This window comes from Furipterus horrens, unplaced genomic scaffold, assembly GCF_987537825.1.
Source record: "Furipterus horrens unplaced genomic scaffold, mFurHor1.1.pri manual_scaffold_10, whole genome shotgun sequence".
Classification (NCBI taxonomy): Eukaryota; Metazoa; Chordata; class Mammalia; order Chiroptera; family Furipteridae; genus Furipterus; species Furipterus horrens.
This window is the reverse complement of record NW_028327180.1, coordinates 90,897,272-91,041,450: the sequence shown is the minus strand read 5'-3', so window position 1 is coordinate 91,041,450 and position 144,179 is coordinate 90,897,272. Positions and strand designations below refer to the sequence as shown.

At 37.6% G+C, this 144,179-nt stretch overlaps 1 protein-coding gene across 1 annotated transcript; it reads right to left on the bottom strand.

The window, feature by feature from the left end:
• Window positions 1–41,886: 41,886 nt before the first annotated feature.
• GABRA1 (gamma-aminobutyric acid type A receptor subunit alpha1) lies at window positions 41,887–92,897 on the bottom strand. The gene is made up of 10 exons (XM_090288540.1): window positions 92,620–92,897; window positions 90,257–90,348; window positions 86,796–86,908; window positions 74,851–74,918; window positions 67,784–68,004; window positions 65,505–65,587; window positions 60,546–60,689; window positions 52,392–52,544; window positions 47,847–48,049; window positions 41,887–43,430 (listed from the first exon to the last, which is right to left on the bottom strand). Exons 2-10 carry the CDS (start codon window positions 90,331–90,333, stop codon window positions 43,119–43,121), a joined length of 1,374 nt encoding a protein of 457 aa, XP_090144666.1. The 5' UTR covers window positions 90,334–90,348; window positions 92,620–92,897; the 3' UTR covers window positions 41,887–43,118.
• Between the last annotated feature and the right edge of the window lie 51,282 nt (window positions 92,898–144,179).

Sequence of the window (144,179 nt, the reverse complement as noted above, 5' to 3'; positions counted from 1 at the left end):
GAATATACATTACCAAGAGATCTTAATCTTTTTCAAAAAGTCTGTGAATCTTTTTATGAGATGACTAGGTTCCAGATTCAATATTTCCACTGTGAAAATAAGAAGACATAATTAATAGGAAGACTGATGGGCAGGGGTACAGTTCAGATACACAGGCTAAGAATATGTATATGACAACAGGCGTAGGAATTGTCCAGAAGCAAAGCAGACACACATCACTGAATCCAACCAGCAGAAAGTGGTGCCGTTTGAATCTTGCAGGTTTCAGATTCTTTAATTCCCTGGATTCACATTTTCTTTTAGTTAAAATGAAACCTAAACGAGTTAAAATCACAATAGATTTAAAAAATAGATTTTAAAAAGTGCTTATTTTAAATTAATGCTTATTTTTATTTCATTTTAATACCTAAATTCTCTAATATCACAGTATTAGACACATAAACTCCATTTACACAAAATTACACCCACAAATTATCAGAACTAAGTCTATCATCTAATTAATACAGTATTCCTTCACTTATGGCGGGTATTACGTTCTAGACACCCCCGCGATAGATGAAAATCTGCGAAGTATGAACCTTACATTTAGCATTTATAGATATTTTAAGGCTTTATAAACCCTTCCCACACACTTATAAACTGTTCCCAGTCCCGTATTAACCTTTCCCAGTCCCTTATTAACCTTTTCCACTTTTATAAACACTACTTATGTTCTTAAACATATTCTACACTCTTAAACCTACGTAACTTTAACAACATACGTATACAGTACCACAAAATCCCGCGATATAGCAAAAAATCCGCGATAAATAATTAAATATAATATTTTAAAAAATCCCGCGATACAGTGAGGCTGCGATAAGTGAACCGCGATACAGAGAGGAACTACTGTAAATTGTGAGAAATGCATATGTGAAAGGCTCTGTTTTAAGCACATGACATTATATACATTTGTAACACAATCATTACTGTTTGAAGTGGGTACTGATATTTCTCCAGCTTATCCTTGTAGGCACAGTGAAATCGAGTAACTTGACCAAATATTCACCTCATAAATGGCAGAAATGAGCCTTGAATCCAGACTTGTTCCAGAGTATGTGTTCTTGACCATGATACTGCACTGCCATGCTCAGAATTGGAGACTTTTTTTTTTTTTAACATGTAATAAGAGTCACTTCTACCTAGCTGGTGTTTGCTAGGAACAAAACTGTGTCAGAGCGACACTTGTAGAATACAAAGAAATTGGGCGTTTTCTCAAGATGACTGTGATAATATCTGCCATTAAAAGATTCATTACTAAAACCAAAATTAATTTAGGAAATTCCAGAGAGGATGCAGACATATACTTAAGCTTTTTGGAGAATCTATGTCTATGACAGATTTCATGTATTTTCTTTTTTTGTAAAATCTTTAGTTAGAAACAATGTGAGATGAATTATCCACAACATTGTCCGGCACATTGTTCTCTCCCAGTGCCTATTGCGTATACTGTAACTACCAGCGGTATAGGTTTTGGAAAATAGTGGGGATTTGGGAAGATGACAGGTTTTGAGTGCATTTTTAAAAAATGTCTGACATTTAGAACTAAAACACCTTTTGGGAATTTTATGTGAAAAAAGATTTTATGAACTGGTGAACGGACGTCCAAACTATAGAATACTACTCAGATAGAAAGGACCTACTTATATATTTAGTAATAAAGATGAGTTTCAAAAGCATAACACTAAATGAAAGAAGGTACATATGAAAGACTGCATATTGTATGACTTCATTTATATGAAAGTACAGAAAAGTCAAGGCTATAGTAACAAATGCAGATCAGTGATCACCAGGTGCCTGAGTTAAGGGGAGAGGACTGACCATACCAGGCAGGCAGAAGACTTGAGATTTTCTTGTGTATGGTAATGGTTATTATGACAGATTATTTATCTATCTATTATCTATCTTCTACTATCTGTCCATCCATTCATCCACTCACCCATCAATCCATCTATCTATTTGTACGTAAGTACGTACATACATATTTACAGCTGAATAAAGAAAATGTAGCACATACATACAATGGACTATTATTCAGCCTTTAAAAAGAAGGAATTCCTGACATATGTGACATGGATGAACCTGGAAGACAGCATGCTAAGTAAAATAAGCCAGTTACAGAAGGACAGATACTGCATAATTCCACTGATAAAGCATGTTATCTAAAATAGTCAAACTCATAGAATCATAGAAATAAAGATTAAAATGGCTGACAAGGTCTGGGGGAGTAGGAAATGAACATAAAATTTTAATTACGAAAAATGAAAACTTCTAGAGATTTGCTATACAACTTTTTGCCTAATATTAGCAATATTTTATCATACACTTAAGATTTTTCTTAAGAGAGTACATTTCATGTTAACTATTCTTATTGCAATAAAGTTATAACTAAAATGATAAATAGATCAATACATAGTTATAATTGAAGATAACTAATTTTTTAGCAACTAGAAAAAGAGAACAAACACAAAATATCAGAAATATAGTGCAGAATAAACAGTGTGTTTTAGTGTCTCTAGAAAATTTACTAAACTATACCATATACTGGGCAATAATGAATTCTCAAAATAATTTAAAGATCAGTAATTATACAGAGTACATTCTCTACCCATAAAGAAATTTAGATATAAATAACAACAGGAAAGTAATTAGAAGATTTCCTCAAATGCTTGGGAAATAAGCAATACCATTCTATGTAATCTAAGAGTTAATAATTCACGTGGAAATTAGAAAATATTTTGAACTAAATGATGATGTAAAAGCAACATATTAAAATCTAAGCATTAGAATTAGAATGCCATACATATTTAATTGAAATTTATAGCTTTATTATCAAAATATATATGTAAAAATATAAATCATCTTCTAATTCTGCTCTAATAGGTCCCTTATATGAAACTATTTGAACAGTTGGGAATCAGTGGAATTGTGGTTTCACCTGTTGAAACTATAATAATTATTCAATTAAAGTAACCATATTTCAAATTAGGTTTTTAAAAATTTTAAATATAAATGAATCCAATTTTAAGATACATAATTGAGATCTTATTTTTTCTTTCCATAGATAAATGTAACACATACACTCATTGAAAAATTTAGTTACTATATATAAATTATAGTACAATAAAGCAATTAAAAAAAAACACAACAAATTCAAATTTTAACTCAACTAACAATTTATTCAGGAAATTAACTGGACTTTAGAGACAAAATTTGGGATGATAGCTCATTATTTTAATTTAATAGTAACACTTTTCTATTTCAATAAATGTTTAACTACTTACTATCAACACTGGCCTTTTAAGATTTAGTAGTGGGCATTTTATTCTTCATGGTCACCTAACTAGTACATATTAGTGGGGGGAAAAAAACTCTACCCACATAAGAAAAATTTTTACTTACATGTTAACTAATCAAGGGCTCATTTTGTTAACAAAACATCATTGCAAGGCAGAAATTAAATTGCATATCATAAAAGGCTTTTAATGTACTTGGTGAATATAAGCCTTTGTTTAGCTAGATAAAGGTACAAATTTTACTAAGAACATTGGTCCTTTTGCTTTCTTAAATTTTTAATTATATTTCTTTTCTTTTGTTATTTTTTTGTGTCAATAAAGTCAAAAGTCTTAGAAAGTCATAAAGGCTTTCCTGGATTAGAATGAGAAGGTCTGTATTCTATCTTTACACTGTTATTAACTAATATAAAAACCTTACTCAGAATTTTCTTATACTTTGTTGTTTAGAATCCCTCTTTTGAAAATAAAGATTTCATCGGCCTTGATTATTATCACTGGGGTGTCATGGTCAACTGATACAAAGTGAGGACCTTGGCAATTTTCAATTTAATAATGCTTAAGAAGTCACTATGACTTGATTTATTGTTAGGGAAGTTATGAAATTTTAGGTAACATAAGACAGAAAAATATTTTTCCTTTAAAAGTGTATTAGCAGTCAGTCATTACTGCAGTTCTTATTTGGAGAATAGCTATATATCCTAGGAGAAAGGTGTCATGACTTCTCAATACCAGCCAAAGGAGGTTGGCCTTGCAGGAATCTTCAATAGAAATTTCCCAACTGTACTGTTTAGACTTTTACTGAGTAGGGTAAACTACACACAGAGGTGGCCTCTCAGAGTGTGATCGATCAGAAAAAGCACATTTTTACCATCAACATGAAATCCTCACAAAATACATCAATACTAAATCCAGTAAGTGAATTCAAATACTTTTGGAAAAGATACCTTTACTTTTTACTTTTATTCATGTTATTGGAAAATAATGAGTGCCTTATTGGCTAAAGACATTTCTCACTGAGGTTGTTTATTTATTTGCAGGATTTGTGTTTTTTCTTTCAATTAAATCAAGTGATTTCACTTTCCTTTATTTGCTTTGTTCACCTGGACAGGGATTTTTGATATTCCAAGGCTCTGTAAAAAATATCACCTTTTTACAAGCCTTTCCTAACGTTGCACACGTAGAATTGATGATTATTTCCCATATGTCCAGTAAACGTTTTCCACTCTATTACACTTTATTTCACTGGGTACAAAATACCCTCTGTTACAGACACTTTAGTTGTATTCTCATTTATTTCTCCCAACAATCCACATGACAGATTGCATTATTAGCACTTTAATTTTCCCAAGGAGGAAATGAAGCACATCTCCACATCGCCTAAATTCCAATGAGCAAAACGTACCATAGAGTTTTCAAACCAGGTGGACCGGGTCCAGCGAGCGGATGCTTCCCATGCGTCCCAGGTAGTCAGAGGCCAGCCCACCAGTGTCCAGCACTAGCCAGCCCTGCGGACACAGAGGTTTCCCAGGAGAGATTTGCCCTGAGATTACGTCTTTCCCAAGATGCTTTGCCCCGGTCTCCCACTGGATCTGTAATTGTTGGTCTGCTTTCCCACGTGAGGTTTGCCCTGAGATTACGTCTTTCCCAAGATGCTTTGCCCCGGTCTCCCGCTGGATCTGTAATTGTTGGTCTGCTTTCCCACGTGAGGTTTGCCCTGAGATTACGTCTTTCCCAAGATGCTTTGCCCCGGTCTCCCGCTGGATCTGTAATTGTTGGTCTGCTTTCCCACGTGAGGTTTGCCCTGAGATTACGTCTTTCCCAAGATGCTTTGCCCCGGTCTCCCGCTGGGTCTGTAATTGTTGGTCTGCTTTCCCACGTGAGGTTTGCCCTGAGATTACGTCTTTCCCAAGATGCTTTGCCCCGGTCTCCCGCTGGATCTGTAATTGTTGGTCTGGTTTCCCACGCGAGACTTGCCCTGAGAGTACATTTTCCCAAGATGCTTTGCCCCGGTCTCCCGCTGGATCTGTAATTGTTGGTCTAGTTTCCCACGCGAGACTTGCCCTGAGAGTACATTTTCCCAAGATGCTTTGTTCTGGTCTCCTGCTGGCTAGTTGTTGGTCCGCAACATCGGGAGCTTCCAGGGCAGAAACGGGCTCCTTACGGGGAGGGCAAAGAGAGACCAAACCCAGAAGCAGCGCGCCCTGGATGGGTAGGTGGCAGTTTCAATAAGCAAGGGGACTTACATATAAGGCTTGGCTTGGCTGCGGCTAGAGCCTAGATCTAGGCGCCCGCTCGCCAGCATCTTACATGTTTATATACAGGCCTTAATGGGGTTCAGAGACATACTGAGTCCACGTGGTCATAAAAACACATTGTGTGTGCAACTAATACAGAATACTGAATGCGGATTGTAATTGAAAAAAAGAAAAATATATTGCGCTCTGGAGGCTACATCCTTGCGACCGCACAGCTCCCTGCGGGAACAGTGAACAGACATCCATTCTGAGGACTGGGAGCGGGGAGGAGCCTGCGTTTACCGCCTCAGGGTGGTCTGGTCTTCTATATAACCTCCAGCAGAATAGTTCTGCTGGGCATTTATCCCAGAAAAAGAAAACTTAGATGCACTCAAAAACGCGTACACAGCTATCACAGCAGCTTTATGTAATAGTAAAAGCCTAGACAGAACCACCTGCTTTCAACAGGCGAATATTTAGACAAACTGTGGTATAGCCATGACTTGGAATACTAGTCATAAAGAAAAATAAATTATAGCACGTGTGCAGCGTGAGAAAAAAGATAATTCCAAAGGGTCAAATACTGTATAATTTCATTTATGTAATAGTCTCAAAATTTCAAAATTATATAGAGGAAAATATGAATGGTTACCATCGTTGAAGGGTAGTGGAATCGGAGCCATTGTTGAGTGTGATTATAAAAGGGTAGTCAGGGGTATTTTTGTGGTGCTGAAAGAGTTCTGTATCTTGACTGTGGTGGTGGTTACACAAATTACACGTGTAATAAAGTAATAATAGAATTGTATACACACATTGCAGTAATGCCAAATTCCTGGTTTTAATGTCGTACGTTAATAAATCCATTAGGAAAACCTGAATGATAGGTACCCAGGACCTTCCTGTGCTATTTTCAACTTTCTTTGAATCTATACTTATTGCAAAAATGAAAAGTTAAAAAAAAATTAAATGCTGAGACATTTAAAATGCAAATTGACAACATCTCGGTTTACAGGGACATGCTCCTAGGGCTCATGTCACCCTCATAATTCTGAACTCCTATCATGTTTCCTAGCAAAACTTTATGGCAAAAGCAACAAAAGAGTTTTTTTTTTTGTTTGTTTGTTTTTTGTTTTTTTTTCCCAGAAAAGAGGTTCTGGTGGTAATATTTGAATGTAGAGGTGTTGGGGTTTGCATGCATTTATCATTTAATGTATATTTCATTTTAATGAATTCAAAAGGCCTACATTTTTCTACCTGATGTTTGATTATCTAATACATATCCATTCAAATTCTAAAGTGAGTAATATTTAATTGAAGATGTATAGTTACACCATCTTGTTAAATCTAAATTTAGCATCACAAAACACACTCTTAGTCGTAGAGGACTGGTATGATTATTAGGTAGTATGAAATTTTGGTCTAAAAAAGTTGATAGAAAAGGACAAATTAAGTTATTATCAGACAAGAAAAAAGTTAATTAACATATGGTGTACCAGAAAATGATTTAATTAATACTAATTTATCAACTGTGTTTTTTACCTCCAAGTAAATTACCAATTGTATGAAGCAAATCTTTTAATACACAATTTTTCTAGTTCAGTAACTTTTCCATCAGCATTCAAGTTTATTATATGCTTTTGACCAGCTTTCTCTGGACTTTTGAAATTTGGGTTTCCAAGTAATTGATATTCAACAATCATTTAATCCTTAAACTTATATTCACTTACTCATTTAGGACATTATTAGTTACTTGAAATGAGATTTAATGCTCTTACTCAGCATTAGGAACAAAATAGTAAATAAGAAAAACTTGGCCCCTGCCCTCCAGGGGCTGACAGTCTATTGGGGAAAGAAGAGAGATAAAAAGGCAGTTATGATGCAGTGTGATAAGTATGAGAAGGACATACAGGAGCGCATAGAAGATCACTTAACAGAAGCTGGCAGTAGGGAAGGAGGGAAAGTGACAACTGGAATCATATTGAAATGTAAGTAAAGTGTTCATATGGAGACATTTGCAGAATGTTTCAGGCTAAGAGAAGAGCACTCATGATGGTCCCGAGCCCAAAGTCTGACCATCAGTGGGGACTTCCTGGAGCATTCTAAAGAGAGGAGTGAGTTCTGGTTGACTTTGAGTGTAAGAAGTACAGTATCCACGGAGTTTTGCCTGGAGAAACCAAGGTCAGCATTATGGAGTGGAGTTAAGAGGGCTGTTGTCATAACCCAAGCTAGAAAGGTAGCAATGGGAATGGGAAGAATTACATGGTTTCATGACACAGGAAAGAATCAACAGGAGATTATGCATGTATAGATACGATCAGAGAGGCTTAGTAAGTTTCAAGGTAATGTCCAGGTTTTTGTTATGACATCTATGGTACCCACTGGTTCAAGGGTCAAACTAAGATAATTCCTGAAAAAAGAAGTAACATTAACCACAGTTGGAAACAAGTAAACAATTGTGTGTGTTTTATCTACTACACATAAAAATGGACAGAGCAGGAGGGCGGGGGAGGTGAAGGGGGTGGGGAGAGAGAGAGAGAGAGAATGAGAATGAATGAGTTTTCTTAGTAACCTGATAGCAAATAGTTAGAATATATGAAGTGCAAATGGGGGTTGTGGAGAGGTCTATAGGAGAACAGTTTGTTCTTATTGCTATACTCTTTCTGCATGCACCTGTCTCCTCAATCAAAAAACAGCGTTAAGACAGAGTTTCCTTCCTGAGAATGTTCACAAAGGACAGGAATGTGCAGAGTCTGGACACTGAGCAGGACAGAATTGCCAGGAAGTACCCTCTACCAGTGAGAGACAGAGGTGGAGGAAAAATAAACCAGCTGCCCGCAGTCCTCGGTGTGACAGTTCTAAATTATGCTATGCACGGTCTTCCAGAGGGTGCCCGATAGAACTGAGCCCTGTTGCTCCCAGTAGGAACCCACTCATTAATATTGAACCCTTTACATCACCCTTTATAGCTTATCATCTTGCCTTGTTTTCCCTTTTTTTAATCTTCTGTCCTTGAATTGTATCGCAGATAAGTTGCTTGAAACTAAATCCTTGCATTCTGTTTACTACTTACTTTATATGTATGCTGTCTGATATTTTCTGTTAATTTTAAAACAATGGGTTTTCTTAGATTAGGGAAAAAAAATCAAGTAATGTAGATAGAAAGGAGAGGCTAGGGTAGGTCATTAGGTTTCTTATTTCAAAGTGCCCTGATCTGTCAGTACCACACAGTGAAGTGCAGTATCCTTAATAGTTGACATTTCTTTGGTAGAGAATATTTAGTATACTGTTTAATTTTGTGATTCACTTTTGTTCTGTAGGAACTTTAGTTTCCCCTATTGTTTTGTCCCCTTTACCTGCAAGCTTCTAAGTTATGTCTGGTTCTTCAGAAGTACTCTTCAGGATGGTGATTTCTTGTTCTGAGCAGTTTCAAGTCCCTGTGTGTTGATTTTCCTGCAGTCAGTGCTCTGATCCGTCAGGGTCTTGGATCTGTTCTTAGTCTGTCCTCCTCACTCAGGTGGGACTCACTTCCTTTTGCAGGAGTGCTTTCACCTGTTTTCTACCACCGTGCTGGCGCTAGAGCAGGCGGTGCAAAGCCTGGCCGTTTATCTTCCTACTCACAAGTAAGTTGAGGATACTGGAGCAGGACCGTGTGTGCTCACATTTTATGCATGGATTTGTGTTTTTCATTTTTGTATAGAATCTCTTCCTATGGATCTGTCTGTATAGTTATTGAAAGACAGATTTTGATAAAATTAGATGTTACTATCCTATAAACCCTAAAACCCACTTTTAGGAATTTGAAGTTTAGCTTAAGGAATAAAAATCCACTGATGGCCAACTTGAGTTATCAAAGAAGGAAATGATTTCATTGGAAAAAATAGTTCAGGCACCTCCTTATATCAAAAATGAAGGTAGTATTAACAAGCTAATTGTTCCAGTTTATCTGGATGTTTCCTCATTTGATTATTAGAGAAGGAGAAGTGACCTGGTAGGAGAGATCTGGGGAAAACTTTGTGAGCACACTTGAGTAATAAATATTACCCTTTGATGGAAACCAGATTTCTCCATTTACTGCTAGCCATGTGACTTGGGCAAGTTACTTAACTCTGTAAGTTTTAGTTACATCACAAAGTATTTAGAAATAAAATAGCAAATTCTTAGGACAGTTCCAGTAGGTGATAAGAGTCCACACTATAGCAGTTATTCTTGCATAATATGGAAATCAGACATAGATTGTGAAAGGGAATTTGAGCGAGTTGTTCCCTGCTTCTGACTTCTCAGGTTTCTATCATTTCTTTTGTTTTACTGTGATTTGGCACCTGCTCTAGAAAAACGCACTTCTTCGTTGAACAAATATACTTGAAGAAGCCCTCTTTGCATTTATCAACAGAACCAAAGTACGTGGTGTATAGATACTGGGATGTATATTAAAAAATTCACTTTGCTGTGACATGAAAGGAAAAGGACAGAAAATGCCCGTGTTCTGGTTTTTAAAGTTCAGTGTGTTTTGTAGCACTGAAAATGACTAGCTAGTTTGCCAAGTTAACCCAATTAGGCCAAATATTGCTAGAGCTCCTCCTAACGGAGGCAACTGAGGAGAGCGGTACGCTCGTGTTAGTATATTCTCCTAATGTGTAAGTAAGTAACTAGTAACAACTCAGCACCCTTTGTCCTTGCAGTTAGTGGAATGGTTCCAAATAAGCCAAACATTTCTTTTGTTTGGAATAACAGTTCCAGTCCTAATGATGAGGAAAACTGTTCAGTTATTTCTCTGTATATAGAAATAATTGCTTTTAATAGAGAGCTGACAATTGTATGCCATCTAATGATAATTACAAATATTTTTCTCAACTAAGTCATCTTATAGCAAGCAACTCATGCATATACTAGCCCTTTGCAAAGTAAGAAAGAAATCTATATTCAGAAAGCAAACACATTCAGTTTAAACTAGAAAACACTGTCCTGTTAAATTTGATGTAAGGCGCATAGTAAAATTCCAGGATTTGCTGTAATACCTCAGGTCAAATACAGCATTCATGTTGCCTCAGTAGAGGAGCAAACACCATCTGAATTTAAGTTGAACTATTTCTTTTCCAGACAGACATCAGGAATGTTATTTACAGTTAGTGAAATGGTGTATCTAGACTTCCATCTTTTGTAGGTGATTATTTATCCCTCTAATTCCTTCAGATGCTTCGGTATTTCTCCCTTTGAAAAGGAGAGTTATCTTGAAATATTTTCTAAAAAATTGCTTAGAGGAATAAAAAGAAAGTTTAATCACAATCTTATGAAGTATTTTTAAGTGGCTATTTCTGTCAGAGGATTGCAAAAGAATCCCCCCCCCCAAAAAAAGGGTGACAAGTATTTACATTATATATGAAGGAAAACCTAAGTATTTTGCGTAAAATATCATACTGATTGCTTTTTTTGTGTGTGTACAAGGAAGAAATGTTGGTCTAAGGGACACTAATTTAGGAGCAAGGACTTTATCTGGGAAATTTATTGAGCAGTGTGCAATGCTGTGTGTGCATTTAGCTATATTTACTTTGGAAAGGAGTTGTCTGACTGGTTCTAACTGAGAATAAGATTTTCTTCTTATGGATAAAACCCCTACCCATACAGAAGTGGAAACAAGCAATCTATTTCCCCTTTAACCAAGAATCCTATCAATAATGGGTAATTGTCCTTGATTCTAGGTCTAAGAAAGGCCAAATCACTGATACCAAGTTTGTAAACGTCTATTTGCTAACTTGAAGGAGAGGTAATCTTCATGAACAAAATGTCAATAGAGTATCTTAATATGCTTCTCTTTCCTTTCAGGGGAAGGCAAATGTTAGTTAAAAACTGACTGATAGGAACCAGTAAATGCTTTGACTATTATTGATTAAATAAATATGAAGGCTAAGTATTAGGTTAAGTGATGATTTGAACTTCAGAATTCTAAAATAACAAATTTAACTGTTCCTTCAGGGCAGGGACCATTTCTTATTATTCTATAGATGGTTAGAGTCTCACGGGTACCTGATACATTGTGACATGGTGTGGTACGCTCACTTTGTGCAGCGGATTTTTAAAAATGCCTCACAGACAGTAGACAATTAAGATATACTGTACAGTAAATTAAAATTATGGAAACTAAAAGTTTCTGAGGTTATAGATTAGTTTAGAGAATAAATTACACTATTATAATGTTATATGATAATATTATAATGTTATACTGCCATAATGGTGATTTAAAATTCAGCCAAGTTTAAAATTTCATTTTTATTTTAAGTAATTCACTTTTTTCCCTATTAAATTTCAGCCAACTTTCCTGTTGTATTTAATTTTTAAAGGAGGCTTAAAATACAAAAAAAATCAGTCATAGACCTCATATTGCTGAAATCAGCAAATGGTTCATTCCCCTTACAGAGGATACTATTCTAATTGGGCATACTGACTTCCTTTATGAAAGGAAAGCCAATTCTCTAAAAGGATCAGTAACAGTGACAAGAACTCTCTTTAGTTTTCCCAGTAGCTCAAACTAATATCTGAACATCCTCAATTTATATACCAGTAATAGGAAAAACAAAACATTTAAAATTAATGATTAATTCAATATTAAAACTATTAATATTCCAGTTATACTCTAGAAAGTCACATGATCATTTTGTTTGGTCAGTTGTGGTTTTCTAAAAGTATTTTCCTTCGAACATACATCTTTGAAATTCTATTTGATCATAATGAATGATTTCAGAGCCTGCTCTTTCAAGGAAGCAGTATAAAACAATGTAGTAGTAGATGATTCTTATTGGGCATTATCAGTTGTGCTCTCTTCTAAAATATTTTAGAAGTAGTAACTCCTTTATTCCTAGCAACAACTTTATATGGCAGGTATTAGAGAGCTAAGAAACTTTTCCAGAGTGATACGGTTAATAAGCAGCAGTTAATAAGTAGGGGAGTTGAAATATAAACACTGGCAGTCTGACTTCAGAATTTTCAGAGCTACTCTCCTATAGTAATAGAACGCAGAATTGAGGTATGCTAGAAATAAGTTCTGTCCTAGTCACCTTGGACCAGCCTTTGGAGTGAGTTCTTCAATTTCAAAATGCAGATGCTGTAGTTCCTATGCTGGAAAGCATGGATTGTGGAGCTAGACTGAGCTTAAAGACAAGTTCTGCTACTTACCAGCGATGTCACTTGAGCAAGTTATGTGATGTCTTTGTGCCTCAGTTTTCCCACTGTACTGTGTGGATAATAATACACATATCTCATAGATATTTTGCAGATTAAATTAATCTCTCTCTTTCTCTCTCTCTCTCTCTCTCTCTCTCTCTCTCTCTCTTACTTAGAACAGAGCCTGGTAAATGTAAGTGGGTCACAAGTGCTTGTTAAATAAAAGGATGAAATTAATTTAACTAAATAATGGCTACAAAATGCCAAGTAGAAACTAAAGAGGAAGTAGACACTTGTTTTCAATAAGTTGATATCTTTATTCTTATGTTTCATCAAGTATATCCTTGGATTGTGTACTTTATACTAAATTACTTCAGTTATTGTAAAATTCCTTTTTTTTTTTTCTTTTGGTTCTTTTTACTTGTTCCCAATAACTGGGCAACTTTTCCTCTCTGTATCTTTTCTCTGTTACAGCTCTGAATCATCATCGTTATCATCGTCATCATTATTATCATCATTACTTAGATTTTAACTTAGTCTTCACTGTATCTGCGAGGCCACCTCTGGCTTGCTCAAGATCAGCATGGTAGCCCTCATGCTGTATTTTCATAACATCCTGTGCTGACTGTGTTATAACATGCCCGCCAGTCTGTACTGCAGTTGGTTTCCTGTTTGCCTGTCATTTCTCCTCAATGAAGCACATCGTATGAAATACAGCCCTCTAACATCTATCATAGTTCCTGACACAGCATCGTTTCCTGTATGTGTACTGAATAAATAGAATCTTTCTTTTTCAGCTGACTGCTAACAAGATTTAGATCAGTGATTTCCAAAAGTGTGAAATATTTTCTCAGCCAGTGGAGAAAGATAAGACAATGTAAATATTTGTCATAAAAGTGAATTCAAATAGTTTTCAAAGTTCTGAGATTATGTCATTCCTATTTTTAATGCTAAAATTATTTTTTCTTTAAATGAAAGCAGTAATGTATTTGTTTATTTGTATTCTCTTTACTTGGAAAAATTAAAAGGTGGCAACTTGTTAATACTGGGATCTCTCATTTTTAAAGATTTAATTCCTGAAATCCAAAATTCTGGTGTAAAGAAAATGGAGCATAGAGATAGGGACATAAGTGGATGATGCAGAAAAGTAAGATGGCGAAGAGGCTCTAAACAAGGTAAAGCCATGTGGTATCATCTTTTTCTTTTCATAATGCTTAGAATTAGTGAAAATTTTATTGTTAAGCTATTTATTGAATAAAAGTAAACATTCTATTTGTTGTACCTGTCCCCAAACCTAGGTTTTATACACTGGAAGTCATAGTGCTTTTGCATTTATTTTAGTAAGGCATTTGACAGAGTTCCAAGAAATGCTAGTGGACCAGGTATAGAAGTATTTCATCACCAATAATGGAAAGGGTTACAATTACAGTCTGCAGTTGGATATATGTCAGCATCAACTTGTGATGTTATGGCTTTTTCTTTGGCTCTGGCACATTCAAAATTATGTTAATGAGTTGGATCAGGACACTGATAGTTTGCCAAAATTTGAGTTGACAGGTGTTATAAAGAAGCTCAAATGATGATCACAGTATCATACAAAAATGCCCTCAGGAGTTTGAAATAATTGTCCATTTAAGAAGAAAAAAATTAAGTGACAGTACAAATATATGTATACTGGCCAAATGGAACTTCACAAGAACAATAAGTTAGTTACTCATTAAAATAAAGATAGAAAAGATGTAGGAATTTTACTTCAAAATATGATACTATTAGAAAGTACCTAAATGGTAGTTGTGGTCTCCTTTTGTATTAATAAATGAAAGGATAGGGTCAGCAGAAGAGAAAAAACAAAGCTTTGCTTTTGAGTAGTGGGTAGATACCACATTCCAAGATGGTTTGATAAAGGCAATATATGTATAGATGGGGTAACAAATGTTGAAGGGGATTAATCTCAAAGGAGAAGATTTAGAAAAACTTGGTCTATATCCTCAAATATTTATTTTATTTAACTTTTTATTCTGGGGAGTGTGAACGTGTGTGTGTGTGTGTGTGTGTGTGTGTGTGTATTTTATCCAAATATAGAGATTATGGAAAAGTATCCATGAAAGAAAATTTTTTCATTTACTTAAAAAATATTTCAGATTATGTAACATCCAAATAAATGATTGTAGAGACAGTCTATTAAACACAGAGGACAATAATAATTATTTTCCTGCAATCGAAGATCAGAAAAAAATATATTTTATTTCCTCCCATAAGACTGTTAAGAAATGGAATCACTGTTCAAACTTAATTAAATATTTTGAGCTGTAAAATATACATCTATTGTAATAAACTTACATTTTATATTTGCAAATAATTAATGTCATAAGTGAAGGCATGAGTCATATTGAGAGATCAGTAAGTCAGATTTGAATATCTTTTAAACATTTTTACAGCTGAAAAAGGAGTTTCATTTATGGTATCTAAAGGGAGCAGATAATAGGGAGGTGGAAAAAAATGGCTTTATAAAATGTGTTTGCATTTGCTTAGTGTTGACTACAAATTCAGTATGGAGACAGAAGGGGAAGGGATAGGGTCTAAAATTCCATCGGTCACTCCAGATGCTTTCTTTACCCCAAATATTGCTCTTCTATCTCATTCCCACCAATTATAATAGGTCCATGGGATGAAATAGATATACTGGAAAATTTGAAGTTACTCTAGTAGAGGGATAGTCTTTAACTAGAATAAATGGACTTTCTTTCTCTCTTTTCTTCCATTTTGAATGTCATACCTTATTGGTCTAGCCTACAGGTAATGTGTCACCATGATGAATGCCACCCACTTTTCTCAGACAGTGCAGTCTAGTGAAATGAGGACTCTATTATGAGCTATAGTTCATTCCTGATTTTAACACAGATTGGTTGAATGACCTTGAGTAAATTGGGTCATGGCAGCATATTGGAGCTTTTTGGCTGAATCCTTGTCTGCGTTGCATATAATAAATGTATTGCATATGGTAGTCTTTTGATAGGAATAATCAGATTTATCAATAATATAGTGACAATATTTTACTATTTTATAACTAACATTGCTGATTTCCTAACTTTTTCTCAATAGCTAGTTTCTTTAACAAGAGCATAGGAATGCTTTTCTTTTTATCTGTTGTATATCTTTATTTTTTAAAAAATTTGTCTCTATTGAGGTATAATCGACAAACAAAATGGTAAGATATTTAAAGTATTCATGATTTTTTAATATATGTATACATTGTGAAAGAATCCCTCCTGTTGAGTTAATTAACACATCCATCAATCCATCATATCACATGCTCACTATGTGTGTGATGATTTTTATCAAAACGTGTTTTTTATAGCTCTATAATGCAAATGTAATTATTTGATCACTATTTTGAATAGAGCAGTTTAAGCATGCTTGACAACAGAAGCATTTATTTTCAGTTACATTTTACAATAAAGATGGCTTAATTTACAAAAATTTTAAAAAAGTATTACCGACTGTAGCTTCTGTGGTTTTGGTTCTCTACAGTCCTTTTTCTTATATATTCCAAAATGAAACTGATGAAATGGTCTCATAAGGAAACAAACCACAGAAAAGTAATTTTTTCAGATGCGTAAGTTTTGTCAGCAAGAATTAATTCTTGTGCCAGTTTTAAGCAATAAGAATTTTACCAAGTTGTATTAGACACTGTAAGGTTTAGTCCCTGTTGGTTGTTTCTACGAAGTGAATTTTTACTGTGTCAATTAGTCTAATTTAAAAACAGTATTGACATTTTTTCATTTATATAAAATTTTACTGCTTGCAGCACTATCTACTTCCTATTTTATTTTAGGTTGATATTCTTAGGTAGTTTTATGGCCTATAAACTGAATAAAAATTTATGGTTTTATTTTATATTCTAGCTAATTTATACAAGTTTTGAGCAAATTATCTCATATACTTCAGTATTGAGCTCTGATTCAAGATGGATAGATATTATCACTGTAATAGTTTTTTATATTTCCAACCACTTTAAATTTTATACTTGAAACATCCATGTTGTTTTCAAAATAAAAAGCAAATGAGTGATATGGTCAAAATTCCTTCATATTGAACATGTTTTTTTACCAAATTAGGTAGAAAGGCAAAGTCAAAACCTGCATATTGAAGTGTTCAAAGTGACTCACCTTTATCTGAGTGATGCTAACATAAGTAATTTTATTTTCATCTTTTTGATAATCTTTCTATATTTTTGTCATATACATGTATTACCTTAAATAAATAAAGAATTGAAGTAAGAATTAGAAAAGTCTTCTGCCTGTTTTGTAAATGGTAGTCAATGCATCATAACTGCCAAGGCAGGTTCAGGCTTTGAAAGAGCTGGTAGCTAGTGCGTGTAATGTCCCCAGAAGTGGACCATTTGGGAAGATGGGTGCCAGTTAAAGAGGCTGTCATGATATTGCAGGTGAGGAATGATGACTCCCTGAACCAAAGAGGGTATGGGGATGGTGGAACATTAGCAGACCAACAGACAGCTATGGCAGGACAAAGACTTAACCTCGTGGGAAATAAGAAACAATAAAAGCCCAAATGGAATGACTTTCCGCCTAAGGCTCTCAGTTAGCTCTCAATGTCAAAAATAAACAAATGAAAGACATGAAAAACAAAACATAAAAAAAATGGCGAAGTGTTAATAATCCTATAGAACGTAAGTTTTTAGTGTCATTAGGCCTTTTCATTGAAGCACTTGAATTCTCTAGAAAAAAGTTTTCCAATCTGCTCCCTGGGGTGGGCTGGAAGTGGGGGTTTAGGGTGCCATTCTGCTTGCATGCCAGCTTTGTGAGAAATTAGAAAAAGGAAGAGGCTAGGGGTAAGGTTCAGTATTTTTACTTCCATGTTATGTACTACATTGTAGTTAGGTGGATTTCTCTAGACACAGGGAGAGGTTCCTGGCTTTGATCTTCACCTCTGACCAATTCCATTACCTGATTAGTGAGTGTATCAGAGGTAACTTGGTAGGCTCAGCACCTCAGGTTCTTTGTGCCTTCAGTTTTACAGTGGAGAAGTCTACAGGGGAAGCCTAGAATTTCACAGTTCTGATTTTGACAGAGTAGATAAGTCAGTGTAATCCTTGGGAGAAGAATGATCAAGCCTTTGTTGTTGTTGCTTAAGATCTTAAGGCAGTCTTACAAAGTAGTACATGCCCCTCAGAAAGTTTATATTTTGAGTTTCACCTGTCTAAAGTATGTCTGTATCCCAGCTGGTTCTAAACTCAGATGAGGAAAGAGGGTTGTTATTCATTAGAACTTCTCAAGTCCCAAAGCCACTGTTGTTAAGATGTTGCTACTCCCATTTCTTGATACTTTAGGATAGAGCTTACTAGGTTTACTTTAGCCAGCGAATGAGACTGCTGTCTGCCATCTGGTTGGACAGGTGACTTGTAGCTGGGTGCATATGAATATATATGTGAATGAGAGAGAAAAAGGACGTGAGTAATGAGTTCTGTGGCGGCCTTACATCACGTAAATAGATTTCCAAATAATTGTATTTTTCAAATCCTTTTGTGGACTCCTACGATCATAAGTGTCTGATATCTTCATTCATGAAACTTTTACGGTCTTGTGCCTACTGGCTGGATTGCTTCTTGTTGAGAAAAAATATAGACATACATGTTCAGCTTTCTTTTCCTGGTTATGTCAGTTACTGCCTGACCATCTGTTTTCTATCTTCCAGTATTCTGTTGACACCTGTAGTCTATAGTTTCTTTTTTCCCATTCGTTTTTGTCATTGTAGATATGCACCTATATTATGTGTTTACTGACATTTTAGTGGGGGTGTGGAGAGGGAGTGGTGTTGATAGCCCAGTGATAAATGCTGTATTTCCCTGCAGTCCCAAAGTGTCATCACCAAGTGATTAGCTAGCTAGAATCGAAGAAACCAAAATTCTTCTACAAACGATCAGTAATTAATGATAAAGCTTAGCAATGATTCAAAATGGCGCACATATGAGTTAACATTTCTGATTTATCACTCTCAACCACATTCCTAGAAGTGAGTTACAATCTATTAAAAGTGATATCTAAAGATAAATAAGAGAAGTTTTGTGGAGAGAGTGCTGACCCTGGAGTATGTTCCATCCCGGTCCTCTTTACTGACCACTTGTGTAACTCTGAAATGTTGCACCATAATTGTGCTGTAAGTTATCAAATGAAGGCTGACTTTTAATTTTAAAGTTCTGTTTCCTTCTCCTTTAACACTTCAGTAAATGTGCATAAATAAAAAATTTGAGTGCAAGTTACATACTTATCAATAAAGATAAAACTAAATATAAACTAACACTTATTTAGTAATTGTTTACTGTGTACTAGCTTTCTCTGTGTCTTGTCTTCTTGGGCTGCTATAACAAAACACCACAGGCAGGATGGTTTAAACAACGGACATTTATTTTTCAGAGTTTTGGAGGCTGGTACGTCTGCGATGAGGCTGCCAGCATGGAAGGGGCTTTGCGAAGGCCCTGTCCTGGCTTGCTGATGGCAGTATTCACCTTGTGTCTTTACATGGTGGAGAGAGAGCTCTGGCCTCTTCATCTCCTTTGTAAGAACACCAGTCTCATTCAGGGGATCCTGGCCTCAAATGCTACCACATTGAGGGTTAGGGTTTCGATGTATACATTTTGGGAGAACACAAACATATGATCCATAATACTATGCGCTTTACCTTTACATGTATTAATTTATTAATTTTCATACCAAATCTATGGGACTAAGAATGTTTAATATTTCTCTTTAGAATATGAGAAAATTGAAGCAGTAAAAAATAGTCATTCATCCTAGATCACAAAGCCAGGAAAGTGTGTACTCAGAAATGTAAACTACAAAAACACACATTCATAACCATTGTACTGTACAACTGTGATTGATTATATCTTGTAGCTACTCAGGAAAATAAGTTAAATCTGTATCTTTCCTGTTAGGATTGTTTATAATATACTGTTTTACTCACTTCAACAATTGGCCAGTAGTTTTAGGGACAGGAATGATCCTAGATGTTGAGTACACCATAGCAGTAAAATCTAATTCTTATTTTAAACTTTGTGCTTTCCTGAGATGTTAAGGTAAATTCTAAACAATAAAAATTTTCAAAAGTAGTAATGTTATATTTTAACAAAAGCTCAAAAATGATAAATATCTCATCTAATACCACTTACAAGAAAAAAAGATCACTGTAATTGTGTGTGAAAAAAAATGCTTTAAAGAAAGTAATTTTCTAACAGCTAAAAAACATTTAATCTGAATTTGTATTTTAGAAAATATCAACAAACATTTTATTTTAAAGCTGTTCAACAGATGTTGGCTCTTATTTCTTACTGCCTCCATTGCTAATTTTTTAGCTTTGAAGTTAGGTGCTCTACACCTCAGTTTCATGAGAGAGTCTGCGCTAGAGGAGGCTTCTGGAAGAAAACCTTTTTTTTTTTTCCCCGAACTAATATTTTATTAGTTGTATACTTTTCTCCTCTCTCTCACTTGCTCTCTAGGTCCTTCTCAAAGAGCAATTTTCAATTTTGTTCTATTAATTCTCAGCTCATTCAGTCTGACAACTCAATTTACCTTTAAGGAAAATGTTGAAATTACATGATTTTGTTCATTGATTTCTGGAAAATGCTTCAGAAATGATTTATGATATAATGATAAAACATTTTTTCCAAACATCGCAACCAATAATGGAATCTGGAGCACTAGAAGAAGAATGAAAATATATGGTAACTTGATAATACAATGAGTAATTTCAAAATCAACATTTAAAGTTGTATAAAAGAAGCAATTTATCTCAAGGTGCTTGAGCTTAGGCTCTCCTTTTAAAAATCTGGCTAAAGTATAGAGGAATTAAGCAAAACAAGGAAATTACGAAAAATAATAAAGGCAAAATTCTAGTAAAATTTATTGGTGTTAAATGTGACTAAAGAACTAAACATTTTATATTAATATTTAGTAATGTAAGTTCAGTTTTAGTATTTGTATCTGATGAAACTACATGGGTATATATACATGTATGGTATACATGTATATATACATGGTAAGGTGAGTCTCTAATTGTGAAATATACTTGAAATCTTTGCTGAAAATAAGTCTCATTGTTTTTGAGGTAGTAGGATTATATGCATAAGTGCTACTGGGGCCAGCAGATGAGTAAATTAATTAGTTTTCTTTTTATAGAGATACAATATAAATAATTATAATTGTTAAGGTAAAACTTTAATATATTAAACCATTCAAATTAGTAATGTAAATACCTGTTACTCAACCAAACTCAACATATGCTTTACAAAATTTAACATTATTCAATTTGCTTCACATATTTTTGACATAAAAAAAATAAAAATAAATGTTAAGAGAAATGAAATTCCCTGTGTCATCTTCCCAGATCAATCAGGCACTGTTCTAAGACTTTACATGTACTAACTGATCTAATGCTCGTAACATGTTTATGAAGTAGCTTTAATCATTATCATTTTACAAATAAGAAAGTCAAAGGAAGAGTTTTTGATAATGGTATGAGAAGGATTTAGACGAGGCTACGTGAGTACATATGATATTGTGTACATAGCTTATTGAGGTGAGCACACCCCAAATCTATCGCTATTGCCCACAGGGGTTGTACTAATTAACAACCCCACAAGTTGAGTATGAGTTCATAGTTCTGCACATCCTTCTCCTCCGTTGGGCTCCTCAGACATTTTAACTTTTGAAGAATTTATTGTAGTGTATTATTTCATTTCCCTAAATCCTAGTAAATACCCACAAGTGGAATTTGCAGGTTGTATGTTAGTTCTATCTTTAATTTTTTGAGGAATCTCCATACTCTTTTCCTTAATGGGTGCATGATTTTACGTTCCCACCAGCAACGTACAAGGATTCCCATTTCTTCACACCCTTGCCGACACCTGCTGTTTTTTTGTCTTTTTGACAGTAGACATTGTGACAGGTGTGGGGTGGTATCTCATTGTGGTTTTGATTTGCATTTCCCTGATGATTAGTGATGTTGAACAGCTTTTCACGTGGTATTTTGAAGGTAATAGTTTCATGTCCCCTTGTATTTATTTCTGCTGATATCTTCTTATTGGTCATATCTTTTCCTTAGGGTTTAGGATGATGTTGTTTACCCCTATGTTCTGTAGCCTGACTGAGAGCTCAGTAGAGTGGTGGTTACCAGGGGTGGGAGGGTGGGGAATGGTACAGATGTCGGTCAGAGGGTAACCCTTGCGACAAGAAGATGACTAGGTTCTGGAGATGTAGTGCCCAGCGTAGTGAGTATAGTGAGCAACACTGGATCATAGTCTTCAAAGTTGCTAAGAGACTAGATCTTAAATGTCTCACCACAAAAAAAGAAATGTTAGTTCTGTGCCATCCTAGAGGTGGTAACTTTGATGGTGATCATATTGTAATATGTAAGTGTATCATATCAACCATTGTGCAGCTTCAGCGTACAGTGTCAATTATGTCTTAAGAATAAGAAAAAGTAGAACAAGAGAGGAGACAAGAGGCAAAGAGAGGACGCAAAGGTCAGGTTTCCTGGAAGATTAATCAATTATATTCTTTCCAATTTTAAAATTTTATTTGATTTACAACACTCTGCCAGCACTGCCCTTAGAGTCATATTTCCTTCATCAAGAGTAAGCTTCAGTTGTGGAAGTAGATCATTTTTTCCCCTTTGAGGCTAACTTGTTACAGATGGAACGGCACAGCACTGTTTATACCGAAATGGGTTTTGAGCTGTGCAGGAGCAGAGGTGGTAATACATGGCATGATTACATTTAATTTATATTTCAATCCTACCTCTCCCGAGCCCTGACTCTGCTTTCTCATTTTCCTTTTTCTGTGACATTGGTGCATAGGGTGATGACGATAGACCGTCATCCGTAATTCCCAAATACCTACTTGCGTCAGTGTGCAGCCTTCTTTCTAGAATATTTCCTTTTTGTTTTCTTTAGAAACTTGGTGATTTTCTTGGTCTTTTGCTTATCTCTCTCTGTTCCAGAAACATGAAATTATCTAAAATTTGGGCTGCAATTATACTCACTTAAGAAGTAGAATTATTTAATTTAAATCAGATTATATTAAAGCTTATTAACATCTATATCTTCTAATTAATTGCGGTCAAATTCTAGAAAAATTTTTATTTTTTCAGAAATTGGTAAAGAGCATTATTATATTTCTTATAGTTGTGCAAGAGACAGTAGCTGAAGTCTGGGCTTTGCAAACGCCTCCATCATTAACAAAGCTAAACTTTTAGCTTATTTATCACAATTCTCTTACATGTCCACTTACAAAGGAATTCTATCTTCTGACATGTTACCCAACACCTGCAAGTTTGGAACACTATTTTGTTCTATATATTCTTTTTTTCTTCTCAGATAAAGATTCTCTTTTAAAATATACAATTTATATAGAGTGTATTAAACCATTTATAAATGTGCATTGTGCATCTATATTGTATGTGATCTTATTAACATTTTATTTTTAAATTAAACTTATTGAGGTGACACTGGTTAATAAAATTATATAAGTTTTAAGTGTACAACTCTATGATAAAGGAGTTCAAAATATTGTGACAAAAGATTTATTTGACTTTGGGTGGTGGGCACACAATGCAATATACCAGTGTATCAATATTCTCTTTCAAATGAAATAATTTTATTCTTCCTATGAACAGATGTATACTTATTTATAATTATGCAACAAAAGTATAAAATTGTGAAAGTAAAGGTAAATACTATAAATGATGTACAATATAAGAACAAGTTGAAATATTTGAGATATTTTGATGTGTGGAATGTCGTCGTCGGCAGCCGTCCGTCTCGAGAGACGATGGCGTAGCTTCTTGAGAGTCTATCTGCACCGCCGAGAATGGCTGTGCAGTCCGATTCGGGAGTGACAATCCCTGCCGCACTTGGTACAGGTGAAGGCAGATGGCTGTTGTTGCTGCTGCTGACGCTGCTTCCGCCTCGATCTTTTCTGGACCGCCTCCTCGTTGCACGCAGCCTCCGCGCGTGACGTACCTTGCCTGACCGCGAGCCTCCAGGCTAGGCGGTCGTCTGCTTGAACTTCCCATGTGTTGAGATTGATGGAGCATTGTGTCATGTCCTTTTTGCAGATGTCTTTGTACCGCAGTTTTGGGCGCCCTGTCATCCTCTGGCCTTCTGCTAGCTCGCCGTAGAGGAGGTTTTTGGGGATACGGCCTGCATCCATTCTTTTGACATGGCCGAGCCACCTGAGGCGTCTCTCGCTAAGAACTGCATGCAAACTGCTCATGTTGGCTCGCTTCAGCACCTCGGTGTTGGGGACCTTATCCTGCCAGGCGACATGCAGGACGCGTCGCAGGCACCTCATGTGGAAGCTGTTGAGTTTCCTTTCGTGCCTTGCGTAGGTGGTCCACGTCTCGCTGCCATAGAGGAGAGTGCTGAGTACGCAGGCTTGGTAGATGCGCAGTCTGGTTTTCTCAGTGAGGCTGGAATTGTTCCACGCTCGCCGGTTCAGTCTGGCCATAACTGTGGCTGCCCTGGCGATTCTCCGGTTGACCTCCAAGTCGACTGACAGAGAGCTCGAGATGGTGGACCCGAGGTAAGTGAAGTCGTTGACAACCTCCAGGGTGTATCCGTCGATGGTGATGCATGGGGGAGTCCCCGTGCCTTGAGCCATAACATTCGTCTTCGTCAGGCTGATGGCTAGTCCGAACTCCTTGCATGCGTGGGAAAGGCAAGTGACTAGCTGTTGGAGTCCCTCTTCGGAGTGTGATGTCAAAGCTGCGTCGTCGGCGAAGAGCATCTCACGGATGAGCACCTCTTTGACTTTGGTCTTGGCTCGTAGACGGGCCAGGTTGTAGAGCTTGCCATCGGATCTGGTGTGAATGAAGACACCCTCGCTGCAGTCCTTAAAGGCGTATTGGAGGAGCATGGAGAAGAAGATTCCGAACAGCGTAGGCGCGAGGACGCAGCCCTGCTTTACTCCGCTGCTGACTGGGAAGGCCTCAGAGGTTGCGCCGTTGTAGGACACCGTGCTGTGCATGTTGTCATGAAAGGACATGACCACAGCAAGCAGATGTGGTGGACAGCCAATCTTCCGTAGCAAGCTGAAGAGTCCGCTTCGACTGACCAGATCAAACGCCTTCGTGAGGTCAATAAAGGCGAGGTAGAGTGGTTTATGCTGCTCGTGACACTTCTCCTGCAGCTGGTGTAGGGAGAAGATCATGTCCACTGTTGATCGGCCAGCTCTGAAGCCACACTGGGACTCTGGGTAGACGCGGGAAGCAAGGGTCTGCAGGCGGGCAAGAGCGACCCGGGCGAATACTTTGCCGACGACGCTGAGGAGAGAGATGCCCCGGTAGTTGTTGCAGTCGCTGCGGTCTCCTTTGTTCTTGTACATGGTGATAATGTTGGCGTCTCTCATATCCTGGGGGATGTAACCCTCCTTCCAGCAGAGACAGAGTAGATGGTGGAGCGGCTGTAGCAGGACTGGTTTCCCGCTCTTTAGGATTTCTGGAGGGATTCCGTCGCTTCCTGGTGCTTTCCCGCAAGCAAGGCGGTCGATGGCTTTGCCGAGCTCTGCCGCAGTAGGTGGGGTGTCTAGCTCCTCCATGACTGGTAGGTCTGGGATGGCGTTAAGAGCAGTGTCTGTTACGGTGTTCTTCGTTGCGTACAGCTCGAGGTAGTGCTCGGTCCACCGCCGCATTTGCTGTTCCTGGTCAGTGAGGACCTCACCTGTCTTGGACTTAAGGGGGGCGATCTTGGAGGGGATTGGGCCTGTTGCCTTCTTGATACCCTCATACATTCCTCGTGCGTTGCCTATATCGGCGGCTTCCTGAATGCTTCTGCACAGGTTTAGCCAATAGGTGTTGGCACAGTGGCGGGCGGTCTTCTGGACTTTGTTCCTGGCAGCCCGTAGAGCTTGAAGTGTACTGGGAGTGGGCGTGACCTTGTAAGCCAGTAGGGCCTTCCTCTTAGCCTCGATCATGGGTTCCATTTCTTCCCAGTGAGCCTCGTACCAGTCAGCGTTCTTCCGCTCTTTCTTCCCGTAAGCAATAATGGCGGAGTTGTATATGGCGTCGCGGAGACGTGGCCAATTGGATTCGATAATGTCATCTGCCGCCACTCCCTCGCCGAGTGCATCTTCCATCTTGTTGATGAATTGCTGGGTCTTAACTGGGTTGCTGGCACAACTGGTGTTGATGCGTGGGCGACCCTTCATCTTGGAGTGGTGCAACCTCTTCGGCATTATGCGCACCTTGCTTACCACGAGGGCATGGTCCGTGTCGCAGTCTGCACTGTGGTAGCTGCGGGTGAGGAGGGTGCTGCCAATATCCGTTCTTCTGGTGATGACGAGGTCAAGCTGGTGCCAGTGACGGGAGCGGGGGTGCCTCCATGACACCTGGTGGATCTCTTTGCACTTGAAGAATGTGTTTGTCACGCACAGGCCGTGGTGACACAAAAGCTCAAGCAGCCGCTGACCATTCTCATTGATCTTTCCTCTCCCAAAGTTTCCGAGGCAGGTGGGCCAGGCCATGTGGTCGGCTCCTACTCTTGCGTTGAAGTCTCCAAGGAGATAGAGAGCGTTACTTCTGGGAATCTTGGATAACGCTTCGTCCAGTGCATGGTAGAACTGTTCTTTCTCTTCGGTGGTGGCGCAGAGGGTTGGGGCATACGCACTAAGAATGCTGACTGGGCCGAAAGTTGTTGACAATCGGAGGGTAAGTAATCTCTCTGTGCCTCCTGTGGGTGGCTCTATGGAGTTAACAAGCGTGTTCTTCACAGCGAACCCAACACCGTGCTGTCTTGGTTGGTCCGGAGACTTCCCTTGCCAGTAGAAGGTGTAGTTGGTTTCTCTGATAGTTCCGTTGTCGGCCAACCGGGTCTCCTGTAGAGCCGCAATGTCGATGTTTAGTCGTGCCAGTTCCCTATCGATGACAGCGGTTTTCCTGGCACCCTTGATCCACGGAAGGTCTGCAGTAAGTCCGGGGCACATGGTCCTGATGTTCCAGCTAGCGAGGCGAAGAGCCGGAGGCTTCTTTCTTGTTGTTTGCTTGGAATTAACTGGTGCGGGTGTTTTGTGGCCCACTTTTCGAGAGGCGCCTCTCTGATCCCCACGCACCCAGTGGGGCAGGCGAGCCATGGTGAGACGGTAGCTGTCCAGTGAGGTGCGATGACCTCTCCCACCGTCAGAGGAGACCCCTGGCGCTCGTTTCCTTCGCCAATCGGATGAGCTTATAACCGGTATCTGTCTCCTCCCGTGTTGAGTCGACATCTTGCGATGACGCTGGAGTGTCCTCTCCAGTGAAACTGAAGCTACAGAGCCTGGGCAGAGTGATATGGAGGGTCTGCTGTTGCCCATGCAGCAGACCCCCCCTCTCTTCGCAGCTGAAGGGTCCAAGGGAAAGACAAAGTCAATACAGCTTGGCTTCAGGTGCGCCGCAGGAGTTGCCGGTGTTGACTACAATGTCAAACCGCCTTAGGGACTCCGGCTCCGGATTTTCTGTCGGGGTTTACTCCCTTAGCCTTTCCCCTGAAGAGGTATGCCGCAAGGCAGCGGAGGTTTTTTGGGGTCAGAGTTTTCCTTCTCTGATTTTAGAGATGTCCTTCCTCTTTCCTCCTTTACAGTCTTGAGGGCAGCATTTACAGGCTAAAATAGAAAACTGGCAGTGTAACCTTCTAAGCAGATACTACCAATACCCTGCTTGGGTATACTCACCCAACAATAAACATCTCTTAAATGTCCTCCAAGTGCCATGCCTCGAATTAGTAAATGGCAGTGCAATGGCAGCCAAACATTTGGATCAGTTTCACTAAGTAAACCACCAACACAAGTAGGTTTTTAAAACAATAGAATAGTGTCTCATTTTATTAAAAATAATAACTATTTTTAAGCAACTTACCAGCAACACTGAATAAAAACCTGGCTGTGTTTCCCACTGTTTCAACTGCTCCTCAGCTGGCTTTCACACAGCAGTATCCTGACTGGTGGCCTGAGTTAAGACTTGAAGAACAACAGTGCTGTCACTATTGAGATCCATGGAAACCAATTGGCTCAGTCCGAATAGCCCGGCTCTCCAGCTTCCACTGTCCTACACGAAGTGGCGTCGGTTGGTCCCGCGCCCCACGCTTGCAAGTCCACGCAAGCGTATACAAATGTATACAAATGCTAAAATATACTAAGAACCTTCTAAATCAGAGAGTTCTGCATTTAAGTCATATGCATAGATACTTAGTGAGCTCTTTGTTCCTGGAAATATTTTGGCTGCTATGATTTTATTTGTTTATTACACACACACACACACACACACACACACACACACACACACATAATCCCCTTGCTCTTTTTCATTCTATAGGATTAATATCTCTTGAATTAATATTCTTGTCTCTGCCCCTCCGATCACTTCTTTTGAACAAATCTCCACCCATCATCTGACGCTCATATGCCTGCAGGACTCCAGGGTAGTCCACCCGAATCCAGTCTTTCTTGTGCTTTTCCTTGAATCCAGTCCTACTAATGTCATTCCCCTGTATTACCTGTTCAGTTGTTACTCCGTTGCTCTCAGTTTAACATTCAGATTTGTACACACGATACAGTAGGCATCTCTTGAGTTTGTTCTTTATCTCCTATAATTCCTTTTACCGACTTAGCACCTGTGCCATGCATATTTTTGGGGGGGATACCCCTCCCATTTCATAGTGTTCTGTTAGCCATCAACCATGGTGTCTCTCCAAAGAGTGAGCACATGACACAGGCTAGACCAGTCAAACTTTCCCAAGAATTGACTCCAGAGTAGAACAACAAAAAAGACATAAGGTGGTTGGAGCTCAGTCATTGCAGTGACTGTGTTTTAAAGAAAAGTCCATGTGTTGCTGATACTGAGTTCCCCGGGAGTCTTTTAGTTCCTATATTTCTTCTAATCTAGCATAGCTTCTCCATCAATTACATGGTTTAGTCAGTTCAGTAAGTTCCTTCCTTTTATAAAGTGTTGTCTGCAAGTTATTTTTTGTGCTTTTAAGGATTTTAGTAGTAGACCTCTTCATAGAGCATCTGAGAATTAATTTTCTGTTCTTCATAAATTCACCAGCCATTGTTCTCACAATATGTCCCAGTTGTTTCTCATCTGGCACTAGATATTTGTACTTCATGAAAACCTCATTCCTCTTGTCTGTATATCTCTTAATCCCTAAATATCCTCTGCAGTTCAACTTACATTTTCTCCAGGAGGACTTCCTTTATATCCCAGATGCTTCTCCTGTGTGCTTCTATAACCCTTTACCACACCTTTCATTTGCTTCCTTGCTGTGAAAGGGTAAGTCCCATAAGTGCAGAGTTTGTGTCTGCCTTATTCCGGTTTTATCCATAGTGCTTAGGATATAAAAAGAATTTAGCAGGTACTTGTTGAATAAGGAGTAAATGATACATTGTATAATCATGCTCCAAATTGAATATAACCATAGTCCAGGTAGTGGGTCTCCTGGCTACTTAAAGAAACCGGTAGGGAAGGAGGCAGGAAGAACATGGAGCTTGATTTGGTCCATGAAGACAGATATGATCTTCTGTTACAAAAAAAAGAAGAAATTTTGGCCCCAGCATTGCAAATTTGTATTTCAAAATGGTGCTTGTGAAACCTGTAGCTTTTTTCTAGGGTACCAACCCACCACTATGTAGACGTACTGATAAATAAGTTTTATTTCACATATCAATTCTGATTTGTGGTGAGATAATGAGGCCTCATTCAGTATTGACATAAATGTGTATGGTAATTAATTAGCAATATCTGCCTTGGAAGAGGATTGAGGAAGTAATAGGTATTTTCCATTCACAGACTAATATAATAACCCTCTAGTTGCCTTTTTGAATTAAAAGATTCTAGGAATTTCCCAGTAAGATGTAGAAAATGCCAGTTGGACTGAGAAATCTGTTGAGGGCTCATAAAATTGCAGAAACCTAAAACTGTTAAGATGTCTCAGACATACCTATTTAGTTTACAGATTTGGAAGTAAGGGGCTAGAGAAGAGAGGAGGGCTTGCCCAAGAATGCCCACCGATTGATTAGCAAAAAATATTTTTTTCTATTTACTAGTCTGGAGTTTTCACATTACATAATCACATTTAAGGCTTTTTTTTTAAAAATCAAAGACCTGAATTAATCAAAGTCACATATTAGTTGTGCCAGCTTGCCTAATTTACTTTAGCCCTTCCATTTTCAAATAAGTAAAAATAGTTATAATTAGAGCACACTATACTATATATACAGTTACTAGCCAATACGTGGCACACAGTAATAAATTAATAAATGCTAGCTGGTAATTCCATTGCAACACTTTAGTTTAAGCATAACATTTAAGTGACTCAACTTCTAAAACTTTTGGAAGAACTTTGTGTCAGTTTTCAAGCCTTGGTAAACTGGTTGTGTTTAGGGAATAGGACCACATATTATATAAAGATTACTTATTCCATTGTGACTTCTTTACAGAACCTTTTCCTCTACAACAAACAGTACAGGGATAAAGACAGTCTAGAAAACTGTGGGTAGGACTTGGATAATGGAAGAAAGTGGAGGAGAGAACTGGGGACAGAAGGACGGCTGAAGAAGGAGGAAAGAGGGAAGAGAAACAAATTACCATGCGTGCTATTTTAAACAAGGTTTTCTATAATTCCATCTCGTTTGTAATCGTGTTACATTTTCAAGGTTAAGTTTTCCTATTTTTCAGTATAAAGTTTTTGGATTATTACATTTTATTTACACAAGACAGGTGGTGACAGCAACAGGTATGGCTTTGGTATTCTGCCCAACCCTCTGAAGCCAAAGTTATTCTCATTAACAGAATAATGAGTGGGAAGCAGAGCTAGCAGATACAGAGTCCTTATTATAGGCCAGACACTGAGTTGATTGCTTATTCACATCATCTTAATCACTGTAATAACTATAAAAGAAAAATTGTTCCCATTTTATTGAAAGTAAAATGAGCTTTGCAGCAGTGAACTTTCCAGAGTCACAGAGGCAACAACCAAGTATCAGAGAACAAAACTTCAATGTCAACAAAGTCCATGCCTTAACCATTACCATAGACTGTAAGAAGCACTCCCCTTCCTCCTCTCCTCTCTTGTGATTTTTACACGTAGGGTAGCATCCTCCACCATCCCTACTCAGGTCAGTACTGAATGAAAGCCGGGACCTTAGGAAGCCCTGCAGCCCCATTTCCTGCCCCGGCTGGGCAGCAGTGTGCTCCAGGTGCGCCAGTTGGCTGGGCTCCTCTGCACCATTTGTGCCGCCTTTGCACCTGCTGTTCCTGCTGCTTGGAAGATCCTTCCTCAGTCTTGTCAGTTCATTACTTCTGTATCTTGGAAACATTACCTGACCTCCAAGGCACAAATCAAGTAAGCTCCTCACCCCTTCAGCTCCTGGGTCAGCTCATTCCACTTGGGAAACACAGGGCTTTTGTACTGGCCTTAGTCGCATTATGTATGACATGCTATTGAAACTGTTGGCTAACTTTCCACTTTCTTAAATAGATAGTGAAAGGTGAATAGGAACTCCATTTTATTTTACTTCTATCCCTAGTGCCTAACACAGTAAATACCACCTAAAGGATACTCCAAAAATACAGTATGATTGAATAATGAATAGTAATAATAAATAATAATAATGTAATTTCTGAATAATTCTATGGGTGAGACATTATACTTAGGTTTTTCATGTGTTACCTCATTCAGTTTTTCCAATCAATCTGGAATCCAAATAATATTATTTCCATTCTAAATTGGGAAAATAAGACCTAGAAAGGATATGGGATTTACCCTTGTTTACGTAGATAGTTAGTGCCAGAGGAAATTTGAATTTTGGTCTCTCTAAAGTAGAATCCATACTGATAAGCACTGCCCTCCCTTTATAATGGAAATGATGCGAACTTCAAGACACACGATTTTAGACCATGGTTTTACAATGGAATTTCATCTATTGCTCTGCCATTAACAAAACAAACACAAACAAAGAATGGCTTAAATAGCCCATTTCCTCATTGTCCTCACACTGCGCCAGTTGCTTCTAAACTGGAACTTTCGCCCTTGGGTTCTGCCTCCCGTGGTGCTCACTACTCCCTGCCTGCTAACTCACCCCTTACCTGTGGCTGTGGTGGTGTTCTTCCCTGAGTTCCTGAGCTCAGACTCACACCGTATTTTATCCCTTCTATTCGCTCTTTTTCTTGTGCTTTTGGTGAAATTACGTCGAAGTTAGGAGCGCAATTTTTGGAGTCAGTCAGAGCTGAGCTGAGCTTGTAGTTGACTCGACAGTATACCAGCTGTGCCTTGAGGTTAATAATGGTTTTACACGACGGATGCCGCCATGGTGAGCTACTTGGCCTGTAAGAATCTCAAGACCCACGGATGGTCTGGGAGTGAACAGATAAGGGCCTGAGGCTCTGGGTGCTGGGCAAGGCACGTGAAGGCTGGGTTGCTGGTGAGGGGAATAAGGAGCATGAGAAAGACAAACTTGCAATTAAATGGGAAGGAGGATGTGAGAATGAGAGATTGATTGAAAACCGAAGTTCTGCCTTAGAGGTGGGAGAAGACCGGGGAGGTTGAGGTGTCTCCCATAAGGCAGATATTCACACGGACATTAAGTTGTGGTCTAGGGACTTGCCCAGCTGCGTGCAGGAGACAGTCCTCAAGGCAATAGAGAACATTGAAAAGTACAGTCTGTCTGTGAGATCGTTCTGTAGAAATTTTTGGCTTTGTAGTTATCTCTACCCTTTCTGCTGGTGAACAGGCTTTTTCTTGCTGTTACTTTTATTTTTTCTCAGGTTTGTATTTACTACCTTTCTGGCTAAAGAGAGGCTATTTGACCTCTCAGAAGCAGGTACCCTTAGCTCCTGAAGACATTTGTACTGAATGGCGAAGAGCCAGACAGAGCAGGTGGAAAGGGAGCGAGCACTGACTTCTCCGGTGTTACACCAGGCTGCCCCAGTCGTCATGCCACCTGCATCACTTAGCAGTCCTGATTAAAGAGCACAGGGCCAGGCAGTCTGTGCAAGTGTGCTTCCTGGTGCTGCTCAGGCTGCCCTGGGCTGCTCGCTGCGTTACGGTCTCTGGGCAATCTGTCATTTCTTCTTTGTCCCGATAACCTTTGGCAACAACAAAAGCAAACAGGTACCCGAAAGCCAGGGATGCCAATATAGAGAATTTGCCCTTTATTTTAAAAAATGCAGGTGTCATTGGCACCACAAGAAGTCATTAGGTCTTGTGAATGTTCATTTAGAATCAAGACCACCAATGGGCATGTTACAATTTTGGACAAAAAGAAAAGGCACCATCTTTGTTATGGTTTTTACTGGGTTCTGCAAATAGGAGGAGCTGTTTGGGGAGATAATAACTATATATGTACGAGTGTGTATGTTTGTGTGTCTTTCTCTCTCTTACTCCATTCATCAAAAGAGAGGGAAAGGGATACAGACTCACACCCTACATAACACACATACACATACATAGTTATTTCCCCAAATGTAAGAAAGAGAAAGAATTATATACCCAGATAGATGAAGAAGACACAGCGCAATTTCCATTGAGATGCACATGCTTTAGATTAGGGGTGTCCAAATGCCCACAAAGTTGAGAGAGGTAATGTCAATTACCGAAGCCAGCCTGTGTCCGGGTGATGGGGGCAGCGCAGTATAGGGTGACGAGGCTATGAAGCCCTAGAAGGCTCATGCCTAGTCTGGAAGGGGCAGCAGCCACTTACCTTCTTTTCACTGTTGCCGTGTGGAGTGCAAGTCCAGTGTTGCCAGGTTTTCCTGTCTCAGTAAAACTGGAAATAAATTCATATACAAAAAAATTTAAATTAAAAAACAGAACAAAACTATGGGCATCTAAGTCTTCCATCCCAACCACAATTTTATCTATTACCGATTATTCAGTTGCTCCTTTTTCATTTACTGTTGCCAGTCTTTCTTTACATATGTAGGTTATACCCTGGGCAGGAGCCTCATTTCATAGATGAAGTCACTGAAGCACAGAGATGTGAATGACCCACTTGCAGTGTATGGCAGAGGTGGCATCTGAAATGTGATCTCAACTCCCCAGCCAGTGCAATTTCCAAGATACCTTATTCACGTTTCTGTCTGAACATCAATATCAATGTTACTACAACAACTGGATTTTATTGTGGATACTGGATTAGGGAGAAGAAGATAGAGAAGATCCCTTTATTTAGTCTCAACATATTCCATATAATTATACTCCCCTTTGCAAATAGTACCCCAAATTACATTTACCAGTCATGGATGTTTGGAATTTATTTTGTTGGCTGAAAAATAATTGGATACATAAATAAGAAATATTTTTCCAATAGATGGCATTAGGGTATTTCTAAATCCCCACTTCTATCACTTTTATCTACTGAAAGCACATCTAAGGGTTTCCAGTCAAAACCCAGGTCTTATCTCTTCATCTTCCAGGCTGTTCTGAGATGATTTATTTGAACTTATACATCCTTACCAAGTCACAGTGAGGGTTATGATTCTCTTCTGCATTCTGTCAAAAGTAAGAGCTATAGTGCCGACTTTTCCCTTCATATGAAACATATTACTAAACTACACATGTCAGAATATAAATATTATACTAATTAGTGCAAACTACTGGCCAGAACAGAGTGCAAGATAGACAGAAAAAAAATAATTCTTTTCTTTTAGAAAAAGGGATGGTTTTGGTAAGCATTTGAAACAGGCCTTGCAGATAGTTAAGTCTCATGTAAGAGTATGAGAATTAGGTAATATGTGAAAATGATAGAGTGTAATTTCTGACACTAAGAAAGATATACATTATTGAGAATTATTAATTAGTGAATATTATCACTGTTAATATTGTACAATGGCTTATTTTCCTGTGGAAAATTTTATTTAAGATCCATGGAATGCACAAGTATGATTAAACATCAAGATTGGACTTTTTCCTCGGGCACTGGCCAAAATTTGTTGAGAAGACAAAGTCCCTTTTCTTAGGGGCACATATCACTTCGATCTGACATGTGAATAATATCTAATTCAAGAAAGTATTTGTTGAATCAAAAATGTTCTGGAGAATATTTCTTTAACCAGTACTACCAAAGGCTTGAATTTAAAAACAGTTTTTGTATACTTTTTCTGTTTATTTCTCTCAGTTTCTGCCTTGGCTGTGAAGGGAAAATGCTGAGCTTATGAGGACAGCCGACCTCCAGTGTGTGGGTTCACTTCCCATGTGTCAGTTCCCCAACCCCCAGTGGTCGTCTGTGCAGAAGTAAGACTGTCGAGGATCACCGGTACTGGTGAGCACAGTTGTAAATGTTTGCCTTTTAGTACTTCAATAACTTTGTAAAAGAGAAATGCTCTACAGTAATTTGAAGAGAGCCTATTGCACCCCTCACTCCTAGATAGTTATGACTCCAGAAATCCAAATTATATTCAACACTGTGGCTTTACAACCTTCATTGTTATGAACATCTGGGCAGTATTTCATTATGGTATGCACATTGGCCACCCTCTAAACTCGATCCTTCCGAGCATAAATTATGCTTCATCTCTTAGGGTTGTAAAAATATGTAATTATAATACCCAGAGACATTTCCCTGCTCTTCATCAGTTGAAAACTAGAGCTACGTAGAGATTGCTACAAATAGCAGGAGAAAATGTTACTGCTTGACCTACAAATAGCCGTTCTATAATACAGAGGGGGAAGTCTAGTCTCATATATAATATCTGAAATTGAGTTTCCTCTTTAAAGGACAAGCAATTTAATTTTCAAAAGTATCTGAGTTATATTATGTAAGAAAAACCTCTGTTTTAACAGATGTATTTATTTTCATTCACTTTTTTCTTTGTGTAGGAAGTTTATTATAGTTACTGGTCTTATATTGAATAAGATAAAATCTCTAGATTTATTTCAATAAAATTTTTAATTCCTTGTCATTGTCAGTAAAGTTGATATACTTTCCCTAAAATCATACTTTATTGTTTAAATCTTTAGTCTCCCTCCAACTTCCTCACAGCCACATATTGTTATTTTAGTTTCTGAAGTAAAACCAACAAATCAATAACCATAAGTTGTGGGTAATGTTGGTACTACATGCAAATAATAAAGTCGTCGGCAGCTGTCCGTCTCGAGAGACGATGGTGTAGCTTCTTAAGAGTCTATCTGCACCGCCGAGAATGGCTGTGCAGTCCGACTCAGGAGTGACACGGTATCTGTCTCCTCCCGTGTTGAATCGACATCTTGGGATGAAGCTACAGAGCCTGGGCAGGGTGATATGGAGGGTCTGCTGTTGCCCATGCAGCAGACCCCCCCTCTCTTCGCAGCTGAAGGGTCCAAGGGAAAGACGGAGTCAATACAGCTTGGCTTCAGGTGCGCCGCAGGAGTTGCCGGTGTTGACTACAACGTCAAACCGCCTTAGGGACTCCGGCTCCGGATTTTCTGTCGGGGTTTACTCCCTTAGCCTTTCCCCTGAAGAGGTATGCCGCAAGGCAGCGGAGGTTTTTTGGAGTCAGAGTTTTCCTTCTCTGAAAAATAATAAAGTAATACCTCAAATATTCTTTTGAGCTCTTCTTAGTAATTTAATCACTATAATTATTGTTATTTCCAAGTCGAGATATTCCCTTTACATTTTAAACGATTTTCATCTTACTGAGATTTCCTATTTAGTGTATCCTTGTCATATTTTCCTTCATTATTTAAACAGCTTATTTCATCATTTGAACATACTAATTATACAGCAGTTCCTCTTTATCCTCAGGGGATACATTCCAAGACCCCCGGAGGATATCTGAAACCACAGATAGCATAAACCCTATATGTACTGTGTTTTTTCCTATACATACATACCTAAGATAAAGTTTAATTTATAAATTAGGCACAGTAAGAGTTTAACCATAATTAATAATAAAATAGAACAATTATAAGAAACACTATAACAAAAGTTATGTGAAGGTGGTTTCTCACAGCAAATCAGCAGAGATTTGTTTGTTCACAATTTTATGGATAAAAGAGTCTGTTCTTACCATAGATCTTAGCAACCTCAGCGTTTTGTTTTGTTTTTTCTTATTAAGTTGAGAACCTCTACCTCTTCACTGAAGGGTAACACTTCATAGCTCCTCTTTGGCACCTCTGGATTTCCAGCATTACTATTCCTGTGCTTTTGGGCCATTCTGAAGTAAAATCAGGGTACCTTGAACATGAGCACCGGGAGAACTTTGACAATCAGACTGACAACTCAGAGAGCTACTAAATGACTAATGGGTGGGAGCATATACAGTGGAGACACTCTCGATAAAGGGATGATTCACACCCTGGGTGGGTTGGAGCAGGACAACATCAAATTTAGTCATGTTGCTCAGAATGGTGCACAGTTTAAAACTTATGAATTGTTTACTTCTGGAATTTTTCATTGCTATTTTCAGACTGCAGTTGACTGGGGGTGACTGAAACCGTGGAAAGCGAGACTGTGCATGAGGGGAGGCCAGCGCACTTTTTTGAGGTTAGCGCACTATAGATGCCTTATTTTCCTCATCTTCCTGTTGAACTTCCATTTCTGATTCTTCTGCCGGTGGGTCTCCCCCCCGCCCAGTCCCCATCAGGATTGTAACTTCTGGTTACCTTCAGTATTTCCCTTTCTATTCATTTGCCTGTTAGATTGCTGCTGTTTCCATCAGTTTCCATGGGTATGCAACTTTTTTATACTTCGCCATGAATGGAGTAAGAAGTCCTCAGTGATGAAGGATTTCGCTTACACAACTTGTCTCTCACTGGAAGCATTATCGCAAAACTGGCGCAGAAGAGGTCATGAGCACAGTCCACGTTAAAACATTACATATAAACATGCTTATGGGAATTTCAGTATTGTTTTTTGAATAAACCTTTCTTACTTCGTTGCATGATTTTGGTTTATTTTTATAAACCTGGCATTACTTCTTTAGACCTGTCAAGTTTTATCATTGCTTTTGGGGACTAGATTTTCTCAGGCCCTTATTCTGTTATTCCAGTAGGTCCATATTATTATTATTCCTCTTTCCTGCCAAAATGAGGTTCAAAAGGGACTGCTCAATGGTCCAGGTGAATATATAAAGTGAGATCTCTAATGTCAGTGGTCATGCTCTTTCTGCTAAAATGGCAGAATATCAACTGTACCAAAGAATCTCAAAGAATACCAGTGTCCACGATGGGGTGCTTCATCATTTCTAGCTTATTCAGGATGAGCCTTATTAGCATGGCTTTTCTTATTAACATGAAATGTCTTTCATTTTTATATTGTATGTAGTATTTTATAAGATTATTAATTTTTCAAGTAAAACTTACCCCATTAATCAAGGAAATCCAGTATAAATTTTTTGAAAGATGAGCTTTGAAAATATCAGTTACACTGAGTACATTAAAAAAAAAATTAGCAACATTACTTACTTTCAGTGTTTTAGGCAAATCTACAGACCTTTATGGATTTCTTCTTTTTTAACCACAGTGCTTACAGTAAGCATTAAAGAATATAATATGCATTTCTGTACTTTGATGGACTACTAATGAAGAACTCATCCTTTCTGTAGTAATGTGTGCTACATGTTATAGTTAGAGAAAGACTATATTATCAACCCAAAACAAAAAGAACCTTAATATTTTGCCACCCCATGGAAACTTTGACCTCTCTTTAGACTACAGGTGTTTTATTGATAAACAATGTGACTTTTGAAAATGTAGATAATTAGCAGTTTTGAAGTTTGCTGATGAGGACAACCACCTTCCCCTTCTCTGAAATAATCCTAACACCAAGCATAATATAGCTGCTCAATTAATGATGATCAAATGACTGTTTGCATCTGTATAGACATTCTGAAAACAGAGATCACTAATTAGTTGAATTAGCTAAATTCAACTGGTTCATATATTATGCGTAACAGCATAGTTTCAATATTGGAAGCTACAAATTTCAATGTCAAGTATTTTCCTGTAACATTAGAATACATAGCAATCCACAGCTTAGCTTCTTTCTCCACATGGCACCAAATAGCTGGAACTGAGCCTAGAGACTGGGCATGCACTGTTTTCCACAGTCCCCACTGCTTCCTTTTGTGTCATACTGGGTCTAGTTCACAAACAGTATATGCTAGTTTCCTGGCAATAGCATTTGTGACACTCTGAGTTAAGTTTTAATGAATTATTATCTTTGAATGAAAGGTCTGTTCCTTATCAGCAGCAGCCATCCCCAACATCAAAGTGCCTGGTAAATGTTGAATCATCCGTGAAAACATAGCTCAGCTAACACTTTCATTTAAAGATTCCCATCATACCACTTGGCAAGCATAATAAATCCCTGTTTATTGGTAGTTGTACATTTTGTGTAATGTATTATAACTTCAGGTTCACTTGGGTTCTCTATGAAAATATGAATTTACCAAGAGCATACTGTTGTCTGTATCTCTGTAATCTTGATACTTACACATTAGCTAGAGGATCTATGGGTCTCATGTGTTAGTGATTAAATGACTAAAATCTCACTGGGCTAGTACTGTCTCCCAAGTCCACTGACTTGTGGTCCATGGCCACTTCACTTACATTTTGTTTCACCTTAGACATTATCAGTTCCTACAGATTCAATTACATAACCTTACGAAGACTGGCAAGGTACCTCGGTTATGTATCTCTTCTACTTTTCTCTCAATATTTATATTGTTGTTGGCTGATTCTCTGTCTTCCTTTCTCATCAGAACTGTGACTTTCTTAATGAAAAAAGCCATGAAATGTTTATCTCTGCATTTCTGCCATCTAGCACAATACTTAACACAGGGTAGAGATTCAGCAATGTTAGTAGAATTTAGTTAAACTAAAATAACATTTGAAGTTAATTTATTTTACTAAATTATGGCTATAATGTAATCCAGTAGGGTGATTGTTCTTGTTTACAAGAGCTGGATAGATTTTAGAAAACTCCAACAGAAGGTCTTAACAAACAGGTATAATGAAATTCAAACAGATGGTCAGCAATAATGCCAAGTTCATCCTTATTTTGATTCCTTAGATAATTATTATGGTGAGCCTTGGCATGGATGTAGTTTGATAGCCAAAATAATCAACATTCACTACATTTTAGGTGAGCCAAGAAATCAATGAATGTGGTGGTTTAGCTAGTTTACAAAGGGTGGTTTTATTTGGGTTGACTCAGGTCAGTTGGAGGAATTTACAATTATTAATTTTGCTAAGTACTGAATAACTTTTTAGGAAAACGCATGCTTTATCTGTAGAAGTACAATTTAGTTTGCTTTCACCTGGCCACCATTGACACACAATGATTTTGCCTCATGTGGTCTTTCTTGTCTGTAGAAATAAACCGGGTGTGGTTTTATGCCTATCATTTAAATAATTTTTTTCTTGTCTGTCAAGTAATTCTAAGTATTCTGTACTTTAATCTGACTTTGTGGTTATAGAAACATTAAGGAATGTAATAGCTCTGGCGGAGCTTCTAAGTAAAACTAGACACTCAGATTCCTCCTCCAAAACAATTAAACCAGTCTCTTCAGAGTAGATCAGAAAGCTGATTTGCTGCATTAACAATAGATGTGAACAAGCCCTACTCTTACTTAAGCATTTTGATTCTATTCAGTTTACATTTTGTAAATTTGGAGTTGAAGTGCTACTGGTAACATTAGATCCCAGGTGTTTAATAATAATTCTTTTTAAAGTGATTCATTTAAAATGACAGTTTAGGATCATACTACTCATACATCTTCAAAAACCTTCTGCTTAAGTTCTTGCTAGCACTTGACACTTTTAGGTGTTCCTACCTGAAAATGTTCCAAAACAGGGAAATGGCAGGTCCTAATGAAAATATGAAAAAAGCCAAGCATTCTGTCTTGTTATTGAATAGTGTTAGCTTTATTATAATAGAATACAGTATGACATAAAATTAAGAGCTTTTGTTAAACTCTGTAAAGCAATACATGCATCTGCCATAAACAACCCCGATTCATATTAGATTTTATTGCCACTTCACTGCACTAATGTGCAATAAACATTCAGTGTCATCTTTTAAAAAATATTCCTGGGAGTAAACAGGAACTGTCCTCTATAAGAGTGTAACTTTATTTTCAAGGAAGACTTAACTAGTATTACATGGTTTGGCAAAGCACTGTAGAAAAGCTACATAGAATAATTTGTCTTTGATAAATTATGCAATCAATTAATACAATAGAATACTATCCACATGTACCAACAAACTAAGAAATGATGGAAATGCAGTCATTGCATAGCAGAAAGCAGACTAATAAGAAATATTCACATCTAATGAGCAAAATACAGACCAAATGTTAGCCACGATGAGTCTGGAAGACAGAATGCTCTTAATAAATACATTAGATTAACGCCGAAAAATAACAAGATAAACAGCAACACAGAAGTTAGAGCCATATTTTACTTTATTTTCTATACATGATATCTACATAAGATACCAGAGGATGAACATCATTAGTTCAACCTTTATTGGCCTAGCTCATGAAATTTAGGCAGGACCAAATCAAACAATAAAGCACATTTAAAAAGAAAACCAGAGTTTGTTTCGGAAAACACGGTGTATTTTCCTGCATCATTGGATAGCAGCTTTTGAGAAAAACATTGCTCCAAACTTGTATATGGTTCCCAGCTGCCTTATTTGGCAATTATGCTGACAGGTTTATGTTTTGTTATTGTGAATGTGTTTCCTAGACCATGACCTCTGGATTCTGGATGCTAATTTTAAATATCTCTGAAACTCTATCAGGTAAAAGGAGACTTCAAAAATACCCTCTGCATAAATATTTCTCTCTAAAACATCTGGGAAGTAATGAAACAGCAGAATTTTCATAGGGAGTATTAATGGAACTCTTGTAGTTAAAAGCCCTTACATAGTATACCTACAAATATATTGCTACAGTATAAATGAAATGTAATAACATTACTCAATAAAAGCTATTTCCTATACATTCTCCCATGTATTTTTATATTTGGTGCTACATATGGTACAATACTTATTGAAATAGTTGATATCAGCAAGGATAGCAGTAATATACAGTTGATTTTCTAGCTCTCGCTAGCGCTTTCCTGTTTTCTTTCTATATTACAAGAGCCTAATGTAGGGATGTGGCAGGACTCGGGCAGATAGCAGCGGATTTACTGCTGTAAACCAGACAGTTTGAAATTATAAGTTTTCTATACATAGGTGAACTTTCTACCCATATATTTGAAGTTCCATCTGATTCCTACAAGCTGTTGTGATCTTAAATGCAGGCTCTAAAGTATTTCCATAGCACTTAACATTCTAACAGCTAACAGCGGTGAGTCTTATACAATATTTTAAGAACACAACTTTAAAAAAAGTAAAAAATGTACAATCTCATGCTGTATATTTACATATATAATTTAAATATTTTATTTTTGTTCACTAGTCATAAATTTCAATCTAAAGCTTTTAATATACTGTTATATAAAAGAATACATTCAACAATTCTAGAGCTTGCAAAATATTTTTGCCCCTCTAAAACATCTTTATAATGAAAATGAAGTGATTATTGGACCCATGTGCTATCTGGATATAGACATGACAAGGAAGGGAATCTTTTAAAATTATTATATTAATTTTTGGTTTTTAATGTGTGTATATCTTTGTTTAAATGATTCCTCATCAAGTCTAGTGATAAAAGCCCAGGTGATAGTGAAATAGCCTATTTAGAGCATTTCTCTCCATTGAATTAAATGTGCTCTACAGCGAGGAAATGCTCCTTTGCCTATGCAATTTCCATGAATTTTAAAAAGGCATTTAGCAACAAAATAACACGTTAGGCATTTGTAACAGGAGAAAGAATGGTGGGGTGGTCTTTAGCTTTGGAAACAAAAATGTTGAAGTTATACATTAGTTTAAAAAACAAAACAAAAATGTAAGCACACCATAGTTTGCAGTAAAGACATAGATTCTTTGAAAATTTTCTTCATTAAACATTTATAATTTGCTCTTCAAACACCTTCACATAAAAATATTTTTGACATATACAGTATCTTTAGAATATCTGGAAATATATATCTACAAATAATCTTAGAGTTACAATTAAGTTTTTTCTCCTCCTTTCCTCCTCTCTTTGGATCTATCCCCCTTCCCTCTCTCTTTCATCCTGTCTCCTCTGTTGTTACTTTTGCTCTCTCTCTCCTTCTCAGAATCCTGTCCCTCAGCCGTAAGCTCTGCCCTGCTCTGACTGCCCGACACGGGTCTGTTGTTCTTGTATGAATTGTGGAAGTAAGAAAACCTTCAAATTCTTAAGACAGAGGCAATAAAGCAGATGGGAATTACTGCATTGAGAACAGAAAGCAATTTCCAGTGCAGAGGACTGAACAACAGAATGTGAATAAAAGGCCCTATTGATGTGGGGTGGGGGCTTTTAGCTGAGGCTCTCTGTTTAAATATGTAGCCCAGTAGACCAAGTTAAAGATTCCAAATAGCAACGGGAAGGCTATTCTTGACAGCCGGTCAATTTTGCTGACGCTGTTAAAGGTTTTCTTGGGTTCTGGCGGTTTTGTTTCTGGCTTGACTTCTTTTGGTTCTATGGTTGCACTTTTAGCGATGGTGGCTAAGCCAGGGTCACCCCTGGCCAAATTAGGGGTGTAGCTGGTTGCTGTTGGAGCATAAGTGTTGTTTTTCTTAATAAGAGGGTCCTTCACTTTCTTCGGCTGTAGGAGGAAAGAGTAAAAGAATTTAGTAAACTGTGAGAGAAACGAGTTTATAATGTGCTGAGTAAAGTGACCTTTACTTTGGAACATAAATCAGTGTCTATTTAAAATTTAAGAAATGCAATTTGTGACTGTATTATTGAGATAAATTAAAAATGCGGACAACAGTCTCCAGTTATAAGATTACCAATTTGGCAGATCTAATGTGTCGTCGTCGTCGTCGGCAGCCGTCCGTCTCGAGAGACGATGGTGTAGCTTCTTAAGAGTCTATCTGCACCGCCGAGAATGGCTGTGCAGTCCGACTCGGGAGTGACACGGTATCTGTCTCCTCCCGTGTTAAATCGACATCTTGCGATGACGCTGGAGTGTCCTCTCCAGTGAAGCTGAAGCTACAGAGCCTGGGCAGGGTGATATGGAGGGTCTGCTGTTGCCCATGCAGCAGACGCCCCCCTCTCTTCGCAGCTGAAGGGTCCAAGGGAAAGACGGAGTCAATACAGCTTGGCTTCAGGTGCGCCGCAGGAGTTGCCGGTGTTGACTACAACGTCAAACCGCCTTAGGGACTCCGGCTCCGGATTTTCTGTCGGGGTTTACTCCCTTAGCCTTTCCCCTGAAGAGGTATGCCGCAAGGCAGCGGAGGTTTTTTGGAGTCAGAGTTTTCCTTCTCAATGTGTAGCATGGAGATTATAGCTAATAATACTGTGTCATATACTTGAATGTAGCTAAGAGAACAGAAGTTAAGTGTTTTCACCAGAAAAAGAAGCGGTAACTCTGTGACAGGAGGGAGCCGGTAGCTAATGCTGTGGTAGTAACAATTCACAATATATAAATTATCAAGTCAGCCACATTGTACACTTAAACTTACACAGTGATGTGTGTTAATTATAGCTTGATAAAGCTGGAAAAGATGCAGACATGATATTTTCCCAGTTTTCCTATCAAGAGATGGAATCTATTTCTTCCCATACTGAATCTGGAAAGGACTTCTGACTTTGGATAGAGTGATGTTGTCCTAGTGTGGGAAACTGCCCGCAAGAGGCTTTGCAACCTCAGCCTTTCCCCTCTGGAAACGTGCCCCTGCTGTGTGAAGAGGCCTGGACTAGACTGCTGAGTGATCAAGACCATGTGAGAGGCCTCGCCAGCATCAGGCCCCACGCAGGCGAGAGAGGCATTGTGGAGTCTGTAGTTAACTGCAACCATGCGAGTGAGCCCAGGTTAGACTAATGGAAGTTCCCAGCCCCAGATGCTTGGTGGTTATCTTAGGTCACTAAGTTTTGGCGTGGTTTGTGTTTCAGCAATAATTGGCTGAGCCAATTACTATGTGCTCCCTCTCCCCTTATTTCAGGTGGGCTAATGATAAAGCAGAATTATTCAGAGTATCCCAATTTAACTCTCGTTCAATGTTAGCTGCACATCAATGTTATCTGTTCATCAGTGTTATCTATGCAGTAATTGACAACTGCAGTATTTCTTAGGATTTCTGTCATACAGACATTAAAAAGCTTGAGTATATCTTCATTTGTAGCTGTGTGGCCCAAAACTACTGCCAATAGCCACTTGGGACTAGTCGGCAGCCGTCCGTCTCGAGAGACGATGGTGTAGCTTCTTAAGAGTCTATCTGCACCGCCGAGAATGGCTGTGCAGTCCGACTCGGGAGTGACACGGTATCTGTCTCCTCCCGTGTTGAATCGACATCTTGCGATGACGCTGAAGCTACAGAGCCTGGGCAGGGTGATATGGAGGGTCTGCTGTTGCCCATGCAGCAGACCCCCCCTCTCTTCGCAGCTGAAGGGTCCAAGGGAAAGACGGAGTCAATACAGCTTGGCTTCAGGTGCGCCGCAGGAGTTGCCGGTGTTGACTACAACGTCAAACCGCCTTAGGGACTCCGGCTCCGGATTTTCTGTCGGGGTTTACTCCCTTAGCCTTTCCCCTGAAGAGGTATGCCGCAAGGCAGCGGAGGTTTTTTGGAGTCAGAGTTTTCCTTCTCTGATGTACCCTGACTGGAAGATCGAACCAGCGACACTTAGCTCGCAGGCCGACGCTCAATCCACTGAGCTAAACCAGCCAGGGCCACTTGGGACTACTGAGCAGTAAAATGTAGCTGGTCTAATTATTGATGTGCTATAAGTATAAAAAACATACATAGGATTTTGAAGACTTAGTGTGGGTGAAAAAAAGAATGCAATATATCTCCTTAATATTTTGTATGTGTCGTATGTTGTGAAGATAATATTTTTGATGTATTGGCTAAAGTAAATTATTAAACTTAATTTCACTGGTTTATACTTTAAAAATGAATAGAGAATTTCAAATTACATATCTCACTGGTACTTGCAGTCACACTTCTGCTGGATAATGATAGTCTATAAGAATGATTCTCATTCTTTTATGTACAGTAAATTACGAGTTAAAAATTTTTTAAATGCAGTGTCTTGGACACATTCTCATACTTTGATTAGGATTCCACGGGATTTGAACCTGGTTATTGACATTGCAAAAAACTTACCCAGATAACATTGATAAGCAGCTAAACTTAAATCACCAGATGCAATACTCATGGAATAATTTGTATTTTTAAATAATTGGATCAGAATAAATTACTGCTTCCAGAAGACCTGGTTCTTTTCACAAGGCACAATAGGAATTTTAACAGGTTAATTTGTTTGTTTTCTAGCTCTGTGCTCTGTCCGCTACCCTTTTCTTTTCTCCAAATCCTTGGGACTTAAAAATATATATGTTGTTCTTTTTTTCCAGTATTACTTCATTAAAATAAGGCCACTTATACCAGGTATACATTCATTTTGCAGTGAAAGCAGAGTTGGTCAAATTTTATGAGGAGCAACAGAAATTTCCATAATTAAGTAAAAGTGAGTCTCTAAATGTAGTCCAAATGAATACAGGTCAAAAATTGATATGATTTATTTCAACACAGTTAAACAGCCAAATCAATCCTATATTAAGTTCATTTCTTAAAAGATGAGAACTTTAATATTAAAGGATACATTAAAAAGCTTCTTATGGCCTTTAGATAAAATATGTAATGCATTCTGGTGTTGAAGAGAGGCAAAGGGTTCCAGTCTAACCAAAACTTGTTGAGTGACAGACACTCTGTTAGGTAAACTGAAATGAATAATGGAGATTCCATCTCTCTTCATGCCGAGTCATCATAATAGTGCATAGTGCAATACTAAAACTTCTCAAGTTAAGTACCTTTTTTTTTTTTTTTGGCAACAGCATGTTAAATACAATATTTGGAAATACCTGTTTGGCTTACCAGGAAATAATAATTAGTTTTTTCATTTCTGAAAATGTTGAGCTTTCTCGTGTTCTTTAAGAAGCTGGTATTCCAGCAATTAGCCATATAAGGATGGATCATAAGCAGACTATTATATGCTAACTTGGTAATGTGATAACCCTATGGGAAATTTCTTTTTGTTTTCAAGTTATATCTTATTAGAGATTGAAAATGTAACTCTACTGAAAACACTAACCTGGTATCAGAAAAAATATATTATTCTGCTTCTCTGAATGTCAGAATGAGATTTGTATTACACTCTCTGATTCATCTTTTCCAGTGTATTTGACCACTGAATTGTATTTTCAGGGACTATCACAAGAGACTAGCATTCTGTGGAGCAGAATTTTGGGAAAGTGGCTGCAGAGTGATTCTTCCTAGGTTACTTCTGGATGTCTTACAGTCTCTGTGTCTATGACTTTGCCCTTCTTCCTACCATCCCAAGGCTCACTTGCATTTTGACATATGTATTTTTCCTTCAGTCCTCAGAAATAGAAATAGCCTCTCCTACTGTGCTTTAAAACCCACTCTAGAATAGGTTTTAATTCAGAACAGTGATATTCTTGACTTGATAATTTTCTACAATGAAGAACTTTCCTGTGATTTCTGTCTTATGATCCTTAAAGCAAAGCTCTGTTTTGGAAAGAGAAAATCTTTCCTGCCCTTTGCTTCACTGATAATTGGAGGTAATGCATTTTGCAAACACAATTCAATTGAGGCATTATAATAATGATATTAATGATCAAAGGGATTAGGTTTAAAATGTAACCAAAAGCCTATGATTTTCAAGTTATAAAAATTATAATGGTGTGTGTAAGCTTATTTGCTTCTAATGTCAGGCTTATTAAAACTTTTCTTAGATCAATGGAGATCATAGAAAAGCATATTTGAGAAGGAATATTAACTTCTGTGTCTCTCCTTTATCTCTTTCATCTACTCTACTCAAACAACCTCTTGTTAACAATAAGAAATTATTATAGCAGTTAATAATTTATGACATAAGAAAAAAGGATCCCGGTTATCCTCTCTCTGCAATCTTCACCCATCCCTCAAGTTCAAACAGCTCATCGAATACATTTAAAAAGGCATTAGTGCTATATCACAGGGGATATTAAAGCATTTACCTTTTCTGGAACCACACTTTTGCCATCCCAGGCATAGCCTCTCTTGGTGAAATAGTTTACAGTGGCAAACTCAATCAGAGCTGAGAACACAAAGGCATAGCACACTGCAATGAACCAATCCATAGCAGTTGCGTAGGCCACCTTAGGGAGGGAATTTCTGGCACTGATGCTCAGAGTTGTCATGGTGAGCACGGTTGTTACTCCTGTAAAGAAAGAAATTAAGTGGATTTGTAGATTCTTACTACAAAATTGCACTACTGGAGTTCACCCTGCTTGCACAAAGGGAAGCCAGCATGACCACAGAGAGAGTACATGTTTTCCTGTTTATCCCGTTTTGGTTGGGACTGGATGAGTTTTAATGTAATCCCAGTGTACTTTGCAGTTGATGATGTGACACTATTTAAGGGGATCTCCTACAGGGATAAACTACTAAACTACTTCGCTACCATTAATAAAACAGGGAACTTCTTTAAAAGAGGATTTTGAACATGTCATCCCAGTTAGAAAAGGAAATAATATTCCCTCACTGTCCCCAACTCTTTGACATAGAAAGCATAGATCTTCACTGTCTCTGAGCCACAAGGAATCTGTAGAGCCTCAGCTCTGTCTGGTATTCTACCTGTACACCCCAAATGTATGTGTGTAAACCAAGAAATAAATAGTTTCTTGATGATTGACAATCAGTAGATAATTGAATTATCTTAAGATAATACTTTATTATTAACTCTTCTGCTTTTATACTATTTTATACTAATTCTGAGGTAGCTACTTTTTTTGAAGAAATTTCTGAAATATTTTGCATGTAACTTGCTTGAGGTTACACAGCTCAGAAGCAGCAAAATTTTTGAACACAAGTTTGTGATTTAAAAGTCCATAATTTTCTTCCTTTTTCTGTTAATGCTGCCTCATCTTCCTATTCTGCAAATCCATCCGTAGTGATTAAAATTACCTATATTCAAAGCAGTTTTTAAGTCAGTTGTTTTTAGTTTAGTTATATAATTTTATGAGTTGGTATGTAAATGATGATATCCATTAATGTTCACTTTACAAATTAATATCATCAGCCTACTAAATGTAATGCACTGTATAGTTAGACTATTGTAAGGTTCCCTTTAAAACCATTTGAAAATATATTTTAAAATTCACAATAACCCAGTGAGGATGGCTCAGGCTGCATGAGATGGAAAAAAATCCTGACTTCTTCCGATGACTACTTTCAACCTCACCACTTACTAGCTTTATGAATTGAGTAAATGAATTAACTTCTAGGGACCTCCGTCTGTATTTCTGTAAAAGTATGATCTAGACTTCATTCTCTTGACTGAAAGTTCTAAGAGTAAAATTTCTGCATAGTCATTCACAAGACTATTAGAGTAAAATGTAATAATAAATAAAAGCATTTTAAAGATGTAAATAAATTATTGCCAGAGAAGATACTGTCATCCAATAGGTCTAAAATTAATATCAATGATTCTCCCCCTTGATTAATTTTTATAGAATGAGTAGGATTACACAGCTGGTAGGTGGCTAATTTTTATAAACTGTCTAACCCATCCATCCCATAGTTTTTTATGAATTTCAAGGTAAATGATGTTTGTAACTATATTAGAAAGTGATAGGATTAAGAAGGAACACTGTGACTTTTATTAAATCATAGCTTTTATATATGGTCAAAATATGTAGAAAACAGATTTGCTTTGAACTTCGGAGGTGTTACAGAAAGTTCTGGGGCATTATCTAATATTGCCTAACCAACAAATGGTTTAAAGAATATTGCCTGGAAAATAGCCCCCAAATGTACTTATAAATATAAACTTGAGCAAATGGCAAGGTAGTTAAATATCAGTATTTGGAGAACAGAGCAACCCAGTTACAAATCAGTTTTATGATTGCTGAGTTACCTTGAGAAAATTGCCCCACAATTCTGAGCCTCTGTTTCATTTTTTAAATAATTATTTTCTTATAAGTTAATTTCAATAAGTCTAATTTAGAGGGTTGTTGTGGGTATTACATAAAATACATTAGTAAAGTGTGCAGCACTTAACCTGATCTCTACTAAGGGAAAAATAATGACTGTTACCAATGACAGCTCCAGTCCTTTTGGATAAATTCCTGCTACAGTAAATTGCATTTTTTCAAATTTTGGTTTATGTTTATGTAAGCAGCTGTCATACGTAATTTGGGAATAGGTGCTCTTAAATCAAATGTATGCATAAATTAAAAGCAGTTAAGAATAGCATGTAGAGAGGGTGTGTGTGTATATATGTGTGGGTGTATGTGGTGTGGTCTTACAATCCCTGCAACAGGGGAAAGGAAAGGAACAGAAGTGTATTGAGCATCTATTAAATTCCAATTACTGAGCCTGACAATTTACATATTTTATTTTTGTCTTTTAAACAGCATGGTTTTACTTTAAATATACTCACATTTTGTAGGCAGGTGAAGCTTAGAAAAATAAAGATCAAACCTAAAACTTTCATGTGTCTGGCAGCACAATTTCATGACCACCTTGCCTCCAAACGTGAGTACAGAAGGTCAAGAATGTCATATTTTAAGACAAAAGAGGCTTAAGCTTCGTTGCAGTCTGGATGTCTTTTAGTAAACTGCTATAAAGAACATTTTTTCTGTGTGTATTTCTTTAAATACCCATGACCCTCTCAGGAGTCTTACACAGCTCAGAGGAATATGCTGAGTTCAGACAAAAAGAGTTGAAACATGTGTACTAAATAAATGTTAAAGGCTAAAGGTCTTAAAAAATTGTACTTTTTGTTTTATTGAGCTCAAAACATTAGAAATATGTGACTTGACAGAAGTACTTGCCACAGCTGAGTTTACAGATAGATAGTTATGTTCACCTAAAGGGCATGAGTTGCCTGATTGTTAAATATGTTAAAAGACAATGTTTTTGATTCATAAAACTGTCCACAATGCTTTAGAAAATTTCCACAATGGAAGGATCAGATATGCTGGGGTGAGAATGGGGAAAGAGAGCACTTAGAAAAATATTTCTCATTGTAGTGCTGAGTTCATTCTACATAAAATATAAAGATCTGTATTCAAACTTTTAAATAGTTTCTAGTGAAAAAGGGATCAAACTACATATACACGCAGAAGTAAGCATCTTGACGAGAATTCAGTCTTCGGTCCTATAAAGTGGTGTCAGCTCTAGTTAATATTGACAAGTGGTGATAGGAAAAAAAGTTTGAAGTGACCTATTCTTTTGCTCTGCAACTGAACTCATTCTGGATCTTGATGTACCCGTGTTCTTAGTTTATTGTCAGAGCCAAGATTTGGTGGTTTCCGACCTGGATAGAAGCACCTTGCTATATTCAGAAGAAAGTCATCTTTTCTGGGCACTTGGGAGAAGAGTCTTTCTTTTTTTCCGACATAACTAATTTTTCATACCTTGCATAATATTGAAGTATGATACCATAGGGATCTTTGCATGTGAACAATCCTTAATTTAGATTTTAAGCTTCTTAAGGTTTTTATTCTGTAATAAAGGGTCTCAAGTATAGCATTGTGCCTAGCTAATATTTTTGGAATAAGCACTGGTAATTGTACCTTCCACCAGTGGAATATATGGTTGTTAGTCACAAATGAGTGATGTCGCCCAAACAACCCCATTCCATGCCTTGTCCCTGCAGCCGGAGAGAACGTGGCTGGTGGCACAGCATGTCTGGATCTAAGGGTTTGGGTCCCTTACCTAGTAGCTTCTGACCTGGAGCAGATTACTTTATCTCTTGTTCCTTAGTTTTCTTGCTTATAACACAAAGATAATAATGATACAAAGCCTTTTTGTTTTTTCAGTGTTCAATAATATAGTATAGGTTTATTTCATAGAATAGAGCCTGATATAAAAGCACTCAATAAATAGTATGTATTATATTGTTATACAGGCAGAAACTACCTTTCATAATGAAATAATAAATTAGGGGGTAACTGTTCCTATTAGTAAAAGGTTATTACCCTTTATGAGATTTTCCATTAGATTGCTTTAATTTGAAGCATCTAGGGCATTTAAACCATTTTCATAGAAAAAATGTATATTTGTAACTCTTCAGAAGTACACGCATTAGGTAAGTGAAGTATCCTTGTACTGTCATATGATATGGTCATTAATGGTTTCTCCATACATAAGGAAACCCTGCTTTCATAGACATAAGGAAGTAGTTGTGCTGATATTTTCTTAGATTCTCAAAAAATATGCAGATATATGGTTATATATTCTGAAAGTATGATTTAAATATTGATGTTTCTGTGTGTTTTAATCTCATATGCTATATTTTATGCCTTCTTCATTCCATTTCTGTCCGCAAATATCAAATCAAATGTTCATTAATCCCACCGATTTATGTGCACTGAAGCAGGTTGCTATTAGGGAAATAATTTTTAAAAATCATGTCATGATGAGAATGGTAATTTCTTGAGTCTTTCTGTTGTTCTAATTTCATATTTTAATGTATATTTTTTCACTTTGTTTGCAGTATCACCCGTATAACTTGCCCTTCAGACCCTTGCATGCATGTCTTGATTGGCACTTACCAAAGACCGTCCTCGCTGGTACAGACTCTCTATTGAGCCAGAAGGAGACTTGGGACAGAATAACCGTCATTATGCATGGCAGGTATGTTTGGATAACAAAATAGCCAATCTTCCTTTTCAGATGGAAATGAGTAGTCATAACAACATATTCTCCTAGAAGGGGAAACAGTAAGGTTGAGCGATTTGACCTTAGGAAAAAAGTTAATCTCTGAGGTTTTTTTTTTAATCAACAGCAAAGACCCGGAGATTAGACACATCCTTCCTCCATGTGATATCTGGTTCCTGAAAAGCTTTTATCCAGGAAAGAAAAAAACAAAAAATAAAACAAAATTTTAAAAATGCACCGAAATGGCTCTGAGGATGAGCTTGAGATGCCAGAGATGTAAGGGTTAGTCTTACGTCCTAATCCTGGTACATCATACATACAAGACAGATCTGAGCATATATTTACAGATGGTCTCTAATGATCACGAAGGCTATCTACTAGACCTTGATGACATACACCAATGGATTAGAACAGACCAGATCCTTGGTGTGGACACTGCAGGAAAGAAAGATCAGGCCATTTAATGAAGGAGCTTTGGAGGCCAGGTCAGGAGAGCAGAATTTTAGCTCAAGCACTTCCTTTAAGGAGCTCTCTGACTTCGGGTGTCATTCAGCTTAATCTGGTCTTCAAACTGAAAAGAGTGGGATAGAGTCCAGTGTTTCTCAAAATACATTTTGAATTCACCTGGGAAGGTTTTGAGACATACAGTTCTTCAGATCCCACCTAGATACACTAACTGTTCTTGAGATGGGGCCAAGTTTATAGTTGTCCTGATTCCTAGCCTGGTCTGGGAAACAGAGGACTAGCTAGGCTCTCTATGGCCTTCTTATACTCCACAGTCTGATTTTATGTAGAGGTCCAAAGCAATAGATACACAACCCAAAGTGCAGAAGGGATATTTTAGAAATTGATATTATGTTTTTTTCCAAATGCAAATCTTAGAAGTTTTTAGCGTTATTCACTCTAAGTATATGCTTAGCTATTTGTAAGCGGGGAGGGAAGAAATAGGCATCTTTTTGTGAGGAAAACTTCACTTCCTTCACATTTCCCTACTTTCCTCCTTCCCTCCTACTTCAAAGTTTTTCCTACTCCACCTGGGATTTATGTCTGTGACCATGGCCATGCTTAGACCCTACAATGTGGCTAAAGCTGCTCATAACTTCTTACTATCCATCACTGAAGACGTCAGTCTTAAGGAGATCTCAGTCTTCGAGCTGGCTGCTCAGCTGCTTTGCAGCGTTAAGAATTAAGCAATGCTCACTGCCCCTGCCGTCTCGATAGCACACCCTGGATTCATATTCTCTCTTTATCTCTCAATGTTCAATTTATTTTGATAATTCATTGATTATCATAATCTGAGATAGTTACTGAGTTTTTTTTTTCTTTTCTGTCAGGCAGTAATCTTCATCTTTATGCAAAGTAAATGTAGAGGTTCCTTATGTAGTTCTAGCTTCAGCTTTCTTTCTCATTGTTTTAATCTAATAAGAAACTTTCCTTTTCTCTTCTCCTAGTGTCATTTTTATCCAGATGGATGCCATGTCTGTAGTAAGTGACATTGCTCTCAAAATCACAGCCTATATTTCCAAATACTTATAAGACATCTCATAGATACTGATTTTTCGCTAATGCCACTCACTAACTATACTGACATTAATTAACGTTTGTCATAAACAATAACGCCCAGCATAGAGCGGTGGCTTCTCCACTCTGCGTTCCTCTCAGTGGATGGCACTGTCGTGTTTCTGCTCACTCAGGCCAAACCCCTGGAATTAATCCTTGAATGTGAATTACGACTTTGGAAAGAGAGCAAGAAATCAGTTGATCACCATAGGTTTAATTTCACCTGGCAGTATCTCTCAGTCTGTCTCTTATCTTGTGGTCCCTGCTCGTATCTCCTCCCATAGACTCTTCTAACAATCCATTAGCTGTCTTGTCTCAAGTCCCATCCTAACTCCATTTAGTTTCTAAATTTTGTTGGCAGAGCGATCTTTTCAGAGCATGCATAAATACCTTACAATGCTTTAATGGATCCCCATTATCTGCATCAGGGTTTCCCAACCTCAGCACTTCAGATATTTCATACCAGTTAATTGTTTCTTTTTGTGGGGACTGTCCTATATATTGTAGGATACTGGCCACCTACCTGGTTGGCCTCTATCCACCAGCAACACACACCTGAATGTGACAGTCAGCAGTGTCTCCAGTGTTACATATTAACAAGCAAGCTCCCTAACCTGTATTCAAGATGCCCCCATCATAACATTTCAGTATCATGTCTCATGTCTCAGCACGCTTACGGCTCAGCCTCCTCACCTACAAAATTGTCTGTTTGCCATCTTCTGTTGGTGAATATTTTGTTCATCTATGTGTTCTTAGTTTATATTGGAATAGAAAGAAATGTACTATAGAAGAAGGTTTATTAGCTTTAAAAGCAAATGAACTTGGTTTCAAAACCCAGATATGCTATTTTCTTAGTGTGTGCAACTCAAACTCTTATCCTCATTTTCCTCATCTATAAAAGTGAGTATATTTGAGAAAGAATAAAGAATAAGAGCTCTACTTAAGATCATGCTGCATAAGAGTTTCACATAAGAAAGGAGGAAAAGAGCTTAAAATAAGTTTTAGTTCCTTTGTCCATTTTTCTCTCTTCTCTCCAATTGGAATTGACAGTAATATTGGTCGATGAAATGCATTTACGTCCTATTGTAGGAAATCATCCATACATTCTTGTACGCTTTCATTATTGTTATTAATGATAACATCTGCCATTTACTGATCAATAGTAAGTAACTTCAAATTTATGTATAGCTCAAGTGATTTCACGCTTTTAATTTTGTCTGTTTCTATGCGGATAGCCTCAGTAAACTGATAGCTAACTGTGACGAGTGGCTGTTCTTTGGCTATAGCGTGGCCGTATATGTTCTAAGTGTTTAGTTCCTGCCTGTGGTGAAAAGGGATGCACTGAGGCTTAGGACACTCGCTCAAATGGATATTCGAAAGCATCTCTCTTTTCAAGGGTAAATAAAATAACTACAGCTGACCCTGGACAAAATGGGTTTAAACTGAGCAGGTCCACTTATATGTGGATACTTCTCAATAGATACTTTAAACGCATTTTCTCTTCTTTATGATTCTTTTAGTAACATTTTATTTCCTCTAGCTTACTTTATCATAAGAGTACAGCATATATGTAACATACAAACTGTGTGTTCATTGACTGTTTATGTTACCACTAAGGCTTCTGGTCAGCAGGAGGCTATTAGTAATTAAGTTTTGGGGGAGTCAAAAGTTACATGTGAATTGTCAACTGAGCGCAGAGTCAATGCCCCCAACCCCTGGTCAACTGCAATTTCATTTTCTATAGATACCTTGGGTGATGCCTCCAAGGTCATCTGAAAAAAATAAGTGATTTAAATTTGAGAAAAATGCAGAAAATTTGTTTTCTCGGGATCCTGGTAAAATGTAGCCTTGTGTGGACATTTCCCCCTCCTAGGAATATGTGTTATTATTCATAATCATTTGTTCACATGGGCCTGTAAAATGTCATTAGGTCAAACAAAAAAATTCTCTCTTTCATACTATGTCAGAAAGATGAGTGTTACATATATTCCTTTATCATCTTGTTCACAATATAACATTTTGGGAAGATTCTTCAAAGAATATGATTTTGGTGGTTTGAAGAGCAATTATTTGACATTATATTTGTTTTATAAACCATTTCCTTACTAAAAAATTACAGAAAAAATAGGAGAATTTCAAATCTTTTAAAATCATCTTCCTAAATTAAACAAAATTTAAGTTTTGACAAAAAAATGTTTGAATAAGGAAAGATAAAGGTGGAAAAATCAAAATTATGTTATAATAACTTAAAATGAAATGAAAACACAATAAAGAAATTGATCCCCTAAATTGAAATAAAAGAATATGTCCAGACATCAAGTGCTTACACAATAAGCATGTTAAATTCTTTTCCTCTAATTTAACAGTCTAGAAGAATTGTAATTCAGATATCCTTGCAAATCATGTAGCCCTGAGGGAAGCTTCTAAGTTAGATGTGACAATATTTCTGATACATTACAATACAAAATTAAGGGGAGTAGAAGAAAAGAAGCAGGGATTTAATTTTGTAAAGCAGAATCAAGCAATTGTTTAGATCTGGCTTCAACTCATTGTCTTCGCCAAAATCTGATGGCAGACTCCGAGGAAAGAATTATGCCTCTAATGTGTTTTTGTTGAATGAAAGAATCCAAGTATTGGATTGAGCTTCATATATTTTGTTCCTATGTCATAGAAATGGGCACTTTGGCCTGCAAGAGGTCACTGGTAGTGTGTGTGTGTGTGTATGTGCTCACATGTGTGATGATTGCAGGCAAGTGGAGCCACATCTTCTAACCTTCTCAGAGGTGATCTGAATTGATTCTCTCCCCACAGAGATTTTGAAGTGGGAGAATATGTTCTTTATTTAATCATTCTCAATGTGTGTGCTCTTTCCTGCCATCATTCCTAGTCTTCTGGCAGAAACAGGGAGGCAGTAGCACCGAATGTCATTTATCTTGATGTTTTCAGGGCTCCACAAGGACATGTGAAATATGGAATTGAAGACCTTACAAGAAACCTTTGTTTCTTCCCACAGAAATCTATCAAGGTGGATTTCTGATGAGCGAAATTAGACCCAGAGGAAGTATAGTTCAATTTCATATTGTGGAGTTGAATCTGTGCACCAAACTGAGCTCCCACATTTGATAATTTGGTCAGTATTCTCTTTACCGCCCCCACCCCCATATTTATTATGGGAATGACAAGAGAAAGCTTTAATTTTGCACAGATAAACTTGCTGGCGCTAGCACAATATAATGACTTTTACTGGACCCAATTTGTGGAGTGCAGCCAGCTTGGGGTTGGTGAACTGGACCACTGTCTCTCACCCATTGCCGCTGTTTGTGAGTGGGTATCTTTTCTCAGTAACTAGGATGTAGGTAGGCTGAATCCTTAGGAAGTCAGAGGCAGAAGAGGTCTCCAAGTTCATCAGCCCAAGCCACTCATTTTGCAGACATGAGAACTGGGGCATAAAGAAGGGATACAATGACACGTCAAGGTCACTAGTGCTACAACTAGAATGAAAGGACTCCCTCCTCGGTGATGTTTGTACCTCGTATATACTTCGGTTGCATGCATGCTGCTGCACTTGAATTACTTCAGCCTCCATTCTCATGATAATAGATGAGGAATTTCTTGAGGAAAAGTTCTGTGTTTATTATCCTGCATGTCCTGGGTCTAGAACAGTGATTATTTGGCTCCCAAGAAATATAGATTAACAAATGACAGTCAAATGCTGCAGCAATCCTTCCTTGATTATCCTATTCTGGATTCATTTACTTATTATTTATTTAGTGCCTCCTCTGTTTCAGCTACTGTAGTAAATGATAGGGATGCAAAAAACAGGTGTGGTCCCCGCCCTCACAAAAATGCTAATCACAGCACTTACCACCCGTTTTGACAATTATGGTTTTTGTGTTTGTCTTTCCTTAGACTTCATGGGAGCAAGATCTCTGCCTTGTCTATCAATGCCTTTCTAGTGCCTGCCACAATATGCAGCTTGTAATAGCATTCAATTTTTAAAAATTCAGCACTATTCATTTTAATATCTTTTCCGACATAACTTGCGAGAAGAACGATTTTCAGCATTTTCTCCATTCTGTGATATTTTCAGGACTATGGCAATAAGTACTACATACATTTTGAGCATTTATTATATAACACTGTGATCAATGTTTTATAGTATCTTATCTTTAATGCAAAATTATAGAATCCCCATTCTTAGAAGAGACCAAAGTTTCTAGCTGGATAAATGGCTTCCACAAAGTCACAAGGTTTCGTCTAAGGGACAGGACCAGGAATCAAGTCCATATCTTTCTCACTGCAAAGCCTAAACTTTCCATCTGCTACATGCATTTTTAAAAAACTTATTTGGCAAAGGATCTGAATAGACACTTCTCCAAGGAGGACATACAGAGGGCCCATAGACATATGAAAAGATGCTCAACATCACTAGTCATCAGAGAGATGCAAATTAAAACCAAATTGAGATACTACCTCACACCTGTCAGAATGGCCATCACTAACAAATCAACAAACAACAATTGCTGGTGAGGATGCAGAGAAGAGGGAATGTTTGTGGGAATGCAGACTGGTGCAACCATGATGGAAAACAGTACAGATTTTCCTTAAAAAACTAAAAATGGAACTGCCTTTTGACCCAGTGATTCTGCTGCTTGGAATATACCCTAAGAATCCCAAGTCACCAATTCAAAAGAACCTATGCACCCCTCTGTTCATAGCAGTGCTATTTACAATAGCCAAGTATTGGAAACAGCCTAAGTGCCCATTAGTAAATGAGTGGTTCAAAAAACTGTGGTCCATTTACACAATGGAATACTATGCAGCAGAAACAAAGGAGGAATTCCTACCTTTTGTGACAGCATGGATGGAACCGGAGAATATTGTGCTAAGTGAAATAAGTCAGTCAGTGAAAGACATTATATGATCTCTCCTATAACAGGAATCTAATGAAAAAAATTAATGAACAAAATAGAACCACAGGCATGGAAACATGAATTAGACTGAAACTGACCAGAGGGGACAGAGGAAGGGATAATGATAGAAAGAAGGGGAAGGGACTGGACAAAGAATATGTATGAATGACCCACTGACTTAGACAATAGTGTGGGAATTGACTGTGGGAGCTAGGGATGGACTGGGCAGAGGAGGGCAAAAAATTGAAGACAACTGTAATAGAATAACAATAAAAAATGATTAAAAAGAAAAATTAAGAAGAGGTAAAAAAGTAAAAAAATGATGTTAAAGTTCTTTGATTGCTTCTATGTGGATTTCTAATGTTTGCCTAACTGACAAACATTCTTCTCCATGTTTCAAAATGAGAAACATAAGATACTTTAAGCAAAAGACAGATGCTGTCAAGCAGGGCTTATCCAGTAATCACAGTAAGAAATATTGACCTGCTACTTAAACATGTTAGAATGATCAGGGTCCTAATATAGAGTCTGAAATCTAAGAAAGATTTCTGAGAAGATTCTAAGGAAAAAAAAAAGCACCTCTGTCCTTATTTATTACTAAATAGCCTGTCTTTAGAAATTACAAATCAAGGCAAATGAACTAATTTAAAAATTTAAAAACGGCCATAAAAATAATAGTTGAATCTTGCTAAGCTTTCAGTAATTGAACATAGTTAAAAACAGATGGATTGGAGGGAGGTAAGTTTTTCTAATTGTTAGAACCCAAATTTTATTTATATTTATCTAGCCTTATGATCACATTTAAGTTAGTCACAGAATGATACTTTCATAATTAACTCTTATTTCTCGGAACAATTTCAAAAGTTTAAAATTTTGGATCCAGCTGCTTAATATTATTTTACCCAGTTCTGAGTATGTGATTGGTTAAGGTAGTTATAACTCTGAGAAGCATGGCACTCCATCTACTTTAATTCCAAAATGAAGTGATCAGTAATGTGATTTTGTTTCTGTCGGATTTAGCGGAGGAAGATTCTTGGCTTAGAGATACAAGTGGTTTACAGAAGGAATTGTGTTTTTGGTGTTCTGTGTGAAATGATCCCTGCTAAAAACTTAACCAAGATTCATTGAGTCATGGCACTAAATGGGGTCTAGGTGATACTAACATTTATTAAGAGCTTCTTACGTGCCAGGAACTGTGATAAGTATGTTTTATGGATGCAGTTTTTTTTCTTCCAAACACCTGTGAGGTGACCACAAATAACTGGCAAGGTGGAAGAGTAAGGATTTTACCCCAACATTCCTCCTCAAGAGTTCACGTACCTAAAATACTGTGCTACACTGGTCACATAGAACCAGTTATGTATTTTGCAGACAAAGAAACACAGGACAGAGGACATTAAATGATAAGCCAAGGTCATAGGCCTATTTACACTACTTTTCAGCTCAACTGTTTCCCAGTTTAGTGCCTCTCTCTCTCTCTTCTTGTATCTTTGAAGAACTTACTGAATTGTCACGTTCTCACAAAAATTCTTTATGCTCCCTCCTCCGTACCTGGAGTTACCAAATGTCACTTACCTGTGCTAGACTGAACGATTCCTGAGTCTACTGTTTGTCCAAGAAGATCATACTGGTTGAGGCGTGACCCATCTTCTGCCACCACCACTGAGCGTGCTGGCTCCCTGGTCCACTGATAAACAACTTCTGCTCTCGTATAAGCATCTAAAAAAAAGGTAAATGGTGCATACATTATGCTACTTTGCTTCTCCTAATTAGTGTGTTCTATCAGCTTCATATTTTCTAGCTCGTGGTTTTAGGGGCAGGCTAGGAAAAGAGAACCTGTGTCCCTTACATTTTTCTGAGTTATTCAGTTATCTGTTCCCTTTTCTTACAAATAGTTATTAAGCATCTGCAGAAGACAAAGTACTTTTCTGAGGATATAGTAGTGAACATTAACAAGGTTCCCTGATCTTAGGGAATGTGCGTTGCATTGGTGGGGACAATACCAGATAAGCTAATCAATATATAATTTCAAGTAGTGTTAAATGCAGTAAAGCTGTATACAACAGGTAAGGAGATAGGAAATAAAGAGGGTGGGTCTGTTTTAGGGATGGGACTAAGAGAGGGTCACTGAAGAAGTGACATTTATATAAATGCATGAAAGAAGTGAGAGAAGGCACCATCTAAGTCTTGGGGAAGAGTTGTTGGTTATGCAAACTAACAAGTTTCTTCCTCCAGGGAAGGAAAAGGCTTGTTGACATGTTTGAGGATGGACAGGAAGACCAGCGTGGCTGGAGTGAAGTGCATGAGAGATGAGGTGAGGTTAGAGGCAGCAGCCTGAGTCCAGACTGTGTTAGGCAAGGTGAAGGTCATGATAAATGTGAAAGTAACACTGGAAATTTTATTGAGCATCTACTTTTAAATGAATCTGATTTCACTTTCTTTCAAATTAATTATCCTTTTCATAGACATTTACTATGATGCTGCTACTGCTGATGTATGTATATCGTTCTGAATACTTCTCATTTTCGTGTGTGCTACTTGTAACCCTAGCTGCCTCCTGCAGGAGAGGTTAGGTCATAATCCTGATCTGTAATCCACGCAGGTTGGGGGAGGAGGCAGGCAAAGTGAGAGGGAAGGAGAAGCAATTCCATAGCCTTTCTGATTTCCTGTCACAGAACGCCCACTTCACGTAGGTTGTAATGATGGCGCTTGTAGTGCTTTGTTTAGATATAGAGTGACATTAAAATTTAAAGACTATCACATTAGGAAAAGCAAAGTGTTCCTGGGGTTTTTAAGAGGAGGCCATGATAGCAGAAGCTGGCCTTGCAGTGAGCTTTACTGGCCGTCCTCTGCATTCGGTGGAGTAGGCACAGTGCCCAGGCACACGGTGATCTTCGGTGGCCACAAACATGCTTTAATTTCTTTTAAAATCAGCAGAAAAATGAATATAAATATAAAAGTTTAAAATACAAATAGATTTTAAATAAAAACGTAATGCAGATATTTACAGAAAAGTGGCCCCACAAAGGCAAACGTGTCTAGGTCCCTTCAAAGTCATGAGGCATCCTGCTCGACCTGACTCACACCCCGCAGTTACCAGGCGAGGGTGTTTTGTCCGTATTTGTTTTCGTCCAGAGTAAAATATTAGGAGATGTAAAATAACGGTTGCATTTTTACACACATATGAAGCTGCCTAAAAAGAGCTGTGAGTCATGCCCTCCTTCTGGGAACCACAGCTCCTTAAAGTGACCACTTGGTTCTGCAGTGAGTGATGCAGAAAAATGCAGTCAGTATGCCCTAGATATTCTGTGGGCATTTCTGATGCTCAGGCATCATCTCTGGACCAACTTACCATCAGTTACCTTTTTAAACAAATTTCCAGGAAGTTTGAAAGCATGTACTTGGTATTAATTTAGTAGGTAGTGCTTCTTTTGTGAAACATGTAAGAGGGACAGATGGATGATTTTGGAATTTGTTTGCATGGCCTTTCCTTTTTAAATTATGGTTGTCTTCATTGCCTTTTTACTGCACTAACCTTTAATTAATTAACCTTTAACTAGTGAATTAATTACTTTGTATAAGGCAGGTGCACTGAATAATTTCTAAAGTTTTTAAGAATTTATTTAAATTTCTACAATTTCTTTTTCCTTGTTTGCAAGGGATTGTGCTCAATGGTCAGCCAGGATACAAACATTTATCCAGTCCTTCCTAGATCTAGCGTTTGCCTACATCTTATTGTCCGAACGTACTCTGAACCTTTTCTTTTAGAATCAAAGCCTGGTTTTGTATTTTCCTCAGAAGCAGGTAAAAGATGTCAGCAGCCTCATGCACACTGACTTCGGGTATCTGGCCTCATGAAGAGGGCTTTGTCAGTGGGCAGAAGTGCAGTTTAGCATGGCAGCCGGAATCTAATGGAGAGTGGCAAGGAAAGCATTAGCTTTTTTTGCAAGTTTGGTTCTTATCAACATATGGGTGACATTACTTTGAATGCCTCATGAACATTTATTATAGTGTTCTACTAAATTATTGCAAAATCCTCTTATTCTCTTCTCTGATATGTTGGCAAGATGTTTGTCTTAAATATCGGGTCAGAGCACTTTTACCCTGCTATAGCCTCACACTCTTCGTCCCTGAAATGTGCGAGTTAGACCAGGTCAGACAAGCGACTGCACAGTAAATGCACCACCCCTGTGCTTCTCGTGCCGGCGGCAGGCACTGCTGATGAGTCACGGTGCTCGCTCCGTGCCACCTGAGCCTGCTTCTCAATGTCGCGTCGTGCCTGTTTCATTCCCCACAGGTCTTAAACCCTCTCTTCTGAGGCCATCTTTTCTTGAGACTTAAACAGTGAAGGGGCATTTAAAACCTGATTATTACACAAAACAAACATTTATTGAGTGCCTATATTTTATTAGGCTCTGTACTGGGAAATGCTGAGCAAAATAGATCCTACTCCCATGGAATTTACAGGTCTTCAAACAAAGAAGTGTTAACCAATAACTAAAGCCAATAATTATTCCAGTGATAAACAGTATAAAATAAATGTATTGTGATCAAGAAGACTGATGCAAATTTTGATAAGGTCATCAGGGAAGGCTCTAGGAGGTGATATTTATGCTGAGATATGGAGAGATGAAACAGAAACAGCCAGCCATGCTTAGAACCAAGGGAAGAGGGGCCCAGCAGCGAGAAAAGAGCACCTCAAAGGACCCTGAGGTGGAAAACGGGTTACTTATTTTTCTTTAATTTCAGTTTTCTTACATGAGAGACTGTTCATTCTCTACTCACTATTCATTTTCTCCTTCCTAAAACACGTTCAATTTTCTTCACGTTGACAATGTACTTGGATAAAAATATTTCTTCCCAGCCTCCTTTGCAGTGACTATTGGCCATGAGACACAGCTCTGATTAATGAGATGTGAGATGTCTGTTGGGACTTAAGGGAAAGCTTTTATCTTTTTGATGCAGGCACGACTGCTTTCTTCTGTGCTCACTCTTCCTCTTTATCTTGAAGGCAGATGCAATAGCTGGAGTCGTAGCAGCCGTTTTGTAATCAGAAAGAACATCCAAGGACATCTCAAGATATCCTTGTTAAGATGCTGAACTCATCAGCAATCAGCCTACAATCACCTTCATGTATCTTATATGAAAATATAGGCCCTGCTTTTTGTCAGCTGTACCAATGTTTGAAAGCATTGTTGACTAACATACTAAACATGTAATTCATTATCCAAAGCAATACATATATTTTTTTTAAAACAGGGCACTCTTCATAGTCATACCAGGGTATTAGGCACATAAATCAGTACTTTCCCAGGCAAACTGTCTTGCACGATCTCCCTACCTATAAGGTTAATTTGTGGATTAGGTGAGCTGATGCATATACAAATGCTTACTGTACTGCCTGGCATACACATGATATAGAAAATCATTATTAAAAATGAGTCTGGTAATCAAGAGAAAACATAATAATCCATGACATAGAGCACTCATTAAAATGGAAAAAGAGTGGGGAGGAGGGATTTATCACCAAAGATTGATTTAGCTGACAGCTTGTGAAGTAGTATATGGTTGGGTTTCAGTGTAGAATGAGATTTATAAAGAAATTAGTCTCTCCATGACTAGTGCTGCTAGAAGCCTGAAGGCCCTCTGCTATTTTCTTTGCTTGCTGTCTTCCTACACTACCAGTATTTTTTTTCCTATGAATCATTTCCCTTCACCAAAATAGTTGATTAAACTGCCTGTCTAGAGGGAACAGAAAGCTGGTTGGGTCGTTCAGTAGTTGACTCAGTCCTTGTATGTAACTCCCCTACAGAGAACCAGAAATACATTATTTCCCTGCACTTTATGCAGGCACACTAGTCGAAAGCAGAAGGGCAGAGGAAGACCAGAGAATCTGACTCTGCCGGCCACTGTCCTCTTGGCTCCACTAATGTGTGCCCACATATTTAGTAGCAAAACAAACAAACAAACAGAAAAACCCAAGAAAGTTGTTAATGAAAGGGATTTATCTAAGATACCTTCAAAAGCATCAATGTATATATGAATTCATGCAATATGAAAACAGGTCTATAACATTTTTAAGACTTTGATTAGGGTAAATTCTTCCCTGGCTACATCTATTAGGTATAAACTTTGTTATTAAGAAACAGCTAATTATTGTCCTTTGCCAGCTACCAATATTTGCATCTGATAAACAAGTTGAATTATTCTTAAGTCAAAAAAAGTCAGTAATGATAGAAAATAAACACAGTCATCTCCATTTTTTGGAAAGCAGATGTTATCTCTGAGGTGTAAGAATCCATACTCAGTTCTTTTTCTCTGAATTCGACTTCAACGAAAATAGAAATTTCCCTCTAAATAGCTAAATCCAGGAAGTCAAAAACTATTACTTATAGAAAGCACTTGCAGCAAATCACTATGTAAACTTTCTTGATGCTCTTTGTCTTTCTAACAAACACAAGTAATTGGAGATCTCTTGCTTAAAGACTTAAGCCTGTCATAACATATTTAAAAAGTTAAAATAAATTTACTCACAGCTTCCAAATTTCAGTGGGCAGGCGTGGGCATCCATGGGGAAGTCCTCCAAGTGCATTGGGCACTCAGCCCTCACTGTCAGCCTTATCATTTCGGGAAAGCACAGAGAACACAAAGAAGAACCTATAGGTTAGATGCTTCCTGATACACACTGTCAGGGTATTATCAACGATAGCAAATATATTAACAAAGAAGGAGAGACGGGCACAAACTATAGCACTATATTGAGCTGTTAGTAGTCAAATATCTAAAAAGGATTATTTTCAACAATGACTGGATTCCATGCATTTTTTTGTTTTGTTTTGAGAAAGTGAGTGATATTTGATTCTGTATGATGGGCAAGAATTGCTAATGTTTTTCAAAGTAAGTATCACCAACTAACCCAGCTATCTACAGCAAATCCTTTGAGGAGGAAACTGGGTGTAAGCAAATAAATACTTGCAAAAATACCAATTTATCCTTGGTTGAGACGGAGACGAGGAGAGCAAGGAAAAGAAGAGGATTTCTCCTTTTCCAAGTGCAGCCCTCCCTACCCCTTCTCTACAATGGGTGAAGCAGAAACTGTGGCCACAGGCTTTGTGTAATAAAGATTAACGTAAGTGGCCTTAAGAGTGTGTATGCGATCTCATTATATCCCAACCATCTGATTTTATTTACAAATCCATTGCCTAATTGAAGTCAGGACTTTACTGTGCCTGCCTTTAGTCCTTAGCATCTGGGAATGTGAATTCTATTCATGTTTTAAAAAGGGTATTTAAGAAAGGAATTTGCTGAAAGATATGCCCCAATTCCTCACATGATAATTAGAAAATATATTTACTCATATTACTAGGTAGCTCAAGAAATGTGGTTAAGATAACTTTATAGCCAGTAAAATCATTGAATGATTACAATACTGATAAAAGTAAATATGAAATGTGTAACTTAATGATTACACTTGCAATTCAGTCAATCTGTTAAGGTGTTAATGCATTAGCAAAGGGGGTGAGAAATCTAGTGGATGAGAGATACAGGCTAGTTTTTGATGAAGAGCATTGCATACATAAGAAACCATTACTCGGTATACTTTTCAGTAAGTGCAAACTCCTACCCAGAAAATTGGCAGCTGGGAGGGATGAAGACTGCATATAGGGTCAAAATCAAGTGGAACGTTTTTTACAAGGCAGAAGAGTTGAAATTTCATATATCAATAGATCCTGCTTGGCTCATTCGGGAAGATCTCAGCACACCTGTCTCCTGATGCGTATTTTCTCTCTCTCTTTTTTGATTTTTCATCTTTTAAGTCCTGTTACACTTTTCCTAGTTGAGCCCAACATTTAAAGTGGTTCTTAAAGCACTGTTTTCTGCCTTTTTCATTTAAATATTTATGTATAAAAAGCTAGGAATTCTGGCAGCTTTCTCCATAGACAAAATATCACTCTTATTCCCATGCTAAACAAAATCCACCAAGTCTAGGATTTTACCTTCATTTTTCATACCAAAGCAATGTCTGGTCTGAATTACCAAGTGCTGTCCAGATCTACAAAAACAGCATTTTAACAAGTCAACTGGGTATGAAATAGCTGTTTCCCTTAAGGATGAGTCCTTAACAATTCTTAATTTCTCATGAATTATAAACATTTTTAATTATATTTATTTTATTTAAAAATATTCAAAATTTAATTTGAGTCATGTTTCCTTCATTCAGCCATAAACAGATGATAGGTGCTAGGCTCTCTAGTAATCTCAAATAGTGGAAAATGTTCATAAAGCATAAATATATAGTAGCGTTCAGTTTAAGCAAATTTTAAAAATATCTGTATTCTCAATCTAATAACATCATTGTGAATTCATATACCATGAAGCTATTGTTTTTAAGAGTTTTGAGCTTTCCTTTTTGTTTTTCCCTTCCATTTCATTAGAAACATTTTCAGATATACACTGTGGGGTAGCTTTTAGAAATTTAATCTAGACTTCACTGGAATGTAGGAATATGTGAAGTTAATTGTAGGGAAAGTGAGTTCCTCATATTACATTAGAGCATGTGGGAGAAATACATTGACTTACTCAATATAAATTGCAAATACTTTTTAATTTTATCTAATCATTTTATTTAATACTTAATACCTGTGTAATATTTTAGCTAGCTTATTTTACATAGCAGAGAAATTATTAGTTGAATAACAGGGAAAACAGAAAACCAGGTGCCCTGCCACAGCCCATCAGCTTGATGAGCACCTACCTACCCACGGGAGAGAAGGGCAGACAGAAAGAGTCACAATGGAAGCAGTCATCCTTACCGCATGGTGTACAACAGGGTACCATCCTCCGTGATCCTCAGAAGCTTGTTGGGCATGGTCATGTTGTGTGCCACTGACTTCTTGCCATTGTGAAAAAAGGTGTCTGGAGTCCAGATCTTACTTGCCATTAGGTTATTCAACCGGAGAACTGTCATGGGTCCTTTAAATTTTAACCTTTCATCCTTCCAGCTTTGACGGAAAAATACATCTATTGTATATTCCTGGGTAATTTTAGAAAATGGCAGCGTTTACTGTGCTGTATTTTGCAATGCAAATAGCTTACACAGGCAATGCATAATTTTTGCATCTTTAGAAGTAAAATATGAGCTAGGTGATATTTCTAGAAGTAAACTTGTGATGTAGCCTGTACATGTTGATGTCAGGTGAATCACTGGTTGGCACTGTCATTTTTTGAAATATCTTAAATGCCTGAAATATTTCTGGGTCTGAAAATTCTGCTGATTAGGTCTTTAGATAAGATAAAGAAAAATACTCCCATACTCCCACCCCACCTTCACTACACCAGCACTGGAAGAGACAGAATATCTTACAAAACAAAAATGAAAACTGTGTTAGAGGTTATTACATATAAGAACATTTTCAATAAGATAATTCTAGTTATAAAGATAAAGCATAGAGTTTTGGGGGCCTTTCATGGTCTCTGAAAACCTCACACCCAATCCCAAATCATCCATAGCTCCAAAGTGGGTGTGACAATCCCATTTCCTTTTTAGATAAATTAAACATTTCTTAAATCATAGATAATGCATGTAGACTTACAGTTCTACACAGTGAGGATGAGTATGAAAATAAGGGATCTGTTTCACTGGTAATTTGGATCTTTTCAAAAAAGCCAAACAAACAAAGAATGTAGAATATGTAGGTGTGTGTGAGTGTGTTTGTGAGTGTATGTGTGTATAGGACACATGAAGAATGTGTGAAGCTCACCATCATTCACAACCAGACACTCTTTATTTGAACAGACACAGCATTCTTTATGGCAATACCCAGAGACAAACATCTTCTAATCTGAAACCAAGCAATGTGACCTACCAGATCCTAAAATTGAAAAGGGTGATTTAATCCATCTTCCTTGCAGGATTTGCTACACTGACACTAAATTTGGAACTCAGCAGTTTGAAGTAAAGATTACTGCATTCTCCATTAATCTTCACATACTCCATGCCAAGAAGGAAGACTAACTTGAAAACATCACACTACATTTTCTTAACCCCCTAACCCTGGATGCATCAGAAAGCTATTTTTATAAAAGAATATGATACATACCAACTTTTGGACATGCAGAAAATGTCTGTTTAGGTGTTTTGTGCACGGATATAACTACCGGTTTCTTTCTCAGACGTATACAAGACGGGTAAAGGCTGAATGAAGGCGCATCCTTCTGGCCTGCTTTTGGCATTGCTGAGCGCTTACTCACCAAGTAACTAACAGTTGTTACTGGATAGTGTGTAACGGACCAGAATAGTGTGAAATTCTGATTGAAACAAAGAAGTGTAACGTGATGCCAGCCTATCTTTGTAGGCAAGGGAAGTTACCTTGTCTCTTGGTTAGATTTTTTTTTTTGTATCTAAAGTATCAGATGGAAGACACTGGGCTACATGAGAGATGAATTTACTCACCAAGAAACATTTGTTTTAAGCATCTGTTAAATTTAGCAGAGGAAGAAACTTTAATTTGGATGCTGTAGGAAAAACTCACGGAGGAGTGGGATGGGCAGAGGATGCTATGAGAAAAACTCATGGAGGAGTAGCATGGGCATAAAATGGTATTTTCCATGAGGAGAGAAATGTGGGGTGGGGGGAGCCCTTGCACACCACCAGGAAGTGACCCAGAGTAGCAGCGCCTGCCAGGGAAGCTGGGTGGATGGATTTACTCTGGGCTGCCCATGTGCTCTTCTCTGGACAGCAGGCAAGTTGATGAGATAGGGATATGACAATATTTCCATTACTCAGGAATCAGCCACATGAGCTCTATTCTTTCTCCAACAGTTACTTTAGCCTGGTCGACAGTAGAGGGAATGGCCCTTTGTAAATCAGAGTTCCAAGGATGTCTAAAGTGACAAAGTTCCCATGAAGCTAACAATTGTATTCATTTGTTTGCTTGCTCCAAGGATATTTTTGAAAATGTTAATGCAGAATAAACTTAAAATACAGTTATTATCAAATCTTTGACAAGACAGACACCAAAGTCAGTGATTTTAAAATATGTCAGAACTTGAAAAAATGCTGATATTTACATGAACAATCATATCTACCACCAGTTTTACTAATCTGTGCTAATAGTAGACAATGAAGTCCCCAAATTAATTTAAGATACTCTTTTCAAATACTGTACTGGTCACACAAACACTTGTGCACACATACCCATAGGGAGCAAAACTAACGGGGTAAGTTTTCATTTCCATTTTCCTCTCTCTTAGAAGTGAAATGAAAACTGAAATAAAAGGAGTTGATAATGATCAGCTCCTGACTACTCAAGAGCATAAATATTTGGTCTCCCATGTTCTGACAACTGCCCCTGCTGTATTGCCATGGTGGCAGCAGTTGGCTCCCAGCAGCTGCTTTGAGAACATGACAGTCCCCCCACGGTAACAGTTCATTAGACCAAAACGGAGCAGAGCCCCTTCTTCTGGAAATTGGAGCGAGAGGGAGGAGAGGGCAGAGCCACAGCGTAATGGTTATGGATATAAATTCTAAACCCGCTGTGTTGTCTGTGCCGGCTGAATGGCCGGAGGTCATTTTCTTGCTTTCTCTAAACCTCGGTTTCCTAATCGATAGGAGGATGATGGCAGCACTTATTTCACCTGCCTATTTTGAGAAGTGAGTTAATGTAAGTAAATAGCTTGCCAGGATGTCTGGAACATAGGAAGCTCTCAGTAAATGTTAGGAGTTATTATATGTCTCCTATTTTATCTATTTTCTTTTTTTTTTTACAAACACATTTATAATGGATTTTTATGTAGCTAGAACTGAAAAAGTGCTATTTCTTTGGAATGGTGGTAGGACAGGTAACGTGAGAAAATAGAGAAGGTAATCATAGCCAAGGAAAGCAAAGACAGAGGCAAAAGGCAGGGCCCCACAGAAGATGGTCTGAACAAATGGGAAGCTATGGTGAAGAGTCTGAAACAGATCTTGTCTTGAGGTGCCTGCGCTTGCACCGCTTATTACCACCTGTGTGTGCGTTGACTTCCTACATTTTAAGCACCGTGGAAAGCAGGGCTCCATGATTGTGCTGCCTGGATATTTCCGTCAGAACCTAGTGCCCTGGGAATGTGCTGTTTGATTGCTAATTAATGGTTTTTAAAACAAAGTTAAGGAGTTGTCCTACTTTTGTTTTCTATTCCAGTTGAAGTCAGATGCTTAGGGAGCTGTGGAGTCTCCAGGGACAGACAGCCTGAGTTCAAGTTGCTACATGGCTGGGTCACTTTCCTCTTCTAGAAAATGTGGATAATAGGAATACTTAGCTAAAGTATTTGGCATGAGGATTAGATGAAATATGGTCTGTAAAACCCTCAGCATGGTGCCTACCATATTGTAAACATTCAACGATGTTGAATGGTTATTATTATTAATTAGATACTTTGTTAGTTCCCATTTTAAAAACTACAAAGCTTTTCCTGTCTTAAAAAATAGCTTTGTTGTTCTGCCTTCTAATTTTAATAGCTTCTAAGTCATACTGCTCTATCTGATGCATAATTCTACTATAATGCGGTTTACATGATTAATCTTCTCAAAGTGGTCAGGCATGATTTCCACTAGCCCCTTAGCAAATCAGTTGCAGACCTAAGGCATGTTTGATTACAGAACAACTCAAATATTGTCTGGTTCAGAAGTTTTAGGCAATAGGGAGTATCAGTGGTGTAGACATTCTGCCCCTTCTTCCTGTCTGACATTTGACCAGAGGCCATGTATGGAAAGTAATTCATGACAATCATAGAATGAGTGATATATCAGAAATCCTAGTGTGTACCTCTTAGTCTATGACAAAAAAAAAAAAAAGAAGATATCATTGGTTCCTTAAATCACTGCTAATCTGAAGCAATAATTCAAAGGCATACCAAACATTCTTCAAGAGAAAAGTTTTGGATTGCCTAGGGCTTTACTTGGCCACTGTCACTTTAAAACTCCTATTGGGTACCTACTCTTTGTGAGTCATCATGCTAGGTTCCAGACAGAGTAGCCATTAATAATAATAATAATAATAATAATAATAATAATAAAATTGTCAGTATGTGGTGTCTACAGTGCTTCATCTCCTTTCCTGATGTTCCCATTGATTGGAAGAGAGCTTCACTGGGGTGAAACATCTGAATGCTCTCCTTTCCCTCTTCTACTGGGGGAGTGGTAAAGAGAGGAGTAACTTAATTTTATGGGTAAACTTGGAAGGAGAAATCAATCTTGCCTATCTCAGTCTCTTTTTCTTGTCTTTTCTATTGTATATGCTGGCCGTTCATAAGATTCACAGATTTTTCTGTTTCTCCATTCTATAAGCTCTACATGGACAGTCTAGACCTAGCAGACAGAGGTCAGCACTGTTTGTTGACAGGGTGGGTTAATCTGCTTGATACTGATGTTTACCCTGAAAACCCACTTGTCTACAGATATAAGCCGCCTTCTACAATATCATCATTTTTAGTAATAATGGTGATATTGTTGTATTCCATATCCCTTACTCTATTGTCTTCTCAAAAGGTTCAGAACTCAGGTTGGAAAAAGAATGTTATTTGGTGAGCCCTAAGACCTTATTTTTTAAACATAATATAGACTCTTAAACCTACCATCAATAAGTAGTAATTCAACACTTACTATAGGCCAGCGTGCACTGATACTGTGAGGGATGGGAAACAAGGGTGTCTTTAATACTTTAGGAAAATAAGACATTTATATGAGAAAAATAACTTTATAAAACAGTGCTATACGTGAGGCCAAAAGGTAAATTGTATTTTACAATCAATAAATGTGATTACAGTGCTGGAAGGGAAAAGTTAATTTGATAGTGAATTAATTTTTTTTAAAAGTTTTCATCAAGTATTTGGGTCTTGATTTGGGCCTTTGTGGAAATACAGGATTTAAATGGGTGGTGGACAGAGGCAACGTCCATGAAGGGCACATGAGGACTTTAGAAGCACAAATAATTGCCTATTATTCATTGAGCGCTATCAACAGACACTTTAGTTACATATCCCATTTAAAATTCCTAATAATCTTGTAAGGACAGGTAATTATAATAATATACCCATCACAAGCTTAAGTGATTTGCCCAAGTCGTGCTGCCGATAGTGGGAGAATTGCATTCAGCCAGCCTGAACCCTAGAGCCAGTCCTCCTAACCCCTGTCTGGTATTTGCCTCACACAAATGATTAAAGTAAATGGCCAATAGCGGGAACAAGTGGAGGCAAATGGTAAAATCATTTATGAATTGTATGGCATACAGGCAGAGGAGTTTAAATTTGACTTTAAACTTTACTAGGGTCTATAAAATGTTCCTAATTAGAAAAGTAGCATGAGAGAATAGTGTTGTGGGAAGGCTGAGTTGGCACATGGGAGATTCACAATAGGTCCTAAGAGAGCAGTCATCATAGCAGCAAATACTTTTATCACACCTGTTTCAGTAAAGTGGTTTACCCACTGACCGCAGTGACAAAATGTGTTGCCAGAGGAATAAATACACAGTTGTGGCTAATTTTTAATATATTTCTATCTATTCTAGAGTAGTAATGGCTGACATTTGTTGAGTGCTTATTATATGCCAAGAATTTTTAATTGCTTTTCATGTATTAGTTCATTTAATACTTACGATCACCCCATGGGATATTATTATTACTCTGATCTTACACATGAAGAAACTGAGGCAGAAAGATATTAAGTATCTTACCCAAGGAAACACCCTTATCGATGGAGGAGCTGGGATCATAAACCCAGACATTCTAGTTCAGAAATCTGTATTGTTACCCACCGCTCTGCTCTCCCCCATGTGCTCCACTGACCCTAATTTGCATAGTTCGTACATTTAATAACCTGTTTTAAGATCGAAAGTATCTAATTATCATGAGCTAGCATTTCCCAATGTTTGACTCATCAAGTGTTAGTTCTACAGAATGTCAACAAATATTGCATGAAGAAAAAGGATTTTGGACAAATACAATTGGAAAACACTAGATTATGTGTGAAACACGTTTTCTTACCTCAGGACTTGTCAGAGCTTTTACCATGCTCTGTAAATTTCACACTTTGGGAAATGCTGGTCTTAGTTGATATTTTCTATAATTTTTATTCTGAATCATCTGAGTGACTATGAAGACGACTTTTACGTTAAGTTGTGTCAACAAAATGACATTTAAAAAATAATATTCAATTAAAATAACTTTGAAATATTAATAATGAAGTGTCTTCTTTGTGATTTTTTTGCTTATATAGGAGCTTGGCTGTTACAACTTTGGATACATATAGTACCTGCAGAGCTCTACTGATGCACAAGTTCCCATCAGATAGAAGAGAAGTTCGTGTTAATTATTTGGGTTGGGAAAAGAAAGAACAGGTATGTATTAATTTTATTCACATTCTTGGTTATAATTTACTGAATGCCTTTTGCAATGAAGCTGAATATTTCCCACCAGTATATTTCAATTGTTTCTCTGTCTGAGTCTGGTCAAGTATTTCTTCATATTTTATGCTCATTTCCACTTTTTAGTCAAAAATAATTCAGAAATTACAATGTTTATGGCTATTCTATACTAATGATGGCTGTGCAGAAACCCAGCACCCTTGAATCAACATGTCAGATGGTAGATAACTCACACTATTTGGTTTCCAGAGCATAAGCCAAGGCAAAGCAATCATACCAGGAATGGAAGAAAGAAAACTGCAGTGATTGATAACCATAAATAGTCTCGGCCCAGGAAGTGTATTACATGTCATGCGCACAGAGAGACGCAAAGATTTAGGCAAGCTGTTCCAAGTTGTTTCCTAAACACTTAGCTTATATTTTTCCTTCAAAAGTAAATTTAGAAAATATTCCAAGAAAACCAAAAATGCAGTGTCACTTACCATATCATGGTCTGAAACGGGTCCGAAACTGGTGACGAAGATGTCAGTCTTCACTTCAGTTACACGCTCTGATGAAGCAGGAAATTGGGACAGTGACTGTCTATCAGCAGCCCTTATTAGATCGCACCACCACATCCTTACACCCAAATGGGAAATTTATTAGCTTTGATTAGCTATTTCTAAAATTGGTCCACTGTGTAGTCCTGATAATTTACTGCTTACACATGAAATTTCACAGTTAACATTTTTCAGTGGAGAACAGAGACTAAATATGCTACTTTGGGAAGCAGAAACTTCATGAAGAAGTCAGCTACTGCTTAATGAATTCTTCAAGAACAGACACACTTTCCTAACTGATACCAAAGCCATTTCACATTGTAGTAAGAATGTGTTAGCAAGTGGGCATGGTTTAAGCGTCAGTATTCTTACACAGCTCGCCATATCCTCTGAGTATTTAGGCTGCTCTTGGGAAGTATACACTGTACAGTAGCAAGCTTTATTAACTCTTTTTGGACTCAAGGGTATGTTTCATAAATAATTGCTTTCCATCACTAAATCATAACTGAATTACCCCAAATTACTCTGTGTAAAATTGACAAACCATGTAAGTATCTTCAATTTTGAGGATAAGAAGAACATATTATGGCAGAAAAAAGTTCATTTAGTAGATTCCACTTCAAGTTCAATATGATTTTATTTTATTGGTCTCTGAGGCATCTATATCAACCAATAAAACATGTTTATTATAGTTTGCTGACAACTCAATGCAGACATTTTCAAGGAACTATAGCCACTCACCCCCCCCTAAAAAAAATAGAAAAATGTTTCTTTCATAAAAGGAAACAGTTTGTTGAGAGGTGAGAATGAAAAAGATGACTTTGTGATTTTCAGCGTTAGCTCAGAAATAACATCCCAGTATATTTCATTTATCAGGACATTGTATCTCTGGCATAGGGCATTAAAGTGGTGATCCAATATATGCAATAATAAGGTCTTTTGAATATCAGTTTTATCCCTCAGCAATTCACTTGTAAACAGTTCCTGCTCTCAGAATAAATTTTTCTCAAGGAGGTCATGTTAAATAGTACATATAATGTATACTACAAAATATAAAATAATTTGGAGGTGGAGATAGGCCCTTCAGTAACCAATACAATATTTTTTTTGTTTGTTTTTGTTTGCTTTTGCAAATAATTTCATTGACTCCGGAATGCTTAAAGAACCCCTTGACATAAGAATAACTGGGGTTTACCCTTTAAAAACTTCAAAATTAAGGATATAGTTTGAGACAGAAAATAAAGGTGTATGTTTAGACCTCGTTTCCAACCTCAGTTGTAACATTCTGCAGCAACTCTGTAGCTTTAGAGAAACGAACAGCTGTCAGCAATGCGTCTTAGCTGTACTAACCATTTGCCTCTTACATGGGTTTCCGTGCTTACCCCTACCAGCAGTCATTTGTCTCCAAGGCTGACTTTCAGTCCTTGCAGATTATAAACTGTAAGACTCAATGGTGAACATCTTAAAAACCTGAGTGACATCTACAGAATGAAATTATATTCACTCTTAATTTTAGTATTTGTAGCAGGGATCTACCATTAAATGCATGCTTATTTGGGAAGTCTGTGAATCCCTGTCTGCACTTGGAAGTGTTTAGCAGTGTGGGACAGCTCTCCTGGACTCACGTTTTTTGAGTGCAGGGAGAGTAAAATGTCTGCACTTTAAGGTATTTCCCCGAGGTAGCTGGCTTTACAAAAATTGGCTTACCAGATGTTTTACGTGAAACCAGTCTGTTTTATCTAGCATGATAAAGTGTTCTGAGCAAGTGAGATACCCACTTGCCAAATATATGTGCTATTTCCGTCTGTTGTTTCTAGATTTCTAGTAGATCACTATGCTACGTAAGCAACAAATTATCAAGACCAAAAAGACTGTTTGTAAAGATTACTGTGCCACTCCAATAGAACATAAAATGGTTAAATGTACACACATTTTTTTTTCCCAGACATAATTGTTACTGTGTCATGTAGCGATTAGGCATGAATGGAAAGCACATCACATCAATGGCTGTGACCACATTTTCAAAGTTTCTTTCTTTATTCTTTTGTCTCTCCTTGCCCCTAAGTGTATTTACCATACTAGGTCATCATCTTCCAGTGTTCCGTATTATTTTCTCCTAGCCATCTCCCTCTGAGATTTCCCCGAACTCCCCATGGTAATATTCCAAGGCAGGGACCTGACCAGGAGCCCTCCCCTCACGACTCGCCCAGATAAGCTGCCCACCATGCACTGTAATCACACCAGTTTCCTTAAAGAGATTATGATTTTTGCTGTTTCTTCTCCTTCTCCTCTAAGCATATTCACAAACCCTAAAGCTTAAGGTAACAAAATCCCAAGTCCCCAAACTGAAGGTTGCCTGTGGAGATTGTAGTGACTGTTCAGCTCCAAAATGGAGGAGGCGATGGCATCAGAAGAGGAAGAAGCCCGCACAGTACCGTGAGACCTGTGCTAGAACCGGGGATAAGATAATTACAGAAGGATAACAACCACTTTCTGCACTTTCCACTCTGATGTATTTCCCACGCCGCACACTCAGGATTCTTTGATTTGTCATCAGCTGTTAGTGGGTGTCCCGTGGAACCGAAGGTTTCTAATACTGAAAAACTCGGCTTATTAGGTCAGCCTCTGGAAGATTAGTCTTACACGTTAGCTTGCAAATGTCTTAAGAAATCTCATTTTAAATAAATGTGGTCAACTTTGTTTACCCAAGTGTTTTCGCAAACTGCTTTGGTAATGCTACTCTAAAAAATTATAAAAGCTTCGGGGTGAACATGAGGTCAGTATAATACATTATGTTGTTTATTAAAAAGTAAAAATAAGATAAAAATATACCTTTGTAGTATTAGGTTTGGAAATTTCAGAAAAAATATGAAAAAGTTAACATTCCATAGAATACCACCATCCACATAAATCTACTTTTAATATCTTGATATATTCCATTATTTTTCCGATTCAAATACATACTTAATGATTATCCTCAAACCACACTCTCACTCAGTTGAGTCTAGTGTTCAGCAATCAAAACTGTGTCCTTCACTGTAGTTCACCAGGAATTCCCTGAGCGGCACATGAAGCAAAGTTTTAAGATAGCCGGAGGATTGTTGTGAATGAACTTCAGCCAAGTAGTAAACAGTGGTTTACTATTTTTGGTAAAGGAATGGTGGTGTGAAATCAAGACCTCTTCAGGTCCAGGTGCTTGGAAGAGGTGCTTGTATGTATGTATGTTCTTTGACTGAGATCTAGGAGAATGGTTGAAAAACATTTTTCCCCCAAATTCTGGGAGACTTTAGTTATTTCTTCATCTCCCCTCAGATGGAATATATTTATGTAAATTATTTATTATTTAAGGAACACTAGGACATTAGAATATCAAGCAACCACTCTAATGCCAGACTTTATTGACTTAGCACTAGACTCTAACATGTTATTGAAAATACCTAGGAAGCGCTCAGATTCTTTCTATGGATTCCATGAGGAAAACACAAGATATTTTTACGCTTCAGAATACTCTATTTAAGAGCATACACATGAATCAGGAATTTCTAATGAAGTTAAGCTGGAATGACTATGCACCTAGCCAAAGTTAAACTTGAATGAACCCCTTAGGTAACTAGGAAATTGTCTGAAAATGAAAATCATTTAAAATAATTTGGTTGGAAGACATGTTGAAAGAACAGATTAATCAGCAAATGTTTTTCAATAAAATATTCTCTTTACACTGCCCAATGTAAAAAAAATCAACAGAGTCTTTAAATGTATAAACGTGTTCAAGTTTTCAAGAGATAAACATTGGATAGTTATGTAAAATGGGATTATAATGATGATGAATGACTTCTTGCAGAGATCGGGGAATATCTTCAAATAGTTCATCAGTGTAAATGAAGTTTTTGATGATAAATAAAAGAATTAAAATCAGTCTGAACAATCACACCCTTCAAAGATATGTTTTATACATACAGACACATACACATACACATATATACACATTATATTATGTACTCTGTAACTGCCAGATAGCAGTAGGCCTGTTCTTACTGGGGATTTCTTACAGTGTTGATAACCTGCTGATAAGTATTGAAATAACAGATGTTTTGCAGTGATAATTCAAAAAGATGATTAGTGCTTGAGGCAGAAATGAGAAAAGCAGTAGAGTATAGTAAGGTAAGCACATTGGATTAGGAGTCAGAACCCTCAGATATTAACTGTGATTTTCTTGGAGAACAAGCTGCATGATTTTAGGTAGAATCCTTTAATCTCTCTGAGCCTATTTCCCTGCTTTTTCAGGAAGAAAGAATCCTTGCACAGTTGTCGGCATTGCATTGGAGGGAGAGGCAGATAACATTGTGATGCAAGAACACTCACTTTGGGATGCATTTGTTGGGCACTGGCACTGTTCTAGGTAACAGTAATACGTACATTGGTGGACAAAAGTGGAAAGGTTCTTGTTCTTCTGAGCATATCTCATGGTTTGTGGGAAAATATATATTTTAGGTAGATTAAAAACACAGATTAGATAAATAGATGGTAGATATACTGTTATGTACAAACACGTGCAAATTATACTAAGAAATTTCAGATTGGAATTCTCTGAAAGAACGTCTTTTGAAGAGATGACTTTTTTTACTGATAACCTTAAAGATGAGAAACTTCAGGAATCGGCAGATCCAGGGAAAAATGTTTTAAGGAGAAGAAAGAACAAGATTCAGGGTAAGTGTGTTATGTTTGAGAAACAGGAACTTTAATGTTTGGAGTCTGGTGTTGCTGATGATCATGGTACAAAAGGTGACACTCTAGTGGCAAGTAGGGCCACAGCTAAGTCTTTGTGCATTTCACTAAGCAGGTGACCTTCATTCTAATGCAAAGCAACAACAACAACAACAAACCTTTGGGTAATGAAGTGAAACTATGTCGCTTGCAGTTTAAGAAGGTAGCTAAGACTATGTGAATAAGGGATTGAAGAGCGTTTAAAAAAGGGAGGGGGTGTGGAGAGAGAATCAACAATGAAGAATTATAGGTGGTGTTTTATTAGAAACGCCTATCACAGCACCTAATTTAATATGGCGTTGGCTATATTTTCCCTGGAAATACTGTCTACTGGGGAACTCAGAGTAATATTCACTATGCCTAGTTCCATGGACTTGTAACTTATGAGGGAGGTTTACTTCCTGCTTGAAGCTACTGAGTAGTCTGTTACTTCACAGAGGCATTCACTTTATCGAGACTGAATGGACTAACATTAGCCATCATAATACATAGTACAGCTTTAAATTTCAGTTTGAAATGGATCTCTTTGCAAATTGAAAATACCTTGGTCTACCTATGGAAATATCAGTGTATGCTCCTGGATTGGGGCAGTGTTTCAGCTCCCTGCCAATCCTTCTCTAAGAACATTTCCTCCATCCTTTGTTTCCACCCCTTAATTCTGTACAACAGTTGACACCTTTCCCTACTTGATATGCAGTACTACTTAATTTTGTATGTGTTTAGCTACTATAGGTGTGGAGAGGGTAGAGACTCACATTTCAAGGTGTCTAAATAGTTCCTGATGCTTCATGGTTTTTGCATTTCAAGAACTCAGATGATAGCAGCAACTCCCAGGAAAAAAAGTAAATTTTATTATAGCAAACATTTATCTCAGTTCCACTGAGCAATTTCCTCCTGCCCTCCTTACACTATGGGCAGTTTCTCTTTTTAGAGAGGGCTAACCTTTAGAGAAGAGTATGACTGCTGTTGGAGGAATGGGTTTCCTCAGTCTGTGTCAGACTTGGTCAGTATGTATGACCTGCAGTCGCTTCGAGGTAAGATACTTCTTGTTCCCATTTTAGTTATGTGAGAATAATAATATAACAGAACAATCTTCAGGGCAGGTGGCATCCACTTAGGGCTTTGTCCTCTCTTAAGTGTTCCAAAGTGGCAGTGTCCGTGACTATTAATAATGAGATTCTCACCTCAAAAACACTCCAACATTATTTTTCAAATATAGAATTCAGATTTTATCTGAAAAAAGAATCATCTACAGAAAACATTTTTTAAATATTCAGCATTGTTTCTAGCAAAAAGATGGGGAATGGCAACTATATGAAAGGTCGAGAGTAACTGCATAGACAAAAATCGGCTATAGCCGTTTGCTAATCATCTGGCCTTTTTAAGGTGAGCGTAGTCTCAGTGGCTCCATTTTATCTTAGGAAAGTGTGGCCCTGAACTGGTAGATGATTTATACACACCAGGGAAAGAGGATAGTAGAAAGTTTCTACACATGCTAGAACATTCCTTTGGGTATTTGGTAGGATTCCTTAGGCGAGCTGACTTCATGCACTGCCTGGCAATGTTAGCCAGCAAAGGTTAAGAGGTGCTCTGTTCATTTTAACAATTCCTCTTGGGTTTCTGGTAACCACTTTTATGCTGAAATTCAGCTGAATTATAGAATGGCTAGGTAGACTCTTTCTGTGGAAATAGATTGCGTTATGCTAAACTCTGAGCATCTGCTACACACCTTGCATTAAAAAAGCACCAGATAAAACTACAGCAAATTCAAAAAGGGTTCCAGAGTAGAATTTCAAAAGATAACACTAAAGCCGTGATCTGGTAAAGTAAATACTACAACGATAACAACAAATATTGAATAAATCTAACTTTTTAAAATTTCATTTTTATATTTTCAGTATTTTAGAATCTTTTTATTGTTATCAAAAACTATTGCATTGTGACAGAAGTATCTTTTCTTCTAAAGTTTTGAAATTCCAGCTTTTTAATATAAGTACAAAATGTGTCTTTTAACTTTAGTTGAATGTGAATAAAAAGGTTGCCTCTAATCTCAGCATCACACAGGATACAAAAAATAATAAAAGATTACATGAATATCAGGTATCTTATATTCTGAGATAGAACAAAGTTGAATTAAAAAAAAAGTATTAAACTATACTGCTTTTTCTGTCCCCTGGCAATCTGAACTTCACAAAGTTACATACAATTTCACAAAAATCAATCCAGTTTTTCCCCAGAGGGTGCAGTGTCCCACCTTCACATATTTTGACGTAAAGATACATAAGCCAGGATCCTCAGCTAATTCCCCAGGGAGCCAATAGCACCTGGCCAGCTGCACGCATATTCTGCCTGGTCATCTTAGTTGGAGACATTTAAACCTTAAAGCTGAGATCTCTTGTAAGAACTGAGCTAAAGGAAGTCTGAAAGGTCTTATACAGGCATAAAAAAATCCAAAATTAGGAAAATAAGGAGAAAGTCTACTTTGAGGCGGAGATTGTTTGTTACATAACATGTTAGTGCTAAAATACCTAGAGAGAAAACTCCGGTTACACTCCAGTTTCAAATACTTATCTAACTGACACCTCCAATTAAGTAAAATGTAAAGAAAACAAAACCCCAAATCTGTAACACTTACAGGAAAAAGAGCAGCATATTAACCAAATAGCTATTACGGAGGGATAAAAGCAATCCATTCTTCTGTGTCGTGCTGCTTGGTTTTGAATAAGACCTATATTCCTCCCTACCTCTTCCCTTATGTCTACTTCTCTCACGCGTCTGGATTTGTCACCTGATGGCACACATCCATCTCTTTCCTTTGCCTTCTTTATCTATATGGTTTTATAATAACTTTTGAGAGGTATCCAGCATCCTATACATTATTTATTGTGATAAACTTAAGGCAGAATTTAGAAATTATAACAGTAGTTTTAGGAAAACCATTAGCAAGGAGGGAGAGTGTGAAAATTCTGTGATTCCTTTAAAATGTGACTCAACCAAGATCTCCCTTCTTTGGCACTCTCCTGATTAAGGTCCATTAAAAATGGGTTTTGCCCTAATCTGTTTGCCAGGGAGTGAAATAAAATTGCTTATAGAAGAAAGGTCTTTTGCAAACTACATGTGTGAGAATGAACTGTGGGTAAGAGGAAGATAATCCCTTAGCCTGGCGACATGTCCCAAACACTAAACTGTGTGTCATTAACCTGGCTCACCCTGGAATTTTGTCATATCATCAATAAAATGTAGCCTTATATAAATGGAGGGGGGAAAGGGAAGGCAAATGTGTCACTGGGAGAATGTTCCTTTCATTAAAAACCCAGGATCTTCCTTCTGAATTAAACCTTGGATCTGTGTTTATGGGTTGTTTTTGCTCCCCTCCTGGAGTTCAAGGGAGGCCACGGTGATGGTGGCTGGGCCACAGCCTGACAGGTGCCGTTCCCGGGGAGCATTATTTCATGGTTTAGGAAGTTGGAGAAAATTCACGTTTCTTGAGTTTATTACAGTCACAGTCAGTAGGAGAAACTTGGGAAAACGAATCTCAGATACGTTTAGTCTGGTCCTGATTTAAAATGAAAAGAGGAACCCTGATTCATCAGGGATCCTTCTCCTTCACCATTTCCTCATGTGGCCCTTCTCCACCTTCTCTAAGCCTCTCATTCTCTCTGTTCCCTCCTTTCCATACCCTCTTCTGCTCTCCTTTCTTCTCTAACCCTTTCTTCCTGGGCTGGACCTTCCCTCTGGCTTTTACCTCCTCCCTTTCTCCAGCCGTTGTCTTCTCCTACACTGACCATGCTTTAGGCAAGCTCCTTTCAAAAACATCCTTCAGCCCCCTGTTGCAGGAAAGAAGAAGACCTCCACACCTTCCCCTCAAAGAGAGAGATTTTAAAGGAGAACAAATCCCACAATTACTGACAATTTTTACTTGTATTTTCTGGCTAGTAATTATTTCACTTCAGTTCATTTAAAGGTTTCTCCATTGACTTTGTATGTAAGATATGAACAAAATTAACTTATTTTTCTCTTTGCATTCCTGAGTAGCGTATATTAAATTATTAGAGTTACACACATTCTGTTCCTTTTTATCTCTTCTATCTCAAACAAAACATCCCTTCCAGGATATCTCTTTTATATGTTACACATTTATTTCCATTTTCTCAGCATTGCTCTTGGCCCTGAAAAGGTAGCCTTTTTAAATACTGTTATAATATCTGCAAATTGATTTCTACATCTGGATACACTAAGTTACATATTTTGTTCCTTAGTTATTGGACTCTGGGTGTATATCTCCGAAGAGTGATGTTAAACCCCCAATGCAGTGTGGGATTCTAAAAAACAGGTCATGATGAATTTGCACATACAAGAGTTTTTACCTTAGTCTCAAGTCTCATTTTACCACATATTTATATTTTCCGAGGGCATTCAGAACAAAATATCTCTGCCTTCTGCACAGTGTTGTTATTTTTATAAAATCAGACTTTTGCCATATTAAATATAGTGGGCCCTTTTTTCTTTCAAGACTAGATTATCCTAGCTATGATTATAAATCCACTAAGAGGAAACTTTTACACCTTTATAAGCTGATGACAGGCTTTCAAGTATTTCCTCTGTGTAGCATATCCATCTGAAAGCAAATGGATAATTTTTTTTTTAAGTCCATGCTTTAAGTGGCGATCTACCGGAATGCATGTCATACTTAACCAACCAGAAATCTATGGTGAAGAAATGAAATTAAATAATTCTATAGAGAAATATATATTAGATCATTTCAGTTTATAGCATCCAGAAATAGTGGCGTTAACATTTTTCTCTAATTCTTCAACTGATTGTGTTTTTAAAAAATCTACAACCTATATTTAATATTTTAAAGGGTAGTTTTCAAAAGACAGACATTCGTAAAATGTACTTAAAATTTTTGATGACTCTGAAGATACATGTAATAAGCATATGCCATTACATTCCTTAAGGCTAAAAAATGCACTCCAAAAATTGCATAATTTAAGTTAGTCATTATTGAAGTATTTTCCAAAATCTCATATCCATCAGCTTGAATTGCAATACAATACATGACTATACATAAAATAGAAAGAGAGGAAAATATTTGAGCTTTTTAATTTTTTAATGTTTATTATATCCTTAAAAATCACTGTTTATAGGAATCATAAATATCAAAAAAGTTTTTTTAGCAAAGATTAGAGGCCCTTCATTTCTTTCAATATTCCCAAGTTCTTGAATTCGCTGTTGCTATAGCGTATTTTATCCACTTCAATTAAAGAGAATATATCTTGACTATATGTGGTCAGCTATCTGTTTCTGTTCTTTAAATACATGTTTTTTTTGGTGTGTTATTTTTGGAGATTAAATAGATACTAAAAGTAAATTCTACCAAAATAGTAATGCTGCATTATAAAATATAGTTATCTGTGCTAATAGAAGGGTGTGAGTGTGTGAATGTAAAATTCTTTAACAAACTAAAAATGTTGCACAGAGCTTAGAAAGAATACCCATATTCACATGCAAAAGTATTAAATGGGATTTATTGAACTAGGATACAGACAAAGTTTTCTAGATGTGTTATAAAATTCTGATTTTGTAAGGATTGCTATCACAGAGCCGGAAGGAGAGTCAGAACTCAGGTGTTTGCCCATCAGCATGTTAGCAAGTCTTGCTTTCAGAAAGTTATATCACTGTCCTGACTGTCCATTTCTTTGGGTACCCCCCATCCCCATCCTCAGTCTTTCTAATTTATTTCAGATTTTATGAATCAGGAACAGTTTTCCTGGAACCAGTTCAGATGCTTAGATACACACAGATACTATATTAGTGCATCGTATATACCATTATGCACACCATTTTGTGACCCATACATTTTGTTCCTGAAGATTTTTTTTTAAGAATGTAGTAAAGGAACGCTAGGTGGAATATAAAACCCCAAGGAATTTGTATAGTGTGTGCTAGAATGAATGTTTGAAATTGGTAAGAAAAGACACCTGGGTAAGACCTTAGACATACATTTGACTTGTGTCTGTGACAAAGCAGTTTCCCTTCAATCTCTGAGACACTAATGGCATTTGACAGCTTCAAAACAGACCCATGATCCACATCCAGGTGATGACACTACCCAAAGTATTTTTAAACATAACTCTAAATCCATGCTACCATTCAGTTTTAAAATCAAATTTTGAATTCTTAAGCTTATTGTTTGCATATTTTTGCTGTCTAAAGAAGAGATGACTTTCTTAATATTGCCATTTAATTGTAATTTAAATATTATGCAGTAGTTTCTACAAATTCTTTGGAGAAGGTGCGGCATCAGTTATAGTTGGGAATCCTGGATTCTAACTTTTGTTTCCTGTGTGACTTTGAATGTTGATTTATTTCCTTGCTTCATTTGTTTTACTCTGAGATCAATATTTTGTTTTGGCTTCATTGGTCTTTGTTTAACTAAATAAGATGGGTTGATCATCTTATTCAAGGGTTATTCAAGTGTAATGTCTAGCACTATTTACTTTGATTATGATAAATATTGAATTATTAAGTGCTATTTTCTTCCTAAGCAAATATTTATTAGTATAAGCAATTAATTATAATTGGCTTAATGAAAATTTATTAGTATAACCAATTAAGCATAACAATATGAAGAAAAATACATTTTTACTTCAGAAAATGAGTTTAAGTTTGAATGCATGCTTTATAAAGAAATGCTACTATGTATCTTATACACCTTTCATCTCAGAGGTGATAGTAATCCAATGCAAAATAGTAGATCAATAAGTAATATTCTAAAATGAACATTTAGAGCAATAGATTCAGAGATATTCTACTTGAATTCAGTAGATGCACCCTTTAGGCTGGAAGAAAGATTATCATCCCCATGTTTTCCCCTGTCAGGTAAAAGTAGCGTATCTTTCAAGGTATTATAATTTTGTATTTGCCTTTTACTGCATAAGGCTGTGTACATGGAGCTACCATGTAAATTCAATTAATATTGATCGTCTATCAAAAAATAGGATTAGTCATTTAACTACATGCTGCCAATTCTGTTACTTTACCACTTAGACAGTAAGCCAAGCTTGAAGAGTAAGGGTTTAATATTGTTCTCTAAAATAAAAAACAGCAATGTGACCCACCTCCCAGTCCTGGTCTCAGGCGGTTGTCATAGCCGTCCAGGAGCCGGTCCAAAATCCTGGTGAAGACAGTGGTGTTGTCCTTAAGTTCATCTTGCAGTGAGGGCTGTCCGTAACTGAAAAAAGCATAAAGGGAGGGCATGCCTAAATGATATGTTTCCATTAAAGCCTTTTCCCAAATAAAGCCTTCCCCGGATGCTTCTCCCTTCCTAATATTGAATCTTAATTTGAAAACTCCTTCTGATAAAGTAAAGAAATACGTCATATCTTAATTCCTACTATTTTCTCATACTTGTTGTGGGTGATAAGTTCTTTATTCTAATATTTCCAACTAGGGAAGGAAAATTACGAGGAACCGTCTCTTCACATTCATAATTCTCAGCGTGTAGACAATGCTCTAATGAATCTTTTCCGGGCGAGCTAGAATGTTAATGCATGCTAGAAAAAAAGTCTGGGAGACTTCTCCCTCCACTCCCAAAATAAAAATATATATATTGATGAACTACCAAAATAATTAATAGTTTGATTTTCATTTAATTTAACATATAGCATAAGTCTAAGATTTTACCTCCTAACATCCCTTTCTTTATCTACTTCAAATTCATATATATGTGTGTTTCGCTTTTTTGATATTCAGGATATTAAGATGAGAAAAATAGATAAAACTTGTTTCTTAGTATAATTATATTTTTACGTGAGTGAGCCATTTCATTTCATCTTAAGATTTATGAACCTATTTTGATAATTTTTTAAATTTGTTTATTCAAACCTCTAATTAATTAAATTTATGACATTTCTTGTCTTAGAAGTAAAAAATCCCTTGAAAAAAGATATGGTCCAGCATCCTTAACTTATGGTTTACTAAACTGTCGTGCAGGACCAGCGTTAAGACAGCGCAGCTGCTTGCGAGCAGAGCTTGAACTGGAACCCAGTTTTCTTCAAATTGTAGTCTAAAGCTTTACTTCTGTTCTTCTATACCGGAGCAATCATTTCTACCTAAATATTTATAGTTGCAGGTGTAGTTATTGTAGTTATTATTCTTTTCAATTATTAATCTTTGAGTTTCAACCATATAGTGACTGCAGTTCAAATATTGTGTATTTCTTACATCAATCACATTATTATCTGTGCTCCTTGAATCATATTTTATGTAATGATTAGGATGACACCTCAAAATCCTGTGAGAGAAGAGACTTCTATTTTAGGATGGATCACACTCACTGTTATATTTCAGTGATAGCTCTGACCTTGAGTAAAAGAATGTGAATTAGAGTATAAACTAAGAAACTGCTACAAAAATATCACTTTCATACTTTCTATTTAATATGCTTTGGCTCCACTCTTGTGTGTTTATATTATTGATCAATCTAAGAAAAATAGTAACATATGAAACCAGAATTCACTTATTTTATAGGTGCAAGATATATAACCAAAGTATCATTTTAAAATCAAATGCTATTATTTAGGTAATTAATTTTATATCAGCAAAATGTAATGACCTTTACTTTCTGGTAAATTTTAATTTGATAAAGTTATTATAACAAAGCTATTAATGATATTCAATATATGAAATATACCTCTATTAAACAATTTTTCATTCGCCTAAGGTCAGCATCAATATCGTGCAGATTGAGGGTTTACTCTCCTTTGGCAAAATTAAACATTTTACTAGTTTTGGAAATCAGATTTCCAGTGAGCTCTGTGTCTTCCAGAATGTCTCATTAGTAAATGACAGCAGTAATGCAAAAAATAGTTTTCTGAGTGCAATTATTTACAAAAACTCTGTCATCAAACCAACTGCCATGCCTGCATCTTTCAAGGATGTTGGAAGGTCATCTTGATAAAGACAGAAACGTTAGCACACCTTAAGTTGTGAGCAGGGCCAGATGAAGTAGTTTGCAGAAGAGAGCAATGAAGTAAGGGGGAGGGAGATGGGATGGGTGGCATGACAGAGCACAACCAGGTTCTTAAGAGGATTCTTAGAATACAGAATTTTCTGTTACTTCTACCTGTATTCCCTTTGTTTTTCACAGTGTATTCAAATTCAGGAAATGCTTTCCCCCGTAGTTTTATCCTATAAGTATTGTTTTCATCATTTTTTTTCCATTGGAATACAAATGCCAAAAGATATATATCCCCCTACTCCCAGAAAACCAGTTCTGCTGTCCAAGTTGGAATAGTAATTCTTTTTAAAATGTGATTTTATAATCAGGTATTCTTTATCTTTACTTCTAATTTACTGGGTCCAATTGTAATTGTCAGAGAATAGCCTTGGGATAAAAGGTACTTATTTGCCATTAAACACTCATGCCAGTGTAATGTTTCTTAAACTAAATATATAATTGGAAGAGAAATGTCAGTTACAGTACCTGATTTTTATTCCATGTGAACCTCTGTATAATAAAACACTGTGCACTACCTCCATCTACAGGTCATTATAGTAGTAACACTTCAGATAATTTTTCAAAAGCAGTGAAGAACATCTAACTCCTCAGATTAAGAGCATAAGGCAATAACATATTTCCTGTTCATCTGGCAGTTATTATTTACCACACACAGGGACACAAAATAAAAACAGCTTCTTCATTTTAAAAATCCCCCTAAATTCATATTTCCCCAAACTTTTCTATCTCTCTGCCTTACTCACAGGGTTCACTTTCCATTACATTTTGAAGAACCTTAGATTTTTATATGTCCAAGACTCTCTTATGGGCCACAGGAGTAGAGTACTCAAGAAATATAAAAGCAGATAAAGAAGAATCTGAAATATTTGGTCATTTATATCATTGCTACTATAGTATCTTATATGCTTGATCGGGTCATTAGCAAATATTTTGAATATGGTTAAGCATATTATTAAATTTTTCTCATAACTTGTCTCCATAATAATGCTTAAATTAAGATGTTCAGTTTTATCTAATCTTCTTAAATATACTTTTGTTATATTTTACCTCTACTGGTTACATAAATAATGTTTTCAAAATGTAATATGTACATGCTTTTAATACGGACTTATGACTTTCAAATTACAAATACTAATTTAAACTTCACTTTCATATAGTCACAAGTTTTTCTATGACTTTGCAACTGGCTAAAAATTTTCTTGTTGAAAAATCAGCTCACATAGTATCCAGACATTAACTGGGGTAACTTTTCCATGAATTGGGAAACTGCAGGTTTTATTCAGTGACAACTCCACAGTGAAAAAAAGTTCAATTTAAGACGTAAATGTTGAATTAATACATTCCTCACTAAAGGCGTGTTAAGTGTATTCTAACTAACATACAAATAAGATGATTATTTTTTCCTACTGCTCTTTATTCTTAGCTGGGATTTTTATAGGAGTTAAGTTTTTAAAATTCCCTTAGTCATGAATTCATCCACGGGCAATTTTCTTCCCCCTGAAAGAATAAATGAAAAGTTACAGAAATTCTCATGCAGATTGAAAATAAAAGTGTCCCCACCTTCTTCCAGTCAGTGTGCTCAGAAGGAGGGCCCAGGCCCAGACAGAGTCAGGGAGACCCAGGCTTTGCTTCTTCATCGTGGGCTTGTGCAGCTGAAAAGTAGAACAAGTAGAGATCAATGCCTCGTATAAGAAACATCAGGTTATAACCACTAGGGCTGACTGAGGCAGTTCAGATGAACGCTTTGGAGTCAGGAAATGACCTCACTGGGATATGACACCTCATTGGAAGCAATGGAAACCTGGACCGTCCGCTCTCCACTTTCCCATCTATAACTCCATTCAGAAATATATCAGTATCTTAATTTCTACTGTAAAAGAATACAAGGTGACAATATTGCTCAACATAAAACCCGTGTTTTTTTCCTCTCTCTAGGTGTTATATTTCCAATATGGTCTGCATTACTTTCTTCTTATTTTTTTATCATCTGAAAAATTTGACCTTTCTGGTTTGAGTTCCCGCACCTAAACTGTGCATCGAAATTTTTAAGCTGGTGTCTGTCACAGAGAGGGCATGTTTCGGGGCTGGAGTAGGATAGGTTAATATGCTCTGATGACTGAATTCATCTTAGCATTCTGAATGTGGCTTGATTTCAGAAGCAACTGTACTTATCTTTTTTTAAAAAAACATAGGAAACACACTGTTGAATGTCAAAGTCGTGCTTACGTTTTTTGCCTGTGATTGCCTTGTTAAATATGTTCACTAATGCTTCTGTCAGGCTAAAGAACACTTTATAGTCAAGCCATGTGCTGATCTCTTTCACACATACATACCACACATCAATGCACACAAACATGCCCACAACATATCTTTTAAGCCCTCTCAAATTCTGCCAGGTTGCTGCTAGGAAATGTTTCATCTCAAACAGATGGAAGCTGAGTGCTTTGCTTTGCATAAATAAGGGACTCTTTTTTTTTTTTTTTCCCCTCTTAGGTAAAGTATAATCAATCACCATCTGATTGTTGAAATTAGACTTGGTAGTGAGATGCTTGAGAAATGGAGTACGGAAAGCTTAGAGAATTTTTAAAAATTATAATCTATTTGTAGAGTCAAGTTTTAAAAACCTGTGTACTACCCGGTTAAAGAGCAGATATGGTAGCACTTTATTTAATGTGCTATAATTTATTCAAGTCATAATATGAGATACGTTCAAGGTATTTGTTAGCAGTTTCCTAAATCTATAGCAAGTCTTTTAAAGCATATTTTTAATTAAACACTCTGTAGTTTAATGCGGTGTGCTTTTAAATACACTTACACAAATGCTTTCCACACTCTCTGGGATCATTTATATCAGTAAAAACCATTACAAACAGGCATGTAAGCAATGAAACATAATGTGTTTAGAGTGAAATGATCTAGAGATAAGAACTGTGAGCTTCATAGTCTTTACTTAATTTAGTGTCTGGCTCTGACACAGATGAGTTGCACATGACAGGAAATATTAGATAAATAATATTATGTTAAAATACAGCATCTAAATTGCACGATTATAATTCACCCTTTTTTAAATCTTTGACATCTGCTATATGAAGGAAAAGCAATTTATCTTATTGTATTAATATTTGTTGGTTTTTATTTTAAAAAGATAATTCCTGAAAGGGAAAATGAAACAAAATCAAACACAACCCCAAGGCCAGGTACCGTAGCTTTTAGTCCTTTTCTGACATTTTAAAAAGAGAAAAACAAGCCTATCATGGCACTTAAGTTGTTGAGTGAGAAAGTTTCTTGCAAATACAAACATAATAGTTTAAAAGAAACGCTAAGCCTCCTCCTTATCCCTTTCCACCTTCAACCTGCCCCCCGCCAAACACTCCAAAATCCCGTATCCCATGCCACCAGGATCAGATGATGAGTGGAGTTTTTGGTGTTCAGAATAGGAGAGACCCCTACACCAGAGGGCATTTCAGCAGCAGCCACTGAGAAGGAGAGCAGAGGCATTTCTGCATCCAGAATGAGAGCATGCCTTCCCCGGGATGAAACAGTGACAGGTTTTCTGACCCAGTGCTCTTTAACTTTACACTGTGCCCACCAACGCCCCTCCCCACCGCATACCAGCTCCCTCTTTGGAAAAAAAAAGAAAGAAAGAAAAGAACAACAACAGGTCACCACCCACCCCGTGGAATAAATTCAAATCTGTTTTAAAAAGGGAAAGAAACGAAGAGAGACAAAGTAGAAAAATAATGCTCCTATATCGCTGCGGTTCTCAGCCTGAAAGAAAAACATTCGTTGTCTCTACCTGCTATGGGATCAGGCTCTTGTCCTGTTCCCTCTTTCTCCTCTTTCTATGTAGCATGCCAGTCTCTCCGGCTCGGAAAAGCCACCCTCAGAAAGCTCCGTGCCTTGCGGTCTGAAGCCGCACTTACCTCGGGCCCCTGTGACCACAGGATCGCTCCAGACCCGGGAAAAGTCTGCGAGAGAAGATCGTGGAGAGCCTGGAGCCAGCACGAGTCCGCGAGTCCGGGCGCAGCGAGCGAGGGGCGCCTCGCCCTGCCTCTCACTCACTCGGTCTGAGCCATCATGGACTCTGCGTGCTCCTTTGCTGAGGATTTCACACCCAAATTTGCTTCCCAATATCCAATCTGCAGCTATACAACAAAAGATTTCTCTTTACCAAGACAGTAGTAATACGTCCCAGGGCAAACCGGATGTGAAATAGGCGGTGACTTCATGCCAGAGAGATTTTATTTTAGAAAGGAAGGTGGTACCAGCCTCTGAATCTGGAGACCAATCCGCCCATTTTTTATATGCAGCACAATTTAACTTGCAGCGCTCTGGCCCTAATCCCCTTCTCTCTAGCTGCAGACCCAAATCCTTCCACAGTCTGCCGCCAGCTTTTCCTTTCTGAGGGGAGCACGAAACGGGGAGGGCAGGGGAAGAGACCGAGGACCAACACTCGTAATTTTTTCACACTTTCCATTTAGGAGCACGCTATTTTTAAGGTGTGCCCATTAAAAATAAGGCTAGCTATTCCGCCTCCTATCAAACATCGAGCCGCTGCATGCAAATGAATGAACACAGGCTGTGGAGCAGGGAGCTGCACGCTCACACATGTGGAGAGCGCACTCCCCTCTCGTCTGTCTCCCTCACTCGCACTCCCACACGCAGGTCCGAGTCCCCGCGCCTTGCACAGTCACGGGTGATGAGGAATGGCAGAGAAGAGTTCTGGCCGGGAGGGAATTGCCTACCGGGTTTGGAGAGTCCTTCGCACTTGCACAGGTTGTGAGCGCTTTCCACCGCACCTTAGTCTGTAGCTTCGAGAACAGGAAGAACGCGCTCCAAACCCGGTTTGGAACCTTTGGATGCAAGTGTTATCTCTGTTTATGTTATGACGGAGAAAACGCAGGCTCTTTAAATGTGCGCTGTGCTGGGTTCCTAGGGCGCAGTTCATGTTTAACTTTAAATAAATCGCCCAAATCATTTCTAGGTTTGAGAGTCATATATCCATTTCCGGAATCATTCCTTTGCCTCAACCCCATCTTTCTCTGGATTAGGAACATGGGAGAGGGGGAGGAGAGATGAACAAAAAGATTTTTAGAAGTCAGGACCAAACCCTCTTCTGCTTTTTACCTCTGCCCTCTTGTGCCCTCTTCTGTTACTCTCCCTGGTGACTCTCCACCCACGAATAATTACACATTTAGGGAAGGAGGATGTATTTCAATATCACTCAACTAAATTTCCAAAGACTCAGGGACGACTGTAGTTCTCTCTTTGGGTTTTGTGAATGGGTGTTTGTAGCCCAGAGGAGATGGGTGCTGTCTGTGTTCCTTGGATCGCTTACTGAAATGACCTAAAGCACTGGGAGCTGTTCCTTCAGCACTTTCACCGGGACTAGGTAGGAGGAGCTGTACAGATGGGATGTCTCCAAGTCACGCGTCTGGTAAATAAGGTCCAAACTTCTGCCTTTGGTGAGCTCCCTGACCATTTTTCACAAGAGGATTTATGGCAGAGGAGTTGTGTCTGATAGGGCGGAGCTTGGCTAAGCAAAGGAAAAACCTCAATGGCCAGTCCATACCACACATAGGTTTCGATCCTACAAGTGTTCCTTGACCTTGTGCTGTAATGCAGTCATCTTACATGATTACAACTTAAGACAGGTGATTGAAATGATAAGGAATATAACACTGAAAACCACCTTCACAGTTGGGTTTGGTTATATTCAGAGTTTTGAAAGGGAAGTAGTATTGGGAAATTATTTCAGAAATAAATCTTCAAGGAAAGGGAGTTTGAAGACCAACTTAGGATACCCCTCCCTTTTTCTGGGCAGGAGTTGCCAACTTTTTTCAGACTCAACAAATTTAATGCATCCTTAAAGATATCCATCAAGGAAACATCTTAGCTTCCCTTTGTGACATGACCCAATTTTTATTTATATGCCTACACATTAATTCAGTTATGTATTGAGTAGTTCTGAGAATAAAACTCATTTTAATAAGGTCTTAAACCCTAGGTTAACAATTAGAAAACAGTTGTTTTCTTGCCTGGCAAGATATATAATGCAATTCCATAGTTTTGTTTCAATTCAGCAAAGACTGATAGTTCTAAAAATGTGATCTTTTAGTCTATTTTATTCCCTTGATTGAATTATCACAACTTCTTTTACTCTCCTCCACAAATTGAGAACAACTTTATCTGCTGTACCTAATGAATACAACCATCTCATTCTACTGATTGTTTTTTTGAGCACAGTCACTGAAACTTTATCATTTGAACAGTAATCTCCGAGAACAAATCCAATCATATTTTGCTTCAGACCTAAAAAGTCATGTAACTACCCAACAGTAATCAATTGCATAGTATTTCCCTACATTTTAAACAAATATTTATAAATAACTATTAGATATATCTTAAAACTATAGCATACCTATGGAAATGAAATATCCATACTATGATTTTCTGCTTCAAATATTCTCACAGGATGGTTTTTACTAGATGACATATGTATAATTTGTTTTGGGATATGTATATGCTTTTAGTAAATAAATTTAATAACTTGTGGGAATTTAAAATATTGGTTATTTGACCATTCCAAAAACAGCAATTGCAAGTATAAATTATATTGTGTTTAGCTAAGGTATTATTAACATATGCACATAACACCAAAGAATAATATATAAGAAATTAATGGCAAGGAAATAATTTACTTTATATTGTCTTGTTAACTGAATCTTTTAGATAATTGTTGTTGTTATTATTATTTTTTTACTCTGGAGAATAAATCTCTTCAAAGTATGTGTGAATCTGATTGAATTTTTGAAATAATAATAACCACAATGTTTAATATTCATATTTACTTGGTGCCAAGTAATGTGCTAATCAGTTTGAATAAATTATGCAATTTAATTCTCAAAACATCAATGTGAGGGTTAGTCTTAATATCCTCATTTGACTGATTATTCAATAAATTACGAATTAGAGAGACTTTCCCAAGGCCACACAGTTAGTGAGTGTTCATGTTGGAATGCAAACACGGATCTTCTGACTTCAAGGCCTACTCTCTTAACTACACTTCTACCTTACTTTATTTTTTTACTATGTGGTAGTGAGTTCAGATTAAAGTCCGTTTTATTCATCTTATATCTATGATTGACCATCTTCATGTGAGTCACAGAACATCTTCCTTTGAATATTTTCAAAAATATTTATTCACCCTGAGATTCTTTATTTTAATTATCTAGTCCACCCTACTGCAATGTGGTGTCAGGCTCACTTTCGTATTTCCGAGACTTCTGTTATTTTCCTTCTGTCTTATGAGGCCAGTTGCAAAGGCCTTCCAAACAGTCACTTGTTCTGGGCAGAAGGGATTTGAGGTCAAACCTAGGACCAGGGATCCTGGGGAGGCCTGATAGCTCTATTTCTAGTGTTCCAGTCTGGTCATTTTGCTTTTTCTGTCAACTTTAAATGGCAGGAAGCCCTGACCTAATTGAAAAAGTGTACTGATTCTTTTCAACAGAAACGTTTTTACTTTGTCCAACTAAATATGAACCAAATGAGAAAAAAATAGTGTTCTCATTAATTCAGTGTGGTTTTTATCATTTACAAAATAAATGAGGGTGAGTCAAAATTATAAAATATCATATAAGCTTCAGCTGAAATCTAGAGTACAGTAGTCTTTTTAAATGTATTTGCATGACTCAGATATATACACTGAAAGCATACTTTAATGTTAACATACTGTGAAACATGGTTATCAGTTTGTAACAATAAACATTCAGGTCGCAATTAAACATGTTACCTACATTTGTGTATGTATACATACATATTTATATGGAATATTTACACTCACTTAACTAGCTCTCTCCCCTCATTTTCCTATATAAAATATAGACCATCTTGTTAATGAACTATACGAACACATCCAGAGAGCTAGTAGCCCTTCTTTTATATTTGATATTGTGATGAAAGTGGTAATATTCGTACCTCAACCTGGACACTTTTTAAAATCTGGATTACGTAGATAAATTCCTTTGGTCAGGCTGCAAGGCTAGTTCAACATCTCAGTGTAGTGAGAGGCATGCTAAGTATAGTAAAGCAAAATCAAATTTCTCCCAAAATACTTGAATCATAAATGTTTGGCACTCTTAGGGGACTTAACGGTTGTTGGCCCCAACCACTTAGAACACAGATTTTATGTAATTTTTCCTGTGTTCTTTGCAGAAGTAGAACCCAGGTTAGCATGGTACAGTGAATACTTATACATGGGTATATGTCTGAAGTCCCTGACACCTAATAGGGGTGTGACCATTGGTATGTTATTGAACTTTTCTGGACCTCACTTTCTGAAGTTTTAAAATGAGGTAATGGTACTTCGTTGGCTGGTTGTGGCGTAATATGGAAAAACAGACCTCTTGCATAAAACCTGTGAGGTATCCAGTGAATGCCATTTCCTACTATCTCTTTTATTTGAACACAAATTCGTTATTTTGGAGCATTTTAGTGCATCCTATACAGCATATTTATGTAACTTCTAATATGGATTATATTATGCACATTTTGCATAAGATTTAACTGAAACATCACATTTTCAGTTAGACAAGATGGTACAACAGGCTAGCTCCCGTGCTACCTTAAATCCTAGGCCTGTATTTTTGTTTATAAGGCATTCAGAGAAAAAGAGTGCTTTTTATTACACCTGCCTAAGGCATAGAATATTTTATGTATATTCCAAACCAGGGAGATTTGAAGAGAGTATGCCTCAAGATAGGTCCAACCACAGCGTGCGTTCAAACTCCAGCTACTACAGTCAGCCATAGACTCTCCGAGGGGTACGTTTTGCATCATTTTCCCATAAGATTTAAGAAGGACCCAACCAATACAGATTCTATTATGATAGTCATGTAGGTAGGACACTATCTAAATTTCTTTGGGGGAAGTTTTCATTTATCAGCAACTCATGTGTAACCCAGATCACCCATTTTCCTTCAGTCTTTTCACATTTGTTAAACCCATCAATGCAACCAGCAAAATGCAGATTTATTCTGAGTTAAGGGGAATGATAATATGTCGATAGTTGAAAGAAATTGTTAATTTTAGAATGTCAAAAGAAAATATCAATTTCCAAAACTTTGAAGAACGGTCTTGTACTCCAAATACCATTGGCAACTGAAGACTGTAATGTTCATTAGGAGGGAGGTAAGAAAACATTGTTTATTAAAATGTCACAATTCTATAGTAGGTATATTAAAATGTTATATCTTATATAAATTGACCGAGAAAGCATGTATTCTCTATTTCTGGGGGTAAGTTAAGGCATTCAGTATATATATGTGTTTCCTTTGGCAAACCTTAAGTGTGTGTGTGTGTGTGTGTGTGTGTATACAGTGTTTCTATGTGTGTACATAGTTCCTGTGTAAACTCCTTTAAACCATTAGAATCCCTGTCTACCCCTGTTTTTCTTTGTTAAAGGGAACATAATAGATAGATATTTAATCAGAATCATTTATTAAGTGTTTAACTTAACGAGTGAAAAATAAAGATCTGAGTTGGAGAATCAACCTAGAGAGAATACTTAACGGGAATAATTAAAAAATAATAGGCATGTTGGTACCAAGAAAGTGCATTTAGTTTTTGCAGCGTCTTCTGGCATGATTAGGACATGCCTTGTTTAGAATATTTGAGGATTTTAATGTGGCCTCGTTATCCTGTTGGGCAGCTGCATTTACATATTCGTTTGAAAATTATACAACACAAAAAGTAACACAAACATTAAAGGAGCATTTAAAAATCATTCATCCTGCCTTGAATGGCTGTGGAGTTTGTGGAAAGGATATAGAAAGGAAGGATTTACTAGAACAAAGATCAAGAATTAAGACACTAACGGCCCATCTGTTAAGTAGCTCCCATTATTGATGCGTACAATAATTGTGTTTCGTGGAGTGAGATAAAAAGGAGTTTGTGGATGTGTGTATTTTTATTATGATTGTTCTAAAGTATATTCAAATATAACGAATGTCTTTGTGTTCAATAGAACTAATTCAACATTTTTTACTATAATTTACCACTAAAAATATTTCAACTTAGCCCATTTCCAATTTTGACTGTAATAACATTCACCAAGATTTTTATTAAAGAAAAATTTTACAGCCTTCATTTTAATTATACCTATAAGCTTGGGCAGAGGTAGGGAATTTTAAAGATGAGTTATGATCGCTTTTTAGTAATTTTATTTGTGAAACTATAAGCCCATGCCAATCTTCAAAATGTAGACTTTCTCCCATGAAAACCCAGGGTTAGTCCCAGAAATCCCCTGGCTGGTTTGGCTCAGTGGATTAAGCATCGGCCTGCGAGCTAAGTGTCGCTGGTTCGATCTTCCAGTCAGGGCACATCAGAGAAGGAAAACTCTGACTCCGAAAAACCTCCGCTGCCTTGCGGCATACCTCTTCAGGGGAAAGGCTAAGGGAGTAAACCCCGACAGAAAATCCGGAGCCGGAGTCCCTAAGGTGGTTTGACGTTGTAGTCAACACCGGCAACTCCTGCAGCGCACCTGAAGCCAAGCTGTATTGACTCCGTCTTTCCCTTGGACCCTTCAGCTGCGAAGAGAGGGGGGGTCTGCTGCATGGGCAACAGCAGACCCTCCATATCACCCTGCCCAGGCTCTGTAGCTTCAGCTTCACTGGAGAGGACACTCCAGCGTCATCGCAAGATGTCGATTCAACACGGGAGGAGACAGATACCGTGTCACTCCTGAGTCGGACTGCACAGCCATTCTCAGCGGTGCAGATAGACTCTTAGGAAGCTACACCATCGTCTCTCGAGACGGACGGCTGCCGACCGAGTCCCAGAAAGCATTGCTCTAGGTTAGTAAAAAGATACAAGATCAGAAACTATATAGTTCAAAACCAATTTAACATAAAGAATCAAGATGACAAACAAAGATATATTTACGTGTCTTGCACTTCCACTGCTTATAGAGATGATGGTGCGTAATTGCCTTTGGAAGGAGTAAAGTGTGATTTTGAAAGCCATTGAGTGGGCTTGCATTTTGTCACTACTTACATTCAGTGTTAGAATTTAAACATAAAGTAGACCATTTTTAAGTTTCTCTTAAGGAGATGAGAGAGTGAACTCCAAAACACCTCTTCTTCCCCCTACAAAATAGATGATCTCTTATGTAACACCTGTGATATACCAGACACTCTAGTGTTTTTTTCATATAATCTTTACAGCCTCAGTCTCACAAGAATGCTCTTTACAGAGCGAGCCTGGGTTCAAAAGGAATATGAGGTTTTTTCAGAGACACGTAGCTTATAAAACAGTCTTGATTTGAACCTATACATAGATTTTGTGGTTTCAAAAACCATGCGATTATAAGGCAATGAAAGTAAATCCTTTCCCTGTAGCCCGGGAGAACTGTCATAGAAACTGATGAAACCATTTCTGACCACAGATACTTGCACAATGGAATGTAGTTCTTATGAATTAAATTTAAAAAAATTTTTTTGTAGGGAATTAGCGTAATGTATTTAAGAAAGTAGGATTTGAAGTCAGAGGTTTTCTTTTTCTGGCAATTATTTACTCTTTGGGCACCTAACTTTACTGAACTTCAGTTTCATTATTTGTAATAGGGGATTAATAACTTAATGTTACATAGAATATTAGTGAGATAATACTTGCAAAGTACATAATACATTAAAGTATATTCATCAATTGATAACTATGGTAATTGTTAATACAGTCTTTACAATGTAACAGTCTGTGAAAACACATAACTTTTTCTAGAATACTTTTTAGCCTTTCAAATTTTGAAATTAAATGTTTGTACATGACAACCAATAAAGCAGAGGCTTTGCAGTTGAACCAGCTCAGCCAAAACTTATTAAATAACGGATTGACCAAAGAAAGCTTTGGCCTTTGCACAGAAAGTGAATTTATTATTTCAGAGAAATTCGACTCAGCAGGTGGTAGGACACAAGACATAAAATTCTTAAGGCTGATGCAGCTGCAAGACTCAACCATAACCCCACGACAGGAGGCAAAAAATTCTGTTTCCATCCAACATCTGCTCAACTATTCTGCCGGTAAGACAGTGAGTGTTTAGGGAAAATAGAGGACACCTTAATTTTGAAATCAGACAAAATGGAATATAAAATAAATGGGATGAAATTAATGAATAAAAGGTTAAGGAAAATTACCAAGTCTTGCTGTGTCTTATTCTTTTCTGACAACTGGAGTAGATATTGCTAAAGGAGGAAGAAGTTCAAAAACTCTAGAAGGGAACATTGAAAGACAAGCCATTTATTATGATTTCAGCAAATTCTGAAATTGAAAAGCAACTTTTATTGGACAAAGAAAGGATCAGGGAAAACTCTTCTGGAGATCCATTTTTATACCATGTTTTTTTCTTCTATTTACCTGTATGGGAATATTTTAGCAGGGATGTTCATTCCGTGACAAACTAAGTGAATCTTCAATGTTCTGAAATTCAAATTAAAAACAAATATCAACTCATAGTAAGATGAAAGTCATACAAAAAATTTTGTTTCGTTTTATGATTCTTTCGTAGACCAATCTGAGTGTGCTTATATTTATTCTAAACTGTCAAAGTGGACTAAAGCCAGAATTTGGAAACAATATCAGAAAGCAGCTTAACTAGGCTAATGTTCTGTTCTTAGCCTTCATTATTAGCTCTGTGAGCCATGTTAAAATACTGTAGTTACTCTTTGAGTGACCTTGAGAGACTCCATACCTCTAGGAAAACTAGCTATTTCAGGAATTGAACTGTCCTAAGTTAGTCTGACAGCCATATGTTTAAATCATGATTTCAGTGCCTGAAGAAATTTTTGTCAGGCTCCCAAGCAAGTCAGCGAATTCAGGAGAACTGCCCTATGGCTTTGGAAGAATGTGGTTGGGGAAGGTCAGTCAAGGTTCAGAAAGCTTTTGTAAAAGGCTAAAGGAGGGCACAGATGCAAGCCCTGTTCTTAGACAGAACAGCATCTATCTCCCATTTATATATATGCTTATGGGAGGCCCCATAAATTATGAAAGAAAATCCATTACAAAATGTGACCTCCTCACATTTCCTAAAATCAATGTGTAATTTGGCTCTGAGCAATGTATAAGAACAAAAGAAAATAAAAATAAAAATAGACGATGGGCTAACACATTCTCGATAAGAGCTTATGAGGCACCGGGAAAATGTTAGAAGGAAAAGAATCTTTGAGGGCTTAATATGTTTAAACCTTACTATAGCTTCTGAACTACAATGCAGGACAGGTAGGAGAAAGTATAAGATTTGAAATTGTATTCCCCATTTTTTTTTATCATTCTTTACTCTGAAATATCATTCCTAAGCTCAAGTGCTAAAATCCCATATCTTTTGAAGCACATTGATGATGACATAAAGAGAAGTATAGTCTTCAGAACTTAGCACATCAAATGTCATGGAAAAAATAAAAAATTATGGAATTTAAAAAGGCTCAGGCAATATTTAGCAGTTATTTGTTTATGCCATTTTTATTTGAAGGAGACTCAGTAACCATCCTTTGTTCAGATCATTGATTCTGTTTAGTTTCCAAATCAAAATCCAAATTTGAGATTTTCTCCTGCGAGAGGACGCGCCATGCTCAAGCCTCTGGTTTCACTTTCCTCTGCCCATTTGCAGAATTCATATCTGTATATATCACTGCCTTGGAGTTGCCAGAATTTATTTCATACAAAATCTTTACAAATGTGGTGAATAATCTGCTCAGATAATTTTTGGAACTGGTTTAGTCAATTCAAAGGTCCCTTTGAAGGAGTAAATATGAACAAAAACATTTTTAAAAAATCAGGGGGGTGGAATCTAGGCATAGGAATTGTTCAACCGGATATAAAATATACCCGAAGAAACTATAATAAATACACTCAATCTTTCTTGCCCAGAAATACCTGTATAGATGTAAAAACAGTGAAGAATCCAGGAACAGATCCATGCATATATGATAAATTTTATATGAAAAGGTAGTATTACAAATCATTGTGAAGTAATTTATTACTTAATACATGAAACAGGATTATGAATTATACATTAAAAGAGAACAAAAAAAAAAAAAACCTTAAAATTAAATTTGGACCTCCAACTGTAAGTGAAAATGGATTACTGGTAAAAAAGAAATCGTTAAAAAATCCTTACTATTAACTACATTAATACTAAAAGAAATCTCACAGGAAAATGGGTAAATAGGAGGAAATGGTACATTTACAAGGAAATTCTGCTAATAGAAACAATGAGAGCAGATAGATATTCAGCTGTAATTGTGAACAAGTAATTTGCTAACTGACACAATGTAATGTCATGGTTATCAGCTTGAAATATTTTTAAAAGAATTTAATGTTTTTAATATTCAGGTGAGTTGCTGGTAATAAAGTTGGTAGTGATCTGTTAGAATATGTAAAATAAATATATACAAAATTTCAATTCATAATTCTATTTCTATGAATCCATTCTATAGATATTTCAATGCAAGTGGGGCAGGGGATGTGGAGGTGGAATTTATATGTATCATCTATTTGTAAAGTGTCTATAAAATTAGAGTAGTCTTAAAAGTTCAAAAATCAAGGAATAACAACACATTTTGGAATAATCACACCATGTAATTGTATGCAGTATTTTTGAAAAATGAAATAAATTTTGGTGTCAATTAACTATGGACATCAAAAAGTACTTGCAATGTGTTGCTGAATCAAAAAGTAAGCATCTAAATAGTATGGTCCCTCTGGTAACTACCAAACTGCTGTCTGTGTCTAAGTTTTTGTTTGTTTTTTTCTTTGTTCGTTTGGGGGTAGGGTGGTAGGGAAGGGTAAAGAGCGTCAAACATATGGTGATGGATAAAGATTTGACTTTGGGTGGTGAACACACAAGAGAAGATACAGATGATATCTCATAGAAATGTACGCTTGAAACCTGTATGATTTTATCAACCAACGTATGATTTTATTAACCAATGTCATCCCCTAAAATAATTTAAAAATAAAATAAATAGTATGATCCTTGTTTTGTAAATACATGTAAGATAAAATATAGATCTGAAATGGTACATATTTTAGATACAACTGTTAATGGAGATCACACCTTTTTATTTTATTCTTTCCATATAGTATGATGAATTATTTTAGTGAGTATGGACCACTTTTGTAAAAATTTTTACAGAACAATCACAAAAGAAAAGAAATTGATTTAGATTCCTAGATATAGAAGAAGGGAATCAGTGATACTGAAGTTCACTTTAAAAAATCCCAGAAGTCTGATTCTAGGTTTGCAGAGACAGGTTTGTTTTTGTAATTATCACCCAGGAAGAGTTGGATTCTCAGAATTGCTGAGATTTCATTCACTTTTCTCAGAAGTCGAGGAGGAAGTGGCAGCATAGTGCTAGAAGCTGATACTCACTTTCCCCATCTTCCTAATTATATAGTCCTCCAGGAGTAACACTTCCCTTCAGAAATAAGACACTCAGTTCAGAATCGTAGGCACTGCTCCAGGTAATGGGCTTATAGGTTTACTGTAAACTCAATAACAAATGATTGAAAAATAGAGGCTGTCAATCATCTGAACAGACAAGGTTGAGTATGAAAGACTCCCTGGTGCATTGTGCTATAAATACCGGATCTTTTTACAGTATTATTCACTGTGGAGACTTGCAGCCTTTTTTTTTTTTTTTTTTTTCTTGTGGTTTCAAGCAGAATTCATTTTGTGCCTGCTAAAAACCCTGGGGAACATATGTTTAAGTGTGTTAGCATCGCATTGATGGGAGGTAGAATTCTTCCCCTGGTTCCCTGTCTATAGACTTTGGAAAGACTCACAAATCATGTAATTCTCATAGCCTTTTGTTAAGTGAATCACCTCTTATCCCTTCTGTTGAAGGATGTCTAAGTTTTGCTTTGCAGTTTTGCACATGAATTACATAAGTAAACAGCTTCAAGTCCCTATCAAGCATGGTCTTTACTGTCATTTGGACCCATGTGTGTGTGTGTGTGTGTTTGTGTGTGTTTCCCCCACATAGTCTTACCTAGGAGATTAAGTTTCAAAATGGAGTAAACTTAAATGTCTCAAGATTTTCCCTTTTCACCTCTAAAAAATATATAACATCAGACATTCACTGTTTGTGGAGGCATTAAAAAACAGTTAACCCCTTGGTCAAGAGAAAAGTATAATTTACATCTTTGTACAAAGAAAGACAACAATTCTTCCATGTATGAGCATACATTGCAATCTGGGCATCTGTTTTCCATGAGTTGAAAGCACAGCTTTCTGTCTAAAAGATAAAAAGATCAGGCTCAACCTTTGATAAATATATCTGTAGGATGTTGTTGAAACACTTTCAAGTTTAAAGACTCAGATCATTACATTTTACTACTGAGTTGTGATAGATGAGGTTAGCATTCTTATTTTCACCTACCTCAAATAGTTTGCATTTCAGAGGAGTAGGTAAGTGAAGATCAACTTGACAGTCACGTGAAGGAGGGTGTGCATCAGTGTCTAGACTGGTTATAAAGAGGAGCATTTCCCTTCTGCTCTTGACATCAAGTGAGAGTAGAGGTTAAAGGCAGGGGCTACAGGGCCAGTTTCAGATGGCTATCAAAATGGCAGAGCTGAGGTTTCGTTCAAAACAGACTCAGTGAGATGAAAATGCAAGTGGGGGTGTCGCAGGGCAATTTCAGGGAAACCTGGGTCAAGTCCTAGCTCTGCTAATAACTGAGCTGAGACAAGTTACTTGACATTTCTATATCTCTGATTATTCACCTGAAAATTAGGAATAAGAGCTACTTCAATTTTTTTTCTTATGAAGCCTAAATTAGAGAAAGTGCTTAGCACAGTGTCTAGCACATGATAAATGCTCAGTGACATGTAAAAATGTTATTGATGTTATTCCTATTCATAATATTATTATCAGTATTCTGAGACCCCATTTATAACTCTATAGATTGAAATTAATATTTCTCAGAGTGAGGCTCAAAGTCAATAATACAAGGGAAATTTCACTGTAGGAACTATTACTTAAGACACTGATATTAAAACATTTTTATTTAAGGAACACCACTGTGTCACTATCACTGGAGAATTGACAGAATAACCAAGTAAATATCACATATACAGGAACGCATGTCCATCTGTATGCACTGTACGATTTAGGATTTAATGGGTGAATTCAGGTTTCCTAGAAGAAGTGATGCAAATACACGAACAGTCGTTATAGGCTTTACATAATCCTATCTTAAAGACTGCACTCTATGGTCATGAAGGTTTAAAGAGATCTGGGTCATAGAAACACTCCTGTTAGGTCACTCAGAATGCACAATTACATCTCTGTACACAGGTAAAGATGGTAATATTGCACTTTGCAAATTGTGTATGTCCCTATCCCTTTCTCTGTTTCTTTTTGAATTCTAAAAGCGATGTCTTTTATTGCAGTAATTAAGCAAGAAAATTATTTTTCTAGATATCAGCCGATATGTCCCTTATACCTAAGGCAAAAAAAATCTTACTGAACATTTTCTAAAACGTGATAGCTTATGTACTGGTGCCTAGGCTTCTACTCGATCAGAAACTTTCCTCTCCTAATCTTGGCCCTATAAATAAAGATATTGCATTTCAAACTATGACACTCATGTTCCCAACTCCAAAGTATTGGAGCCATGCTAATTAGGAATATTCTGATTATTACCAGCGCCAATAATAGTGATTCACATGAGGGAATTTCTCAGTGCAATTATACTTTAACTTCTCCTGCTGAGTTTAATATTTCTAAGTGCTTCAGAGGATACCCAGCACTCTAGTCTCATTGAAAAGCTTACTTGACTACCTCCTATCTGCTCTGCTTAGGGACATAGCCCGGAGGAATAGTGGCAGTCGCTGCAGCCACAGAGAGGCTGTGCTCATGGAGTGGGTGGAGTAGCGAATACTGGCTCTGGAGCTGGAAAACCTGGGTTACTCACTAAGATTAGACTGTAAGCTCCCGGAGGTCCGGGAGCACCCAGAGCAAGCAAATGGCTGACCAAGTCTTATAGAGGACAGAATCTAGAAGAATAAAACAGACATTGGAGTGAAGTGTAGGAGTTAGAGGAACTTACTGGGAGATGATTCACTCTTGTTTTCTAGCATCCCTGTCCATTTTATGAGCAGAGACAATGGGTGCTTTTATTCCAGATTATTTTTTCAAGGATGTTTCTGTAGTAAACAGCCTTAAAAGATTGATATAGCATGTCTCTTCAGAGAAAGAGCAGGTTTTCTTATAACCTTGGATGGTAGAGAGAGCGTTTCCTTCTAGAGCGAAGCGAGGGCATGCTTCTCATAATAAGGGATGTGGGCTCCCTAAGTTCCGGCCTCCTCTTCTGTGATGGACCCCACTCCAGATGTCATCTGGCCCCCCGAACGTCGCCCTGTGGAAATTGGGGTACACAGCACTGATGCAAATAATAGAGTCATTTGACTTTGACCCGGGAGTCTCGTGTCTGCCAGCATCCATGAAAGTGCAACAGAATCAAGTGTTAGCTGCAAGTACAGTAAAGTACTAGGCACCTTATAGATTTTGACAGGACATTGAGAAATAAAGATATACAGCATATCAAAGACCTCTAGGGGAGTAAAAGAGTAAATAACAGCCTGTGATTCACTCCCTTCATGTTTAGTAAAGGTTTACTTAGCATTAATTTCTTTATTCACATATCAAGCCCCTTCCATGTATTATTCTAGGTACCAGGAATACAGTTCTGACTGACTGACAACTCCCCTCCTTTCTGCTTGCCTACTCCTGGGTAGAGACGAATAGAAGTAGGTGAGTAAATGCATTTTAACATCTCAGCTGGTTACACAGGTTATGAAACAAAATGAAAGAATGTTATGGGGGACAGCTTCTTTAATCAGAGTTGTCAGGGAAGGCTTACCTAAAGCGATAGCGTGCGGTATGCGGTCCACCCTATAGAGTTTGGGGAAGGAACATTTCAGGACAGGGAAAAGGAGAGAGAGCAAGGGAGAGAGAACAAGAGAGTGAGAGGGGGGAGAGGGAGAAGGAGAGAGATTTAAGGAGAGAGAGAAGGAGAAAGAAGGAGGGGGAGGGAGAGAGAATGAGTAGAGACACGAAGGCTTGAACAAGAGAAATAAAAGCAGTGTTGCTGGAATGTAATAAGTAAGAGGAAACATGGTACTGGATAAATTTAGCAGTTTGGGCAAGAGCCAGATCATATTGGGAAGTATAGACTACAGTAGGCAATCAGATGGGATAAACGCTGTCTCTTTTTCTTTATGGACTTAAATTAGCTCACTTGCCTCATTTTTTAAAAAGATGCAGTTTATTGTTGCTATGAGTGTTCTTAAATTATGAAATACATTTGCACTGTGGGAATCAGTTGTGTGGATTTCTAGAAAAAATGAGAAAAAAATAGCTTTGCCTAGGAATTTTGGGAGACTAGAACTAAGTATATCTGCAATTAACTACCATTATTAGTACTGAAACACTATTACTACTTCTACTAAAAATGACAATATAAGGATCAGGATGGGGATGAAGAAGATGAAGACAAGGAAATTAAATGATAGAGAGATTCATGTCTCAAGAACTGTGTTCAATACTTTACATACTCTTTCTAAACTTCAAAATTTCTCTACAAAATGGGTTGATGCTCCTTTCAGAGTCGGAAATTCAGGCGCAGAGAGGTAGAGTTCCGTGCCTGAGCCAGGGTTCTAACCCTGGAGCTATCTGGCTCTAGATCCAGGCTTTTTGTAGAAGATGCCACCTGAATTCTAGTGCAGTATCTTCATGTTGCAGATGTTTGTCCCCTGAAAAAGCAGGCAGCTCTGTCATCAGTTGAGAGAGAACTGTGGTATCCTAACAGAGATTGTTAGGCTCTGTCGTGGGACAAAATGATTGGTGGTTTTTATCTGCATTGTTTGCAAAGCCTGGGTCCGTACAGCCGCTGAAATACAGCACGTGCCATTTGTTCTTCCAGCGGATGGCATAGCAGACAACAGATGTACAATGTCTGTGTGCGAAGATGGGCAGCAGTGCCTGAATTGATCACCTATCACCAGAGCATAGCTGACCTGTGTTTTACTCCATGTGCTTCTGGGCCTGGTCCTTGGGAGGAGAAATGATGAGTTTCTGGAAAATATCTCTAATGAAAAGAGATTATTATCATCCTGGAGAAAATGCTGCAAAAATTCACAATCAAACAGAAAGAAACACAAAAAGTATCTGAACTAAAAAAGGCATGTTTTAATCTAATAGAAAAATAGAATATTAAACCTAAAAGGATCTGAAATTCAGTCCTTGGGTAATTGGTAACTAATGACATGTTATCATCCTGGGGAAAAAATGTCTAAAACAGATTGTCTAGACCAGTATTTTCCAAACTGTTTCAAAGAATGCATGTTTCTAGACATGCTAATGTTTTGTGAAATTAATATTTTATAGTTTGGAAACCTCTAGCAGAATTTATTTATCCATACCATGTTTTCTTAGTAACAGAACCCTGTTTAGTTTTATTTGGGAAAGGAATATAACTGTGTTAATATGTATATTATAACCAGGAATATATAAACATATATCGTCGTCGGCAGCCGTCCGTCTCGAGAGACAATGGTGTAGCTTCTTAAGAGTCTATCTGCACCGCCGAGAATGGCTGTGCAGTCCGACTCGGGAGTGACATGGTATCTGTCTCCTCCCGTGTTGAATCGACATCTTGCGATGACGCTGAAGCTACAGAGCCTGGGCAGGGTGATATGGAGGGTCTGCTGTTGCCCATGCAGCAGACCCCCCCTCTCTTCGCAGCTGAAGGGTCCAAGGGAAAGACGGAGTCAATACAGCTTGGCTTCAGGTGCGCCGCAGGAGTTGCCGGTGTTGACTACAACGTCAAACCGCCTTAGGGACTCCGGCTCCGGATTTTCTGTCGGGGTTTACTCCCCTAGCCTTTCCCCTGAAGAGGTATGCCGCAAGGCAGTGGAGGTTTTTTTGGAGTCAGAGTTTTCCTTCTCTGATGTGCCCTGACTGGAAGATCGAACCAGCGACACTTAGCTCGCAGGCCGACGCTCAATCCACTGAGCCAAACCAGCCAGGGGTATAAACATATATATATATACACACACACACACACACACACACGTGTGTGTGTGTGTATCCCAGCCTATATTTCATTGGGGAAGCCAATGCCATGTAGGTCAAATTTCCGATGGTGGAATGATCTAGAGCAGATATAAGAGTGTACAAACCACTATACTAGTAACTTCTTTGGCTGACTAGTAGAAAATCACTAATATTTATTCAGAGCACAATGTCAATTCCATGAACCTAACCAACAGTTATATGACATAACAGAATCCTAACTTCTATACCAATAGTAAGCCCATGTTTGAGGAAACTGATTCAATGAATTAAAATACAAAAAATTCCCATTGTTCATTTTTTTAAAGCACAAAAGTTACCACCATCATCAGATTCCACCATGCCACTATGCAGACCTCTTACCATGCCAGGGTAAGAGCACAGAGCCTACTCATTTCTCTATGTCTGTATTCAAGGAGGCTTCCATTTTCCCAGCATGCACCATTGCATTCCTGGCAGTGAGAAGATGCTGGAGCCTTCAGCACTGTGCCCACTTGGAGCAATGTGACTGAAGCCAGGGTCATTGTCACTGAGGGTAGTACCATTTACACTAAAGAACCAATGGCTGCAACATCAGTGACAATGTCTACAGTCTCTATTTCAGAAGAAGTGGTTATTTCCTTGGGAAACATGACACCTTCAGGCTCCCCTGTCACCTCTAACATTAAAACAAAAGTGTGTATACAGCCTCATGGGTTCATGTACCAAACTCCAACCACACAAGATTTTGAGGAGATCATGAGCTTTTCAACAATCCCACCTCTGAAGTGCAAGGTGCTTACTTTGCGACCTTTTTGAAAGAGTTGTGAAATACTTCTGAATGAGATTTCTAGTTGAGGAATTAGGTTTTTATCAGGATCTTCCCCTTGAAGAGATAAATTATAGTCTTTATTGTAATGGTGGGTTTTGCTATCATTTATATCTCAGCCACAACTCTCGTCACCCCACCCTACCAACTGGGTCTCTGGGAGAAATCAGTCAGTGTATGAAGAGTTAGAACTCAGATTCTTCCATGCTGCTGTTGCCCACCATCTGTATTTCCTTTACAAAGACTCTTGCCAGATTAAAAAAAAAAAGCCTGGAAGTTCCCTCTGTTTAGAAACTAAATGTGACATAATCAAATCAAATAGCTAGGTAGATCACTTTATGTAATTACTTTTCTTACAGAAGAGATGGATGAAAACAAATCATTTCAAATAATGAAAAAGGCCTTCTTTATATTTAGTTGAGAATCCACCAGTTGAAAGATTAAAGGATCTTCCTTAGGTTTCTAGAAATACTTAGTAACCCAGTTTCATAAGATCTTGTTATATCATAGCAGGGATCATGGTTTGGAGCTCTTGAATATAAAATTGTAGCTTTAGGAAAAAAGAAGAGCCTGTATACTGAAAGGCAAGTCTTCTGTTTTTGGGAATTTCACCTTCAGTAATTAAATTACTCAAATAGGTGTTTTTCACTTTCCTTCCATAATACATATGTAGAGACCATTCAAATATAAATTGCTCTTAAAATCATGCTAATTGGTTCTCTGGTAATTCAAGAGCTAACTTCTTGATGAAGATAATGATAAGCTCTCAAGGATCTATAAGGAAATTCAATTTTTAAGAGCAGTTTTACTTCTATTTTTTTAAAGTTGTAAACAAGAAATACTTAGGAGTGGAAGCATGAGATGGGTCCCTTAAAGAGATGGAAATGCTGATATTCATCATCTCTAATCTGCAGGTTAAAAGGAGGGAAACCTTCGAATTATGGCCTTACAAAGAGAGTAAGAGTCACAAACTCCAATAGTAAGATGAAACTCTTATGTTCCATTTAGCTCCCATTACAGTTTTACCACAATGTAAAGATTTTATAGTTATTCATATGCCATTATTGCGTGTGGAAGAGAAAGACCATTTCCCACCTTTGTGCTGCAAAAGAAATGTTTAAAAATTTATAGAGCAGAGAAGCAAAACTTCTTAGAATCCAGGAGCCTGGCAGTCTCAGCTGGTTGCCCATCTTTCTAAATCTTGGCTGCAGAAACCCCACTTGTTTGGATGGTCACACTCACATGCCCCATAAAAGCAAATACAGGGGACGCATTGGATAGGTCTCATTCCCCTGTCCAGTCATTGATTAGGCATGAAAGGGTGACCCAATCCCAACTAAAAGCAATGAACAGGGAGGTAGATCTGTCGAACACCAATGCAAGAGATGCAAGAGGCGTAAGATCCCTCTTTTTTGCTAGCTATGGCCATAAGTCAATAGGGTTCCAGAAAACTGCAAACATTATGGCCACTTAAATATAATTTGAGTATTCAACATATCCCTCATTAGTCCAGCAAATATTGAGAGTCTGCCATGTTTATCCCACTGTTTTAAGTACAGGATTTATAGCTGGGAACAAGAAACAAAGATCCTACTCATATGTATCTAGACACTAGTGGAATCACATGACAACATGAGATCTGTGATTCTTTTTTCTAAAGTAATTCATTTGAACATTATTTTCATTTATGTTCTTTTTTAGACATCCCAGTGGCCTTGTGAAAGAGGGGAGAAAATCTGAGGAGGAAATGGTAATATTCAACCAAATAACAAATATATCCACTAACGCCTCTTCTTTATGGCAGACGTACTCCCTGTTTTCTAGCATCTTCAGTCTTGAAGTTATGTTATATTCCAGTACTGTCACCAAGTTTGTGAATACCTTCACAAGTATGATCTCACTGGTCAGAGCTCAAGGCGGCCTCATAGTGCACTGCCTCCCGGGAGGTAAATACTGTGTTCCCTCGCGTCCAGCTCCTAGCACCTTGAACGTCAAAGGTCAGCTCTGTTCCGAATAAAAAGAGAAAGGCCAAAAATTTCTTATACATTGAAGTGGAGGCTCTCAGTGGGAACATTATTTTTAAAATGCTTAAATTGAAATAATAAAGAAGGTGGTAAAAGTATATTGATACGTTTCTTCCAAGTTCAAGTTTTAGACAATAGTTTTTTCATTAGCTTTACTGTATCCTTTTTTCTGTAATATACCTGTCATAAACATAGAATATTAAAACTACAAAAAATAAAGTTCTTAAGAATATTTGCAATCTCATTAAGGATCTGTGTTTTATTTCTTTTTGTTTTGTCAAGTTGCAATACTTTTTGCAGTTGGGATTTGACAAAAGACATAATAAATTATCCTGATTTCACTCTTATTGCATAATATGAATTTATTTTATTTCCACATGTATAGTAGTTATCCAGAATATCTAGAATATGAAAAGTAGATTTCAACCTAAAACATTCGTTAAACGGTTAAACTCTTTCAAGGCCAATATAGTCATTATTAAGTGTTAGAGAAATTTTAGAGAAAACTATGACTGCCTCTAATTAAGGAAGTGTCAGGGATGACTTTCAGGGAAAGATGACAAACACTGAAGCTTTAAGGTTGACTAGAAGTTTGCCAGATTAAATTGTAAAAAAGTCCCAAAGGATAAAAGCATGAAAAAACCATAGAATGTGAAGAATATATTCATTACTGCCTCAACACAAAGTATGTCTGCACATTTGTACGTGCTTGATGGATGAGTGGGGATTGTTTATAAAGGTTAGGATGAAGAGGGATATGGTGCCCAGATCATGGGGAACTTTGAATTTTATCTTACAAAATAGAAAAAGGAGGAGTTGGTAAAAAATATTAGATGGAAGAAGCATCTGGTCGTGGAAAAATATTAAAGAAAGCCATGGTTAGCATTGAATAGTATATAGGAATAAAACGCATCTTAACCATAAAAATATATATATAAATTGTTGTTACATACTGAATGCTCTAGCCCTGGCTGGTTTGGCTCAGTGGATTGAGCGTCGGCCTGCGAGCTAAGTGTCGCTGGTTCGATCTTCCAGTCAGGGCACATCAGAGAAGGAAAACTCTGCTGCCTTGCGGCATACCTCTTCAGGGGAAAGGCTAAGGGAGTAAACCCCGACAGAAAATCCGGAGCCGGAGTCCCTAAGGCGGTTTGACGTTGTAGTCAACACCGGCAACTCCTGCGGCGCACCTGAAGCCAAGCTGTATTGACTCCGTCTTTCCCTTGGACCCTTCAGCTGCGAAGAGAGGGGGGGTCTGCTGCATGGGCAACAGCAGACCCTCCATATTACCCTGCCCAGGCTCTGTAGCTTCAGCTCCACTGGAGAGGACACTCCAGCGTCATCGCAAGATGTCGATTCAACACGGGAGGAGACAGATACCGTGTCACTCCTGAGTCGGACTGCACAGCCATTCTCGGCGGTGCAGATAGACTCTTAAGAAGCTACACCATCGTCTCTCGAGACGGACGGCTGCCGACGACTGAATGCGCTGCCTATGAAATTATATATCTCATTTAGTGGTCCATTCAGATTGAGTTGCTGTCTGTGGAGTAGGACCCCGTCCTGTGTGAGATCACTCCCGCTACTGCAGAGCACAGGCAGCTGGCCAGGGAAGGAGGGAGACAAGTCATCTGGTGTGCAGAGACTTGGGATGCCATCGTTAATTTCTCTGCCACCATGTGCCCAGTGCCATGCAAAATATCCTCTCCCCTCATCCTATACATCCCTCCAAATGGGACAGCATGTGGGGTGTGAAGGCATATGTGCATGTATGTATATATATGTTTCCCACCTAGTTCATTCTCAACACCATTCTAAAGCTCATATCAGATCATGTCACTCTTCAGACTTAAAGCCTTCAGTGGCTTCCTACTACACTTAGAATAAAATCTGAATCCCTTTGACTAATTAACAGGACCTTGTAAGATCTAGAGCTTGCCTACTTCTCCAGTCTCATTTCAGACACTCACATTGTTAGTCACTTACCGATTTCCAACCATGTTGGCCTTCCATTAGTTTCTAGAATACTCCACACTCTTCTCTGAAATATGGGCCTTTGAACTTACTGATTCTTTTGTATAAGATGCCCTTTCTATTAGCAGAGTGGCTCCTTTATGTATTTCATGTTAAAGATTAAATGCCACTAAGCTCAGAAAGGCAATTCCGTATTGTACAAAGCACTGTTACATTGTGTGCGCTCCATGGCCATGGTGACATTAACTGTTAGAAGCAAGGCAGAAACAGTTGGCACAATGGGATGCCCACAGGGTTTGGACTGAAAACTGTAGTTAAAATTCCAGTTGTAAAACTTACAAGCTGTGAATGTTTGGATACGTTCCTTAAAAATCTTTTAGCCTTATTCATTTTATTTTGCATTTACAGATTCATTCGTTCATTCAGGCACTAGTCTAGACACTGAGGATTAAGCAGTGACCAAGGAAATATCTTTGCCACTTGTGAAGCTTTCACTGATAATGGGGGATGCAGAGATTAGAGGTATATGTTACAATATCAAGGCGTGCTGACTTGGGTGGTGCCTCTTTCCCACAGTTTGATCAAGAAACGTCTTCCTTGGGAAATGGCATTTTATTTAATGGCAAAGTAATGACAGACAGAATGTCAGTACCAAATCTAGAAACAATACTGGAGTGCTCCTGAATCAAAATTTATAGACACTGAAACCATTTTACAGGGTTGCTCTTCTGGGAATGAAGTGAAATAGAAAGTATGCAGCATAGCGCATGAAGCACAATCAGTATGCAATAAGTGCTAGTTTCTTTGCCGACTGTTTCCGTCTCCCATTGTACTCTCTGGGATTAAGGAGGCCTGGGAAAGAGATCAAAGCACACTGATATTGGCCAGCTCTGTTATTTCTTGCAAACTCATATTCTTTCACACTCCATGTGCGTCCAAATGTGGCAAGTTATAAGTCCCACTAAAATACAATATACTGAGGGAAGACGTTATTTCTTTTCAAATTCTTGACCCCATCAAATAGCATTTTTATTGGTATTTCTACAATTTGAATTTCCCAGTACATGTACAAAAAGGGGAGTGGGAATTTAATTCAAACCGATATTAGTGTGAGTCTGTAATCCATCACTTGCTAGCTGTGTAACCTTTGTTTAAATTACCTCATCTTTTTGAGACATAATTTTCTCATCAGATGACAATAGAATTTTAATCATAAAGTTAACATTTAGTGTGTCTACAATGTCATAATCACTGTATTAAGCATGTTACATGCGCTAGTATATATTCTTCACAATCACCTCCTGGTACATTTGTATTATTATTATTATTATTATTATTATTATTATTATTATTTCCATTTTACAGATGAGGAATCCGATGTACAGTCAAGTTACTTGCCCAGAGTTACATCACTGGTGAGTGTCAGAAACAGTATTTGAAACTTGTTTACATATGATGTGAGTGAAATATTAAACTTTGTTGTTATAAGCTATTGAGATTTTGTAGTTCATTACCATATACAGTTGTTGTGTTGTTGAAGCTGCTATATACTCATGCATTATGACACTAATTAGGGAGTTATTGTATATACATTTCTCAAATGTATTTTACTTAACATATTTAATGTAACAATTGCTATGTATAGGCAATGGTCTAAGAACTTCATAACTATTAATTTAATTTTTGTGTCAACATGATTAGGTACCACTGTGCTATGGTGCTTGTGGGTTGTGATGCTGTGAGGTAGTGTTTACACTTAACAGCTAAGGAAACTGGGGCACAGAGAGGGTAATCAGCTTGCCCACAGTCACACAACTATTATGACAGAACCAGACTTTTGAACTAAGGAACTTGAGTGTGTGCTCCTGATACGATGCTATGTTGCCTTTGATATCATTGATACTATACTCCATAAATCTCAAACTAATTCCTTGTAGAATTCACATGGCTAATTCCTGAATGTTGGAAATGTGGTTTTCTTCAATAGAGAAGGATATCAGACAAAGTGACAGTCTTTGGAAGACGGCCATGAGCTGTGTAGGCGCCCATTGTACTCTCTATTACGTCCTTCCTTAAAAAGGGTGTTATATAGTATTTCTTTTATTCTTCAGCCAGTATCTTTACTATGTCTTTTGTCATAATATAAACACAGTTCTGAGCTCTATTCTTGGAAGACACATACCTGGTTGTTCCCTTCAGCTGCACCCGTGCATACGATATGTACATGAGATCAGAAATGGGAATTTTCTTGCATGGAGTTAGTGATAATTTCTGATGAAGAACCACATTCACATAATTTCCAGTCTTGTGGCTCTGTGCTCCACCCTATGTCTCTGTGTGGAAAATCAGAGAGAGACAACAAAAACGTCTTTGCAGCATGGACACTGGTTACTACTAAGGAGTGAGCTGAAGCTATTGTAGAGTTAGAGACAAGTGGCTGAAGAAGAAGGAAGGCTGAGAAGTGCAGGCGGTAGAAAATGCCCTCTATGTGCACCACCGTACACGGGGGAGGGGCTCGACACTGTCTGGTCAGTGAGTCAGTGAGCCAGGTTTGTAGTTTACATGATGGTTAGAAAGAAAAACTGGCAGTGCCCATGGGTTTATTCGTGCCGAGCCGGTGAGCCTTCACCCTGAAATTCCTGTGCCTGCGGACTGTGGGCACTCTCAGCTCCTGCAGACACAGGGGCATGAAAGTTCAAGGTTCAGTGGCTTCAGAACACGGACATGTAAAAATTTTAATTTGAAAAATGATTTAAATGGTGTTTAATCTTTTAAGTATTTTTTCATCTTAAGTAAATAGTATTCGTATATTTTTTCTGAAGAGGGCCACCAAGTAGGGAGGAAAGCGGGAGGAAAATCAGAAATGGAACCCAAACTGAGAACATGCACTCCCTAATTTATGCTCACCTGAGAAAAGCTTTCCCAACTTTTTTCCTAATTCTTTTTGTCATGGTAGACTTAAAGAATATAAAGAAGTTCCGGTTTTAGGTCTGTTTCCTGCTTTAGGTATTTTCAGTAAATTTTTGAAATTACGTAAACTCTGTTTTGATTTCTTTTGTATCCTTTAAAAGGTAAGGAAAAACTTCTGTTAATGAGAAAATGTTTTGAAAGCAATATTCTCTAAGCTAAAATATACTTTAACAACTGAAATTTTGAAAGATTTTAGGAACGGATACCTAAATCAAGGATAAAATGTTTAGTTTAAAATTAATGTAGCATACTTAATATTTAAACAATGTCTAAATATGGAATCATAATAGTATAAGAATTTAGACAAGTATTCTTGGTTATTGCTTCAAGTCCTTGAGTATATGTAGTTACTGAAACTAATCTAAGTTATATGTAGTTATATGCATCTGTTGTTAAATTTTTCTAGTATTAATAGCATTCACTCAACATATTTGTATATATTCCTATTATGTGTAAGGCAGTGTTCTAGGAACTGATTATTAACAGTAAAAAAGCAGCCAAAAATCTCTGCCAACGTGGAACTTTCTTCCTAGTGGAAGGAGGACAAATTAACAATATAAAAATTATAGACTTATTTTAAGGTGTTAAGTGCTAGAGAGAAAAAATAAAGACTTGGAATAGGAAGTGGGATATACAGGTGACATTTTGAATAGAGTGACCACAGAAAACCTCACTGAAAAGATATCTGAGCAACATTTTAAAGTTGTTGGAGGTAGTGTTCCAGACAGAAGGAACAGCCGGGGCAAAGTTCCAATACACGCTGCCTCATGTGTTAAAAGATGCCAGGCTACCTTGTGGGAAATAAGTAGCTGTAAACATAAATTTAAAGGCATATACAAACAAGAAAAATGTCTGTATCTTAAAATTCTCACACAGTCATACAAATAAAATCAGTAAGGCATGTGTCCATTCCCAAGTTTTAAATCCAAATGCCACAGGAACAGAGAACAGTTACCTTCTAATTATAACCACTAATTAAGAAGCAGAGCTGGAATTAAGCCCACAGAACTTATGTTTGAGACAAAGACTTATAAATGAGATCAAGAAACAAGAAGCTTTTTTTCTTCAACTTTTCTCTCCCTGCATCTGTACTGCAAAGACTAATGTGTCTCTATATTAACCTACATAGAAACCAGCCACAGAAACCATATTTGATTCCATACTTTTTCTTGACACCGCTCCAAAGACAGCATCCCTGCCTGAAAAATAAAGCAGACCATTATGATGCTATCCACTTAATACAAGCAAGCAAAACCCTTAATCTGAGTTGCGCAGATAACAGCCATTTTCTTTGCTCTCTATGAAACTTCACAAAGCTATATCTCCGTGTCTTCTCTCCACTTCTTCTCCTTATAACTGCCATATAAATAATGAACCACGTATGTGTAATCTAAGTTACCAAACACTCCTAAAGAGATCACCAGATCACCTGTTCCATTTAGACCAAAGTTCAAGGCTCTTGGCAACCCGTCAGTGGAACCCCCTTTTTGTTGACTCTGGACTGCTCACCTCTCTCACTTTTTCCTTATTCCCTTCCACCTCTGATCTGAGGCCAGCATCTAAAATGATTACCTGAAAATTTATTCACAGTGAAATAGCTCTGCTAAGGATTTACATTTTAACAAAAAGTCAAGAGCTCAAAGTAGTAAGATCCAAAATTCTTTGATTATCAGAGGAGAGTTTGGGAAGATATTTGCAGGGTAGAAGCTGTTTCTTAGTCAGCCGTGAAGCAGACTGACTTCCCCCACCTAATCTCTTCTGTTCTGTCACCTGGGCATACTCTAAAGCAAGCCTGGTCCTTGGGTAAAAGGGGCAAAAGCTATGAACGCAATCCCATGCTCTTCCATGTGACTTATATCACAGGCCCCTAACCATGTGTCTGCATCTCCTAGGGAAAACATTGGGATCTATCATATGATATAACAGAGTGAAAACATTTAAAAGTAGATATTTGCAAATGATATATCCAATAAGGGGTTAATATACAAACTATATGAAGAGTCATAGAACTAAACATCCAAAGAACAATCATTAAAAAACAGGCAGAGAACCTCAAAAGACATTTCTTCAAAAATAGTCAGATGGTCAAAAACATATGAAAAGATGCTTAACATCATTAACCACCAGGAAAATGCAAATCAAAACCTACTAGGATGTTGATTATTTAAAAAGGGGGACAATTGTTGGTGAGGATACAGAGAAAGACTAACCCTCGTACACTCTTGGTAGAAATGTAAACTGGTACAACCATTATGAAAAACCATATGGAGATTCCTCAAAAATTAAAAATAGAATTACCTTTTGATCCAGCAATTCCACTTCTGGTGCATATTCAAGTAAATTAAAAACAGCACCTGAAAGACATACCAGTAACCTCATGTTCACTGTGGCGCTGTTCCCGACAGCGAGACACGGGAACAACCTAAATGTGCATCGGTGGGTACGTGGATTTTAAAAGTGTGATGTATGTATAGCGAACTGTTCTTCAGGCTTTAACAATAGGAAGAAATCCTGTCATTTGACACAACAGGGATAAACCTGGGGAACATTACACTAAATGAAATATGCCGGGAAAAGGACAGATACTGCATGATCTCACTTAGACGTGTATGGAATCTAAAATAGTCAAACACATGGCAGCAGAGAATGGGATGGTGTTTGCCAGGGACCAGGGGAAGGGAGAAAAGGAGAGGTGTTGGCCCCAGGGTGCGGCTTTAGTGATGCAGAGTAAGTAAGTTCTGGAGGTCTGCTATACAACACAGGGCCTGTCATCGACAATGCTCTGGAATATTCCTAAGAGGGTACATCTTATCTTCAGTGATCTTAGCACCAAAGGAAACCAAGAAAAAAACAAAGGTGGCAGGAGGAAACTTGGAGGTGATGGATAAGTTTATGGTACCAATAGTAATAATAGTTTCATGGATGCATACTGATCTTCAGACATATCAGGTTATATAAGTTAAACATTTACAGCTTTTTGTATGTTAATCACACCTCAGTGAAGCAGTTAAAGTTGTATCATGTACAACTTAAAATTCACAGTTACTGAACGTGATTTGTTTAAATATGTTGTATTATCCACATTATTGTTTTGCTTTTGCCCTCAAAAGAGAACACCATGTGTGTATTAAATAGGAACTTTTCTTAAAAGTATAAAACCCTCAAAAGGAAAAACGATCTTACCATCAGTTTCTCTCCAGCCTCTGTGGCAACAACCAGAGAGATGCATGGTTGCTACAGTCATGAAGCATGTGTGTGCTCTTGTGTGTGGGCTTGTCCCCAAAAGGGTAATTTAGAGGACACTCAGCCTGGTGAACGTGGCACAGACATGTCTGCTTCCTTAGACTGTTGCAAGAGTTAACTGTATTTGGCAGTCTAAGCACATAGTTTCTTTCTGAAGGAGGTTTTCTGTTGAAGGTTATGCTGCGCTTCCCACTAAAGCATAAATGCGTTGGTTCTTTGTTAAGCCTCCTGTACAACCAGATCAAAGCAGCCATCAATGGGTAAGGTTCACCAGAACATGTAAACTGGCTTCTCTGCCCCAGTGAAATGGATTAAGCAACGCAGGGGGGTTTGCACACACTCTACACACAACATCTCTCTTGGCAGGGGAAATCTTTACTGCAACCTTTCTTGTTGCACCTGCCAACGTTCTCCTCTGAAAACACAAATTCCCATTCCACACTAAAGAATGAGTAATGCCTCTAAGTGCCCAGAAGGTGTTTATAATAATTGATATTTCATCCTCTGGTGCCAGGGCTGCACGAATGGAGTGCTTTCTGTTGAAGGCTCAGGAATGTGCTTTTGTCCCTTTGGTATCCTGTCCAGATTTAGCATGCCCACAGCGAGCGCCAAACTAATGCAGTCCAAGCACATGGAGACAGCATCTCAAAAAACAGAGGAGCGCCAGAGGCTTGCATAATGTATCAGAGATATCAAAGTTTTCTTTGGAGAGATAAAAATATGATACAGAAAATACCTGGTGGGAAAAATCACCTTGGTTTTTCTAAGGAGCAAGATCTGTATTAACAGGGATAATGGGGCATGAAATTTAGATTCCAAAGCTTACCACACCTCCAAACTTTGTTTAAGTCAGGTATTGTTATTTATTTTATGAACTGTTTCTGCTCTTTACCCAAGCTATGTCCACCACTATATCTCACATCAGAATTGTGTTTGATCACTAATGTTTTAATAAACCGCTTCGTATACACTTTTCATGAATCTCTTCTATTATTTTATGAGTGTACCTCTATTAATTTGAACAATTTCTGTCCATTATTTAAACTTCTCTTGGATATTCTTGACTGCAAAATATAAATTATAAGCATTTTAGAACAGAAACTAATACCTGTACCTGGGTGACTAAAAAAATGCACATTTGGTGTTCAGTTAACTATTGTGCATTATTGATTAATTGGTTGAAGACTTGTTAGCATTTTCCTACTCTCAGTGCTTTTTCGCCTTACTGTCTCTTCCCATCCTTACGTGCTCACCATGTAATATTTTGATAAATCAGGTAAAGAATAACCTATAGAAGCCTTACCCTAAAATGCCATCAATTGAAAATCAAAGTGCCCGTTTCTCATCCCTTGTAATTATTGCCAGTTGTCATCCCTGGAGAGTTAGAACGCTCATTGGCAAAGGGAGTGGACAAAAATAAGAGCGACAATTGACGTGACTTGTTAGATGTTTTTGATGTTTGTGCCATAGTGAAGTACGCACATGTTTGTACCTGACCACCAGTGGGACTCTTCCCAGCTTCCCAATCTCAAGGGCTTGCATCTTCACCAGGGCCAATTTTTCAAATGGAGCCTTTTAAAAATAGAGCCATTTGGACATATGGATGATTTAACTTAAAAAAAAAAAACCCATTGAATACTAACAATGAAATATCTGAAAAATGTAATCCCATTTATAATGGCATCAAAAAATAAAGTAAAATACTTAGGAATAAATTTAACCAAAAAGATGAAGGATTTGTTCATGGAAAACTCTGAGACTTTAATGAAACTGAAGAAGACACACAAGTGGAAAGATAACCCATGATCATAGGTTAGAAAAATTAATATTGCAAAAATGTCTATAATACCCTAAACCATCTGTAGATTCAGTATAACCCTTTTAAAGTTCCAATGGCATTTTTCACAGAAACAGCAAAAAACAATTAAAAAATTCATATGGAACTACAGAAGTCCCCTAAGAGCCAAAGCAATCCTGAGAAACCACAGCAAAGTTAGAGGCATTTCACTTCCTAATTTCAAATTTTATTACAAAGTTATAGTAATCAAAACAACATAATACTGGCATAAAAATATACACATAGACCAATGGAGCAGAACAGAGAGTCCCCAAACAAACTTATATACAGTCAACTAACATTTGTCAAGGGAGCCAAAGAAGTTAATGTGGAAATGATAGTCTCTTTATAAATCGTCGTCGTCGGCAGCCGTCCGTCTCGAGAGACGATGGCGTAGCTTCTTGAGAGTCTATCTGCACCGCCGAGAATGACTGTGCAGTCCGATTCGGGAGTGACAATCCCTGCCACACATGTTACAGGTGAAGGCAGATGGCTGTTGTTGCTGCTGCTGACGCTGCTTCCGCCTCGATCTTTTCTGGACCGCCTCCTCGTTGCGCGCAGCCTCCGCGCGTGACGTACCTTGCCTGACCGCGAGCCTCCAGGCTAGGCGGTCGTCTGCTTGTACTTCCCATGTGTTGAGATTGATGGAGCATTGTGTCATGTCCTTTTTGCAGATGTCTTTGAACCGCAGTTTTGGGCGCCCTGTCATCCTCTTGCCTTCTGCTAGCTCGCCGTAGAGGAGGTCTTTGGGGATACGGCCTGCATCCATTCTTTTGACATGGCCGAGCCACCTGAGGCGTCTCTCGCTAAGAACTGCATGCAAACTGCACATATTGGCTCGCTTCAGCACCTCGGTGTTGGGGACCTTATCCTGCCAGGCGACATGCAGGACGCGTCGCAGGCACCTCATGTGGAAGCTGTTGAGTTTCCTTTCGTGCCTTGCGTAGGTGGTCCACGTCTCGCTGCCATAGAGGAGAGTGCTGAGTACGCAGGCTTGGTAGATGCGCAGTCTGGTTTTCTCAGTGAGGCTGGAATTGTTCCACGCTCGCCGGTTCAGTCTGGCCATAACTGTGGCTGCCCTGGCGATTCTCCGGTTGACCTCCAAGTCGACTGACAGAGAGCTCGAGATGGTGGACCCGAGGTAAGTGAAGTCGTTGACAACCTCCAGGGTGTATCCGTCGATGGTGATGCATGGGGGAGTCCCCGTGCCTTGAGCCATAACATTCGTCTTCGTCAGGCTGATGGCTAGTCCGAACTCCTTGCATGCATGGGAAAGGCAAGTGACTAGCTGTTGGAGTCCCTCTTCGGAGTGTGATGTCAAAGCTGCGTCGTCGGCGAAGAGCATCTCACGGATGAGCACCTCTTTGATTTTGGTCTTGGCTCGTAGACGGGCCAGGTTGTAGAGCTTGCCATCGGATCTGGTGTGAATGAAGACACCCTCGCTGCAGTCCTTAAAGGCGTATTGGAGGAGCATGGAGAAGAAGATTCCGAACAGCGTAGGCGCGAGGACGCAGCCCTGCTTTACTCCGCTGCTGACTGGGAAGGCCTCAGAGGTTGCGCCGTTGTAGGACACCGTGCTGTGCATGTTGTCGTGAAAGGACATGACCACAGCAAGCAGATGTGGTGGACAGCCAATCTTCCGTAGCAAGCTGAAGAGTCCGCTTCGACTGACCAGATCAAACGCCTTCGTGAGGTCAATAAAGGCGAGGTAGAGTGGTTTATGCTGCTCGTGACACTTCTCCTGCAGCTGGCGTAGGGAGAAGATCATGTCCACTGTTGAGCGGCCAGCTCTGAAGCCACACTGGGACTCTGGGTAGACGCGGGAAGCAAGGGTCTGCAGGCGGGCAAGAGCGACCCGGGCGAATACTTTGCCGACGACGCTGAGGAGAGAGATGCCCCGGTAGTTGTTGCAGTCGCTGCGGTCTCCTTTGTTCTTGTACATGGTGATAATGTTGGCGTCTCTCATATCCTGGGGGATGTAACCCTCCTTCCAGCAGAGACAGAGTAGATGGTGGAGCGGCTGTAGCAGGACTGGTTTCCCGCTCTTTAGGATTTCTGGAGGGATTCCGTCGCTTCCTGGTGCTTTCCCGCAAGCGAGGCGGTCGATGGCTTTGCCGAGCTCTGCCGCAGTAGGTGGGGTGTCTAGCTCCTCCATGACTGGTAGGTCTGGGATGGCGTTAAGAGCAGTGTCTGTTACGGTGTTCCTCGTTGCGTACAGCTCGAGGTAGTGCTCGGTCCACCGCCGCATTTGCTGTTCCTGGTCAGTGATGACCTCACCTGTCTTGGACTTAAGGGGGGCGATCTTGGAGGGGATTGGGCCTGTTGCCTTCTTGATACCCTCATACATTCCTCGTGCATTGCCTATATCGGCGGCTTCCTGAATGCTTCTGCACAGGTTTAGCCAATAGGTGTTGGCACAGTGGCGGGCGGTCTTCTGGACTTTGTTCCTGGCAGCCCGTAGAGCTTGAAGTGTACTGGGAGTGGGCGTGACCTTGTAAGCCAGCAGGGCCCTCCTCTTAGCCTCGATCACGGGTTCCATTTCTTCCCAGTGAGCCTCGTACCAGTCAGCGTTCTTCCGCTCTTTCTTCCCGTAAGCAATAATGGCGGAGTTGTATATGGCATCGCGGAGACGTGGCCAATTGGATTCGATAATGTCATCTGCCGCCACTCCCTCGCCGAGTGCATCTTCCATCTTGTTGATGAATTGCTGGGTCTTAACTGGGTTGCTGGCACAACTGGTGTTGATGCGTGGGCGACCCTTCATCTTGGAGTGGTGCAACCTCTTCGGCATTACAGTGAAACTGTAGCTTCAGTTTCACTCTTTATAAATAATGTTGGGAAAACTAGTTGACTACATGTAAAAGAGTGAAATGAGACCCCTGTCTTACACCTGTCACAAAAATTAATTGGAAACAGATTAAAGACTTAAGCATTAGACCTGAAATTGTAACTCTAGAATAAAACTGGGAAAAAGCTCCTTGATACTACTCTTAGCAGTGCCTTTCTGAATAGGGCACAAAAAGCAAAAGCAACAAAAGCAAGAATAAGTGACACTGCATCAAATTAAAAAGCTTTTGTACAACAAAAGAAACAGTTCAATATAATGAAAAGGCAACCTACATTATGGGAGAAAAATTTGCAAACTGTCTATCAGATAATCGGTCAATATTCAAAAGATATAAGGAACACATACAACTCAAAAGCAAAACAAAAACAAATAATGAAATTTAAAAATCAGCAGAGGACCTGAGTACACATTCTTCCAAAGAAGTCACACCAATGGCCAACAGGTATATTAAAAGGTGCTCAACACCACTAATAATCAGAGACATGGAAATCAAAACCATAATGCAATATTACCTTACACCTGGCAGAATGACAGTTATCAAAAAGTGAAGAAATGAGTGTTGGCAAGGGTGTGGAGAAAGGGCATACACTTTTGCCAGGAATGTAAATTGGGACAGCCACGATGGAAAACAGTATGGAGCTTCTTCAAAAACTTCAAAATAAAATTTCTATATGATCCAACAATCTTCCTTCTGAATGTATATCCAAAGCAAATGACATCAGCATCAGCTGTTGATTGCAACATTATTCGCAACACCACAGATAGGAAAATAGCCTAAGTGACCTTCTATAGATGATGGATAAAGAACAGTGTTACTTGCTCTGTTTATCACCTGCATGGTTCAAGTTTCCCCAGTGATAGGAGTCCTGTATTCCCCTCTTATCCTTCTGATGAGCTAAAATGGGAGCTGTCAGTCACATGGCAAGTCCTTGCTGAGGCCCTTTGCCCTTTATAGTAAGGAGTGGAGCTCCACAGGGGACGGTAGCAGTGTAAGATAGGGAATCTGTGCAAATTACTTCTAAGTAGAGCATTCAATCTGGAAAGGATGCAGCATGTGCTTCCGATGTTTTCTGCAGAAATAAATGCCACTGCCTCATTGTCATGGCAACCATTTTGACACTCTGATGTGAACTCGGGTCCGCCTCAGGCATTCCGTGGAGATTTGTGCCATCTCCAAAAGGCTGTGCAGTTCATCTGTGCCCATCTTCCTGCCATTGGTCATTCAGGGCCATTTTATTTGTCTCTTCAACTGCTCCCATCAGCTTCCAAATGCTGGTCAATTAAGAGGAAGCCAGACAAAAGAAAAAGCAGCCACAATATGTTTCACTAGTTTGATGTGTAGAAAGAGCTATTAGTCAAGATTTTTATTTTCTATGGAGAGCACATTGTATTTTGGGGGTAATACCAGGGTCAATAATCGCGGAGCTTCAAAATTCCAAATTTCATTCCACAGTAAGTTATCTTAAGAGCTCCACTGTGTTCGGTCACCTTCCTAGTGACCATTCAGAACGCTAACATTCTTTCATTTTGTGAAACTACTCTCTCCTCTGGCCTTTAAGTCCTCTCATTCAACTGCTAGATGAGGAAAAAGCATGGAGGAACTCATGGTGGAAGTATTTTTTGGAGCAAACGTCGAAGGTGAGCACTTTCGCTTCTGCTCACACTGCAAGTTCGATGAGTTCCAATCCAGCCATATGGCCACAAAGAGCTAATGGAACAGCTGGGAAATAACATATAGCTGTAAGTACAGGAAATAGAAGAAACAATTTGGATAACAGCTAAGTAGTCTCTACCATAATCTTAAAATTTAGGGATAAAATGGTAAATTTTATGTACTGTATTTTAACACAACAAGAATAACAAAATATTAGGGAAATAGGATCCTCGGAAACAATGAATTTCTGATTTATTGAAATTGACTAAAGAAATTGACTAAAAATGTTTTCGATGGTCCTCTCAGTGTTGAAAGTGACATTCAGTTAATTCAGTTTCCTGTCTTATTTAGCATAACATGGTTTGCGACTTCTGAAATCCAGATTGAAGTTTCAGAGGCTAATTAAACTTTCAATAATTAAATAAAAAGTAATAGTTATTCAGTATTAAAGTGGTGAAGTAATATATTTAATTGGGGGAATTTATACTAGATTAATATTATGCTACATAAACAAAACCTGCAATTGTGTTACATTAAGTAAAGATGGGTGCCAGTATTTTTTTAAGTTAAAATTAGTTCTTAAATAACATTGAACATGAAAAGATCGTTAACTTGGAAACATTGAGAACTTAAGGTAGGTAGGATACAGGTAATCAAAATTTTACTTTCCTGCCTTTCATATCACCGTATTGACCATCATCAGACTTACATGTGTGGGAAATTGAGAAAAATTTAGATTTTCTTCTCTGCAATATAACCCAGATACTTTTCCTTCCAAATCACTCTGAGTTATACTAATTATAAATGGTTCTTATATGTTTTTGCTCAACATCTATCATTTCATTTATTTATTGTTCCAACAAATATTTATATTTGTTATATTCAGCCGCTGTATCAGATTATGGGAACACAGAGATAAACAAATAGATAAATCCCCAACCTTGTAGAGTTTATATTCTATAGGACCGAATAACATTACACAAGGGGAAAACAGTTTATTAGCAACTTATTATTATTTATTAATCAGAATAAACCATCCAGTTCTTGAGACAGTAGGTCTATATTTCCACCGTCGAATTCTCACCTACTATTCTTTAATTTGTCTGTCACAAGATGACTTAGATGTTTACAGCAGTGCTAAAGTGGCCCAGTGACCCACAATTACAAAGTGTACTGGGCAATTTTAACCCTTATTTTATTGTTTTTTTTTTTTTTTTTTTTTTTTTTTTTGCTATACTTGATACATTTGGGCACACCCTCTTTTATGAGCTTCTGCAACATTTATTCTCGTTTTTAATGACACAGAGACTTTAGAAACACTGATTTTCAGTCTCCTTTGGTAGCTCCATTCTCTTATATAATTCTTAAAATATTTGTTATTTGTAGGATTCCATCTTATACCCTATGTTTTCTTACCCTCTATACTTTCTCCATCTTATATTTTCAGATATCATTTATGATCTGTTAATGTGCTTTTTGAGTCTCAGCTTTTTATCATCAATTTTCACTTCTCTACTGAGTTCTAAATTTGTACACAGCCGTTCATGTCCTTCAATCACTTGAAACTGACTTAAGCCCAGAATGCCCCTAAGTGGTTCTGCATTATATCCACAGTTCCACTATCTGCTAGTAAACCCAGTAAAAAAGGGCAGCTCCCATTTCTCCAAAACACACCTCTAATTTTCTGATGAATATCATTGATTTTGTCTCTTAAATATCGACAAGACTCTTCACTCCTCTTCAGGATCTCAGGATTATCAGTACCACTTCATCTTTCTTGGATCATTCCAACAACCTCTAAATTGCCCTTGCCCTCAGTGACTAGTTTTTGCTTTCAACATGAAGTCTAAAATATTTGAAACAGCAGAGACATTTTGCTATCTGGCCAAATCTATCTTTTTTTCTTTACCAGGTACAAGCTGAACCAGTTTGTGTTTGCTTGGTAATAAGAATATCAGTATTAAAGTTAGAATGAAGCCATTTTCCCTATGAAGGCCTTCCTGCTTGTAGAGTTGGCCCTCTTGCTCTTGTAATCTGTAGCTTCGTGTGCATTCTCCTTTCCTATCACTTAACGCATTGCATTGTAATAGGTTTGTCCATGCGTGTCTGCCACCTTGTGATCTGGGGGTGTGGGAAACTATTTCATTCATATTTGAGCTCCTGGTACCTAGTGTAGCCAATGCTTACAATAGATCTCCAATATTTAATGGGAATGAAAAAATATAGATGACCGAATTAATTAATTAATTTAAGGATGTGGTTAGTTGTATTGATGGTCTGTGGCCTAATGACTATAAACTAACAAACAAAATAGAAATAGACTCATTGATACAGAGAACAGACTGACAGTTGTCAGAGGGGAGGGAGGCTGAGGGACTGGGTGAGAAAGGTGAAGGGATTAAGCAAAACAAAACAAAACAAAGACCTCATAGACACAACAGCAAGGTGATTACCGTGGAGGAAGAGGTTTGGGGAAGGCTGAAGAGGAGAGTGAATAATAATGGAAGGAGACTCGACTTGGGCTGGTGAACACATGATCAGATGTACAGATGATACATTATAGAATTGTACACCTGAAGCATATATAATTTTATTAACCAATATCACCCCCAGTATATTCAAGAAGTAATTTTTTAACTTAAAATAATTTTGATTATGTAGTTGACCTAGACTATTTTATATTTGAAAGCAACTCCAAAATGAGGACTATATTCTCAATTAATTCTAGATTTTAATATTTTAAACATTAAAAAAGCCTCTATTCTATTATTTAGAAATCCTGCCTTAGCATGTTATAGAAATATTCTACTAGGTGAGGTCATTAGCCCCATGCTAGGGATTATTGATGAGAATAAAACGATAGCTTCTCATACAGTTGCTGAGAGTAAAAGCAAACTTTTATAAAACCAATTAGTCAATATATTTCAATAACCTTAAAAAAGTTCATGCCAATTTATCTAGTAATTTTATATTGGGGAATCTATCCTAAGGAACCAATCAGAGTGAATAAAGATGTTTAGGTAAAAGAATATCTGCCACACTATTATTGTGTCTACAAGTCTGATAACAGGCAATTGGGTCATAAGCAAATTAAGATGATGAATTTCTAAGAGATAATATTGGGTACTCATTTAAATTAATATTTTTGAGGGGAGTAAATAATATAAATAAGCAACCAGAACTGTAAGATCTTTAAAAATATAGAGTGAGATCCCATGTCTGCTTTTTTTTTAAATGTATATAGTACCTAGTATTGAAAATATATGCACGAAAAAAGGCTGGAGGAAGATAATCCAGAATACACAGGGTACCAGAATATACAGGGGTGGGCAAAAGTAGGTTTACAGTTGTTAGTATGTGAAATAAAGTTTTATTCTTGTATTATTATTTATTAATTATTGTATTATTTTCCATATGAACTACTGCAAACCTACTTTTGCCTACTCCTGTATATAACTGATTCAGTGTTAAGATAATCATGAGTTATCTTCAATCATATATTGGTTTTATAATATGAAAAAATAGCCAATAAATAAACGTTTGTACTCTGAGCCACAATTTGTACTAGATGTAGCCTATATATTAGGTGGCTAGTTACTTGTTGTCTGAACGGAAACCAGGAGCTTGGCAAACAAGATACTTCATCAGTATTTTAAAAATAGGAGGTTGAAGGTGTTAATTAGTCAGTATTTGGAACCAAAGTGCAAGTGTTATAATAAAGAAAAGAGGCAGTGGAACCCAAGGGGGTGGAAGGAAACTAGGGCTGCAGTATGTAAGAGCACAGAGACACAGAAACAATGATTTGGCATTGAGAGAGAACGGGACTGGGCAAGACGAACAAGACTGAATGACCACCATTCAGCTCCCGAGAAAGACAGAGAGAGCTGGGTCTGTTTCTTACAGTTCGTCTGCTTCTCTGATCCCCATGGGGTAGTGATCTCTGGTACCTGAATCCCCACGAAATGTCTCTCTCGTTATAATAAATTCCCTCTTCCTTCTTCTTTGATCACTAGTGTCAGTGTTATACTTGCAACCAACATAATCCTAAATAAAATGAGGCTTTTCCAGTTCATAGAGGCAGGATCTAAGACTACTGATTGTTAAAAGATTTAATGATTCCTCTTTGGGTTCATCTTGTTTGTGACTCTCTCTGCTTCCTGGACTTGTATGTCTATTTCTTTCACCAAGTTAGGGATGTTTTCTTTCATTATTTTTTCAAATAAATTTTCAATTTCTTGCTCTTCCTCTTTTTCTAGCACCTTAATGATTAAGATGTTGGTATGTTTAAAGTTGTCCCAGAGGTTCCTAAGCCTTTACTTTTTTTTTGTATTCTTGTTTCTTCTTTCTGTTCTTCTTTTTTTTTCTTTCTATTTTTGGTTTTTCAATTACAGTTGTCCCCTTTTTCCCCCTATTTCTCTCCCCCACCCGAGACACATCATAATTAAAATGCCAAAGGTGAAAGATAAAGAAAGGATTTTAAAAGCAGCAAGAGAAGAGTTACCTACAAAGGAATTCCCACAAGACTAACAGCTGATCTCTCAAAAGAAACTTTGCAGGCAAGAAGTATTCAAAGCAAAGAAAAGGAAGGACCTACAACCAAGATTACTCTATCCAGCAAAGCTATCATTTAGAATGGAAGGGCAGATAAATGTTTCCCAGACAAGGTGAAGCTAAATGAGTTCGTCATCACCAAGCCCTTAATATGAAATGTTAAAGGTACATATTTAAGAAAAAGAAAATCAAAACTATGAACAGGAAAGTGACAAAAAACTCACAATTATCAATGACTGGATCTAAAAAACAAAAACAAACTAAGAAAACAACTAGAACAGGAACAGAACCATAGATATGGAGGTCATATGGAGGGTTATCAGCAAGGAGGGGGACACAGGAGAATAGGGGGAAAGATGCAGGGATCAAGAAACATAACTGATAGGTACAAAATAAACACGGGGATGTTAAGAATAGTATAGGAAAGAGAAAAGCCAAAGAACTTAAACATACAACCCATGGACATGAACTAAGGGGGGGATTGCTGGAGGAGAAGCAGAGTACCAGGTGGAGGGGGGCAAAGAGGGGGAAATTGGGACAACTGTAACAGCGTAATCAATAAAATATACTTTAAAAAAGAAAGGAAGAAATCAGACACACACACGCACACAAAAGATTTAATAATTCCTTGTTGTTGTTGACTTCACCCATTGTTATTAAATTCACTCGTCACATCAGACCCATTATCCTTATAGCATTTAGGATATTTGATTCTGCAATACAAGTGTTTCTATATTGTCATCCTTAATAAGGGGCAAGGTCCATGGCATTCTTTTTTTTTTTTAAGATTTTTAAAATTTATTTTAGAAAGAGGGGAAGGGAGGGAGAAAGAGAGGGAGAGAAACATCAATGTGTGTTTACCTCTCGTGCACCCCCAACTGGGGACCTGGCCTGAAACCCAGCCATGTGCCCTGACTGGGAATTCAACTGGTGACCCTTTGGTTCGCAGGCCAGAGCTCAATCCACTGAGCCACACCTTCCTTTTTTCTTACCAGAATCCACAGGAATCTTCAGGAATTCACACTTTTTCCATGAATCCCATGTGTCTCCACGGATGGTGCCCCGGCTCAAGACTCTCCAAACTCTCCTTCCTTGCCCGTGATTGGCTCAAGAATGTGTCCCAATACAGCACTCTGTGCTGTGGGAAGTTTGCTGGGGGCCTTCCAGGAACATTCTTCTTTCCCTTCTGGGGTAGTTTTTGCAAGCAGTTAAGTTTTCCCTAGGATGTTGCTATATGTGGATGTAAGACCCGGAACTGCTGAAGCCATCACACTAAAAGCTCAATGCCGGGAGGAGGCAGAGTTCAACAAGACTCACACAGGACAGAAGCAGAGACTCCAAAGTAAGGCAGCCACGAAGCCTGTGCTTCCCCGGACTTTCAGCAAGGTAAGCTGATACATGGTCTTAGTGCTCAAGCTAGCACCCTTTGAATACAGTAGCCCCACTCCCTCTTCTATGTGATTACCTTCCTGTAGTTTCAGTTGCCACTGTTGACTCTGGGCTCAACATATTAAATGGAAAATTCCAGAAATAAACAATTCATAAGTTTTAACTTACATGCTATTCTGAGTACTGTGATGAAATCTTTGTCATACAGCTCCATCTTGCCTGGGACATGAAGCATCCCTTTGTCCAGCGTATTCACCTTGTAGACTCTTCCTGCCTGTGAGGCACTTAGTAGCCATCGTGGCTATCAGACGCTGCCATGGGATCTATCACAGTGTTTATGTTCAAGTCCCCCCAAAGCACAAGAGTAGTGATGCTGGCAATTCAGAGAAACCAAAGAGGAGTGATGAAGAGCTTCCTTTAAGTGAAATCATATATGTGTTCAGGTAAAAAAAAAAAAAGTATATATAAGGTTTGGTATTACCCACTGGCAGTTCTTGGAATGAATCCCCTGTGGATAAGAGGGGACTACTGTATCTAGCTTGTTACATCCAAAATCATCCTAAGGTTTTGCATGTTTGTGAATATGTATATGAGCCCATGATTTCAGTGAAGAAACATTAGAAGAACACAGGTCAGTATAAAATAATTAGAAAGTGGGTTTGAGAGAAGAGAAAGGAGTCCTCCACTTTATGTTCCAAAAACTTCTTTATGGATATAGAATGGATATTCAACAATACTGTATTTAAAATGTAAGATAAAAAAGAAATGTTAAAAAATATTTCCACTATTATGCTTTTTCATCGTTCACTAATTCTAATTTCCAGTGCAATCACTATTGAATTTATCAGAGAGTTTATAGATGAATATTTCAGATTTTAAGTGTTGGCAGCATGGTTTATTGTCAAGAAGACAAGAGCCAGTGTCAGGAGTTGTGGGTTTCTCTCCTGTTTCTGCCACTCATTTAGGTACCTGGCCTCAGGTAAAGCATAGAACCATTCTGGGCCCAGTTTCCCTCTTCTGTATAGAGAGAAGAGAAATCCAGACACCTGTTTTAAAGATTTTATACCCTTCTCTGATATATAAAATAGCTTAGGTTGAATACTAGCTAAAGGCAAGGAAAGGGACCAGATGAGTTGGCAGTGTTTATCTTCAGTGATTCCAGAATTTCTGCTCTACCTGTGGCAGGTGAGGGATGACAAGAAACAAAACACACACATAAACATCATTTATTTCATCAATTCGTTTGTTCTTAGGTTAACAATTTGCTGTAGTCATTAAAATAAAAACTGCAGAAGACCTGGATGTTTATTAATTTATTTTTCTATTCTGTAGTTTTATAATTTCATCTCAATGATGTTTCCTTTCATCAGGTCAAAAATGCATTCACTTTATTCTTAAGTATTAACCCATCTTTTTGCTTTTGTCTTTTTTTCCCTCTTTTATTTCAGGTTTTGAATAAAAGAGGAAGAAGGTGTTTGGAATGTCAAAATTAAGCTTTTGGCAATTAACAAAGTTGTTTAGTTACATGTTATTGTCTTGCTCAGGACAAGTTTAGTTTTTCTTATACAAACATACATTTATATTTTATTAATTATCCAGATAATTATTTACTATGATGTAGTCACCTTCTCTGTTGGCTATTTAGTCTTTAAAAAATAATTGGTGCTAATGATTTCTTACAAGGTATTTTATAATCATTGACTGTAGTCTAATACACATTTTCTTAGGAATCAAAAATTCTTGAGAAATAGTTACAGGGAATAAAGTCTCCCATGAACAGATGATGAAGTGAAAATCTAAGATGCTAATTATTTTTCCTAATTAGTTAGCTAATTATATGGCCAGTCATCCCAGATTTTATTAAAAAAATGAGACTCACTCTATACTCTACCCTCCCCCTTTTTGGCCTTTTTGGCATCAGTCAGTTTTTTTTCTGGAAGAAAAAAATGATGTTAAAATACATCCACATAATTGCTAGTAGTATTAAAACATATTTCAGGTGAGACACTAACTATTTCAGTTTACAATATTTCTTTCTTTTTTATGTTCACTCGAGGACATTTTTTTCAATGCTTTTATAAAAAGGAAGAGAGAGAGAGAGAGAACATTGATGTGAGAGAGTAACATCGATTGATTGCCTTCTAGTATGCACCCCGACCAGGGATCAGACCCACAACCTGGATATGTGCCCTGGCCGGGAATCAAACCCGCCATGACCTTTCAGTCTATGGATCGACACTCCAACCAACTGAGCCACATCGGCCAGGGATACAGTATTCCCGTATTCACAATTAACATTTGTCTCTTCTAGTAGTGGGACTGCTGGGCCAGGGAGATGATAGGAATCCACTATAATATCTGGACTCCAACGGAGTTCCCAGACAATGCAATATTGTCACATGCACTGGTGCAAGTGACTAGTGAAAACGCACCTTACACAGGGAAATGCTCTGCTGTCCTTTTACAGCCTGCCTCATGCAGAGCACATATCGGGCAGGAGAGTATTACACCCTAAAGAAGGGCAAACTGCCCATGTCCTCAGGTGTCCAGTATGGTGCCCCGCTGCCAATGATACAACGAGATCACTGTAGAGAACCCTGTCAAGAAACTCGGTTTTGTTATTACGAAGTTAACAGGCATGGGTTGAAAAAGGATTACGTTTTTCTGGATATTCCCAATTGTTTTTTGAGATACTTACATGAATGCCCATTAGGTCAGATAATAGAGAATCACAAGTATTACTGTGAAACCTAAGTATCTAAAGCATTTCATCATCAGTGAGCTGAGACTTAGTGTCTGAGATCTTTCCAGTGCAAATTAGCCAGACTGACACCTCTTGGTTCTCTTTGCTACTGGAAGCAAATAGGAATGCAGTCAGGACTCACAAAGTAGTTGTGGAACTTAAGGACCCTTCTGTATGCTACTGTATTTTCTAAGCCAGCAAAAATAGCCATCTGACTTTTATGACTATTAACTAAGGTTTACCCTAGGCTCTGTTAAATGGAAATTTCATTTAACCAGATACCCATTCTTAGCATTGTTCAGGCATTTGTATCTGTGGCCACACCAAACTGTGGTCATCCTTCAAGACTCCTCAAAATACAAGTCTTCAGTCTTTGCTTGCTCTCTTCGTTTTGATGAGTATCCGTGAGAGCAGGCTTTTAAACACCATGTTTTGTGCGAAGGAAATTCTTAAATAGTAATACTACGTGCAACGCTAATTCTTTTGAAAGGTTAAGAATACCTCCATGTGTCTTATATAACATGATCTATTTATACTCTGTCACTAAGGAGAGTCAGCTGCTTTTATATTCAGGGTGAACAGAACATGGTATTGTACCTTTTCATGCAGCTGATCACTGCCAGTTTACCCAGTTCACTGAGAGCACTGGGTTAGGTCATGAGAATTCTTCAGATGCATTAAAATATTCGGAGCTGAAATAGTTAAGCTAAAAATATTGAACATAAGAATTGCACGAGCAGACAAATTTAAGCACCAGAGCTTCTGTACGTTCCTCTGTTATCAATTATAATATTAAGTTCCATTGGAGGATGTTGTACATGACAACAGTTACCAGGAGACCGTTGCAGTCTTGGTCCCAACTTGGATGCTTTCCAGCCTCCTTCAGTGTTCTCAGCACCTGGTAGTGACTAGTGACACCATGTAAGCTTTTTAAACCAATGAGAGCTTTTTTAACAGCAAATTCTTGAATTGTAGCCATAATATAAAATTCAGGATGGTGGAAGAGGACTTCTCTGGATTACATGGCTTCTGAAAAATCTGGCTATGACTTCACAAAACTGTTTATCTCCTTCATTTATGTATAGATACCCCCATGATACAACAGATGCTAATACCTAGTATATTTCCATCCCTGTCTTCTCTTGGCCTCTTTTAATTCTTATAACTACATTTATTACTTCTTTGATGTTTAGCATATACTGTCTTCTGCTTTAATTTTCCTCTGAATATAGAGAACCTCTTGTACTGCATGGAGCACATTACATGCTATATTTCAGAAAATATTACAACCCAATGTAGTGGGGACTATTGTGATACCCAGTCATGGATGTGGGCAGTGAGGTTCGGAAAGTTAAGTGACTTGCCTAAAGTGATGCAGCATGTAAGTGACAGAGGGATGACTTGGGCCCTGACTTCAGCTTCCACATTCTTCCTGTCTGTTCCCCTTGCCTCACTTTTGTCCCCTCCTCCCCTATATGACAGAGGAACCCAGGTGTTGGGGGTTGGAGATGAGAATAAAGAGAAGCTAGTGTCTAATAGAAGTAACTGACAAAATTAAAAATTATTTTAGAATTAGACTTTATTTAATGCTTCTGGATTTTTATCTCTTTTAAATCCATATAGCTACAAGAGAGCCACTATTAAATATATATATGGAAAACATGGTTCTCCACCATCTAGCTGCAAAGACAATAGAAAAACCGGGCACACCAATGACACTTCAGTCAAACATTTATAACACAAAGGAACACTGTTTGAAGATTTGCTATTAAATCCTTTGAGTCCCTTTTTATATATTTTCATATCTCACTAATGGGCTTTGTTTAATTCAGTTTTATTTATTCTTGGCTTATTTTATTACAGTAAAAAGGTGCCACTTGCAACCTCACAAATTACAGTTCCTTTTATCTTTGTGGTATGTGGGAGTTTTTAAATTGTTTTGTAAACCTTACAAAGCAAGGCGTAATAAAAAACAGCCTGCGGTTCAAGAAACTAATACAGAGAAAAAAGTGCTTTGAAGAATGGCAACGTAAACCAATGCAGAATAAATCAGCTGTCATAAACATACATTTTAAAGCTATTAAATTACACATTTTGTTAAATCTTCAAATTACTATCTTTGGTGTGGCAGATGATTTCAAATTTACTGAATTTTCCAAGGTAGAATGACAGTCAGGTTTACGTTTTTCTTATTGTTTTCCTTTGTATTTTTTCTCCAAATATTACCACGTCAAACTAAGAACTAAACTAGACATGAATTAAATACTGAGAATTTAAATCACACAACTTAAATGTAACTCAAAGATTCTATCAGACTAAAATAATAGATTTGCTAGAATAAGTATATTTTAAAACAATCTGAAAAATGACAGATTTATAAGTTGCAAAGACAAAAACCTGGCTTTAAACTTTCTTCTCACGTTAAAGTTTGTACATTCATAAGATTTTCACTATAGTATAAACGTTATTTTAACTGCAATGAGCCCAGTAAGGAAATTATACAAAAAGGGGTGTTAAGAGTCAGGATATAGAGTATTTGCATAAATTTGCATCACTTGCACATCCAGAAAAATTTCACTCACCAGCCAAATTTAGTCTAACAGAGGAAAGAAAGCATTTGATTCGACCTCCAGATTCTAACTGCAACACTGGCTTAGAGAGAGCCCTGCTTCATCTCTTCTTTTATCAGTGCTTTTGCTTCTTCTGTGCACATATCACAATCCATTGCACAAATTTTGGGGAGAGTATTTGCCTAATGCCCATTTTCTTCTCCTAACTCTACTGAATTTCACAAGGGCAAAACCACTGTCAAGCCTCCTCCTGCTGAGCATTTAGTAGGTGTTCAATACATATTTTTAAGTAATCAAATGAATACATTGGACATCTCATTAAACTTCCTAAGAGAAACAAAAAGCTGGCTGCTCGAGTCTGGCTCGTTCTGATCACTGGGAACATAGATGGTGTGGTTCAGAGCAATCTGAACTGAGCCGAGCCAGGGTATTGGCGCTATCGACTCAAAGCGGATAGTTTCAGTTTGGAAGAGATTTTGAAAATGTTAGCGATTGTTTTAGTTTGGGAAAATGAATATTAGATTAGCATTTTGAATGGCCCTATAAAAATGTTTTGAACTGTGATATGGTTTGGAATTCAGCTTTAAGGATGGTTTTGTTCAGTTTTTAGTTAATTCACATGTAGTTCCCCCGTAATAGTAACCTGCATTTCAGCATGCTTCTTAGGACAGACTTATATGTGTGTATATGTAAGAATACATACAGAGAAAGAGATAGGTTTAAAAAACAGATATATATATCTCCTGTGTCTTATATATGTGTTCACATCACTATTCTGGGGTCTCATGCCTTTCTCTTTTGAAGTGTGATATTGTCAAAATAATGTTGGAGGCAGAATTAGGAGACTTCTTCATACACATGGATTTATTGCTACCTATGAAGATATTTAGTTCTCAATGAGATGTAGGTCTCCGTTATGCTTTAAAGTCCTGAAGAGTTTGTACAGTCTATACTCGTATTTTTGAAAAGTACACATCTACATGAAAGTCTGAAATTATATCCACATATATTAACTTCTAGATATAAACAATATAGCAAATCCTGCACTTATTTAGAAAATACTTCACATAGATCTTAGGGATTAGTTTTATTCTACCTAGCATATAGTTTATTTGTCTGCAAGGTATTTTGTTAATTTCTGATATATAGAATCAGAAATATTTCTGTATTAATTTCTGATGTCTGATTTTACTTGGAATCCTTGAACTAAAACTTAGAATTGTCTCACTGATAATTTCTACGCCTTATTCCAACCTTCAGCCCCATCTAAATGCAAACATATTTGTGTGTCTTTTTCTTTAGAAATGAGGAAAGATAATCAACAATAATTAAGCAATGTATTCAATTAATTAATGCAGGTGTTTTAGTCCCTCATTTTATTTGTTTCACTGTTTTCCTCCAAAGTCCTTTGCTCGAAGCTCTGCAGACTGTCCACTTTTCTAATTTTTTTTTCTTCCTTTCTTGCCAGCTAGGGTCTTTTCAAATTTAAATATGCAAATTATTATTGTGCTCACTTTCTTTTAAGCATTCTGCCATTTTTCAAACTGTGCCTGGACTCAGCCATAACTATCTGCTTCAGCGCAGGTCGACCTCGAACCCCACCACCACCTTAGGTCACTGCCAACGGTGACTCACTCTTTCTGAACTCACAGCATGTGAGCTACCCGTGACTCTCACACAGCCATTAATCAAGTCAAGTAGGGCCTGTGACATTTTTGGAGATGTATATTTAACATCACATAATTATATCATTTTTGTGTCTCTGTGCCCAGCCACCTCAATTGAATTGCAAGCTCTTTGAGGCAGATTAATGTCCTACAGAATGCATTGTAAACAAGGAAATGTGTGCTGATTGATTATTTAATTGATTGACTATATCCATTTAGCTATGAAGGAAGTCAAGCAGCATGAATAACAGAAAGTTAAAAATGTCTTCCCTAATCAGATTTTCTTGAATTTATTAGTGCCTGAGAAGCAATTATGAGGTTCTCAATAAAGTATCCACAGATTTCTTTCCTTTTGTCTGAAAATTCAAGAACTAGAATAAGATATGAAATGATATAAGATGAACATTATGTTTTATTTCTTTAACTGACTTGTTACACTTCCTGTCCTAATATTTCTACATTTAATAAGGTGCCATTTCTAAAATTAGTGCCCAGCAAAGTTTATAGTGTAACTTCAATAATGTCCCCAAGGATCAAATAACTTTTAAGAATAACTAGCAAAAACAACATTAAATAGATTTCTTCCTTGTAGATATTCACAGAGCCTTTTAATATTCTCATACTTCCAAAGGGGTGGGAGAGAGAATATAGTATACTACTTTACCCAAATTCGCATAATCATGGTTTGTTTTAAAGCATCTTACAGGATCTTTGTGCCTTAGTGCTCTCTTTTGGAAACTCTGAGGTAGAAATTTCAGGGACATCTTACATAATTCATTGTGTTTGGAAATGGATTATCAGCTGCATAGGATCACTTCTTATTTTTTGGACAGAAGTCCACTATTAACATATGTGTATTCATTTCTTTAGGATGTTGTTTAACAGTCTATATCAGGACCTTCCAACCCTTTCCTTCCCGATAAGGCCATTTCCTCCCATTCCGTTAATGAGGTTTACGTATTATGATACTATGTTATTGCTTTTCTGAAATTTATCTCATTTAATCAATTGGCTTTTACGAATCTATATTGTTTTCATCTTCTTCCATTGTGTAGTGATATCCTCTGCAGACTGTATAAGCAAGTCTGTCTGTGTTGGATGGTATTCTTAAAGACAGAAGATCTATATTAAAGTCCTACCTTAGTCATTGGCTATGTGACCTAATTTGTCACTTTCCTTCCTAAGTCTGTTTCATCCTCTGTGCAAGGTTGCATGGAGAAAAAAATTATATGAGAGTTATTCATACATAAGGTATTTTTGTCATCTTACAATTAATATCTTATAAATTTTTTCATATTTTGATTAATAGGAAACTGTTAACAGTTAGGACTGGGGAGTGAAATAGGAGTTGGTAAAAGCACAAGAAAACTTCTACATTATACCTCTCTGTGCTTTTAGAAGTTTTATTACTTTATTCTAAAAACATTTTCCAAAAAAATATAACAAAGTAATACAGTCTCAAACCAAGCATAATGACAATATCTGTTTTTCTCAAATGACATGAGCCTAAAGAATAATTTAAACAAATGTGAGACTTGCAAGGGCAGGACAAAATATTGACTAAAATGTTAATAGCCTATTCAGTTGTTTATAAATTGGGACTAAAATGAGTGAGCTAGTGCCCTGTCTGAAGGGAACGCACAGATGTTCTGCCAAGGCATAGTCCTGATCTTCGTACATCTTTGATGGGCAGAGGTAGTGTCCTCTCCATTTTCTTTTACAGATTTGACAAAAACATTAATCATGGCTTTTGTTTGTACTCTGAGAGCATCATTTTTTAAAGGAACTTCTCTTGTGTTTCTTACATTCAGATGCTAATCAATTATGTCCTTTTCTGCCTTTGGTTAAAATTCAAACAAAACATCCATTAGCAAATTATCTTCATTAGACTCTGGGGACACTTTTAATAACATTCGCAGGGACACATGGAGCCCCCAGGGGAGAAAGTTGCTAAAGGAGCTGATCATGAAATTAGCAAAAACTTATTCTTACTACTAATGGGTTTCATGACAAGTGGTGTATTTGTTTACTAGGAGACACAGTCTGCTCTTCTTGGATTAAACCTAGATTTTTCTGCATTAAAAAATACTTTTAGAGAATTATAGAAATAAGTCAGTCTTATTGCTTATGTCAAAAAAATCAAGTTACATTTTATCAATATTTACAAGAGGAAAATTGCCACATTGATTTTTCCAAAAGTATAAACATTACATATGTATTTTATATAATACATAATATATATAGTATTGTATATATAAATATAAATGTTCTGTGAGTGTTCTTTTGAAGCATTAGAATCAGTTCTATCAAGAAATCTAGAGCCCTTATACTTATTATATATTAATAACAGTTTGCTTTTTCAAATGCCTTTAACTTCATATTTCTCATTTCTGTGAGTTTCAGAAGACATTTGGTATTAAAGTGATGCAGGCTTTATTAGAATTTGAGTTTTTTTCAGTATAAATAAAGTTACACACTTACATGTGTTTCTCTAAGCTGGGGCTTTCAGAAAACCTTGACCTTTGAAAGAAGAGCTGTAGATTTCCTACCATTTAAAGAAAGTCATTTCAAAAAATATGTACAAATATCCTACACTTGATAACTAAGTAGATTACAATTTTAGCTAGCTACCACAGAAATTTTTTAGAGTTCTTTTTTACAATTGTATCGATGACAACAGCAGCAAAAGGCCTATCTTGCAAATACAGTACAATGCATCAAGTAGATATGTTTAGACCTAATAATTCTATTAGATTACTTGCATTTTATTGTTGCTTCATTATACAAATAGCATTGGAAGAATCTATGTCATATAATATTGTAAAATTTTAAGTTTTTTGCCTGACTGCATAAATTATTATTTGTATAAACCAAAGGCAGAAAGTCTTACTCGAAATCTGATAGACTCCATTGTAAAGTTTCTTCTTTCTTTCCAAGTGAAAGGAGAAAATTTTCAAGAAGTGATTGTAGAGAGGTCATTATGAGCCAGATCATACAGGACACTGTAAACAATCTGGCAAAGAAACAAAAATTTCATATTTAGAACAACGGGGAGCCATTGTACATGGATTAAACTCGTATTTGACAAAGATCAGTCCAGCTGTGGGTTGGGAATGGATTGGAGAAGAGCAAGACTGGGTCAGTTAGACCCACTTGAATATATTTGGAGCAATTGTAGACAGTATGGTTTGAGAGGGGGGTGGAAAGTTTTGAAGGAGGAGAATTAGCAAACTTGGCGATGGAACTGTGTGTCAGAGGGCACAGGGGATGAAAAAGGTAAGTCGAGGATGATGCCTGTGCTTGGACAACTGACTGTATGGAAAAAAAGGTGCTATTCACTGTTAGGTTATTAGAAGAAGGAACAATTAGTAATGCCTCTGTCATCTTGAACGGCTTATGAATTGTGAATATAGTATATTACATAGTACCCCTTATATTATTATCCTTTATTTATATCATTTATGGCACAGAAATTTATGCAAAAAATATTTAAAATACTTAAAAATCTGTTTAAATGCCATTAGTAGATCTTACACAATGAAATAAAACTATATTTTATCTTTTCATGAAATTCATGTATTTTTTCACATAAGAACTTGTCAAATTCACAGTTGCTTTACTACTAATAAAATGTACCACAACTATTTTCTTTTTGAGCTCAGTTTGTATAGATTCAGTGCAGACTCTTCAAGTTCTCTGTTCTTTTTTTCTGAAGCATCTAGACTGCTTTTAATTCCATCCAGTAAATTTTACCCTTTCAATACTGAATACTTCAGTTTCAGAAATTCCATTAGGTTCTACTTTATGACTTCTACTCATCGCATTATTCTCTTCATTCTTTTTATATGTTTGGGTTTTATAAATTCCTTGTTTGCTAATTCCACCCTCTCTGTCACTTCTGGGTTTTTCTCTACTGACTGACCTTTCTTCTGGATATAGCTCATATTTTCCTCACCTCTTCACATATAATTTTACAAGAGATGTTGGAAGTTTTGAATATCACGTTGTTGAGAACTGTGATTGTTTTTTTCTTTATAGATTAATACACTCTATTCTGTCTGACAGTAAGTCACTTGCAGA

Coding starts and splice junctions, on each gene's coding strand:
- GABRA1 (XM_090288540.1), bottom strand. CDS start 90,333: ATGAAGAAGCAAAGCCTGGGTCTCCCTGACTCTGTCTGGGCCTGGGCC. Junction 74,919..86,795: donor CCTGAGACCAGGACTGGGAG/GTGGGTCACATT, acceptor CTGCTTCATCAG/AGCGTGTAACTGAAGTGAAG. Junction 68,005..74,850: donor CCGTTTCAGACCATGATATG/GTAAGTGACACT, acceptor AAAATTACCCAG/GAATATACAATAGATGTATT.